This window comes from Phacochoerus africanus, chromosome 11, assembly GCF_016906955.1.
Source record: "Phacochoerus africanus isolate WHEZ1 chromosome 11, ROS_Pafr_v1, whole genome shotgun sequence".
NCBI lineage: Eukaryota > Metazoa > Chordata > Mammalia > Artiodactyla > Suidae > Phacochoerus > Phacochoerus africanus.
Window position 1 is genome coordinate 26,262,534 of NC_062554.1, and position 125,447 is coordinate 26,387,980.

General features: G+C 42.4%; 5 protein-coding genes and 1 non-coding gene across 11 annotated transcripts in view; 3 read left to right on the top strand and 3 right to left on the bottom strand.

Moving 5' to 3' along the window:
• Window positions 1-5,805, bottom strand: part of GPR83 (G protein-coupled receptor 83) — an 11,381-nt gene extending 5,576 nt beyond the window's left edge. The window contains exons 1-2 of the mRNA XM_047752746.1: window positions 5,408-5,805; window positions 1,022-1,147 (exon numbers count right to left, since the gene is read on the bottom strand). Coding sequence (XP_047608702.1) covers window positions 1,022-1,147; window positions 5,408-5,770 — 489 coding nt within the window. The 5' untranslated portion in view covers window positions 5,771-5,805. The remainder of the gene's footprint in view (window positions 1-1,021; window positions 1,148-5,407) is intronic.
• An 11,243-nt stretch (window positions 5,806-17,048) lies between these two features.
• Window positions 17,049-77,132, bottom strand: MRE11 (MRE11 homolog, double strand break repair nuclease). The gene is made up of 20 exons (XM_047752128.1): window positions 77,010-77,132; window positions 76,179-76,296; window positions 73,905-74,037; window positions 71,299-71,459; window positions 65,501-65,588; window positions 63,833-63,974; window positions 60,886-61,000; window positions 58,031-58,216; window positions 57,392-57,563; window positions 55,948-56,028; window positions 50,514-50,640; window positions 48,832-48,932; window positions 47,469-47,642; window positions 41,489-41,551; window positions 32,518-32,737; window positions 31,289-31,369; window positions 27,532-27,590; window positions 25,319-25,386; window positions 19,845-19,923; window positions 17,049-17,492 (listed from the first exon to the last, which is right to left on the bottom strand). The coding sequence occupies exons 2-20, from the start codon at window positions 76,196-76,198 to the stop codon at window positions 17,436-17,438; spliced, it is 2,127 nt and encodes a 708-aa protein (XP_047608084.1). The 5' UTR covers window positions 76,199-76,296; window positions 77,010-77,132; the 3' UTR covers window positions 17,049-17,435.
• On the bottom strand, window positions 44,913-45,019 carry LOC125112306 (U6 spliceosomal RNA). Its single transcript, XR_007131100.1, has one exon. It is a non-coding gene; the product is annotated as a U6 spliceosomal RNA (small nuclear RNA).
• A 22-nt stretch (window positions 77,133-77,154) lies between the features above and the next one.
• ANKRD49 (ankyrin repeat domain 49) lies at window positions 77,155-85,264 on the top strand. Of its 3 annotated transcripts, none has more exons than XM_047752129.1 (3): window positions 77,155-77,302; window positions 81,375-81,731; window positions 83,716-85,263. In XM_047752129.1, exons 2-3 carry the CDS (start codon window positions 81,474-81,476, stop codon window positions 84,175-84,177), a joined length of 720 nt encoding a protein of 239 aa, XP_047608085.1. In that variant the 5' UTR covers window positions 77,155-77,302; window positions 81,375-81,473; the 3' UTR covers window positions 84,178-85,263. The 3 variants fall into 3 exon arrangements, with proteins under 3 accessions (XP_047608085.1, XP_047608087.1, XP_047608086.1); XM_047752131.1 differs by lacking the exon at window positions 77,155-77,302 and adding an exon at window positions 78,293-78,309 and having other exon boundaries at window positions 83,716-85,264; XM_047752130.1 differs by lacking the exon at window positions 77,155-77,302 and adding an exon at window positions 79,115-79,209 and having other exon boundaries at window positions 83,716-85,264.
• A 4,998-nt stretch (window positions 85,265-90,262) lies between these two features.
• Window positions 90,263-110,866, top strand: C11H11orf97 (chromosome 11 C11orf97 homolog). 4 transcript variants are annotated; one of them, XM_047753934.1, is made up of 5 exons: window positions 90,269-90,562; window positions 95,380-95,484; window positions 106,544-106,669; window positions 106,752-106,804; window positions 110,724-110,866. In XM_047753934.1, the coding sequence occupies exons 1-4, from the start codon at window positions 90,415-90,417 to the stop codon at window positions 106,778-106,780; spliced, it is 408 nt and encodes a 135-aa protein (XP_047609890.1). In that variant the 5' UTR covers window positions 90,269-90,414; the 3' UTR covers window positions 106,781-106,804; window positions 110,724-110,866. The 4 variants fall into 4 exon arrangements, with proteins under 4 accessions (XP_047609892.1, XP_047609893.1, XP_047609890.1 ...); XM_047753936.1 differs by lacking the exons at window positions 106,544-106,669; window positions 106,752-106,804; window positions 110,724-110,866 and adding exons at window positions 97,287-97,354; window positions 103,324-103,831 and having other exon boundaries at window positions 90,263-90,562; XM_047753937.1 differs by lacking the exons at window positions 106,752-106,804; window positions 110,724-110,866 and adding an exon at window positions 97,287-97,354 and having other exon boundaries at window positions 90,264-90,562; window positions 106,544-106,604.
• Window positions 110,867-121,339: 10,473 nt separating this feature from the next.
• Window positions 121,340-124,010, top strand: FUT4 (fucosyltransferase 4). Its single transcript, XM_047753663.1, is given in 2 exon segments — window positions 121,340-122,254; window positions 122,256-124,010. Coding segments are annotated over 2 exon segments (1,203 nt in total). The 5' UTR covers window positions 121,340-121,621; the 3' UTR covers window positions 122,826-124,010.
• Window positions 124,011-125,447: the final 1,437 nt, after the last annotated feature.

A 125,447-nucleotide genomic window follows, 5' to 3' on the forward strand; every position in this document is an offset into this window, starting at 1 on the left:
AATTTTGCCACATCCAATTCCCCAGCAGATGCATGAACCACCTCTAAAACATCCCTATCAAGTGATTATCCAGATCCCACTTGGATATGACTGGTGACGTGAAACTCACTACCCCCCCACACCACTCTGTCCTGCTCCAGACCCTTCTTTTAGAAAACTTTCCTCATATCGAGATGCATCTTTGAAACTTCATCTTAGAACCTTCCTATTCCTTAGTCACTGTGGCACTTCTTGGAGCTCAGAAGAGATTCTCTCCCTCTTTGTCCCAGTGGCCCTTACAATACTGGCCTGGTAGGTGCCTGTGAGTCTTTTCAGAGCAGAGGGCTAGGGATTGTCTAGTGATGCCAGCATGAGCCTGGAGCCAGACAGACCTCAGTTCTATTCCTAGTTCATCAGTCACCAGGCATGTGACCTGGGGGAGGCCCCGCCTCCTTCTGCTCCGCGCATGCCCTTTACTGAGCCTGGGAGCCTTGACTCAGCAAGGACCTAAATGTAGCCATGGTGCACTGAGTCAGCAGGAGCAAGGCGCCTGTGTGGAGCCGCCGCCTCGGGGATGAGCACCCTCAGGTCCCCTTTGCATCCTTCATCATATCCACCCAAGTGTGCCAATAGAGCAGGACAGGGAGCAGGGCCTCCCAACCCCACCTGACGCCTGCCTCTGCCACCTGCCTTGCTGCTTGTTTACCTCCTCAACAGCCTGGGGCCTGGGATGCCCCCTCATCTCCCAGCCAGGAGCCTGGCCTCTCGCCTGCCATTATTTGCCACTCTCGTCTCGCCTGCGATTTTCCAAACTGGCATTGCCGTTCACTCATTCATTTCTGAGACACACAATGCCAGTGGTGAGTTTCTTTGGAATAAGCCTGCATCACAGAGGGCTTAATATGCCTTATTTAGTGCTCACATTGGTCAATGCGAAGGCAAATAAACTCACTGAAAATTGGACTAAAGCTCTGTCTTGAGCCCCCTGGAAGGCCAAGCCGGAGGCAGAAGGATGGGATGGGGGTGGACGGGGTACCCTCACCTGGTGACGGTCCACGGCGATGGCCGTCAGCGTCAGAGCCGAGACGTGCAGGGAGCAGTACTGGGCGAAGCGGCTGACGTGACACATCCCTTTCCCGAACACCCACGTGCTGTTCACGAAGCGGACCTGGAGATGGGCCCACAGAGGTCAGGAGACACAGGCCTGGGCCCTGACCCCCGACCCCCACAAGCCTCTTCCGCTCCTCCTTGCTCCACTTGGTGCTGCTGGACTGTGGGCCATGCACGCTTGTGTCCAGCACGAGTCATTCTCTGTCATTCAACTCAACAAACCCTGACCGTGCTGATGGGGTTGAACCCCGTTAGGTGCTAGAAGAGAGTGGGAAGGGCATGGAGGCTGAAAGAGGCTTCCCATTTCTAAACTTTCTGAGCTGTGTGACCCTGGGTAAGGTAAAGAACCTCTCTGAACTTGGTTTCCTCAGTTGCCAAAAAAAAAAAAAAAAAAGGCTTAAAAATCTCTAGCTTGTATTTTGTTGTAGGGATTAACTTTTTAAAAGGGCTATAAAGCGTGGAACACAATGTCTGGCAGATTGCTAGAAAGATAAAATTTGAAGTAAATGGTAGCTATTTTTATGGTAATAATAACATTCATTTTTGGCTCATGTGAGTTCAGAGGCATGGAGGAGACGTCAGAAAAGTCACAACACAGCATGTGGGCTGTGCTCTGGAACGCTGGCTAAGCTGGCCTTGGGACAGAGTGTCTGGGAAGGAGACCCAGGGGCCACAGAGGTGGGATTCAGGGTTGGGGGCGGGACAGGGAGGAGACAAGCTCCCAGGGGCAGTGGGGGTCCAGGAGCAGCCCTCAGCTTCATCCTCCATCCTCCAGGGCTATCTTCTCGATCCCTCAGGGCCTGCGCCCTCAGTGCCTGACCCCGAGAGAGAGACCAGGCATTGACTCGGGCCAAGGAGCTTCCAGTCTGGGCAGAGGACCGCTCAGGCATTGCAGATGCAAGACCCAAAGTAGCCAGTGCCCTACTGGAGGCCTAGACACGGCAAGGGGGCCACCAGGCGAGTGCGAGGGAGCTGATGCAGAGAGAGACAGAGACGGACAGAGAGGATAGAGAAAGAAAGAGAGCAAGTCAGCGCAACAGCAAGAATCCTGCCTAGTGATCTGCTGCAGCGTATTTGTCACCGATAGCTGCCACCTTGGGCAAGGCACTTAGGCTCGATGAGCCTCACTTTCCTCGTCTGTAAAATGGGGCTAACCCACTCCGCCTGGTTGTTATGAAAATCGAACAGGAGAAATAACCCGTGTAAAGCAGGTACAACAGTAGCTAGTACACAGCAAGTACTTAACGCTAATAATGTAAATAACTGCCATTATTATTATAATATATGAGACATTAGAATGAGCTTTAAAAACAGGTAGGATTTGCACACGTGAACCCCGGGGCCTATCTGGGGCATAGGGGTTGCAATGGTTCGAATGAGAGTCGTGAGGGAAAGTCTGGCTCGGTCGTGAGCCTGGGACAGGAGACCGCAGACACTCCTTTCTCTGGAAGAGGCAGGAAAGAGCCCCATGAGGGTCCGAGCAGCCCAGAGACATTACAGAACTGGAAAACCTCAGCTCCTCCTACATACAATGAAGGAGGTACCAAAGCCAACCAATGCCACCTGGAAGAGTTTTCAGATCCACTCCCTCTTCTTCTGTGCCAAGGCCATGGCCAAGAATGGGGTCTCCCATCATCTCCCACGTGGACCATTACAGCTCTCCTTGTCCTCTAGCCTGTAATTCAGCCTTCACACTGCTGACGGTATTTTCTTAATGAAAAATCAGATCACTGGTCACCTTCCTGCTTAGAATCAGCAAGGCCTTCAAGACCCAGCCAGATGCCTTCCGAGTATCCAGGCGTCCAGGCGGCCCGCAGCCTGGCCCCAGCCTTTCTCTCTGGCCACCTCCCTCCTTCCCCTGCCCTGCCGGCTCCTCCGCTGTGCTTCTTGCCTCTGCTGCTCCATCTACGTTCCCTCGACACACTAGGAACTTCGACACACGGGCCTTTGTTCGCCTGGGTCCCGCCGTTGCATTTCCACCTGGGAAATTCCATCCCAGCCCCTCTGAAATGTCACGTCCTTTGAAAAGTCTCCTTTTGCCACCCCTGTGGGACCCTGGCAGCACAGAGTAAATGACAGCCTCCTCCAGGCACCACACTCCGCACGTCTCTGCCTCTGCCGTGGGGATTGTGGAATCCGGAGTAACCGTTTGCTTTTCTCTCCACGACCGGAGCTGGACCGCATGCTGATGGGCTGGGTGGAGTGAGGAAAGGGAGATCAGGAGGAAAGAAACCATCACCAACTAGCCCGAGGGCAGGATGGCGAGGAGCCCGACGGAGGGCTCCGAAGACCCTCAACCCTTTCTCTCTCCACGGCTGCCAGCACCTCGGCAGCTCTGACAGCAATTTGGGCTGGGTGGTTGCATGGGTCAGGCTGAAGGCCAAGCTGCTTGGGATCAACCTGGAGGAGGGGCTGGGTTCTCAGGCCCTTGACTTCCCCGCTCTCCGGCAGGAGATCCCCCAGGGTAGGGGTTGTCGGCTCTCAGCTGCAGCCTGGACTGCAGCCGCCCTGACTGCATCCTGCCGTGCATCCTGCTCTGGGCAGCAGCACAGGGCCGTGCCCTGGGACCTGCCAGTTCCCATCCCGGGTGGCCCAGCCCCAGCACCGCAGCAGGTCAAGTCAGAAGCCAAAGGGGAGCCAGGAGAAGCCAGAGAAGTATCTTCTTGTGTTTCAAGATGGCAGGGCACTGTGTGTTGGGGGGGGGGAGGTTGTTTGGAGGCCCCCTTGTCCTCGGCTAGTGCCCAGAGCATCCTGAGTGGCCAGGAATCCATTAGATGGAGGCAGGACAGAGAGCAGGCCAAGTCCATGGGCTGCAGGAGTGGGCTGAGTGCCCCACGCCCCAGTCCCCAATGGAGTGGCTTAGTGGACAGACCTCGGGTGGCACTTGTGTCAGGCGAAGTAATTCCCATCCTGGCCAAGTGACCTTGGACAAGGGATTGAACCTCTCTGTGCCTTAGTCTCCTCATCTGCAAAATGTGAGTAATGGTCTTACAAGCGAGGATAAGAGAGAATGCTGTTTTTAAATGTAAGGGTTGGAAGGATGTTCAGAGGTGCATAGGCTGGCGGGAGTCACCCGCTTCCTTTTGCTTGTCCCTTATTTCGGGTCGAAGGGGTGTGTGTGTGTGTGTGTGTGTGTGTGTGAGAGAGAGAGAGAGAGAGAGAGAGGACAGAGACAGAAAATCATAGAGAGAAAGCGATATGAACAGATATGGTTTGGTAATAACTCAAATATCAATAAGGTGAGTCCATAAATTGGAAAATATGTAATTCATGCTGCAGAAATACAGGGTGTGACTGTCAGGATGATGGCTTGGTCACGGCCCTCACAGTCTCAACCGGGCATGAGCACCACACTCCCAAGCCTTGGAGGGAAAAAGTGACACCGCTAAAGCCCAGTAGCCAGGGCTCAGTGGAGGAAAGAGGAAAGGGGGCTCACCCATCACCCACGTGCAAATCCCCCCAGGCTGCCCCAAGCCCCAGGGGCCAAGCCCACGTCACCCTCATCTCTCCCAAGACTCAGACTAAGTACACAGCGGCACTGTCAAACGACAGAAAAGAAATGCAATTGAAATAAGTGGTCTAGGAAAATGCGCTCGAGCTTTAACAACTAGCCACTGTTTGACATTTCAGCTTGGCACAAAGCAGCATCCCATGGAGGGGGGATTTAATGGGTTTTGCTTCGTGGGGGGCGGGGGGGGGGGAGAACCTAACAATCTATGCCAGCATTTCAAAGGGCTTTGATTTACTGCTCCACCGTCAAGCAAGTTGACGCTCAGGGACATTAAACAGGAAATAGACGTTGGTTCTCGGCTGGCTGCAGACACTCAAATCATTGACCCCAATGCCAAGAGCTGCAGAAACTCTGGCTTGGAAGCTGCTGTGAGAGCCACGGAGAGAACAGAAAGACAAAACCACAGAGACAGACGAGAAGAGTCGAGGAGAAAGGTGAGGAGAGAGCTAGAGACAGACAAGCAGAGGCACAGAAAGACAGGGTCGCAGAGAGGAAAAAAGATGAAGGCACAGAGAGACAGAGAAGAGAGAGACTCCTGAGAGACCCGCAGAAAGACAAACAGAATGACGGCGACAGAGACCCAGAGACTAAGAGGCAGAACAACAGAGGAGAGTGTTGAGAGGTGAGAAATGAGAGCTGAGAGGGCGAGAGAGGAGACAGAGGAAGACAGGCAGAAGAGACGGACAGAGAAAGGAGAGAAATCGGGTGGAGAGAGGGAGAGGGACCAGAGAGACAGAGACAGAGACAGAGGCAGAGGAGAGCTAGCGAGACTGCGAGAGCGGACACCACCCCGGCCCTCAGCCTCACCAAAGTGAACGGGGTGTTGAGCAGCGTGATCATGAGGTCCGCCACGGCCAGGTTGACGATGAAGAGGCTGGTGGCCGAGTGCATCCGCTGGTTCTTGAAGATGACATGACACACCAGGACATTGCCAAAAAGCGAGAAGACGATGATGAAGGAGTAAGCCACGATGAGCAGGGCTTTCACCGTGGGGTTCTGGGACTCGGCCCCGTAGCGCCTGCGGCCCACGAAGTTCTGCCAGTCGGAGAAGGTGTAGTTGTTCCAGGAGAAGAAGTGCGAGGCATTGGGCCCCAGGGCTGCTTCAGGGCTCTGCTCGTCCGCAGCTCGCACCACGGGGAGCAGGCAGAGCAGCAACCAGGGACGTCCCATCTTTGCAAGATCCTCGGCGCCCGGGACGGGGCTGGCGGGACGTCCCGCCGGGCCTCGCGCGTGCGCTCGGGCGCGGGGAGAGGCGCGCACCGAGTTGTGCGCGCAGGGGCCCGGGGCCTCCCAGCGCCTGGTCGGCGCCAGCTCCCTGCCCGCCTCCAGCCCTCGATCCGCGATCCGAGATCAGCGCTCCTAGCTGCCGGCCGCACTTTTGTGTCTCCACTGCGCCCCACCCCGGCTGCTGGAAAACCGGCGCGTCTGCCTATCCAGCGGCGCGGCGTCCCTCCCGGCAACGGTGACGCGCTCCGGCTCGGCGAGTCTTCCCACCCCCGGCCCCAGACCGCTCCCGCTCTGGAAATAAAACTGAGTGAGGGCTCTGTAAGGGCTCTTTCCCTAAAACACACCCATCCTCCTGTTTCTGCTTAAGCCTCGCGATCGGAAAGGGAGCAGGCGGATGGCGCACGGAAGGCGGTTGGGGTTGCGGCGGCGCGAGGCAGGGGACTGGGGCCGCCGGCTCCAGGCAGCCGCTGTTCCGTGGGGGGGCTACACGTCGCTGCTGAGCGTCAGCCCTAGCAGGCTTCCCGTTGGCGGGGGGTGGGAGGGTGGTGGTCACTGGGTCCTGCCGGATCCCGCACAAGGTGAACAATGGAATCAGTGTAGGCATCTGCCAGGCGCCTTCAGTGACCAAACTTGGGATGTGCTGGTGGGCATACTAGGTTTTGTCTCTTTGCAGTTACTAAGCTTCAATGGGGGCGGGGGGATGTTTTTCCAAGGAAGCACTTCCAAGCAGTTCTCCTGACCGGATCCAAAAATCAAAGGAGATAAATAGCTCTGTGTCCACTTCTTGGGTAACAGTTTTCTGCCATGAGAGTTTTTGAAGCTGTATCTGCAAGAGACATTACCCACGCTGGCTTGTGTTTCCCCATCTCCTTCTGCAGGAAATGTTGATCTCGTCCTCACCTGTCCCTTCACTTTCCCTGTGACATCTCTCTTGGTCTCCACTGCCCAGCCATCGCCCGCACAACCTGATCCCGTGGAATCAGAGTCAAACCCCAACTTTGTCAAGTCCTAGCTGTGAAATCCTGAGCAAGTTAGTTAACTTTTCTGGCCTTGGTGGAAAGTTTTCCTTTTCCTACCTATGGGATTTTCAGAGACCCCCGTACAGATCTACCACCGTTTGCACTGGGGTGCTACATGCAGTAATTGGTTGATGACTTGTCACCAGTCCCTCACCAGTTCTATTGGCAAATGCCATGTAGACTCTATTGTCATGGCACCTGCTGAGCAGTGCCCTTGGGCTGGTACCTTCTGAGGGGTTCACTTGGTTCAGGAGAAATCCTGCATCTTTGTCCCACACAGACCCTGGAGATAGACCCTTCCCCCCAAATCCCCTTTTCTCCCTAGGCCATGAGGGGAAGCCCTGCCCCTTCTCACTCTGGAACTTTTCCAGGAAAGTTAGTCATCAGCTTCTGTACCCCCTTGAGCTCCAGGCACACAGGTTAAGCTGTCCTGTCAATAAGCAATGAGGGGCACTCCCATTGTGGCTCAGCAGTAATGAGCCATGAGGATGCAGGTTTGATCCCTGGCCTCACTCAATGGGTTGAGGATCTGGCATTTCCATGAGCTGAGGTGTAGGGCACAGACGCGGCTCGGATCCCGCATGGCTGTGGCTGTGGTGTAGGCCTGCAGCTGAGGCTCAATTTGACCCCTAGCCTGGGAACTTCCGGATGCCACAGGTGCGACCCTAAAGAATAAATAAATAAATAAGCAATGAGAAAGTGGTTTGATAAGAGTCACCGCAATAAAGTACGAGGGCCACTTATGTAGACAAGAGGGAATCGAGGAGGTCTCCCTGTCTAGACACGTGCCCTGTGTCCTTTACTATGGCAACTCTTATCAAACCACTTTCTCACTGCTTATTTATTTATTTATTTATTTATTTATTTATTTCCCTGAGGGACCTGCAAGAGGTGTTAAGGTCATGGAGGAGGAGGCAGAGGGAAGAATGTGGAGAATTCCTCAAGGAGGGATCTTGGTACGAGCAAAGATAGGGAGATGAGTATGACTCATCCAACAACTGCAGGAGCAGAAGGAGCTAGAGTGTGTTATGCAAAGAGATGTCAGCTGCAGGAAAAGGCACCATCCCTGTTTTATTCAGGGATCTTAGGAGGGCTATAGTCTGGGAGACGGCCTCTCAGATAGCTCTGAGGAACTCTTCCCAAGAGGGAAAGGAGGAGCTGGGGTATGTAGAAATTTTTGTTCAAACAAAGAAAGGAAAGCCAAGTAATCAAACATCAAAAGATAACTGCTAATCAAAAGAACATACAGCTCAACTTAATGAGTCTAGTTATTTTCTAAGTAGAGGAAGATGCAGTCATTGAAATCATTCTTTGGATATGCTTCTTAAAGATCTAGGGCCAATATTCTGTTTATTTATCCTGAATTCTCTCCTTAGTGCTCCATCAGGTCGGCTGCATTGGCTGATGGCTTGATGGCAGGCAATATTCTTTGTTTGCTGAAATGGCAGGTGCATTGTATATGTAGTCTGCAGAGCTGAGTGGAGACAGAAGGCTGGAGAGGGAGACACGGGCCCCAACAAGAATCATAAGGATTTGAACAGTTTCCAGAGAGTAGCAGGAATTCAAAGAAGGGTGAAATAGAGACTGAAGAGATCAGATTTGCATCTTATTATATTTTATTTTTTATTTTATTTTTGCTTTTTAGGGCCACACTGTGGTGTATGGAAGTCCTTAGGCTAGGGGTCAAATTGGAGCTACAGCTGCCAGTCTACACCACAGCAACACAGGATCCAAGCCATATCTGCCACCTACACCACAGCTCACAGCAATGCTGGATCCTTTTGTTGTTGTTGTTGTTATTGTTGTTGTTGTTGTTGCTATGTCTTGGGCCGCTTCCGCGGCATATGGAGGTTCCCAGGCTAGGGGTGGAATCGGAGCTGTAGCCACCGGCCTACGCCAGAGCCACAGCAACGCGGGATCCGAGCCGCGTCTGCAACCTACACCACAGCTCATGGCAACGCCGGATCTTTAACCCACTGAGCAAGGCCAGGGACCAAACCCGAAACCTCATGGTTCCTAGTGGGATTCGTTAACCACTGCGCCACTGACGGGAACTCCAATGCTGGATCCTTAACCCAGCAAGTGAGGCCAGGAATCGAACCTTCATCCTCATGGATCCTAGGCAGGTTTGTTAACCACTGAGCCCTGAGGGAACTCCCAGATTGGCGTTTAGAAAGAACACTCTAGTAACTGGACAATAGGGGGGCCTGGGCTTAAGGCAGGAGTTTTGAAGACTCTTCTAGTGATCTGGGAGCAGAGGGGAGACCTGGACCCAGGTGCTGGGAAGGGGAGGAACAGGTTGACAGAGACTGGAGGGAGGAAGCAAGGATGATGGTCAAATTCTTGTGTTTTTGAAGTAAACACAAAAAAAACATAAAAGATCCTCCTTTGACCTTAGCCCCTCCCAGAGCTTTTAACCTACATTTCCCCATTATTTTAGTAGCAAGTTCAAAGAAGTCCACTCTTGTCTCCAGTCCATCACCTCCCATTCACTCATAAAACAACTCTCTCTAGGTGAGAGAGCACAAAGCAGACGTCCTTCAATTCTGCTGATGCACCTGGTGGGTCTCACAGAATCATGTGCTTGGGATAAGGGCTTGGGTGGCTGATCCCGGGAGAAGGAACAGAGGTCCCTGGCAGGTGAAATAATAGCTCTTTAGCTACAGAAAAGCAACCAAGAAACTACCTGTGAACACGTAGGGCAAGAGCTTGGGTGGACTGGATGTTCCATCAGGATGACGTGGCAGCATCTCAGTGAGGCAAGACTCGACTGGGATGGTGATTTAGAAAACGGAGCCCTGGTTAACTGAACTGTGTGTTGAGAAGGAATGGATGGTCTTTTTGCCATTTCTTGGGCCACTCCCATGGCATATGGAGGTTCCCAGGCTAGGGGTCCAATCAGAGCTGTAGCTGCCGGTCTACGCCAGAGCCACAGCAACTCGGGATCCGAGCCACGTCTGCGACCTACACCACAGCTCACGGCAACACCGGATCCTTAAGCCACTGAGCGAGGCCAGGGATCAAACCCGCAACCTCATGGTTCCTAGTCGGATTCGTTAACCACTGAGCCACGACGGGAACTCCCAATACGCACTGTTATATGTAAAATAGATAAGTAACAAGGAGCTACTGTGTAGTACAGGGAACTCCACTCAATATTCTGTAATAACCTATGTGGGAAAATAAGCTAAAAAAGAATGGATGTGTATCACAGAATCACTTTGCTATAAACCAGAAACTAACACAACATTGTAAGTCAGCTACACTCTAATAAACATTTTTTAAAAAAAGAAACAAGAGGGAGTGCCCTTCGCGGCTCAGCAGTTAACAAACCTGACTAGGATCCATAAGGATGATGGTTCGATCCCTGGCCTCTCTCAGTGGGTTAAGGATCCCATGTTGCCCATGAGCTATGGTGTAGGTCACAAACGCGGCTCAGTTCCCTCGTTGCTGTAGGCTGTGCTGTAGGTCGGCAGCTGTAGCTCTAATTCGACCCCTAGCCTGGGCACCTCCATATGCTGCGGGTGTGGCCCTAAAAAGCAAAAATTTAAAAAGTTTTTTTAAAAAAAGAAATAAGAAAAAACAAATTACTACATAAATAAAATGCTCCCATAGCATGTGATCTGTTCTGTGATGTTGCCCCTTCCCTTGTGGTAGTCGATCTGTGGTTTATCTGTCTTTTCAACTCAACTGTCAGCTCTTCCAGGATCTTCTTATCACCTCCTAGATCCTAGCCCAGTGCCCAGACAGGGGAAATGGGCAAGGACTGTGGTAGAGACTTTGAACGTGGAATCAGACCACCTAAGACGCAAGTCTTTATTTTTCTGAATACTGCTTTTTCTATCTAGTCACATCCAGGGACATAGCTAGATTATAATCACTTAAAATTATATCAACCACATCTTCTAAACTCAATGTAAAAATCTACCTTCTTTGAAAATAACTGTTTTCTGCTTCTATTGCCGGTTAATCACTTAAAATGAGGATTTCTTCCATAAACCTCTGAGAAGGCAAAGAGGAGGTCGAGTAGGTAGGTAGAGCTGTGGAATTAACATTAGAAGGAGATCTTCCTTCTGTAATCCTCAGGTTGAGTCATGTTTCTTCGCACCAGCTCTAGTTCTATGCTCTTAATTGCCCTTGAGCTATTTTTTCCTCTTTCCCTTTTATTTCTGCTGTGTGCTTTGTTTCAAATCAGATCCTCAGAAAGTGAAAGAGGATAATTACACATGATATTTAAGCCATTTGAAATTTATAGATGGAGGAATGAATGATGATTAGTGGGTTGTTTTTTTTTTTACAGCAATACCAGATAAAAAAATGTAAAGCTATTTCTAGAAAGCATCACCAGATCTGCAACTCATTTTCACAGGATGTAAGCAAGAGCTGTCATTGATCTTACACTCTTTTGAAAAATGCTTTAATAATTTTTTTTTAATGCCCCATGGATGCTGTTGGTTCTGAATGTCAGACTAAAAAAAGTCGTCTTTTCCATATTACTTTTATACTGACTTCTATTTTATAAGGTTCATGCTATGATAAAGACAAATTTTAAGCAATTACAGTTGTAAACTCAGCTCACAGGCAAGGGAACCAAGGAAGGCGGTGGTGTTTGAAATATGACCATACTTCTCTGAGGAAAAGAACCATTTGCAATAAAGTAAACATGTAAAGGTCAGATCCCAGCCAGTCACATTACTTTAAAAAATCATGTCAAAAGGAGTTCCCTTCATGACTCTGTGGATAACGAACCCAACTGGCATCCATGAGGTTGTGGGTTCGATCCCTGGCCTTGCTCAGTGGGTTAAGGAATCTGGTGTTGAGCTATGGTGTAGGTTGCAGATGTGGCTCAGATCTGGCATTGCTGTGGCTGTGGTGTAGGCCGGCAGCTGTAGCTCCGATTCGACCCCTAGCCTGGGAACCTCATATGCCGAGGGTGAGGCCTTAAAAAGCAAAAAAACAAAAAACAAAAAAACCCAAAAACACATTAAGGATATCATAAAAGCCTGAAATTAAGAGCAGACTAGTAACATCTAACCTAAATCATGTGAGAAAAAAGCCACATCATTTATACTATATTTGGAGATGTAATTACTAAATGAAAGGTCTTAACTGTAGGTGACTTCTGGAGCGGACCCCCAGCCTGGGTTTGACAGACCCCCACCCAGCCTGGGTTTAAAGTTTCACCCTGAGCTTATCTCTACACAGCCTCTTCTAAACTATGCAACAAGTTTCTATGTCAGCCTCTGGCATTAGACTGAACTTCCTTGCGTGGAAACATTCTGTGCTTTTCATCATTTAAACACAGAGCAGGCTCTTACTAAATACTTCATGAATGTATATATGAAAATATAAATAGAGGTTTTTTTATAAGACATAGGTTTTAAAAAAATAAAATAGTTTTTTTAAGGCAAAAAATTCCAACACATGGAGCTCCCTTGCGGCTCAGTGGGTTGAGGATCCAGTGTTGTCCCTGCTGCGGCTCAGACTGCTGCTGGGTGTGGGTTTAGTCTCTGCCCCAGGAACTTCTGCATGCTGCTAGAGTGGCAAAAAAAAAAAAAAAAAATTCCAACACGCTCATAGAACTAAACCAAAGCTATTAATTTCACCATCACTCCTTGACAATAGAAATGTCCCTTATAAACACAACTGGCTGTGTCCTGTAGAAGTATAGGGTATAGATTACAGAACAAGCTGTTTTATTTACTCCTGAACCACTTCCTTACATATAACTAAAAACTGCCACCGAGGTCACATTGACTCAGTTGGCTCAGGTCAGTTGGTCTCAGATGAGACCAGTGACCTATCTCTGACCATGACAATAAGGACCAGTTACAGGTAAAGACTGATCCTTCTCTTCAGGACACTCCTTTATTTTCTGAGTATAAATGGTATTTTTAAAATAGTACAGAAGAACATGAAGAAAATGAAAATCATCAAAATCAATGCTGTTAACATTTTGGTAGGTTCCCTTTCAATTTTTTACATAATTGAAATGAAATTTTATTAGTTTTGTGTCTTGATTACATCATTCTGAGCATTTTCCATGTTACTATATTTTTCTCAAAAAGTCCTTTTTAGGAGTTCCCATTGTGGCTCAGCAAGTTAAGAACCTGACTATTACCCATGAGGATGAGGGTTCTATCCCTGGCCTTACTCAGTGGGCTAAGGATCTGGTGTTGCCACAAACTGTGGCATAGGTATCAGATGCAGCTTGGCTCTGCTGTTGCTGTGGCTGTGGTGTAGGCTGGCAGCTGCCCAGGAACTTCTATATGTTGCAGATGTGGGTCTAAAAAGAAAAAATAAATTAAAAGGAAAAAAATCCCTTTTAATGGCTGCATATGGAGTTGCCTGGTGGCCTAGTAGTTAAAAGGATCTGGCGTTGTCACTTTTTTTTTTTGGTCTTTTTTTTTTCAGGACTGCACTTGCGGCACATGGAGGTTCCCAGGCTAGGGGTCAGAGCTGGGGCCGCCAGCCTACACCACAGCCACAGCAATGCCAAGTCCGAGCCTAATCTGTGACCTATACTACAGCTCACAGCAACGCTGGATTCTTAACCCTCTGAGCAAGGCCAGGGATCAAACCTGCGTCATGGCTGCTGCTCAGATTCGTTTCCTCTGAACTACGATGGGAACACCTGTGACTTGGGTTTGATCCCTGGCCCCGGAACTAATATGGGTTCATGGGTTCATTTTTTTTTTTTTTTTTGGCATGCCACAGGTGCAGCCAAAAAAAGAAAAGGTTGCATATTTTGTCTCATGGAATACCATACATAACATTACCTTTCATTGTAATAAATAATGTTTGATGGTTTCATCTTTTATATAAATATTTTAGGGCTTTTATATAGAAATATAGTATAATAAACTTACACGTGTCCATCACCCAGCTTCAATCCACTTTCCCTCCCCAGTCCAGATTATTTTGAAGCAAATTCCAGACATTAGATTATTATGACATTTAATTTGACACTTTAGGTGTTTCCATCGTGGTTCAGTGGAAATGAACCTGGCTGGTATCCCTAAGGATGCAAGTTCGATTCCTGGCTTCGCTCATTGGGTTAAGAATCTGGCATTGCCGTGAGCTGTGGTGTAGGTCGAAGACGCAGCTTGGACCTGGCGTTGCTGTGGCTGTGGTGTAGGCCGGCAGCTACAGCTCTGATTTGACCCCTAGCCTGAAAACCTCCATAAGCTGTGGGAGCGGCCCTTAAAAAAAAAAAATTATACACTGGAAAGCAGTAAATTATCCTTACAAACAGACAATGATGGTTTAATTAGGAGAGTTTGAGAAAGAAGGAAAAATCAGGATGTCAGAGTAAGTACCAAGGTGAACATACATGGAGACTGAAATATTTCACTATACAATTTGATGGGGTGGGTTTTTTTGTCTTTTTTGTTTTAGAAATATTAAAAGGGAATGAGATACATAAATGATGAAATGTGGACATTTTTCATTCAAGAACATGGAAGCTCACTGGACTCAAAAAAACCCAAATCTTTATTCTATAAAACTTTTATAATAATCTTAATGGCAGTTGGCTTTAAGAAGCCATAAAATACTGTGAGTTAAACGTAGGAGAGAGACAAAAACAGACATCAGATTGTATTTGGGGAAGCTTATTTTTAATTATAGTACATTCAACAGAAAAAAATTACAATGGGAAACTTTTTAATTCAATTTTTTCTAATAAATTTTTTCCTCTTTATTAAAACATAAAACATTTGCTTCTTGAAATTTTCTATGTAAAATTTATCAAGTTTGCAATTTCCTTAGTAACAGGCTGAGCCAGGTGAAATATGTATAGCAATTAACGTGTAAAATTAGAAAGCTAATTTTGGTTTTACTGCATAGATTTAGTATTATGGCATAGGTTCCAAATTGACTGCAAAACCCACACTGACTTCTATATTCTAGATTTGGAAGCACCACCTTGTGGCCAAAATCAGAACTTCTGAATGGTCAAGACTAGCTTCCCAGAGAAAACAGGTGGGCTTCAGAGGCACTGGTAAAATTCTATTTCCTGACCTATAAAGAGAATGAATGCCGTGAGACTCCCCTTATCATTCATTGTCTGTTAAACCACATGACTTTCTTGTTATTGTGTCTCATAAGTTGAAAAGTTCAGGGGGAAAAATGTCCAATGGGCCCCTGAATTGAAAGTCATATGCCTAAATGCTTGAATTTTCTAAGTGCAGTTTTATTTCCTAGAACTGTAAATGCACTATTGTATTTTTGATATAAAACACCGGAAAGAGAGCTATTCTTTAGTAAACGATGGAAGGATTTTCCCCTGGGCATGTTTCCATCACAGCTCTCTCCCAGCCCCTGCAGGGGCCCTACAATCATCTGGAATCCGCAACTATACCAACGTGTCTGAAAACTGCCCCCCAAACCCTAGACCTTACTGCATCGACACAGACTATCAAGGATATGGAGCATATTTTACTGTGGAGCAATATTCCTCAGAAAGGTCCCCTGTTTATTTACTGAATTTCCAGGAACTGACCCACGCTATTCACAAAATGACCCTGAATTAGCTGAGAATTTCACCCTCTCTCGCTGCCACAGAAGCACTTCTCCCAGGAGCTAGGAGCTGCATCACATTCAGTGCCTCTTTCATAGTGCAGAGCAGTTTTAGGGAGAAAGCCTTACTCTCGAGAGCTGTTGGGATGCTTTGCTAGGCTTTCCACCTCCTTCACTCTGACCCTCACCCCAGCACGTCTCGGGCTGAGCCTGCCCTGGGCAGGGGTGGCACTGTATCGCCCAGAGACCGCCACCACACCAGCTCCTCTCCCACCCCTGGAAAGCAATTCTTGGTCATTGTTTCATCTCTGCTTCATTCAAATACTGGGGAAATTAAAGATGAGGGCAGAGGTGCCCGAGAATATTTCGCATGACAAGGCCTTCTGCTGAGTGACTTGCTACCTGCTAAAATAATCGTTATGCTCCAGTGAGGTACAGAAAAGAAGACTCTTTTTTTTTTTCTTTTCTTTTCTTTTTAGGGCAGCGCCTGTGGCACAAGGAAGTTCTCAGGCTAAGGGTCAAATCAGAGCTGCATCTGCGACCTACACCACAGCGCATGGCAATGCCAGATCCTTTAAGCCACTGAACGAGGCCAGGGATTGAACCCACAGCCTCATAGATATCAGTCGGATTCTTAACCTGCTGAGCCATGACGGGAACTACCAGAAAATATTTTTGAAGAAACTAAGGTTACATCACAATTCTTGACTTGGGCCCTTTCAAAGGGCTAAAGATATGGAGGCAGCCAGTACGCAAATATTGCCTTTTTCAGTTTGACTTATTCTAGGTATGACGATACCAATAATCAGGAATATCACTCGGTCTAGTGTTGGTTTCTACATTTGAAATGTCAGGCTGTGGTACCGCCAAGGTCTATAATTTCCCTAAGGAGTTCTGAAATACAGCTGCATCAGAAGATGAAAAGAAGGACTACTCTCGAGGCTCTTTTAACTGAGTCTTAAAAAGGTGAATGGGATTTTGAACTTAAATCTGAAAAGGTCAAATTCTTACATCCCCCCTGAACATAAGTAAGAAAATGTAACATGACCTGCTAAAATGACCTGCTTCTCTAAGATTTTGAAATTGCCCATGTTCGATGTTAAAATAAAATATTATAAACGAGAAACCTTGGCATTGATATCCCACAGAAGTTACATTTCAATATTTTCATCTAATATAACCATAAAGGTCAACTGACCACTCTATCTAAAAAAAAGTAAAAATTCTTCCTCTTTTTCTAAGATACGGTTAAATTATTTTAACCCTTTCCTCCTAGAAACAGACGAGAGAGAAAGAGAAGATCATTAACAATGGAAAATTATTAATAATGGAAAATAATGGAGAAAACTACTACTGTTCAATGGTCACACAATTTTTTGAAATCTTGGCTACAACTGCAATGAAAACCGCGATAATCTGACAGGTCTTTTTAATATAAACTTATATCTAATTATTCAAAGTCTATGTCATCATTCAAATTCTCTGGCTGATACTATCACAAGCATTAGAAAAAGAACACATACACAGGAATAAACAGTGAGCTTAGGCACAATTTCACAGAGATTGTTTTACCTGCAGGAGATCCAAGATGTGTAGAAACTACTAAGGTTATAAAAGGGTTAGACTCCATAAGCTCTTTCCCTCAACTTTGGCTAAACATGAAATACTCACACAGTCTTTGATTATAAAGCAGAAACATACAATGGTGTGTTTATTTTAGTCCTTAAGAATGATATTTAAGCGAAGTTCTCACTCAGTAAGGCGTATACGAATGTATGTCAGGAAAATACCATTCCAAGTTTCATAGAGCATTTAGAGAACAGGTAACACATTGACACATAAGGAGAATCAATGCTATTCTATATGCCCTGAAGCTGGGAAGTTTCCTTATGGAGTCATGTTCAGGAAATATTAAAAAGCAAAAATCTTTATACATTAGTGTCTTTGTTAAGAATCATTTGAATTCTTCAGTGAACAGGACTACTCAAGAAACCTTCAGCTGGTAAACTTTTAATGCAATGTTTTGATCTTTCCCGACTCTTGAAAACTTCAAACTGCCATTAAATATATTATCTTCTGTTTCTTCTTAAAGAACTAAGGTTCATAAAAGGATCATCATCATCATCCTGAAATGACATCCAAACGTCAAGTTAGTGACTGTCCCGTGTCCCATTGAGACAAGACAGTTCTTTTGGGCAAAACGATAGTAAGAGCTATTTTCTCCTTTCACATGGGATGGACTTTCACTTCTCCACTTTCTTTATAAATATGAATAGTTTGTCAGTGTTTTCTCTTCTTCCCTTCCTCAGTAGCCATTTTATTGTTAAAATCAATAAGTTCAATTCTTAGCAAGCATTAAAAATAAAAATGTATCCTGCTCTGTGTGTGCGTATATGTACACTCACAATACATATCACAGATATTTTTCCCAATTATTCACCCTGATAAAAGCAAGCAAGGAGTGGGTAATAGATTCTCCAAGTCATTTCTATTATTTTTTTTTTCATTTACATTTTATTACTGGTGTATCTGATGTTCTGGAAACTCACAGCCAAAAAATAATGAAGCCACATGACCTAATTTAGAAATAGCTGTAATTTTTATTCCCATTACCCATTTAATGCTAGAAATAGGTAGCTACTCTCGGGCTGATGCAAGAAACAACCTAGCAAAGCAATCTTTTGAATTTTTTTTTTTGGAAAAATAAGTAGATGGACTATTTTAGTTTCTAAGCGTTCCCATGCTGCCAGGCTGTAGATTACATGCATAGGAAGAACAGGCAGGAATATCAGATGCTAACGGAAAGTTTACTTAGAATGAAAATTAACAAAACCTAGATAAGCCCCAAATACATAATTTGATAAGGATGACATATAATCAATGATTATATATTCTAATATTCTATAACTAAATATTCAGAAAAGAAAAATTTGTAAGGTTTTGATTTATGTTTAAGACATTAATAAAAAGGGATAATTATTTGGTGTCAGGCTTTGTTGGTGATATGAACATACCCAGATGTCTGCTAGATTAGCTGTCATCTAGTGATGCCTTGAGAAATACTAATTTGCTTTCATTTACTGGTTCACTTTCTGCTATTATAAAAGGCAGAACTTGTTAGTAAACCAGCAGGAAATCCAAATGAAAGAATAATAGAGAATCTGTTAATAGTTTTTCTTTGCAGTTGACATGAACAATGGATTTCGATTAAGTAACATATAACCGTATGTGTATCTAGATATTTTGGAATTGATAAGCCAGTTGACAACTGCGCACTTCTCTCCAGGGGGCAACATGTTAGTGTTTCGTAGGCAGACTGAGCTCATGCTGCCATTTTCCCCTGCAGCCTGAGTTCTGGGGAGGCTTCTCCTCAAGCTGTTTCAAAACCACAGTTGGGATACAGGAAACATGACAGCAGCAGCTAAAGCTCAAAATCAAAGGTGTGAGTCACAGGTTACAACAGGGATGAATGTGGAGGACATGATGCTCAGGGCAGTAAGCCAGGCACACACACAAGGACAAACACTGTAGCAGTCCACTCACAGGAAGCACTGAGAGGGGTCAAAACCATAAAGAAAGTAGAAGAGTAGCTGCCAGGGGTTGAGGGGAGGGGGAAATGGGGCGATGCTGTTCAACGGCTATAGAGTTTCAGTTTGGGAAGATGAAAAGCTTCTGGAGATTACTGCAAAGCAATGTGAACACCGGAGTTCCTGCTGTGGCTCAGCGGGTTAAGAACCCAACAAGTATCCATGAGGATGCAGGTTCGAGTGCTGGCCTTGCTCAGTGGGTTAAGGATCCAGAGCTGCCACAAGCTGCGGCACAGGTCGCAGATGCAGCTCGGATCTGGTATTGCTGTGGCTGTGGTACAGGCCTGCAGCTGCAGCTCCTATTCGACCCCTCGCCTGGGAACTTCCATATGCCGCAGGTGTGGCCCTAAAAAGAAAAAAACAAAACAAAACAGTGTGAATATGCATAACACTAGTGATCTAACTGCATATTTAAAACAAGCTAGAAGGGTTCGGTTTTATGTAATGTGTTTCTGCAGCGACTGAAAAGCGCCACCACGTACCACCTTAGGTGGGAAAAGGGTAGCGCGTGTACGGGGTCTCAGTGAACATTCTATTCTAAGGTGACGTTAAACGCTTTCACGGCCTCATCCTCCTCCTCCTCATCTCTCCAAGTACAAATGACAGAAGCTGGAGAAACGATTCGGATCCTACTACCACGTGGGCAAATTAAATAAGAGCGGAGTGAACATTATGTGTTAAAAACCCGCAAGCCGTTCACGGCTGCGATGTTTCCTCGGATGAGCACTCAGCAGAGGCTGTTCACTAGCTCGACATTAACTACAGTTCAAAGGGCGGGGATCAATGGAACCACCTTTAGAAATAATTTTCGGGCAACTAGCTTGGCAGGCCCTATTTGGACTTCATAAACAGTTAAACACGTTTTTCAGATGTATAATATGACTTTATTACCTCATCTGATTCAAAATCGACCCCTCTAGCCACCTGGCTCTGGGACGCGCGTTTGCTTGATGACGACGCGCTCAACCACCTAGAACAAAACACGAGAAAAACAGAGAAAATGAGCCAAAGACCTCATCACAGGAGGGAGCCTTTCTAAGTTTTCCATGTTTGCAGCAGCCGAGGATAAAAATAATACATTCCCTTCGAGCTACGTAAGAGGCAGGAAAAGCTTAGTGGCGAGGAAAAGGACTCTGAAGTCAGGGTTTGAATTCCAGCTTGCCCTTCACTAGCCACATGGCTTCAAGCAGGTTACTCCGCCTTTCTGGGCCACCATTTCCTCACCTGTACGATGAGGATGATAGTAATTTTTAAAAAATTAAATGTGTTAGGAGTTCCCATCATGGCTCAATGGTTAACAAATCCGACTAGGAACCATGAGGTTGCGGGCTCGATCTCTGGCCTTGCTCAGTGAGTTAAGGATCCGGCGTTGCCGTGAGCTGTGGGGTAGGTCACAGATGTGGCTCGGATCTGCTGTTGCTGTGGCTGTGGTGTAGGCTGGTGGCTACAGCTCCGATTCGAGCCCTAGCCTGGGAACCTCCATATGCCGAGGAAGCAGCTCTAGAAAAGGCAAAAAGACAAAAAAAGAAAAAAAAATTAAATGAGTGAGTGTACTTGAACACTCTGATCAGTGCCTGACACCTATGAAGGACCTCGCAGATGTGTGCTTTCATTACAGGTCTTAATGTGTATGAACATGTATCTTGCTACCATCCCCCACTCCTGAAAATGATGGGGGAAATACTGAAATATTCTAATTCGAAATCTCAGTTATGTTTCCATAACAGGATAAAAGGATCTTAGGAAAGGCTCATCTCTTTCTTGGGTTGCCTCCCTGTTTATATTACTTGGGTTCAGTCCAAATCAAACAGCAAATATTTACTTGCCAGGTCCTGTGATAGGCCCCGGGAAACAGCAGGAAGCGAGATAATTGGGAATCTACCTTTATGAAGCTGAACTTGTAGTAATGGAACTCATATTCCTATGTCTTTTTACTAATAAAAATTTTAAGTCATCTCAGAACAGAGGCCGGCAACCTTGGCCAGCAGGCCAAATCCAGCCTGCCTGTTCTTTACAGCCTGTGAGCTAAGAATAGTCTTCACGCTGTGAAATGGGTACATGAGTAACCTACAGAATATCCCCAATTTTGCCTCTCGGCCCACAAACCCTAAAATATTTATTACCTGGCCCTTTAAGAAAAAGTTTGCTGACTGCTTTCTTAGTGAAAGCAGTGTTTGTAAATTCTTAGCCAACAATTTATTACCATGCTATGGGATGATATCACAGCAAGAGAAATATATCTGCAGGTCTTGTCTGGACAAATACGCTGTGAGCCAAGAGGTCTTATGTCAGAAGGAAACAGAAAAACCCACAGGTTCTTAAGTGCAGAAGTAAAGGGATGCCGAGCAAACCTGAAGAGCATAGCTTTAGAGGTAAGAGGCCAAGGAACTTAATAGAGTCATTTGGGGAGTCCCCATTTTCTGTACTTGACCTAAGCAGTGGCTGGCCATTGTTGACTTGTTTCCATCTGTGACAGGAAGAAGCAGGTCATTGAAGGCATAAAGCCACAGGGTCAGCCTGGCAGCTTAGGCGATGTTGCTGCAGAGGCTGGAGGAAGGATGGGTACAGAAAGACACACCCACTGAGACCCGACCGCTTGCTGATGTCTCCCCACAAAATGATGCTGAGAAACAAGCCAGGTATCTATACCAGATGCTGGCTCATCTGATCACAGCAGGAACCCTAATTCTGCACCAGGGGATTTAAGACACAAAGATCTAGTCTATGAGAGAGCCCCTGTTCTTGGAGGGAATCAAAGAATGGTTTTACTGGTTGTTTTTTGTTTTTTTTTTTCCCCTGCTTTTTAGGGCCGCACCTGCAGCATATGGAGATTCCCAGGCTAGGAGTCCAATCGGAGCAATAGCTGCCGGCCTACACCACAGCCACGGCAACACCGGATCCCAGCTTGTCTTCGACCTACACCACAGCTCATGACAATGCCGGATCGTTAACCCACTGGTTGAGGCCAGGGATTGAACCCGAAACCTCATGGTTCCTAGTCAGATTCATTTCCGCTGCACCACAAGCCATGACGGGAACTCAGGTGTTTTCGTTTATTTAATTAAAGTTTTGCAATGTTGTGCCAATTTCTGCTGTACAGCAAAGTTAAAGTCACCCAGTCATACGTATATACATTCCCTTTCTTATACTATCTTCCATCATGGTCTATCTCAAGAGACTGAACAGTTCCCTGTGCTGTACTGTAGAACTCATTGCTTAGCCATTCTAAATGTAATAGTTTTTATTTACCAGCCCCAAACTCCCAGTCCATCCCACTCCCTCCCCACTCCCCAATGGCAACCACAAGCCTGTTTTCTATGTCTGAGTCTGTTTCTGTTTTGTGGATATGTTCATTTGTGTCACAGTTTAGAATCCACATACAGTGATAGCATATGGTATTTGTCTTTCTGACTTCTCTTACTATGATAATCTAGTTGCCTCCATGTTGCTGCAAATGGCCTTATTTCATTCTTTTTATGGCTGAGTAATATTCCACTTTACACATGTACCACATCTTTGGTTATACTGTTTTGACTGCTGGGTCAAATAAATGGGCTTTTGTCCTGGATGTCAAAAAAAAAAAAAAGTTTTATTTAATTAGCTTCATGTGCATGGCTCAAAAATAAGGCAAATAGGGTGTAATAAATCGAGTACCAGGAGCTACATATCTTCTCCATTTTTGTATAGATATAATTTGGAGCCATAAGTCAGACTTCCTATCTAGAGTCGTTCAGCCAATTATGTCAGTTGTAGCAGTGTTACAAGCATAGGATAACATATGAAATTGGCGTTGGCGCATAAAATGTGCCCCTAAAACGTTAGTTCCCCCCACTACAAGGTTTAACAGAATCCCATCGATCTCTCCTCCTCCCCCTGGCCTCTTGTTCGTTGCTTTAAGATGAAGATGGGTACCACCAGCTCCATCAACTCTAGATGGGTCCTCTTATCCCCAGTACAACCAGGGCAGAGTTTAGAACAATTTTTCCAGGGAAAAGTGGGCAGGTTTCCACTGCCCATCCGGCAAAAGGGAGTCTAACAGCTGGAGGTTTTTTCCTCTTTAAAGTTACCTGCCAAGAATATTACTGCTTTTACTGGTTACCATTCTTCCTATTATTCCTGTTCTATTTCCCTGGCCTGTTATTTACTTAATAAGCACTTGCAGAGGTGTTCCTATGTGCCAAGCACTGTACTTAGCATTTCACAAACATGAACTCACTCAAGCCTCATAAAAACCCTTTGAGGTAAATATTATTATCTTTATTTTACAAATGGGGACACTGAGGCATAGCAGTCAAAAACCTTGCACAAGGTCCATCCTTAGTAAGTGGCAGAGATTAAATACTTCCCATTATGAGTGGAATAATTATACGAACCACACCATTGCTACATAATTCTTCAAAAACACCCTAAAGTGTTGCTGTCATCAGGAACACAAATCTGCCAAGGCTCATTTCCGATTTCTTACCAAAATGTTAGTTTCTAAATTGCCTCTCATTATTTAAATTATTATTACATGCACCAAGGTCTGAGAGCAGAATCTAGTTATTATGTTAAGAAGCCACAGCAGAGGTGAGTTCTAGAGTGGAATGCCTGGCTATGTGACTAGCTGGGTGACCTTAGGTAAGTCACTTAAGACTCCCATGCCTCACTTTCTTCAAAGGTAAAATGGGGAAAATACAGTTATAATTTTATTTACCTCCCGGAGTGGTTGTAAATATTACACAAGCTAATTCACATGCAAAGGCTCAAAACAGTGCCTGACAGGTAGCAAGTGCTAAACAATTCAGTTATTATTACATCATAAGCAGCTATGAAGTCAATAGACACTTATTCTACTGAAGAACGGATTACCCAAATGGTAACACAACCCAAGTATTTTTTCATTCATACCCTTACATATGTCAAACACACTAAAACTGTATTTTCATTAGTTTCAATAATGAAAAATAAGGACTTCCCCAAGCTAAGCTTCCATATTCCTCTCAATTATGGATTCACTACTGAGGAAAAAGAAAATCAGAAAGCTAGACCTGTTTTTTGTTTGTATATACTTTAATTTACAAAGACAAGAACAACCAAACAAGCACTTAGAAAGGACTCTCTTCCTTCGATGTCCTGATATTCTTTCAATAAATCACTTTTTTTTTGGCTTTTTTGCTTTTTAGGGCTGCACCTGCGGCATACGGCAGTTCCCAGGCTTGGGGTCGAATCCGAGCTGCAGCTGCCGGCCTACGCCACAGCCACAGCAACATCAGATCTGAGCTGCGTCTGCAACCCACACCACAGCTCACGGCAACGCCAGATCCTTAACCCACTGAGCGAGGCCAGGGATCAAACCTGTGTCATAGTGGATGCTAGTCAAACTCATTAACTGCTCAGCCACGATAGGAACTCCTAAATCACCTTGTTTTCATTTAATCAAATTTAACTTTTATCCTTAAGCAATGAAAAAAAAAAAAAAGCTGAGATTATAAGATTGAGAGAAACATGGAAATAGAGCTTTTTCCTTACTTTCCTGTTAATTTCTGCAACTTCTACTCTTAGCTTCCATGCTCACCCCCACTGATCCAAACAATCCCTATCGTTAAAATTGCTGGTAAATTTTACTCCATGAAGCTTTTCCTTCTATGATAACCTCCACTTCCTTGTTCCTTTCTCTGAAGGCCCATGCCCCCATCTAGTCTGTATCATAAAATTTCATATGCGATGATGTAGTGACTCAATCATCCTGTAATGGACTGAAATGTGTCCATCTCTCTCTTCCACCAGGATTCACCCTCCTGAACGCAGTGTCCAGATTAGAACATTATGTGCTCCATCAGACCTAATATACTAACACTCACACGGAAAATGAGTATATAGAAAAAGCTGTGATTTTCTTAAGCAGAAATTTTCATGAAGTGAGTTTTTGTTAAGCAGTGTTCACCTAAAATGTTCACTCACAGAAAAAAATGGTTAATTGTGAATGCAGCCACGCCTGACAGTACCAGGCCAAAACCAGAAAGGACAGGAAAGGCATAGAAGTACTCTTAGCACAGCATTCTGTGTAATTTAGTATAGAAAAACATGAAGAAAAGCTGACATTGAATATTAACAAAGCTATTTTCTGTTCATTCAACAGAACACAGTACTCCATTAAGAAAATCACTGGGTGATAAAGGCAAAAGGAAATGAATCACAAGCTATTTAAATTTTCAATGAAAATACTTGTAATACTGCTGCATCAACTCTGTAGACTAGCCCTTGGTCGCATACGTGACCAACTGAAAACAAATCTGTTAACCTGCTATGGCACAGACAAATGTATGAGTGGAATGCTGGATAATTTTCAGAGGTTTCTTTTTGCAGGAAATCACTGCACCTACCTTTGATCTGTTTTTGAAGTGGTAGGAAAAATGTCTTCTTCCGTATCTGACTCATCCACCTCAATCACCTAAGGGGGAAAAAACAAAACAGCAGTCTTTGTGGGAATGCACAATTTGAAGAAAAATGAATGAAATAACTCAATTTCAAAGTCTGTTTTTTAAGTGGTTTTTTTTTTTTTTTTTCCTGTCCTTTTAGGGCTGCACCCACGGCACATGGAGGTTCCCAGGCTAGGAGTCTAATCCGAGCTGTTGCTGCCGGCCTATGCCACAGCCACAGCAATGCAAGATCCAAGCTGCGTTTTCAACTACAGTTCACGGCAATGCTGGATCCTTAACCCACTGAGTGAAGCCACGGATCGAACCCACAACCTCATGGTTCCTAGTTGGATCCGTTTCCACTGCGCCACTACGGGAACGCCAAATATTTCTTTCTTTTTTAAGTTATAAGAAAGGAAGCAGAAACCACGTAGGCAGCAACCATTAAAGCTAAAGTTCAGGCTGACCTCCCTGCCAATGTCACTCTTCGCTTATAAACGGTGTTCATACATCATGTGTGAGCTCACTTCTCTCCTGCCACCATGGCAGCCTGGGCACCTAAAGGAACATGCAGTTTGGTTGATGACTGACTCACACAGGTTATGTGCTAACAGTGCCCTATGATTTTCTGGGGTTCTTTTTTGGGGGGGGTTCTTTTTTTGGTTGGTTTTATGCCCCATTAAAGGTACTGATTATCTTAATATTGATTCTTATCATCTAAAATACCTATATTTTCTATTATCTTGACACTTAATACATATATTTGCTCTGACACTTAATACATATATTTGCTCTATCTTCATCTGACAAAGCCCAAGACAAAATAAGGAAAAAACCCCAGCACTTGAGACCACCTCCACCCGACTCCCCATCCAGTCTGACACTGAACTATTCATCAAACGCCATTAAACAAAGTGGTCCAAACAGCTATACATCCAGCCAATCTATCTGCGTGTTGTCCATGACACTCTCAGGAGAATTGTCTCGTATGTGCCTGGAAGGACTCAAATGTCTCCAGCGTTCCCCTCATCTACCACTTTGTAACCCCAATCAAAAAAATGAAAGAAAACGTTAGTTTGCCATGACTTGCTCTTCTCAAACTCGTGTTCTTGACTTCTGAAAGAAAAATCCAGAGGGGAAGCTACCTTCTAGATTTTGTTTTCAGACACAGTCCTGAAGCAAGAGCAGGTGACAGCTGAATAGGAATAATGAAATGGAGCTCAGGATAAAAGCTAGCACCGGTATACCCGTATATAAATGTAAAATAGGAAGACGAGGGGGGAAAAAAAGAAAGATGACGTTAAGAGAGATTAAAGAACAATAACAGAATCTGAACTGTGTCACAAACTTGAACCACCAAGCAGAAATGAAATTTGAGAAAATGCTGCTGGGACGGTATGACAGAGCAATGACTTTCAACTAGGCGTCATTTTTAACCTCCACTCCCATTCCAGAAACATCTGGACACATCTGGAGACACTTTCGATGATCATAAATAAGAGGGGGGCACTGCAGGCATCTGGTGGATAGAGGGCAGGGATGTCACCTGGGAAGTAAGACACGTGTTTCCAAAGTGAGGTGACAGGAGAGTCAAGCCCATATTGGACTCTTCTCAGAATCCAAAAGATGGGCACAAGTTTCATGTTAGATCTGAGCTGAACACAAGAGGTCCATAGGCTTGCAGTTTGTCTTGAGTTTAACTTCAGCCATTAAGACACCAGTCAGCGTATCATGAGAGTAAAAGTAACAAAAGGAAGCCAGGAATAAATAAGACCTCTCTACACACTGATATGCACACTCCATACACATGGTATTCGTATTCCATGAATGGGTCCTTTTGGTTCCACATTTAAAATATGACTGGGTCCATACATTTAGGATTTGCAATTATGTGATCCATTCTTTTAAAAAGAGAGAGACCAAAATCAATAAGTAAATCAATAAGTAAATACATGCATTCTCAGGAGGTCCCTGTTGGCTCAGCAGGTTAAGGACCCGGCACTGGCAGTGCTGTGGCTCAGGTCACCGCTATGGCACCGTCTAGATAATCAGCAAAGTTCTCCATTGTTCTAACAGTCCACAGGTTTTCTTCTTTTACGTACGTTGTAGACCAAAGAACTGACAATCATAATGTAGGAAACGTAAGTTATCAGTACACAACTGTACATCTTTCTTACCTCCGAATAATTCTTAGGAGCAGCATTTTGAGACGGCTGCTTTCTTGTAGATTTAAAGGCTATAATGAAAAAGATGAAACATCTATTATGTTATTCGTAAAATAGCTTAGAAAAATTTGCACATTTCTTTAGCTGAAGATTTCCTAAGGCCTACGTGCACAAACCTCTAACCACGAATCAAAAAAACAGCTTCCATTTTTTAAAATCTGAAGGGAGATCTGCAATTATATGTCTGCCTGCCAGTCTCATACGATTTGCTGGCAAGTAAAGTAACCAGCAGTGTTCACAGGTACATCTACACTAAAAATATGTTACAGAAAAATACCTGAAGGATCAAATCTGATCATCTAATGGACTGAGCTCCAAATACAATGAAAGTAACCCCCCCCCCATGTCTTCCTTGCCTTAGAGTGGGCACTATCTTTCCCTGGAGCCAGCTTAGGAGCCGTGCGGCTCCAGTAAGCACTTTCTTCCTCTCCTCTACTTTGTTAGAAATAGTCAGCACCTAACAAACAGTCCAGAGGGAGCTCTCTTAGAAAAGAGAGATATCTTTTATTCCGTGATAACTTTCATATGAAATCCTGACATTTTCGGCTTCCTAAACTTGGGTTTAGAAACAGGAAGTTGAGTTAATTTTTATTTTTCCAGAGACCAAAACTGTGATATTGTGATTTTATAGGAAGAAATGTATGTTGAGCCTTCCTTCCCATTTCTGGCACTGAGCTCCTAAAATCGTCATTTCCTAAATCCAGGAGCACCATCAAGGTGCCTTTTGTTATGTTAATGAGGTGATTTGGGGACCACACCTAAGAAGGGAGGCTGGTTACCAGGGGATCTGGCGCTGCTGTGAGCTGTGATGTAGGTCACAGATGTGGCTCGGATCTGGCGTTGCTGCGGCTGTGGCGTAGGCTGGTGGCTACAGCTCCGATTAGACCCCTAGCCTGGGAATCTCCATATGCCGCAGGTGCGGCCCTAAAAAGACAAAAAGACCCCAAAAAACAAAACAGCATTAATAATACTTAAGGCTGAAAACCACTGGAAGAATAAAAAGAGGTAGATAATGTAAATTGCTTTGGCAAGGGTCTGGTGGGTTTTCAAATGATGTCACTAGTAGCAGTGGCTACAGCAGTGGCAGCCATGGTAAATTAAATGCAAAGGCTGAGGCTTCTTTATCACTTAGTCACTATCGTCTGCAGACAAACTTCGATGGAGAAATCGGGGCTGTCAACTCTTATTCACAGCTGCTGCTGGCTATAACGGTAATACATACCTTTCCCAATAAAACTCCAGTACAGTGACACATCTCTACACTCCACGGAGCTTGTTATAACAGCTGAACCTTTATTTGTCTCTCTCTGCATGCCTCCATTTATAATGCAAATGTAGAAGCTATAGTTTTAAAGTTGCTTTTGTCCCAAAGTTATAGCAACTATAGCTGGTACCCCATAGTTATTTTGTCAGAGATTGTATTAAAAAGTCATTTTGGCTGAGTGCCGGAGGTAGCCAGTTCAGTTGCAACACCATTAGACCAAATCAATTACATAAAAGACAAATCTAGACTAATTTCCTTAAGTTTATGTAAACAGTGCCACTCATAGGAACAGCAGCAATCATTGACTGGATTCTTACTAAGAGCTGTGCACAGCAGTGTATATGCATAGTTCATTTAATACTTGTAACCACTCTGGGAGGTCAGTACTACTGTTCCAATGGGAGGACAACGTGAAAAGGTCATTCATTCATTTATTTAACTGAAAACTTAGAAGTGAAGAGAAAATGAATAGCATAGAGGTAATATCTGAAGGGATATAAGGGTTTCTAGAATTCATAAAAGACATCAATTTACAGTTTTATGAAGCTCAATAAATCCCAAGCAGGATTAAAAAAAAAAAAAAAGAACTGCATTATTAGATTCTTTACTGTGAAACTGAAGAACGCCAAAGATGGCCAGCTGGAGGGAAAATAAGTGTACTTAAAAAAAAAAAAAAAAAAGGCAGCAAGTTAAACTAATAGCTGATTTCTGATACAGTGGTTAACTACTTGTTCTAAAGGCCAGAGAATGTGGGGTCAGGACTTCCCGTCATGGCTCAGTGGTTAATGAATCCGACTAGGAACCCAAATCCCTGGCCTCGCTCAGTGGGTTAAGGATCTGGCATTGCCGTGAGCTGTGGTGTAGGTCACAGACGCGGCTCAGATCCAGCGTTGCTGTGGCTCTGGCGTAGGCCTGCAGCTACAGCTCCGATTCAACTCCTAGCCTGGGAATCTCCACGTGCCCATGGGTGCAGCCCTAGAAAAGACAAAAAAAAAAGAAAAAAAAAAAGAATGTGGGATCAATCCAAGCCCTCGAGTTTACATGTTGTGAGACCCTGGGTAAGTTGCGTCTTTCCAAAGCCTCAGTTGCCTTTTCTGCAAAACAGAGAAAATATAAGTACCTAGCCCAGTGAGCTGTCGAGAGGCACGCATTAATTGTTTCATAAATATTAGTATTATCAGGACTATTAGTGGTTTTATTACTCTAGGGCAAATTGCTTAGTTCAATTCCCTCACCTATAAAAGAGGGAGTGGGTAAAGTTGTTGTTAAGTCTTCCAGGTCCAGTTTATCAGATAATAAACTGAAATCTGTATGTGATTAGCTTTTCCCATCTATCTTCATTGGGCCAGCAGTTCTTAGCCTGGAGCCCATGGATGGGCTTTCATGGGGATCCCTGAGCCCTTTGAAATTAAGTACAAGTGCATATGCTTATCTGAGACACAGCTTTTGGAATCCCCATTTCAGAATGGATTTAAAGTCACTGCCTTTGGGACTATACAAATCAAATCTATTCAGTCGTTGACATGCTAGAACTTAATCGATATAAAGACCTGAATTTTTCTCAGGTTAAATATTCCAAATTCCTCTTACCCAATTTTTTACATTAAATGGCTTCTCTTCTGAAAAAAAGAAGGGTAAATAAAATTGATAGCCTTCTTGATTATGTAAATAAAATGCATATATTTTATCTGAATGGTAGAGAGAAAAAAATACCACGACCTATTTTAACAACTACTTTTATAAATCTGACTTACAACTTTGGCTCATCTCATAAGCCATATTTAAAATAGTTTATTAAATATTTATGTTAGGTTTTTATTTTTTTGTTTTTTGTTTTTTTTGTCTTTTTTGCTATTTCTTGGGCCGCTCCTGCGGCACATGGAAGTTCCCAGGCTAAGGGTCTAATCGGAGCTGTAGCCGCTGGCCTACGCCAGAGCCACAGCAACGCGGGATCCAAGCCGCATCTGTGACTTACACCGCAGCTCACAGCAACGCCAGATCGTCAACCCACTGAGCAAGGGCAGGGATCGAACCCACAACCTCCTATTTCCTAGTCGGATTCGTTAACCACTGCGCCACGACAGGAACTCCTATGTTAGTTTTAAAATGGTTTATAAAAATAGATTCCCTTAGTTTGAGGTTAATTTTTATTTATTTCTGTATTTAAGTAAAAAATTTTTTGGCAGTGCCCACAGCATGTGGTGATAATCGAATCTATCTAAAATAAGGGATTATAAAAATTAATTTTTAAAGCTCATCCTCTTCACCAACCCCCTTGGATGGCAAAGATCTTTTAAAATAGCATAATTTACCCTATGATTCTAATAGTGCTTTGCTACCCAGTGATGGCAACACAAACCAATAAGGTTTACTTGTGGGGTTTCCTAGCTCTTCCTGTGTTGGAATTTATTAATAACTTCTAGATGACTTGCGGTCTATACTCACCATCAATAATAGTCATATTTCTAGATGTTGACATAGTGGCTTTTGAACTTCTGCTTGGAGTAGAAGTCTCCAGACCAGTGCCTGTTGTTAGAATAAAGAGCAGTCAATATATAATCCGACCAGCAGCAAAGGTTTTTTGTTTTAACAACACCAAAATGAAACCCCAATAAAGTTAAATCAAAACATAGTTTATGTGTAAAATGCCAAAGATATATAAAAGAAGAAACATCTAGGGTCTGATCAACTGATCAATCTGATCAATTTCAGTGACCACACTTAGATCACATTTGGTTCATATTGACCCCATTAAAATTTAAGGAAAAATTTTATAAATGTAAGGATAGCGAAAACAATTATCACTAGAAGATGGAGCTTTCTCTCCCTGGAGATTTTTAACTAAAGTACTATCCATTTTACCAGCCTAAAATTCCTACGGATAAATATTTAATAAAAATCATTTTTAGATATTCCTAGGGGTGGATTTTTATCCAGGAAGTCACTGGATGACTATATTGTTTGGACTATTCGATGATAGTAACACAATGATGGCGGCGTTCCCCCAGTGGCGCAGTGGATTAAAGATCCGGCTTCCTTTCTACAGTGGTGCAGATTCGATCCCTGGACGGGCACAGTGGATTAAGGATCCAGGATTGCTCCAGCTCCAGCTTGGATTTGACCCCTTAGCTCGGAACTTCCATATGCTATGGATGTGGCCAAAAATAAAAAAAAAAACTAAACACAATAGCAATTAATGTTAATGACTGCTTTAAGAAATCCACTTGTTTGGGGGCAGTTTTCTTTTTAAACAAATTTTAAAAAGCCACTTTATACGAATGTGGGCATTTGTGTTTTATGACACTAACAAAAATAGCAATTTTTGTGATCTGGAGTTTTCGTCCTGCCGTCAGTGGGCATTAGCGAGCTATGTTCCTTAAGTGTTTGCCTCGCTGTTACTTTGTACATATGAGAGTACATATGTGTATTAAATGTACCTAATATGTGAGAAACAGTGAAATTCTTTAAAAAAAAAAATACGTGTTAAGAACTCCAGGTGTCTGTGGCCATTCAAGTAAAATGTACAAGTCAGAATATTAAAGACTGACTCTCTGCATTATAAAGACACATTTTTAGAGGGCTGTGCAACAGTTGGGACACGGGGCATATAATTCTGACTCTGCCACCCCCCTGCCAGCTGTGAAGGTGGAAGGAAGGCTGCAGTCGGGGCGAACCTCTTCCTCTCTGAGACCCTCCTCTCGACACCAAGCTCTGCCCTCTTCCTCCTCTCCGGCCTCTTCCTCGGCCTCTTCCTCTGCTGGCCGCTGCTGTGATGCTGTCATCAGAGTCATTGGCCGTCTGTTCTGCCGTATCGATGCTCATGAGGTCTTCGGCGCTAAAGGCAGAAGCGGCGTCCTCTTCCTGGGACCTGAGGGCTCTGGCTCTGTTCATGGCCTGAGAGGGACGACAAGAGGAGGACAGTGCACGTCAGGAGACAGCGCAGCCTCCCGAGTCACTCAGCTGGTCACTCGGATGAACACGTCATGTGGTCCAACTGTCTGAATGATTACATTTTTCACTACTCATGCTATCAAAATGTAAAATAGGGGCATTCCTGTTGTGGCTCAGTGGGTTAAGGACCCAACACTGTCCCTGTGAGGATGCAGGTTCAATCCTTGGCTCGCTGGGTGGTTAAGGATCCGGTGTGGCCACAAGCTGCAGCGGAGGTTGCAGATGCAGCCTGGATCTGGTGCTGCTGTGGCTGTGTGGAGGCTGCAGCTGCAGCTCCAATAATGTGACCCCTGGTCTAGGAACTTTCATATGCCTTGGATATGGCTATAAAAAGGGAAAAAAAAAATGTGGTATAGGAGAAGCCCTCTCCCCTATCAATCAAATTCTGTGCCTATGATTTGTCGGATCAATTTACAATACTGACACTACCTGTAAAAGGAGACCTTTGGAAAAGGTACACTGAAAACGATAAAATTTCACAGAATCAAAAGTTTCAGAACTGGGAGGAATGTTGGCAGTAACGCCATTTGTAAGAGATCATCATCATTTGAGCTACTTTGTACAACAGGCTCTTGATAAATGAGAAAAAAACTTAAGAAAAACAGCTCTTACCTCTGGGTGGTGAACTTTCAGGGTGCTTTTGTTTTCTTCATTATTCTTAAATATTACAAATTTGCAATAATATATGTTTTCTAAAATAGTACTTTTATAATCAGAAAAACATAAGCAGTAATTGCGTGAAAACAAATGGTAAAAAGAATAAATAGAGCAAAGCAACTGAAAGCCTGGAAGACTAAAAGCCTTAGGACCATGGTTTTAATTTGATAAACTTTAATTTAATAAGAAACTGTCTAGAAAAGATAAGCTTGAGACTTAGTGAAATATCCTAACTCTGAAATGAATACAGATTTTCTGATTAAAAATAAGAGCAATACTGCCCTGACCTCTTCTTTTAAGCCAATCAAAATGTAGCAAGGAGGAGTTCCCATCACGGCAGAAGCAAATCTGATTAGTATCCGTGAGGACCTGGGTTCAATCCCTGGCCTTGCACAGTGGATTAAGAATACAGCGTTGGAGTTCCCGTCGTGGCACAGTGGTTAACAAATCCGACTAGGAACCATGAGGTTGCGGGTTCGGTCCCTGGCCTTGCTCAGTGGGTTAACGATCCGGCGTTGCCGTGAGCTGCGGTGTAGGTTGGAGACGCGGCTCGGATCCCGCGTTGCTGTGGCTCTGGCGTAGGCCGGTGGCTACAGCTCAGATTCGACCCCTAGCCTGGGAACCTCCATATGCCGCGGGAGCGGCCCAAGAAATAGCAACAACAACAACAACAACAACAACAAAAGACAAAAGACCAAAAAAAAAAAAAAAAAGAATACAGCGTTGCCGTGAACTGTGGTGTAGGTCGCAGGGGCAGCTCGGATCCCACGTTGCTGTGGCTGTGGCGTAGGCTGGCAGCTGTAGCTCCAATTGGACCCCTAGACAGGGAACCTCCGTATGCTGTGGGTGGGGCCCTAAAAAGACAAAAATAAAATAATAAAATAAATAAAGGTATAACAACAAGAAAAAAGGAACAAGAATAACAAAGCCCAAACACCATATATCTTCAATAAAATGAGAAAACAGCTCTACCTCTGAAACACAAAACCTATGAAGAAGAGTTGATGGGCAGAGGGAACATCTGGCAGGGCTTGAGGGGGAGGGGTACGTGTTTCAGCCAGTGCCCAGAGCTCCAAAATTGGTCCACCCATCCCAGAAGGCCATGACGACAGCCTCTGTCCTTGGAATGACAAGCTTGGAGTCTAAGAATAGGAAGCTAGAGGATTTCTTTTTTTTTTTTTTTGTCTTTTGTCTTTGTTGTTGTTGTTGTTGCTATTTCTTGGGCCGCTCCCGCGGCATATGGAGGTTCCCAGGCTAGGGGTCGAATCTGAGCTGTAGCCACCGGCCTACGCCAGAGCCACAGCAACGAGGGATCCGAGCCGCGTCTCCAACCTACAGCGCCTACAACCTACAGCCAGAGCCACAGCAACGCGGGATCCGAGCCGCGTCTCCAACCTACAGCGCAGCTCACGGCAACGCCGGATGCTTAACCCACTGAGCAAGGCCAGGGATCGAACCCGCAACCTCATGGTTCCTAGTCGGATTCGTTAACCACTGCGCCACGACGGGAACTCCCCGGAAGCTAGAGGATTTCTAGGCTCTCTGGGGCGCCACGACATAGGGAGAGACAGGGCTAGGCGAGGCAATGAGAACAAAGCAGGTGGGGCAGAGGTAGGAGTAAAGTGGGAGGTGGGAGGTAATCAGTGTCATGGTAAGGAACTTAGTAGCTAAAGAGAAAGAACAGCAAAATGACTACAAAAAGGGCCCAACCTGGCACCACAGCTCGAAAAGAAAAAAAATTTCAGGGAATTTCACCCAAAAAATATGAAGAAAAAAACAGAAAAAGATGTCAATTCATCTTTCTTGTCCCAGAAGAAGTATGGTCAAATCCTCATAATTTTCAAATTCCATATTTGGAAAATCACTGACTCACCATAATTTATTTGTAACCCCCAAAACAATACTCCTGATACTTTTGGGGTCATTCACGGACATGTGCAGAGCAGTCATAATTCTGAATCACCTGACACATACAGTCCCAGGTGAGGTCACACAACACAACACTGAGCCTTCTACCATCAGCTTTCACACTTTTAAACAAGTGTCCTGGGAGTTTCTGTTGTGGTTCAATGGTAATGAATCCAACCAGTATCCATGAGGACACAGGTTCAATCCCTGCCTCGCTCAATGGGTTAAGTATCCGGCATTGCTGTGAGCGGTGGTGTAGGTCTCAGACAGGGCTCAGATCCCGTGTTGCTGTGGCTATGGTGTAGGCTGGTGGCTGCAGCTCCAAATTTACCCCTAACCTGGGAACTTCCACATGCCACAGGTATGGCCCTAAAAAGACAAAAAGAAAGAGAGAAAAGAAAAATATCAATCAACTCTAAACAGTTAAAAAAAAAAAATTATTATACTTTCTAATCACAATGCAATGAAATTAGAAATTAATTTAAAAATTCCTGATTCCAAACTACAAAACAAAAATTGTAGACTATCTAGAAAATAAAAGTAAAAAATATCGCATAACAGAACATATGAAACAAAGAAATGAATGGTTAAATTAAAGCAAAGAAATGAGGATGGAGGGGGAAAAGAAGACCTAAGGAAAATAAACAGGAGTTCCCGTTGTGGCACATTGGAAAGGAATCTGACTAGGAACCATGAGGTTGTGCGTTCCATCCCTGGCCTCCTTCAGTGGTGTACGTTGCAGATGAGGCTCAGATCTGGCGTTGCTGTGACTGTGGCGTAGGCCAGTGGTTACAGCTCTGATTAGACCCCTAGCCTGGGAACCTCCATATGCTGCGAGTGCAGTCCTAAAAAGGACAAAAGACAAAAAAAAAGAGAGAGAGAGAGAAAATTAAACAAATTATGACAAAACACTGCTCATTTTTAAGTAATTTGGAAAATAAATTAACTAAACTGAGCCAAGAAAAGATAAACAGTCTCAGCAGACTAATTAACAAAGAAAACTCTGAGAAAATTGTTAAAAGAACTAGGCTCCCGGAAAGGGCAACCAGAAAGTTTCATGAGTAAATTCTACCAAATCTTCAAAGAACAGATGATTCCGTGGTTATTTCAATAGTACTAGAACATAAAGAAAGCAAGCCTCGAATTTCTTTTTATAAAGCCAGCATAACATGGTACCGAAAACTGACAAAGGACAGCATGCACCAGAGGAAAGTTACAGTATCTTACCTACGAATACCAAAGCAAACAAAGGGAATCCAAAGCTCACATGGAGACCAGTACACCCACTACCAGGAGGTTCACAAAGGGATACCAAGGATGAGTCAGTAATAGGATATGAAATAATGTAATTCACCATATTAACAGAACAGAGGAGGAAAATTCCTGCATGTTTATCTTCACAGACGGGAAAAGGCTCTTAATTCATTGCCCACTCTGGATTGAAACAAACAAAAAACCTTTCATCTTGTACATGACAAAAACCCTTGCTCTGCTACACAAATGCACACACAGTGTGCACACGCTTTAACCTGAGTGCTCTCATAAATCAATTAGAGAAAGACCAATGCCTGAGCCAAAAACTATGCTGTGCAAAAAATATGACCAGGTGACTCATATAAAGATAACTTATATGAGTTACTCAGACTCACTAGTGATAAAAGCAGTAGAAATGAAAAACCACAGTAAGGAGTAATTTCTCACCATTATTTCCACTACATCGAAAGATGCAGTAATACATCATGATGGTAAAAATGCAGGGAAATAGTCACTCCTAAATACTAATCGGTCAGCACGTAAACTGGGGTAACATATTTGGAGAGATACAGCAGAATCTAGCAAAACATAAAACGCATATGCCTTTTTATGATTATCACTTCCCTTTTTTCTTTTTCTTTTTACAGCTGCACCTACAGCCTATGGAAGTTCCCAGGCTGGGGGTCGAACTGTAGCTGCAGCTGAGGCCTATGCCACAGCCACAGCCACACCTGGATCCGAGCTGCAACTGCGACTTACACTGCAACCTGCCAGAATGCAGGGTCCTTAACCCAAAGAGCGAGGCCAGGGATCAAACCCACATCCTCACCCACACGATGTCAGGTTCTTAACCCACTGAGCCACAATGGGAACTCCAACAACGATTATTTCTTAGACTGAATTACCATCATTGCTAAATTTCATACTTTCCCTTTGTCTAAATACTCTATCTTCACTTTAGCATCCCAAACATTGTACGCAAATATTTTAACTCTATCTTTTCTGTGTAACAGACTGTGGAATTTACTGATATCTTGGAATTACACTACTTCTAAGAATTTATCTCATGAGGGCTAGGCCTACAGCCAATGGCCACGCAATGTTTCCACATTTTTTTTTGTGAGATTTAAAGACATACTACCCTGGTATTACATTTTTTTTTCCATTGTGGTAAAATATACACAACATAAAAATTTACCATTTTAACCATTTTTAAGTATATATTTCGGTGGCACTAATACATTCGCACTGTTGTACAATCACTGCCATTAGCCATCGCTGCACCTTTTTTATAATCCCACACTGAAATTCTATATCCATTAAACAATAACCCTTCATCCTTAACCCCCAACCCAATCCCTTGGTAATCACTTTTCTACAGTGTATGAATTTGACTACTCTCGGTATCCTGTATCACAGAATCATAGAGCATTCTCCTTTTGTGCCTGGCTTACTTCACTTAGTACGTTTTTCAAGATTTGGGGTTTTAATTTAAAAATTTTTATTATAGTTGATTTACCATATTCAGCAATCAAGATTTCTTTTTTTTTCTTTCTTTCTTTTTTTTTAAGGGTTGCGCCTGCAGTACATGGAAGTTCCCAGGCTAGGGGTTGAATTGGAGCTGTAGCTGCAGGCTTACACCAGAGCCATGGCCTCACCAGATCTGAGCCACATCTGCCACCTACACTGCAGCTCATAGAAATGCTGGATCCTTAACCCACTGAGCGAGGGATCGAACCCGAATCCTCATGGATACTGGTCGAGTTTGTTGCCACTGAGCCATAGCAGGAACTCCTCAAGGTTTATCCATGCTATAGTATGTATCAGAACTTCATTCCTTTTAAGACTAAACAAGACTCCACTGGGTGTATATACCACATTTTGTTTATCCATTCATCTTTGAATAGATGCTGGATTGTTACCATCTGTCAGCTGCTACAAATAATGCTATGAACATTGGTGCTTAAATGGAACAAATATCTGTTCAAGTCCCTGCTTTCAATTCTTTCTGGTAAATACAGAGAAGTGGAATTGCTAGATCACATGGCAATTCCATGTTTAATTTTTTTTTTTTTTTTTTTGCTTTTTAGGGCTGCTCCTGCGGCATGTGGAGGTTCCCAGGCTAGGGGTCGAATCAGAGCTGTAGCTGCCGGCCTATGCCCCAGCCACAGCAATCCCAGATTCAAGCTACATCTGTACCACAGCTCGCGGCAATGCCAGATCCTTAACCCACTGAGCAAGGCCAAGGATCAAACCCACAACCTCATGGTTCCTAGTCAGATTTGTTTTGGCTGCGCCACAATGGGAAGTCCCATGCTTAATTTTTTGAGAATTATACTGTTGCCCATAGTAACTTTTATATTCCCACCACCAATGTGCAAGGGTTCCAATTTCTGCATATTTCTTGCCAACAAGAATACTAATACTCTCTAATTTTTGGACAATAGCCATCCAAAGATGTATGGCATGGTAGCCTGTGGTTCTAATCAAAATTTTGATTAGCATTTCCTAATGATTTCATGACATTGAGCATCTTTACATGTGCTTTCTGTTTATATATCTTCTTTAGAGAAATATCTATTTAAGTCCTTTGTCCATTTTTAAATTAGGTTGTTTTATTGTTGAATTTTAGGAGCTCTTTACATATTCTGGTTTTTAATCCTCTATCATATATATGATTTGCAAATATTTTCTCCCATCCCATTTGTTGCCGTTTTACTCTTAAGAGCACTTGGTATTATAGTTTAAAAGAGGATATCAATCCTGCCTCAATTCAGAGAGAACATAAGAAAGAAATCAGAGGCCAGTTCAATTATGAAGTGTGGATCAGACTAAGGGTAGTTTTTCCATTTTTAAGGGAGTATACGAGTTCCTACTGTGGCGCAGTGGGTTAGGAATTCAACTGCAGTGGCTTGGGTCACTCTGGAGGTCTGGGTTTGATCGCTGGCCCAGCGCAGTGAGTTAAAGGACCCGGCGTTGCTCTAACTGCAGCACAGATCACAAGGTGATTCAGTCCCTGCCCTGGGAACTTTCATGTGCTGAGGTGAAGCCATAAAAATTAATTAATTAATTAAAGGATTATTTTTTTAAAAAGAATATGTGACAGATGCCATATATGATCTGCACAATCTAAAATCCTTACTGTTTGGCCTTTTATTTAAATATGAACTTATAATTAAGAAAGTACTTGAGGAGTTCCCACTGTGGCTCAGCAGGTTACTAATTCGACTAGTATCCATGAGGCTGCAGTGGGTTAATGATCTGGTGTTGCTGTGAGCTGTGCGTTAGGTTGCAGATGTGGCTCAGATCCCACATTGCTGTGGCTGTGGTGTAAGGTGGCAGCTGTGGCTCCAATTCAACCCCTAGCCTGGGAACTTCCATATGCTACAGGTGTGGCCCTAAAAAATGATAATAGATATATAAGTATATTTGTAATAATTATAAAATAATACATTTATGTTTTATTTATTACTTCATTTATAATTTATTATTCTTTATTAATAAATTAATTAAATTCATTTATTTTATAATAAATGTTAAGTTAAATTTATATATTTTATTATATTTATTTGTATTTTTATTATATGTTATACTACTAATATATTATTTTAAGCTATATATTATATTATTAATGTTAAAATATTTGTATCTTTTTAAAAAACGGGGCTCCAATTAATTCTCTTTATTTTTGTAGAGAAAATAGTGGTGGCACAATACTGTAAATCAAGTATAATTTTTAAAAAAGCAAAAAAAGGGAGTTCTCTTGTGGCACAGCAGGTTAAGGATCAGCAGTGTCCCTGTAGTGGCTCAGGTTGCTGCTGTGGTGAAGGTTTGATACCTGGCCTGGGAACTTCCACATGCCATAGATGTGGGTTAAAAAAAAAAAAAGAAAAGTAAGAAAAAGAAAATAGTGGGACTTGTAAAAGTAAATTTGAGGGATGTTTCAAATGCTTCAACTATTTCTAATTCACTATCTGTTGACTACAGTTCTGAAATATTTAGGGACCGAAAATGGATTAGCAGGACAGTTGCACTAAATCAGTGAGGATGAAACTCTAGGTCACAGGATTTTCTTTCTGCATATGTCTGTCTCACCTACTAAATTAAGACTCTCTGATGGACACAGACCATACCTTTTTCATATTTACATTCCTAATAAAAAGCTGAATGGCTATGCATAACAGGTACTACACAAAATGCTGAACGAAAGCAATCAAGTCAAAAGCCCCAAAGTAAATAACTAAAAAAATAATTTTTAAATACTAGGCGGCAATCATAAATCACTAAGGACAATGAGAAAATAGGAAAATATATGTCAATCATGAATTCTCCTAGTACCAGAGAGAGGCCTGAAGTTTAAATTAACAGGAATAATCTCAAATTCCTAGTCTGCAAAGAGACAGAGAGGACAGGGAGGATGGAGAGCAAGCTAATTTCAACATCTGAGAAAGGCCAGCGGACACCATGGATTTACCTATGACGATATTGCCAACCAAAGCACTAAAATTTCTTCCTGTTTGCTCAGTAGGGTAGTATTTTATCTTATACAGATAAGATGTTGAGAGCAATTGGGTATTATTTTGATTAATGAGAGCTCTTTTTGTAATAGGTTAGTGTCCTTTTCCCAAACCCCGCCGCCCCCCACCTGCAAATACACAAACGCTCAACAAGAGCAAAAGGAAAAAAGAGACTATCAGCACGCAGAATATTTGCAGATTTGACTGGAATAAGTCAAAGGCAGCTGATCACAGCCAACTCCTGCTCCGTTCTACCCACCAAACCTGGGTCCTGGGGACTGACTACTCCGAATAAACCTACTAGTTTCTCTGATTTAACGAAATGGCACATAAGCAAAGGAATTTACAGAAAAATTACCTCTTGAACTTCATCATCTTCCTCATTAGTATTCTTCTGCCTGCTTTCTCTGAAACGACGTACCTGGATTACAATGAGTAAATCACAAACGTGTTAGAAACGTGTCTGCTGTGTAAATACACACCTGATTAACAGATGCTTTCCATTATAACATCGGTCTTGGAAATTCAAGTACCGTTTCATTCCACAAAAGGTTAAAGTCATATATTCCCAGGGACTTATATTAAAATTTCAGAAATGTACTCTAAAAAAAATGGCCCCAAGCAAAGCCATATCACCTGCTGCCAAAATATTCCACGTCACTGAAAAACAGTCTGTCAGACTGCAGAGGGAAAAACTCTAATGTGCTATGGGTATTATATGTCAGTAAAATAGTTTTAAAAATCTCCCTTTTAGGAGGTTTAAATTATTTATCACATTGCTCAAATCATTCTTGGGCACCGGGCTGCAAGTCATCCAGGAGACTCTCTGAAATGGTACCGAGTGGGTGGGCCTTGAAGATCCATTCAGTCAACAGTCAACTACCAAATATTTGCTGTTTGCCAATCCTGGGCATTGTAACATGAAGATACAAGCTTCATTTTTACTTCATTTTTACAGAACTACATTTTCCTACTCATAAAGCTCTTACAGTTATGTAGCTAGAGATAAGCTCCTTTTTTGTGTGTGTGTCTTTTTGCCATTTCTTGGGCCACTCCCGTGGCATATGGAGGTTCCCAGGCTAGGGGTCTAATCGGAGCTGTAGCCACCAGCCTACACCAGAGCCACAGCAACGTGGGATCTGAGCCGTGTCTGCAACCTACACCACAGCTCACGGCAACGCCAGATCCTTAACCCACTGAGCAAGACCAGGGATCGAACCTGCAACCTCATGGTTCCTAGTTGGGTTTGTTAACCACTGCACCACGATAGGAACTCCAGCTCCTTTTTAAAATAATTTATTCAGCACATATCACACACACACACACACACACACACACACACACACACACACACAGACTCTCAAAAGTCATGATGACATCACTCCACGTAGGGATGATTCCGTTTTTGGTGGAGATTTTCTTGGGCAGAGAAGTCTTTTTATTTATTTATTTTTTAAGCAGCTTAGGTTCACAGCAAAATTGAAAGGAAGGTACAGAGATTTCCCATATCCTTCTGTCCCTCACAGGAGTGTGCATAGCCTCCCCCGTTAATATCAATATCCACCCCCGCCCCAGAACTGGCACATCTGTTATAACTGATGAACCCACACTGATACTCCATCCTCCACATCACCCAAACGCCACAGTTTACCTTAAGGTTCACTTGTGGTATTGGAGAGTCTATGAGTTTTGACAAATATATAGTGGCATGTATCCAACATTATAATTTCAGAGAGTAAATGTCACTGTCCTAAAAAAATCCCCCTATGAATCTACCTATTCATCTCCTCACCCCATCCCTGCCCAACTCCTAAAACCACTATCTTTTTACTGTCTACAGTTTTGCCTTTTCCAGAATGTTAAACAGTCAGAATCATACATGACATTTTTTTCAAACTGACTTCTTTCACTTAGTAATATGCATTTAAGGTTCTTTCATGTCTTTTAATGGCCTGATAGCTCATTTCTTTTGAGCACAGAATAATATTCCCTTGTCTGGATGTTTCACACTTTTCTTCACCTATTGAAGATATCCTGGCTACTTCCAAGTTTTGGCAGTTATGAATAGAGCTGTTATAAACATCATGTGCAGGTTTTTGTTTAGACTTAAGTTTTCAACTCCTTTGGACATATAAGATAATGCTGAAAGAGTATGTTTCCTTTTATAAGAAACTGCCAAACGGTCTCCCAAAGTGGCTACACCACTCTGCATTCCCATCAGCAGTATAAGAATTCCCTTTGTGCCCCATCCTCACCAGCATTTGGTGTGGTCAGTGTTCTGGAATGTTGTCATTCTCACAGGTGTGTGGTGGCATATTTCATTGTTTTAATTTGCATTTCCCTAATGACATGTGGTAAGGAGCATCTTTTAATACACTTACTTGCTAACTGCTTATCTTCCTTGGTGAGGTGTCTGTTAAGGTCTTTGCCCATTTTTAAATTGGATTTTTAATTTTTTATACTGCTTAGTTTTAAAAGTGCTTTGTATTATTTTGGATAACAGCCCATCAGATGCATCTTTTTTTTCAAGTTTTACTGAAGTATAGTTCATTTACAATGTTGTGATAATCTCTGCTGTACAACAAAGTTATACATATATGCACACATCCCCCGTCTGTGACTTATCTTCTCGTTCTCTTTATGCTACACAAAATTTTCATTAATTATTTAATTACCAAATTAATTAATTATTTAATTACCAAAATTATTTAATTACCAGCTTATCAATTATTTATTTCATCAATTTGTTTTATGGCCACACCCATAGCATATGGAAGTTCCTGGGCCAGGGACTGAATCTGAGCCACAGCTACAACCTATGTCACAACTGATGCAATGCTTGATCCTTTAACGTACTGTGCCAGGCCAGGGATTGAACCCGTGTCTCCACAGCAACCTACTGCAGTTGGATTCTTAACCCACTGTGCCACAGTGGGAACTTCTCATGAATTTTTAAAAACTGAAGGTATACATGCATACATACATACATACATATATATATATATATGTATATGTTCTTTTTCAGATTCAGGTATTACAAGATATTGAATATAGTTCCCTGTGCCATACAGTTGGTCTTTGTTGTTTAATCTATTTTATACATAGTAGTGTGTTTATGTTAAATCCCAAATTCCTAATTTATTCCTCTTCCCCTCTTTCCTCTTTGGTAGCTATAAGTTGGCTTTCTATGTCTGTGAGCCTACTTCTACTTTGTAAACATCTTCATTTGTATTGTTTTTAAGATTTCGCATGTAAGTGATGTCTTCCTCTCACTTCACTTAGTATAATAATCTCTAAGTGTGACTTAATTCACTTAGAAGGATAATCTTTAGGTCTATCCATGTTGTTGCAAAAGGCATGATTCCATTCTTTTTATGGCTGAGTAATATTCCATTGGATATAAATATATATATTTACACCACACCTTTATCCATTCATCTGTTGATGGACATTTAGATTGTTTCCATGTCTTGGCTACTGTGAATAGTGTTATGAACACTGGGGTACATGTATCTTTCCGCATTAGAGTTGTCCTGTTTTCCATGAACTGTGCTTTTGACTCTTCCCACTCAACACTGAAAGCCATCACCATACACAAGGTCATCTATTTTTCTCCTATGTTATCTCCCAGGAGCTTTACAGTTTCGCATTTTGACATTCAGGGGAGATGGTCATGTTTTATTTATGGCACTTATCTGAGAGATCCACCCACTAAAAATTTATGAACCTAAAATATCCAGAGTCACAGAGTGACTGGTTTTATTTTTTTGTAACAATGACTTAAAAATATGGAACGCTTCACGAATTTGTGTGTCATCCTTGTGCAGGGGCCATGCTAATCTTCTCTGTATAGTTTCAATTTTAGTACATGTGCCGCCAAAGCGAGCACAAGTGAGTGGTTTTAGAGTATGCATTTGACTGCCTTCCCTGTGAAAGTACTTGGTATTGAATATTACTGGTTGTACATTAGTTGACACCATAAGACTTTGAAAGGACCATGTTAAATAACTAAAATCACAAAAAATAAAAGCCAAGGGGAATGAGTTTTAAAAATAATGTTGTTTACAGAGTTCCCATTGTGGCTCAGCAGGTTAACCTGACAGAGTCTCTATGAGGATGTGGGTTTGATCCCTGGCCTCGCTCAGTGAGTTAAGGATCCAATGTTGCCACAAGGTGCGGCATAGGTTGCAGATGCGGCTGAAATCTGGTGCTGCTGTGGCTGCTGCATGGGCTTCAGCTGCAGTTACAATCTGACCCCTAGCCTGGGAACTTCCATATGCCATATGCCACAGGTGTGGCCGTAAAAAGAATAAAAAATATTGCTTTATTCTCCAGCTCAGAGGGAATTTAGAAAATTAGGAAATGATCCCTATAATCTCACTACCTGAACATAAGCACTGATAATGTATGGAATATTTTCTTTCATTCTTTGCACAGACACACACACACATAAAATAAAACTAATAGGGGTCACATTGCGTGTAGTTTTACATCTTTGGAATTCTCTTCCCACTCAACACTGAAAATACTTTTCCACGGTCCTCAAAAGAGTACATTTTAAGAGCTGCATAGTATTCTAGAGTATGCATGGGCCAACATTTATCTTACAAAACACTTCCAACTTTTCCCCACTGCAGCTAACACAGAGACAAATTACTCCACATACAAATGTTTCATTACTGTCTTAGGAAAATTCCCCAGGGCTGACTTAAAGAGAAAATTCAGCCTCTTGAGGTACAGTGCCAAAACACTTTCAGAGCTGCTCTTCAAATTCAATATCCCTGCTAGCAGGGTGCTAAATATCTTTCTCAAATTGTTACCACATTGAGAAATAAAAAATACATTTAATTCTAGTTTCTCTCATTATCCTAAGTTAAATACCACTTTCATAGGCTTATTAGCTATTTATATTTCTTTTGTGAACCACCTATTAAGGTCCTCAGTTCATTATTCTACTGAAATGTTTAGTATTCTTAGGATTCATAAGAGCCCTTTATATTAAGACTATTAACCTTTTATTCTGCCCATATATGAATATTTTCTTCACAGCAATACCTTATAATTTTGTTTCCTGACAACTTGACATGCAAATATTTAAAAATTTGGTGTAGTCAAATCTAAAGAGCTTTTCTTCTTTTCTTACGCTTAAAGAAACTGCATTTTCTAGTTGAAATTCAAAATCTCAAACAAAACTTACTAAAAAATTGAAATAAGCAGAAATTTCCCCCTACAAGGTTCATTTTAAGCATATTCATGATGATCTTCAAGAGAAGACACTACCTATGGGGAACAAAACGATCATTTTTTTAAGATATTTATTTTTTTTATTATAGTTGATTTACAATGTTCTGTTAATTTCTGTGGTACAGCAAACTGATACACACACACACATACACACACACACATACACACATTCTTTTTCTCACATTACCCTCTATTGTGTTTTTTTGCTTTTGTCTTTTGTCAGGACCTCACCTGTGGCATGTGGAGGTTCCCAGGCTAGGGGTCTAATCGGAGCTGTAGCTGGAGGGTTCCAGGCTAGGGGTCTAATCGGAGCTGTAGCCACCGCATGTCTGCAACCTACACCACAGCTCATGGCAATGCTGGATCTTTAACCCACTGAGTGAGGCCAGGGATCGAACCAGCAACCTCATGGTTCCTAGTTGGATTCCTTTCCCCTGCATCACAAAGGGAACTCCTATCCTCTATCATGTTTCATCACAAGTGACTAAAGTGACTACATATAGTTCCCTGTGCTATACAGAAGGATCTCATTGCTTATCCACTCCAAATGCAATAGTTTGCATCTACTAATCCCAAACTCCCAGTCCATCAAAACTAATGTTTACTGGACTTCCTGTCGTGGCACAGCAGAAACAAATCTGACTAGGAACCATGAGGTTGCAGGTTCGATCCCTGGCCTCGATCGGTGGGTTAAGGATCCAGTGTTGCCGAGGTGTAGGTCGCAGATGCGGCTCAGATCTGGCATTCCTATGGCTCTGGTGTAGGCCGGCAGCTATAGTTCCGATTAGACCGCTAGCCTGGGTGCATATGCCACGGGTGCAGCCCTAAAAAGCAAAAACAAAACAAAAAAAAAAACAAAAAAAACCCAACTAATGTTTATTGGGTATCAACCATATTTAATCCTCCATTATAGAAGATTAGACATTTTATAATTGAATACTCATTTTACAATGTCAATTTTATAAATAGAGAAACTAAACAAATCAGAGTAGTTAATTAGCAATTTATGAAAAAAAAAAAAAACAAACCTCAGAGCTACTCTTAAAGAGAGACTGTGTAACTATTAGATTTTCCACCCCAAGTTAGTCACTCACCTCTTCATCGATTTTATCTTCTAGGGCATCAATATGACGTTCCTTAAGAAATCGCTGTGTTTTTTCCAACTGATATTTCACTAATTCCTGTATGGCATCTTTTTCTTCCTTGTCTACAAATTCTTGTACTGCTTTACCCATTCCCCTTTCTGTTAGAAGTGAGAGCTGCACATTCTGTAAGAGACACATACATAAACTGCATGCAAGAAACAGTATTCTTTACCAAGGAATTCTGTACGAGCAAGGAAAGTTACAAAATAATGTTGCCAGGGAAAAAGACAAAAACTTCACCTGGTTATTGGAGGGAAAACAAAGCGAAGCAAAACAAAACAGTGGACAGTTAAGTAAGCCTGCTGACAAATATTCAGGGCCAGGAAAGCAAAGTAAAAACTAGAAATAGGAGTAGAGTTACAAGACTGAAAATGCAGAGGCCTCAGTGGCTGGGCGTGTGTTTGGAAATGGCAGTGAAGGACTAAAAGACTAACTCAGAATAACGGTGGGAGGCAGAATTAGGGCCCCCTAAAGATGTCCCCATCCTCATCTCTGGGACCTGACTGTGTTACACGGCCCAGGAGAATTAAGGTGATAGACGGAATTAACCTTGCTCATCAGCTGGCTAGAAAATTGGGAGATTGTCAGGGACTATAATCCAGGTAGGCCCCGTGTAATCACAAGCATCCTAGAAAATAGAAGAGGGGAGAGAGAAGAAGGGAGTCAGAGAGAAACACCTGGGGAAAGACAGCCAGACAGATACAACGCTGCTTGCTTTGAAGACAGAAGGGGACCTTGAGCCAAGAAACCTGAGCATCTCCAGAAGCAGGAAAAGATAAGGAAATGGATTCTCCCCTAGAGCCCCGCCAATAGCTCAATTTCAGTCCAGGGAGACTAGTGTCAGATTTCTGACCTACAAACTCTAAGGCAATAAATCTGCGTTGTTTTAAAGCACTAAATAAGCTTATGGAAACTTGTTTCAGTAGTGTAGGAAGCTAATACAAACAGAGGGTCTCCAAGCGGCACATACACATGACAGTAAGCGAAGCTTCACCATCCAAGGAGCTATATTAACAAAGTAATTCTGAAATTACATCCAGATGCAAGAAAATTAAATCCTGAATTCAGACTTAGAGATTAAAGAGGATAACAGCATCAACAAGGATAGATAAGATAGTAACAATATTAATAACTAACGTTGATTAAACACTTACTTTGCATGATGTGTAATAATATAAAGGAATGTAATTATCACCCTACTTCATGGAAACATTTTGAGGATTCCTTTTGTTTAAACTATCAAATCCAAAATGAAAATCTGTTATTACAGAGCAGCCATTATTCAAATTGGGAACTGTAATGAAGAAATTACCTTCTCAGCAGTTTGAAAATATTGCTTGACAAGGTCTTCTACCCTGAGAGTTGTTCCTTCTGAAGGTTTTGGGATGAACTTCCCTAGGTTGATCTCTTCTCCTAGAAAAAAAGAAGTCCATGAAAAAAAAAAAAAATCAGCAGCTTCTACTTTAATGTTAAAGGGTCCAAACCCCTTGCAAGTTGCTGTAAATGAAGGAACTCGGGCCAAACTTTATCAACTGTCAGCGTGCTCAACGTAGTAAATTTTGAGGCAAAAACATGGCATTTTTGCTAATATTGAGAGGCGTTTCCCCAAAGTCTGTATTTCTTTTCCTAATCTCCAAGGAGTATGCCTCTCAGAGCTGGTCTTGCTGGGTGGTCCCCAGACCTCTGAGAGCCCCCCTTACCAGTTCGGGGAGCTCAAGGTCAAAAGTGCTTTCACAACAATACTGCGAGGTGAGGTACCTTTTCCACTGTGTTGACATTTGCACTGATGATCCAAAAGCAATCGCGACTAAACTACCCCTGCCTTGAGATGGGTCAAGGCAGTGGCTCTGAGCTCTACAAACAGTCATCATCACCTTGTACTCACAGCTCAAAACAAAGCCAGTTTCACTTGAGAATGTCCTTGATGAAACAGTAAAAAGTACTAATTTAATTAACTTGGCTTTTAAGCACACTTTTTATTCTGTGACAAATGGGAAGTATACTTAAAGCAACTTTGCTGCATTCCTAAGCAGAAGCGTTGTCTCAAGAAAACAGCAGATAAAGAATAAAAAGAGTTACTGGGTAAGACATCCAAAAGCATAGGGGCCAGTATGTGCTCTGCTCATAACCTTTGTCAGGGAAATGAACGCTATCTAGCAGGTGTGCAATCCGGTATGGAAAATACAAGGACAAAAATGATAGGATGCTGCCCATAAGAACAAATGATGACTGGGAGTTCCAGTCGTGGCTCAGCTGAAACAAATCCGACTAGCATCCCTAAGGATGCAGGTTCAATCTCTGGCCTAGCTCAGTGGGTTAAGGATCTGGCGTTGCCATAAGCTGTGATGTAGGCTGACAGCTGCAGCTCTGATTTGACCCCTAGCCTGGGAACCTCCATATGCCACGGGTGCAGCCATAAAAAGACAAAAAAAAAAAAAAAGAACAAATGATGACAATACAAGGTGTTTAGTGCTACAACAGAGGTAAGAACAGAAAATATGACACAGAAGAAATAAATGATTTCTTCTCAAAATAATGTGAAAATAATGTGCAGATAGCAAACACAGTGGCCATCTGACTCAGGACTTTTAAACAATCTCTAGAGTGTGTGTGTAGTTACTTGGTAGCATGTTTAAAAAATCTATGTCTGCAGAGAAAGCTTCCCATTTCTTTATTGCCAGACTCAGGTTTAGACACCTGCTACCTAAGAGATCTAATTATTCCAACTATCAGTTTATTTGTCTAAGATATTAGAAAGAATCATACTAAAACATTTTCAATTATTTTATACTTTTATTAGAGATTGATTTATGTAAAGCCTACAAAAGTATTTTTATTTATTTTTTTTTTTTTTGGCTGTATGCATGGCATGTAGAAGTTCCTGGGACAGGGCTGAACTCATGCCACAGCAGTGACAACACCAAATACTTAACTTGCTGTGTAACCAGGGAACTCCTAAAGGCAATTTTTAATTTGTAAAAGTAACTAGCTTACCCATGTTTTCCTTTTGCTCTTTATGCCTGAAGAAATGGATAATATCTTTTGGATTAGCTACTCGATCCACAAATTTTTGGCTAAAGCGAAGAACACTGAAAGGTTCAAAACCTCCACTATAGTCCACCTGGAAATAAGAATACAGATGACCAATTTCAGTATTTATATGTATGTGTAATATTTAAGTTAATATGTTAAATGTTCCACAATTAAGTTTAAAGATCATGATAATATACCATTTATTCTACTGAGAAGATAAAGTTTCAAAGATTTATGCTTATGCAAAAAATTATTTGATGCAATCAAGATGCGGTTAAAAATTCCTCCAGCGTCAGAATGAGCCCATCCTCCCATGATACGCTAACAGTCTAGGTACCAGGAACATTATCTGAAAAGGTGAAATTTCTAAACCAACTTTTAAGTTTCTAAAACAGAAGGAGAAGTTCCCACAGTAGCACAATGGCATTGGAGGCATCTTGGGAATGCTGGGACATAGGTTCAATCCCCAGCCTGGCACAGTGGGTTAAGGATCCAGGGTTGCCACAGCTGTGGCTTAGGTTCAGCTTCATCTAAGATCTGTTCCCTGGCCCAGGAGCTCCACAGGCTGGCGGCAGCCAAAAAAGAAAAAATAGCTAACTAACTAACTAACTAGCTAAAACAGAAAGATATTCTCCACCGAAATAAAATGCTGGCCCTAAAGGCATTTGTTAACTGTCTGCTATGCTTTCACACGAGACCAAATCAAATGCTAGGAAAATCCATGTAGGAAAAGAACCAAGTCTGTGAGCTTTGAGAAGTGATTGGTATTTGCATGGGATTGGTGCCCAAATCCCTGAGACCAACTTCTGCAGATGTCCAAGTTCCTTACGTAAAACGCATAACAGAGCCAGCCCTCCATATCTGCAGGTGCAGGCCTATAGATACAGTGGCCAACGGTTTCTGGGCCAACCATTTCTTTTTTTTTTTTTTTTGCTTTTTTTGCTTTTGTTTTTTAAGGGTCACACCTGTGGCATATAAAAGTTCCAGGGCTAGGGGTCCGATCGGAGCTGTAGCTGCACACAGCCATAGCAACGCCAGATCCAAGCCATGCCGGCAACCTATACCACAGCTCACGGCAACATCGGAGCCTTAACCCACTGAGTCAGGCCAGGGATCGAACCCGCGTCCTCACGGATCCTAGTCGGGTTCATAACCCGCTGAACCACAACAGGAACTCCCCAACTGTTCCTATTTCAAGCTAACAGTGCTCTCAAGGCAGCCTCTGTCTGAAGGAGTACGGAGTGGTCCCAAGCCCTTCACAAAGAAGAACGTGACATTGCTTTCAAGAGATGTGACCATTTCCCTAAACAAGCTGTTCTCAAAGCAGCCTCTGGGAATGAGCACTGCACCACATCACCACCCTATTCAGACAGCTGCTAACCTCCACCCCACTCACACGCTTCAGCACACTGAGCACTAGTGAGATTTCTGTTCGCACATCTGCTACCTGTTTATTACATCTCCCCTATAAGCCTCATCTATTTTACCATCAGTGTATCCTCTGCTCGCAGAAAAAAAAAGATACTCAACAGATATTCATTCACTGAATTAATGAATCAATGAGGGTCCTCTAGTCAATACAATGTACTTTTTGAATATTATTTACATGAAAATATTTGTTCTTTTGTTTCACCAATGAATGAATAACTTATTGTGTTTAGGAAAAAGAATGTCAACTTTCTATCGAAGTCTATTTGGTTCCAATGGTATCAGGTAGACACAGATGAGAAACATGGAATCTTCTGCCCTGATAAAGGGAACTATGTGGTTCCCCCATAACAACCATGTTTGTATTACCCAGAACATTCTACAGCTGCTGTGTTCTGAAACAGAAAATGTCAAATGCTCGGGCTATTGGGTCTCCTCCAAACTCTTCAGATATTTTTAACAACTGCATTCCAGCCAAGCTTTACTTATAATTTTCTCTTCCTAAGAGTCACAAAACTCATTCACTAACAATGAGTGGGTGCTCTGCTCCAGGCCAGGGGAGCAACCACAGATGAAACAGCATCTTGGATGTAAAGAAACTCACAAGCTGACTGGGATGATAAACCATGTAAATGAGTAACTGCAAACAAAATGTGACTGGGGCTGAAAGAGCTGTGTACAAAATAGACTGAAGACACGAAGGAAGAAGCATCAACTCTGAGGGGAGGGCAAGAAAGGCTTCTTTTACCCAAATAGACAGTTCTCCAAAGGAGACATACAGATGGTCAGCAGGCACATGAAAAAATGTTCAACATCACTTATCATTAGAGAAATGCAAATCGAAGCTACAGTGAGGTACCATTTCACACCAGTCAGAATGGCCATCATTAATAAATCTACAAATAACAAATGCTGGAGAGAGTGTGGAGAAAAGGGAACCCTTGTACCCTGTTGGTGGGAATGTAAAATGGTACAACCACGACAAAAAACGGTATGGAGGTTCCTCAAAAAATTAATTACAGAACTATCATGTGATCTAGCAATCCCACACCTGGGCATATATCTGGACAAAACTATCACTCAAAAAGATTCATGCACCGTTACGTTCATTGCAGCACTACTCACAATACCCAAGACATGGAAACAACCTCAATGTCCACGGACAAATGAATAGATTAAGAAGATGTGGTACATATATACATACAATGGAATACTACTCAGCCATTAAAAAAGAACAAAACAATGCCATTTGCAGCAACATGGATGCATCCAGAGATTCTCATACTAAGTGAAGTAAGTCAGAAAGAGAAGGACAAACACCATCTGATATCACTTATACCTGGAATCTAAAATGTGCACCAATGAACTTACCTACAGAACAGAAACAAACTCACAGACAGAGAGAACAGATCTGTGGTTGCCAAGGGGGAAGGGGGAGGGAGTGGGAGGGCCTGAGATTTTGGGGTTAGTAGATATAAACTATTACGCTTAGAATGGATAAGTAATGAGGTCCTACTGTACAGTGCAGGGAACTATATCCAATCTCCTGCGATAGAACATGATGGAAGATAGTGTGAGAAAAAGGATGTGCATATATATGTGTGTGTGTGTGTGTGTGTATATATATATATATATATGTATATATGAATGTATGTATGACTGGTTTGCTTTGATGTACAGCAGAAATTGACACAACACTGTAAATCAACTACACTTTAATTAAAAAAAAATTTTTTAAAACAAGAACGGCTTCCTTTGAAGAGCGGACGCTTTAAGTAGGTGTTCAAGGAGGAGAAGTACATTCCAGGGAGCAGGATCAGTGTGAACAAAAGAGTGAAATAAACTCCACTGGGCCCAGGGAACAGCAACGTTTAGTCTAATATAACTGGTGTTTAGGAGGGGTTAGCAGAAAATGGGGTAGAAGCAAAGACATGGGTTTGAACCATGTCATGTAAAGCCACTGAACGCCACCAAGAGTTTAGACTTGTTCCTGTCTGTGCAAGGTGAGATTGTTATGTTGTTTTCAGCAGTAAAGGCATGCAAGATTGGATCTTACAAAGATGATTTTGGCATTAACGTGGCGAGGCTAAAAGTGGGGGAAGAAGGAAACTGAAGGCCGAGTCAGGGAGGCAGCTGCAGCTACAGACCAGGTAAGAGATAATCAGGGTGCAGCTACAGCAACAACAAGGGGACCGGGGCGGGGGGGGAGGGTTACCTAATTCATTTAGCTCTTGTAAATCTATGAAGGACAAACCAAGGGACAAGAGATCCAGTGGCTCAAGGTCATATAGCTAATGGCAAAGCCAGACTGAATCCCAGGCAGTGCGGCCTTAGACTGTACTCACTGTCTCACACTCCATATCCCAGGGCCTCTCTAACTGTAACGAGCATATAACTCTCTTGAGAATCTTGTTGAAATGCAATTCAGTGGGTTTGATGTGGGGTCTAAGATTCTGCCTTTTTAAGAATCTCCCAGGTGATACCAATGCTGCTGGTTGGAGGCCCGCACCCCTTGTGCTCCAGGCTTTAGAAGGACTCTTGGACCTCAGCAAGGAGATTTAAGCTGGAGGTAAAAATTTGGAAGTTGTCATTCTACAGGTGGTTAATAAAGCCATATGCCCTGACTAAAAAGAAGACAATGAGATGGGAGGGGACAAATGTAACTTGTAGAAGAGAATGCCTAAGAGTGATGCAACATGATGAAACAAATCTATTGGATTTGACAATTGAAGGTCATTTTTCCACCTGAGATGGTGGCTCAGAGAGCCACGATTATGGTGAATTGAGGAAGAGAATGTTTGATGAGCAGTATATAGGCTATGCATTCTAAAGAGTTCGGAAGAAAATTAGAAAGGGTAGGAGCTAAGAGCAAGGCACAGGGACCCAAAAAAAAAAAAAAAAAAGGCTGCTGTTATCTGTTTGTATATATCATGGTGGAAAAGTTAAGCAGGTTTAGAGGCACAGTAAACACCTAAAAATTTCTTGGAATTTTTTAATTCTAATAGGTTTTAAGCACTTGCTATGTCAGGAACTATTCTGAGATCTTTGGCTATATTAGTTAGCAAGATTCACAAAGCCCCATGCTTCCGTAGAGCTGAAAGTTTTGTAGCTAAGGACAAACAATAATCAAAATAAATAAATTGTATATAGCTGTTTAGGAGGATGGGTTGTGAGAAAAAAAAAAAAAGAAAAGAAAAAGAAAAGGGGGAGTTCCTGTCGTGGCTCAGTGGTAAGGAACCCGACTAGCATCCATAAGGACTCAAGTTCAATCCCTGGCCCTGCTCAGTGGGTTAAGGCTCCCGCATTGCCACGAAATGTGGTGTAGGTCGCAGACGCAGCTTGGATCCCGAGTTGCTGTGGCTGTGGCGTAGGCCAGCAGCTGTGGCTCTGATTCAACCCCTAGCCTGGGAATTTCCATATGCCATGGTGTGCCCTAAAAAGACAAAGAGAGAGAGAGAGAAGAGTAAGTGAAATCAGGAGTGTTGGAGAGAGGGCCTGGGGCACTGTGATCTTAATTAGGCTGGGGCTCGCTGAGGTGACATCAAAGCAGAGCTGCAGGAGGTGAGAGTGTGTCTGATCCAGTGGAGGGACTGCAAGGAGGCCTGCAGGGGAGGGAGTAGTAAACAGTGAAGTCAGACAGCTCAGCCAGCCTATCAAATACAACAGACTATATAGAAAAAGACAAAGAAAAAAAAATCTAACTTATCAGAATGAAACTATGATTAAATCAAATCCCAACAGCTTTATCACTGTTCTTTTTTTGTGTGTGTGGCCCCACCTGCGGAAGTTCCTGGGCCAGGGACTGAAGGTGAGCCACTTAGTGACAACGCTGGGTCCTTAACCCGCTGAACAAGGGAACTTTTCTCTTTCCTACTTTTCAAAAAAAAAAAAAAAAAAAAAACACGTACACTGTACAGTACTATCCTCTGAAAATCAATAAAGCTGAACTGATCTAAACAGGACTTACTCGCAGTCGTATGAGAGGCTTCTCTGGCTGTCGAGAATTTCCTAGACGTTCCCGTTCTGCATTTTCAAGGATTTCTTCAATCTCAAAATAAAGGAAAAATATCATGATAACTAGGGGGAAGGGTTCTACTGGCCAGCATCAGAAGCAGGGATCAGAGGTTTGTAAAGCCCCTACCGTGCACAGAACAGGCTCCCACAGCAAAGCATAACCCAGTCTAAAATGTCCATTGTGCCAAAGTTGAGAAATCCTGGGCTTCCTGCCTAGGCTTGGACAATCCATTCATTTTTCATCTCTCTGGCTCCAGAGACTAGGGTTAAGGACAAGTCCATGACCTCAGTCCAGGGAAACTCAATGCTAGGGGTCTATTCGGAACTACTGGGGAAAATGATTCTTCCATCTATAAGGACAATTTAAGTCTGTGGGCCACCACATGAAAATGCCTTCCTTAGAGTGAAGCTTAAAAAAAAACCACCAGAGGGGGTGGCGCAGGACTAGACCCCGAAACAGAGAGAGCGAAACAGCAATGAGCTTCTGGATCTTGAAACCGGCAAACTCTTAAGGTTTTCAGTTACGTGAGTGACATGTTGCTGGTGAAGCTGTGACCCCGGGTGAGTTACATTATCTAAGGTTCAGCTCCTCTCTCTCTAAAATGTGGATGGTAACCTCTACCTACCTCTAGCACTGCTGAGTGGATTAAATGCAAAATGCTGCCAACAGCGCCCAGAATATATAAGAAGTCAATGAATAGCAATGATTATTATTATCATTACCATTATTTTTGTAAGAATAAAATGCAAAGCAGAAGAGACTACAGGATTTGAAATGCGTGTCAGCAATGAAGGTTATTGGGCTGTCAAGTCACACAACATTAATCGCATTCACCCAACCTCACAGGAGCCCTAGAACTTCTGCAGAGGTTCAGGGATGGCAAGCTGCATGGGGAGAGCGATGGGACTTTGCAGTACCTTGGAAGTGACAAGGTGCATAGCAGACACATTTTAAGATTTTTATCTGGGGGTAGCTTTCAGGGCGAAAGGGCTGCCTGATGGAGATTATTGAGAGAGAGAATGTGTTAGCCTCTCTAAATATCCTGCCATTCCCCAATCAAAGCCGGCTTTCATTAATACAAGGAACAAATTATCAAATCAGCATAAAAAGGGAGAAAAGATTATATAAAGGTTTTTGAGAAGGAGGACAGGATCTAAGAGAGGGGCTTAATTAAATAGAGGATCTTCTGTAGATAACATGCCTCCATCTCAAAGACTTTAAAAAAAAAAAAAGATCATTGATACAACGAAACTCATTTACTGAACCACAGTGGTTCCTTATGGGCTTCCAGACAATGTAACAAATACAGTGACTTCCCTCTAATTCTACCCAAGTATTTAATTCAGGGTAAATAACCTCTCAAGTAATCCCATTGACCTTTATCTGCAAGAATTACCTTCTCCAAGCAGAAGCTTTGTATGACTTGGGTCACTTTAGGATTATCTGGGTTAAAAATGTCTGGATGATCAGCCAGGACAACATCCTCCATAAAAAACTGCCGCACCGTGTGAAGAGGAATTTTCTGCATATTCATCTTCCTTCCTTTAATACGCAGCAAGCCCACATGCCTAAAATGGGGGAAGTGAAAGCCTAGTCACACTATAAACCTCCTCAGGAAAATGTGTATATCAAAACAATCACACTTCTAAATTTCTACAACATACTTATAAAAATCATACCCTTAAAAACCGTTTTTAGTAATTGAATGTTCTATCACAAGAAAAAACCTAAACATTCTTCTTCCCCACCCATCCATCATTTTTCCTATAGCACTCTAACTTAAAATTTAATTCATAAAGATTTTATCCTTGAATTGGCCTAATGAGCAGCAAAATCATTAATAACACTGGGATATTCTCCTGTGGAAATTAGCTTGAAATCTGGGAAAATACTAAGACTATATTGAACGATCAATCTTTGTAAGTCAACCTATTACATAAATAACACCAGCATCAGTACCTTAAGTCTACGAGAGGATTAGATGGTTAAAGCACATATTTCTGAAAATGGATTTGAAAACATAATAATTACTCACTTCTTTACCGCTTCTCCTGGGGAAAGAGAAGTAACCACTGAACTTCCAGGTTGTGATACGTAAAAGAGTTGTTGTTCATTTTTGGTTGGAGCTATTTTACACTCATGTTCATGGCCCCAGATAACAAGGTCAAGGAAGTCATCTAAAAACTGTTCTGGAATGAAGTTAGTCCTTCCGTGTCTGCTCCTGTGCCAAGATTTTTAAAAATAAATATTATAAATGTCCAGAGATAGCAAAAAAGTGCATATGGAGAAGTCTATACAGCTCTTTCTTTCTCCATTCATTCAAGCTTAGTACAGCCTTTTTACATGTCAGAAAATGTTCAAAGGATTGGGGCTACAAAGCTAAGAACTAATTCCTCCCCTCAAAGGGTTTACAAACTTACAGGCTATAGACACATAGACGCCTCAAAAGAGAAAGTGGTCAATTCGACATACAGAAGCTGGTCACAAAAGGCTGTGAAAAGGAATCACTCCCACTGTGGCAAAGTCAGGAAAGCAGGAGCTCTATCAACTGGAAAAACCTCAAAACTGGTCTGAGCGCATAGCAAACAAGGAGAGTACAGAAAAGGCAAGTGAGTTTAGTCTAAGCTTTATAGAATAAAAACAAATCTCTAAATATGTCCAGTCATTTTAATGTTTCTTTCACTGATTACAGAAACAGTGAGAATAAGAATGTCAGTCACACGTAAGAGATGAGTTTTCAACATTAAATAAAACATTGTGTGAATATGAGATTTGCAAACTCTTATTTTATACCCAGAGTCGTTGTGATTATTAAACAATACGTGAGGAAGACAAAAAGGAAAAGTTTTCCTTAACTTGGACTTATATCACTGGGAATTTAAGCAAACATGTTCAAATACATTAAATACTTGAACCAGCATTCACTAAGGCAAACTGATATTCACTCGTTCAACAAATATTTACTGAGTGTCTACTATGTATCAGGTATCCCAGCCTCTTCTAGATACTGAAGACACAGCAGTGAACAAAAATCCTTGCTCTAATGGGGAAAAAAACCAATAATACAATATGCATATGTACATGCAAACACACACACATCAGTGATAAGTGGTATAAAAATTAATAAAGGGGAAAATGACAGGGAAGAAGGAGGCTACTACACACAGGACGGTCAAGAAAGTCTTCTCTGGAGTTCCCGTCGTGGCGCAGTGGTTAACGAATCCGACTAGGAACCATGAGGTTTCGGGTTCGGTCCCTGCCCTTGCTCAGTGGGGTAAGGATCCGGCGTTGCCGTGAGCTGTGGTGTAGGTTGCAGACGCGGCTCGGATCCCGCGTTGCTGTGCCTCTGGCGTAGGCCGGTGGCTGCAGCTCCGATTCGACCCCTAGCCTGGGAACCTCCATATGCCGAGGGAGTGGCCCAAGAAATAGCAACAACAACAACAACAACAAAAAGACAAAAAGACAAAAAAAAAAAAAAGAAAGTCTTCTCTGACAGGTGACAAATGAGCAGAGAACTGAGATGACAGATCAGGAATACAAGGGAAGAGAGTCCTAGGCAGAGGATGAGCACATGGCAAAGGTGCTGACGTGGGAACGTGTTCCATGAGTTCCAGAACAGCAAGGAGATCAGGGTGGCTGAACAGAATGAATGCAGGGAAAAGCAGGAAATTAAATCAGAGTAACAGCAGCTCAAATATCCAGGAATGTTTTTGTAGAAATCATTTTTATGTAAAAAACAAATGATGCTATCACAATTACTGAAGAAATGCAGAATAACTCAAATACAACACGATGTAACTGTGCCTTCATGGAGCACTGACTCTCTCATGACTTCTCTCACCGGGAAGATGGTGCTGGTAAGTTGACTCTGATTTGTGACCTAGAAGCTGATCAAAATATCCGTGTGGAAATATTTTGCATGGGAGTTCCCACAGTGGCTCAGTGGAAACGAATCTGACCAGCATTCATGAGGATGCAGGTTCAATCCCCGGCTTCGCTCACTGGGTTAAGGATCTTATGTTGCCGTGAGCTGTGGTGTAGGTTGCAGATGTGGCTCAGATCTGGCATTGCTGTGCCTGTGGTGTAGACCAGCTGTTGCGGCTCCGATTCAACCCCTAGCCTGGGAACTTTCATTATGCCACAGGTGCGGCCCTAAAAAGACATTAAAAAAAAGAAAAGAAATATTTTGCGTGACAGAATCTCGTGCTCAGGGTTTACCTTCTTCTGCACAAGAGACAGAAACTGGTCCACATATAGAAACAAATGAGAAATAAAGTAAAATGTACTCCAGAATTCTTAAAGCTACTAACAAAAGAAAGCTGATCTAGGAGTTCTCTGGTGGCCTAGCATTTGTCACTGCTGTGGCTCAGGTCACTACATGGCTCTGGTGTGATCCCTGGCCTGGGAACTCCCATAAGCCGCAGTATGGCCGAAAAAAAGAAAGCTGATCTAGCTACATTTAATATTCTAGAAACACATACACACACACCAGGAATAATGATTAAGAATATTCATCACAAAAGGTTTTTTTAAAAAAAATTGTTGAAGACAGTGCTTCCCTCTAGAGTATGTGGATAGAGATGGGGACAGGAGAGGGCACAAGATAACGCACGGGTTATGTCCCACTTCCTTCTGAATTTAGGAGTATTCATTTTAGGGCTATTCATATACCTTATCCATATGCTAGAACAATTCTTTGTATGTATGAATACATATGGAAAACAATTTCAAAATGCACTCACACAATGTATATCTAAGGTCTTGCCTCATCCTGCACTGGCAACCTTCAAAGAATAAGGAGCATTTCACTGAAACAGGTTAAGCTTGTAAACAAGAGATCTGCGGGAACCTCAATATCTGACTCAGAAAATTTTCAGGGAATACTTTTACCTGTTCTGATGAAGCACAAATAAGTTAAACCAAGAGTTCTCATCTTCTTTTGGTCTCAACATTGTTACTTTTTTATTGATGAACATTCGATAGAGCCTTTCATCTGGAATGGATCCTGAAATGGATATTACATTATTGTAAAAGCGGTTTCTTACTTGGTTTTTAAAAATGAATATGCTTTGCTTCTAAATTACAGGCTTCTCTGAATATTTTGTTTTCCTATTAGAGAGACATTTGAAAGCGGACTCATTATTTACAAATGAACATGTTCCAGGTTCACGCTGAGGGCTGCTGGGAAGTCAATTGCATTTCAAATGGTTTCTATGTCAGGCATACATACCTTTAAAATGTGGAAAATGAGAAATAAAAATTTGAGTTTTCTGAGCTTTAATTGTTAGTAAAATTTTTAATAACACTGTTTTTCACTCTCCCTTTATTATAAACATATATACACTTTCAACCTAACATATATATTATACACAGGATGAGATATTAAAAAGAATCAAATTAAAATGTACTTAAAAATAATCTTATATATGCTTGCAAATAAAAATGCTGTGCTTTTTAATAATTTAATGACTTTTAAATAACTCTTCCTGTACTCCAAAGGATCACCTTAGTCTAGTGGAAGAAGTCAATCAAACAAGTAAATACACTTGCAAATTACAATTTAAATACTATAAAAGGGAAAAAAGCCAGGAGGCTAAGAAGGGGCTTATCTGTGCAAGGACAAGGTTGCTACTTTAGGAAGTAACTGGGGAAGGCTGGAAAGAAAAGCCAACAATGCAAAAGTCTAAGAGCTAGAAGAGGTCTAGCTTCTAAAGAGAATTCCTAGAGGGTGGCCAATGAAATAGATGTTGGAATGCAGAACATATAACTGGGGACAAAAAAGCCAAGGCACACAAAATCCAAGGCACTGGAAGGCTGATCTGCTTAGGTGTCAGAGAAGCACTGAGAACACCAACAAAACTGGAAGGTAGGCAGGTAAAAAATTTGAGGGAATGGAGAGGGCCCTTCAGCCAGTTGGCAAGTGGCTCCAAGGGGACTGGCTATTTGCAGGCAGGAAAGGAAGTGGCAGCTGGGAGCAGGGAGAGCAGCGACTTGCCCTCCACCTCTTCTGCCCTAAAGTCCATATGAGGCCATGAGAAAGCTGTGTGGGACACAGTAACCTCCGGGCCAGTTTCACAGAAGGTTGGGGAGTACAGGCAGCATTCTGAGACTAATGCTATGAGGGAAGCTGCTAGCTAAAAAGAGCTCTAGCTACAGAGAGAAGGGCTGGGCTGAGAGTAGCCAGGAGGGTAGAGATAGCATCCCTTAAGGAAAATAGAACAGGATGAGATAAGAGTTTGGGAGAAAACAGATGACTAAAGTCGTTTGCTTCTGGCAGGGACTGAGGCATCAAGGGATCTGTCCTTAGTAGGAAAGTGGGAGGATCAAGCATTTTCTACAGATATGGTCCCTAACAACGCGCGCGGGGATTAAAATACCTGTTAGGGGAGTTCCCATCATGGCTCAGCGCAATCTGACTAGTATCCATGAGGACACAGGTTCAGGCCCTGGCTTCACTCAGCGGGTTAAGGATCCAGTGTTGCCGTGAGCTGAGGTGTAGGTCACAGATGCAGCTCGGATCTGGCATGGCTGTGGCTGTGGTATAGGCCGACAGCTGCAGCTCTGATTCAACCCGTAGCCTAGGAATTTCCATATACTGCGGGTACAGCCCTAAAAAGACAAATAAAGAAAATACCTGTCAGTAGCTTTTTATTTTTATTTTTTATTTTTTTGTCTTTTGTTGTTGTTGTTATTGTTGTTGTTGTTATTTCTTGGGCCGCTCCCGCGGCATATGGAGGTTCCCAGGCTAGGGGTCGAATCGGAGCTGTAGCCACTGGCCTACGCCTGAGCAACAGCAACGCGGGATCCGAGCCTCGTCTGCAACCTACACCACAGCTCACAGCAACGCCGGATCGTTAACCCACTGAGCAAGGGCAGGAACCGAACCCGCAACCTCATGGTTCCTAGTCAGATTCGTTAACCACTGCGCCACGACAGGAACTCCCGTCAGTAGCTTTTTAAAAAAGCATGTTTCGCTTCCTGCTCTCTCTCTTACAAAATCAGACAGAACACCTCAATCTCATTTTCCGTACTTCTAAAATATAGATAACCATGATGCTGTTCTAATTGCTAGAGGACTGATGAAAACTGGGCAGACTGTAAGCTTCCTAGAGAGAGTATTTTAATAAACCATCGTAATTATTCTTTTAAAAACATACACAAAGAAAAATGAAGTTAACAAGATCTTCTATAGCTTCTATTATACTAAAATCACTCAAAAAATAATAAAAACTATGTTGAGGCTATAGCGTCAAATTTTTTCTCAATTTCTCTTGGGACACTTTAGGTTGGTTTAACAGGAAACAATTTTTAAAATGCTCTTTCAAATGATGCAACTGACAAGGGCTTAATTTCTAAAATATACACACAACTTATACAACTCAACAGCAAAAAAAAAAAAAAAAAAACCATTAAAATACTCTATATGCAAAGCAATAAAAACCACTGAATTCATACAACAAATATCAAGCTGAACATAACCCAAGGAAAACACAAAAAAATAGACTTTGAATGCATGCTAAGGTCTTTGTTCTTTCATTCATGTTGAATAAAGCCTACGAAACAAGCTTTTCCCTACGGGACGCTAAATAAATTGCAGAGAGTGAAACAGATAAAGCAAATTTTCTGATCACTGAAGATGACAGCTCTAGACTAGCACTGTCTAATTAAAATTTTCTACCAAAACCTTTTATCGCTCTTTCAAGTCATCCACAAGGGATAATTATATTTGCTTCACTTTTTTCCAAACAGCAGCAAAGTTAACTCCAGAATTTGATTTCCCAGTTGCTTAAACAATTAAACATTAATTGACATAAACAGAAAAACAAAACCATCTTACCTAAGCCATACAGAGCAACTTTTGTGTTTCCTTTTTGAAGCAAAACTGGGCTAATGTCTATCTTCTCCACGGACATTGAACGTCCAAAGTGATTTATAAATCCAGCACAATTTAAAATATCCAGGGCACAAAGCGAGTCTGCCTATATAAAATATTTTAAAAGAATATTAACGTATATCCAAAAAATAGATAATCTGCTTATCACATTATTACCTATTAAAAGAATACTCTATATAGTAGCTACAAAAACATACATTAGAATAGTGTCTTCTCAAAACACAATTACAACTGTAAAAGTATTTGCTACCCTTTTCTATTTTAAGTGACCCACTGCGACTGGAATCACGTGCTAAATGCAAAGTTAACATTTCATCAAAACTTATCATGGTGCCTCATCCACTGGAAAATAAAAGCCAGCTATGAAATCCATGCTTTGGGAGTTCCCATCATGGCTCAGCGGAAACAAATCTGACTAGCATCCATGAGGACTCAGGTTCGATCCCTGGCCTTGCTCAGCAGGTTAAGGATCTTGCATTGCCCCAATCTGTGGTGTAGGTCCAAGATACAGCTCAGAACTGATATTGCTATGGCTGTGGTATAGGCCAGCAGCTACAGCTCCAGTTCGACCCCTAGCCTGAGAACCTCCATATGACATGGTGGCGGCCCTAAAAGAAAAAAAAGAAAAAAGAAAAAAAAATCCATGCTTTGTAATATAAAGCAGACCTTTTAAGAGGTGAGAAAAAGACTAGTCAACTCATGATTTATTAATGACCAGATAAAACAAAAAGACATTTTGAATTTAGGACCCCTATTATTAAAGACCTTCCTCAACTACGGTGGGTTTATATCTCAATAAATCCATTGTAAGGTGAAAATATTGTAGTTGAAAATGTAATTAAAAAGCCCCTAACCTAAGGAAAATCCTAGTTTAGCCTAGCCTCCCTTAAACATGCTCAGAAACGCTTACGTTAGCCTAGAGTTGGGCAAAAATATAGTATAAATACTTTCGCAACCAAGTACTGAGTATCTCAACGAATGTACTGAATGAGGTACTGAAAGTGAAAACAGAAGGTTGTATGAAGCAAAGAATGTTTCTAAGCATAGCAGCTGTTCACCCTTGTGATCCCATGGCTGACTGGGAGCTGCGGTAGCCCAAAAAAGATCAACACTCAAACTACAGTTTCTACGGAATGCATATCAATTTCGCATCTTTGTAAAGTTGAAGAGTCTTAGGTGGAACCAGCATAAGTTGGGGACCATCGGCACTTCCATATCAAAGAGAAGATAAGATGATCTAATTTAGATTTAAAAGCGCTCCTCAAACAATCATTTCCTACCGGGGAGATTTATGAGATGAAAGATACAAACGCACTTGGTAAACTGTACGGCACTGTACAAATGGGAGGGGTTTAGTCCTCCTCCTGGTTACTTGTTGTTAACCTCGACCTGCATGAAATAAAAGCATATCTCACATGCCAATTATTAGTCCAGATTTGTAAAAATTACCTAAAAAGCAGGAGAAAGCCTTCTACGAATGATAAAAGTCAACTTGAACTTTTGACTCAATTTGACTAAAAATTGCCGGGAAGAAGTAGAAGAATGCTTTCCCAGGCAAACTAAACTGATCCTTTCTAAAACTTCAACAAACTTTAAGAACCCAATAATTACCCCTGTGGGATCATCGTGATTGCCATGAATGCTAAACACTGGAATTGAAATGTTGAGGTTGCCATCCTGGTAGTTCACCCATGGAAACCTTAAAAAAAAGAAAAGAAAGTTAAAGTTCAATAAGAGACAAAAGTTGTTTCCTCATTAGCCTCCTTCAAAAAAGTAATGAATTATATTATAGGCAAACTGAATGATAGAAGCTGGCAACTGATGGCCAGTTTGGTGCCTCAAAAAAAAAATATGGAGTTCCTGTCATGGCTCAGCAGTTAATGAATCTGACTAGTATCCATGAGGACACGGGTTCAATCCCTGGGTTGCTCAGTGGGTTAAGGATCCGGTGTTGCCATGAGCTGTGGTGTAGGTCACAGACACGGCTCAGATCCTGCGTTGCTGTGGCTGTGGTGCAGGCCAGCAGATGCAGCTCCAATTTGACCCCTAGCCTGGGAACTTCCATATGCTTTGCGTACAGCCCTAAAAAGACAAAAAACAAAAAACAAAAAACAAAAACAAACCTGCACTATTTCCAAGCCCTGAAAAAAAAGACGAAATGAATAAATAAATTCATAGGTAACGATTCATTTTAACTCAAATTTGATAAGATCTCAAAGAAAAACACTTTAAAATTAAACCATACAATAAATGATGCTTGTGAACTATGACAGAGTTGAGTATCTGATTAATGGGAAATTAACAGGCTTTCAAAACGCTAAAAGCCTTTGTATAAGGTTTATTATTTGTCGAAGGGGGAGCAGAAGAAACACAGCCAGTTTGGTATCCAAAACACCTAAATTAAATATTCCAGCTCTATCACTTACTACTTATACAATTTAAAGCTTCCCACACACTTCTGTCCCTAGTCACCAAGCTCCTCCTCTTAGAAGCAAATGACTTAGCTATTTCCAGTGCATCTGCACAGATGCAAATAAACACATCTTCCTTCTCACACAAATGGTAGCACGATATGGATTCTGCACCTTGCTTTCATTTGGGGGGTGGGGGAGGAGCAGACATTCTATGGATTATTTTAATGTGTTTAAATAGTTACTCATCAATGGACATTTAGATTATTTCCAGCCTTTTGTTTCATAAATAATGTTACAGTGAGTAGTCTTGTACAAAATTGCCCTTATGAGAGTACAGGACACTATCTAGAAGGAAACTGTATATCAAAAGATATGCATGCATTTGTAAATTTGATAACTACTTCCAATTTTCCTCCAGAGAAGTTGTACAATTCACACATAAGACAATGGCAATGCACGAGACCACTTCCCCTTAATCCACTAACATAAAACGTTATCAAGCTTTCTCAATCCATGCCAAGTGGTTCTAAAACCTAGCTGCATGTCAGAATTCTCTAGGACTCTTTAAAGATCCAGCCATGTCCAAGACACACACAGAGAGATGAACTGACCTGGAGACTGGACATCAGCATTTTTTACGATTCCTAGGTAATGATCACGTGCATCCAGGATTGAAATCACTGACCTATGTCAATCCCACAGGAGAAAAATATCTCCGTATGCTTCATATTGCACCTTTTATGCTTAAATGCCACTTTATTTCCTTTTCTGCGAACTATGTCCATATTCTTTAGCTACTTTTTATTAATTCATGAATTTTTTAAATGACTTGAAAGAACTATTTATCTATGGGGAAATTTAGATGTTAATTTGCAAATATTCTTCCTGGTTGAACCCTGACTTTTGACTTTGCTTTGGGTAGCCACTGCCATACAGAAATTTACAAAGAGAAACATATCAATCTTTTCTTTTATGGGTACTGGATTTGTATAATACCTAGAAAAGCCTTTTCCACATCCAAATTTTTTTTATAATGTCTAACAGTTTCTTCTAGTTCTTTTATTGAATAAGCCATAATTCTCCCAAAGATGAGGCACCACCTTTATCAAATACTAAATTCCTACCTGTATTGAGGCTCTTTCTGGAATTTCTAAACTTTTTCATTTATCTGCCTGTCAATTCATGAGTCATACCACATTTTTAATTATTGCAGCATTATAATACACTGTATTTTTTTTCCAGCATTGTGATATAATTGACATAGGATGTTATATAACTTTAAGGTATACAATGTCTTGATTTGATATACTCATGTATTGCAAAATGATACCCACACTTAAGGCTTACCATACACTTAGCTTAACACCTATAGTCTGTCATTATTGTGTAGAAATGTAACTGATTTCTATACACTGATTTTATATTTTGAAACTTTACTGAATTCATTTTTTAGTTCTAAACAGTTTTTTAGTTTTAGTTTAGGGTTTTCCATATATTATCATGTCATCTATAAACAGATAATTTTCCTTCTTTTCTGATGTGAATTCCTTTTATTTCTTTTCTTCTTTCTTTCTTTTCTTTTTTTTTTTTTTTTTTTTTTTCGTCTTTTTAGGGCTGCACCAGGAGCATGTGGAAGTTCCCAGGCTAGGGGTCAAATCGGAGCTGCAGGTGCAACCTACGCCACAGCTCACAACAATGGCAAATCCTTAACACACTGAATGAGGCAAGGGATCAAACCTGCAACCTCATGGAAACTAGATGAGTTTGTTACCACTGAGCCACAATGGGAACTTCCTTTTATTTCTTTTTCTTGCCTAATTGCTCAGGCTAGGACTTATAATACTGTGTTGAATAAAAGTGACTAGAGTGGGACTCCCTGTCTTTTCCTGACATTGGAAGATAAATGTTCAGCTTTTTACCACTGAGTTTGATGTTAGCTGCAGACTTATCATAAATGGCATATGCTGAGGTACATTCCCTCTCCTAGTTTATTAAGAGCTTTTATCAGGAAAGGATGTTGAATTTTGTCAAATGTTTTTTCTGCATCTATTGAGATATCATATGGTTTTTATTCTTCATTTATTAAAATTATAAGGAATATTAAAGAGGGAGTAAGCTATAAATAATATTCAGAAAGAGAAAGAATGGGAAACAATGTTTGAAAACATGGTTTTCAAAGGTAAGAATTTTCCAAAATTGCTGAAAAAAAAATTCTTAGATTGAAATGCATAAAAGCCCAGGCAGGATAAGGGAACTAAATCCACAACTAAATATGCCACAGTAAGACTGCAAAATGCTAAGGGCAACAAGAAAAATGTAATAACTACCTGAGTGCTTTCTTTATGAGAGGTACTAGTCTAAGAAGTTTTTTAAATTAATTACTCCTAACAACAATTCTGTAAGATTAGCACTATTCTTTTCCCACCTTATGATGATGAAACTGAGGTAGAGCCAAGCCAGGATTTGAACTCAGACAGTCTTATATCAGAATCCATGCTTTTAACCACAACATTATACAGCTTTTGCAGCAACTAAAATGACAGCAGATTCCTCAAAAGCAACAAAAAATAAGAGCTTACCACTGAGAGCCAATGATAAACTACGAAAAACTGTATTTCAGAAAGGAAACAGAATGTAGACAAAAGGAAAGAAATACAGCAAGAGTGAACAAAGAAATAGGTAAACACATCTATGGGGCAGGTGAAGCAGTTCAAAAATAAAATGAAGAGGAGTTCCCGTCATGGCTCAGTGGTTAATGAATCAGACTAGGAACCATGAGGTTGCAGTTCCAATTCCTGGCCTCGATCAGTGGGTTAAGGATCCGGCTCTGCCATGAGTTGTGGTGTAGGTCACAGTCGCAGCTTGGATCTGGTGGTGGTGTGGCTGTGGTGTAGGCTGGCGGCTACAGCTCCGATTAGACCCCGAGCCTGGGAACCTCCATATGCTGAGGGTGCGGCCCTAGAAAAGACAAAAAAAATTAAAAAATAAAAAAAAACAAATGAAAGAAGAAAATGCTAAAGTTTTAAATTTGAATAGAAGACAGCTAAAGACACTGATCGGAATTCTTAAAACCAAGACATACGTTAAAAATTATAGGAATCTTTTAAAATCTATTTTTTTTTTTTAAGGGTCACACCCATGGCAGGTGGAGGTTCTCAGGCCAGGGGTCCAATTAGAGTTACAGCTGCCAGCCTTCGCCACAGCAACATCAGATCTGAGCCGTGTCTGCAACCTACACCACAGCTCACAGCAACACCAGATCTTTAACCCACTGAGTGAGGTCAGGGATTGAACCTGCAACCTCATAGTTCCTAGTCCAATTCGTTTCTGCTGCACCACAACAGGAACTCCCTAAAATCTGATTCTATACTCATCAAATTATCAATCCAAAGTTAAAAACAGCCATTTTCTTACATACAAAAATCTCAAAAAATTTACCTCCCAATATAAACTCATTTTAACATATATATATATATAAAATAAGTAAATATGGCTGTGTCTGTTTTCATGGATCACCATATATGTGTGTGTGTGTGTGTGTGTGTGTGTGTGTGTATGGCATGGAACAGCCAAAAAAAAAAAAGTGAAAAAAACACCACAGTTACAACTGCTGTAGGCAACGACCACTAACGAATGCTAAAATTACTGGGCAAACTTTAAAAAGGAACAGAATAGTTGCACAGCCTGCTCTAAAATATTAACTAACTACTGTGGTGGTTTTAACATGCCCATAAATTCTCAGACACTCCTTCCTCATTCCAGGAGGTGAAACTCAACTCCCTCTCTTTAAGTACAGGCTGGATTTCACAACTCACTTCTCACAAAGAGTGTATGGAAAGGGAAAATTGTAACCTGACCGTGGTGACACCTGGCAGAAACCATCTTAACCAAGTGACCAAGGTTAACCTCACCAGGGACAAACTGGCTTGCCCTCCCCCCTGCTTTTTAGGGTCACACCTGGGCACGTGGAGGTTCCCAGGCTAGGGGTCATTTTGGAACTATAACTGCCGGCTTACACCACAGCCACAGTAACACAGGATCCAAGCCACGTCTGTGATCTATACCACAGCTCAGGGCAACGCCAGATCCTTAACCCACTGTGCAAGGCCAGGGACTGATCCTGCATCCCCATGGATGCTAGTCAGATTCATTAACCACGGAGCCACGACGGGAACTCCAGGACAAACTTGTTACTAGGAGGTGCTCCTCACATGCTGGGAGAACTATGAGGGACAGTCTTCCCCCCAAACCAATAACCCCAGTTTCGTCACAAGAAAAATCCAAGTTTCAACTTTCAAGACATTCTACAAAATACCTGACCATTACACCTCAAAAGCGTCAGTGTCTTTCAGGAAAAGACCAAGACTTTGGCATAGGCGGAAGGAGATTTTCAGACCATTTCAACTGAGGGCAATGTGGTACCTGCATAAAGCTTAAGAAAAAACATGAGAGTACCTTTATGACATGGGGTTTTAGCTGGATAAATAAGCTAAATAGCTTGTAAATAAGTCCCCAAAGCACAAATCATAAAGAAAAAGAACAACGTATTTGACTATGTATATCAAAATTAAATATTTCTGTCGACAAAAGGCCCTATAAACAAAGTTAAAAGACAATCCACTGATTGGGGGGATAAAAATGCCTGACAAAGGGTTAGTATCTAGTTATTTTCCTGTAAATTCAGTAAGAAAAGACAAAAAACCAAAAAAAAAACCCAAAAAAAAAAAAAAACAAACCCTCAATCTTTAAAAGGGACAAAGGATATAAACAGAGAGATACCAAACGTACAATAAAAATTTGAGAAGATACCCAGTCCCATTATTTATTAGAGAAAAATGAATGAATACAATAATGTGCAGGAAATTCAAAGAGTGACATTTACCAAGAAAACAGCTTATAATGAAGGTAACATGGCTGATTGTTACTGTTTATGTGTCTTATGCAGAAAATATTATGCACAAGGAAGCGTTCACTTAAGCACTTAAATATACTTACTTACTAAAACCAAAGTTGACTGACTGATCGCTGATAATTTCAAACTGCACAGGACGATCCCCCATGCAATATTTCCTTAATAACTCAAGGCAGGTATGTAATGTTTTTCTTGAGGGTTTATTTTCATGAAAAAGGTCACCACCTAACAAAATAAAATCCACCTAAATGAACAGAAAATAGTATGAAAATTAGTATGTTTTATAGGTAAAAATTATTTTTTAATTACAGATCAAGAGATAGAAAAAATCTTATAAGATACTATCACGGGAGTTCCTGTTGTGACTTAGTGGTAATGAAGCCAGCCAGTATCCATGAGGACACAGGTTCGTTCCTGGCCTCACTCAGTGGGTTAGGGATCTGGATCCAGCATTGCCATGAGCTGTGCTGTAGGTCTCAGATGCAGCTCAGCTCCCATGTTGCTGTGGGTGTGGTGCAGGCCGGCAGGAGCAGCTCCGACTGGACCCCTAACCTGGGACCCTCCATACACCATGGGTGTGGCCCAAAAAGAAAAAAAAAAAAAAGACACTATTATGTACGGAGATTTAAAAGATTTTATTTTTTCAAAGGTCCTTCCTACCGGGTTATGTATCTGATTCCAACTTAGAGTCCTAGGCCACCTTCGAAAAAGCCATCTCCAAATTACTACCCCAAGTCTCTGACTCGAGCTACCCAAAGTGATCACATTTCTTGCCTTCAAGTTCTCCAAATCAAACATAAACTTAGCACTTTCGTAAAACCTACGGAATCTAAGCTATTCCTATGCAATCTAAACCTATGCAATCTAAGCTATTCATTTCATTCATTCAACGAGCAGAGTTCTACAGGCACTGGCAGCTAAGGCAACAGTAATCTACAAAGTAGATGAGGTCCCTGCCCTCATTAAATACAGACAGTGTGCTTACCGCATCCTGGCTATGATGAATAAAATACGATCCCTGTCCTAAGTATGTTCGAAATATCCTGGAAGAGACAAACGGCTGTGTATCTAAACGTAAGTCAGACTCTGACAAGCACTAGAACCAACACATAAACAAACCAGGAGAGATGACTTTACAAACAACTCTAACTGAGGGAAGGAAACACATCTGAGAACAAAGTCTGGGAAGAATGCGCTAACAGGGCAGCACTGGAGTTGTACCATGAAGGATAAATGAGGTTTGGGGAAGAGCACTCAGGAACAACCAGAGAGAAGGGAAATTATACGGGAAAAAAGTCCAACACACTTTCCAGAAGTGTACCGTCAACCTAGAGAAACTGAAATTCTTAATGATCCGAAAGAAGCTGGAGTCCAGATCACTGTGGGCTACGCTAGTGAGGGGGGCAGAACATGTCACCCCAAAATGGGCCACTCTGGCATGTGCTCAGGCTTGAGCTGACGACAACTAAGACCCCAAAAGAGTCACGAAAAGCTTTTTCGCCTTTTTCTCAACTGCTGAAAAGAATCTCAATAGGGGGCAGGTACTAGGAAGAGAGCTATGACCAGAGATAAGTCTTATGTACAAAAGACTTATTTGCATGGCATGGCAAACACCTATTTACCAAACATCTGCTCCTAACAACTGCTCTTCTCATCTTCCTGCCAAGTGTCTTCCTCCCCTTGAACCCTGAGTCCTCTTCCCCCTTCTCCTTAGCTTGGGATGGCAGATAAGCCTCAATTATACCACTTCCTGGGGAGTCTCCTATTTTTGTGGGGCTCCCGTAAGTATGAAATTTGTTTCTGTTCATCTGTCTCACATCAACTGAATTATCAGACCAGCCAAAGAACCTAGAAGGGAAAAGATTTTTGCCCCCACAGTGGCCAGAGAAGCTTCCTCTTTTTCATTCCACACCAGCACTTTTAAAAAGCCTCAAACTCACCTTGCTTTCGTGCTATACTCTGTTGCCAGAAGACTTTTTATTAAATTGGGTACAAACTCCCCAATCTGGCATTTGAAGCCACTGATGCAGCTCAAACCACGTCTGGTCTTTCAGCATGTTTTCTAACATGGGACCCATGAGTGAGGCACACAGAGCTGCCGTACCCGAGGTACCTACTGTCTCACCTCCGTGCCCTTCCTCCTGCTTCTCGGGACATGTGCGCGCCTGTATGCCTGCCACCCCCGCAAGCCCAAGCTAAATGCCGCTTCCTCCATTAATCTCATCTTGCTGTCCTTGGCCAAATGCCATCTCCTCTACCTTTAAACTTGCAGGAAGTGCTGTGTATTGTTTTCTTAAGGCTCTTATCACACACAACCTTGCACCGAGCATTGTGGACATTTGTCTTATCTCAGATACTGACTGGCTGTATGTTCTTTGAGAGCAGAAACTATGATCGTTGTAGTTTCTGATGATGTTCATTTGAAATAAAAGCTGCCACAGGGCGCTGTACTCAAGTAAACACCCCACAGATATTTAAAAATTTTTACAGACTATTTACAAAAGTACTCCTACCTGACGGAAGAGAAAAAAAGCACACAGAATCTGCTTGGGGCTTTCACGTATACTGATATTTAAGCTGGCAAGGTGAGCACACGGGACTAAAAAACACATCTCTAAGGTTAGGAAGAAAAAGAGCGTGTTGCGTAAGGGAAATTGGTAGAAACCACAAAAATGCAAACCAAACTCACATCATTTTCCTGGGCAAGTCCTAAAATTTCATCAAGTGTAGCAAACGTGTCATTTCCTCTGATTGCATCTTTTTCCATAAATCCGAGATGAATATCCGTGGCAACTAAGATTTTAAATGTATTTTCATCATCACTGTATTAAAAAGGAAGAAACACTTCAATATAATTCATTAAAAGATGTTCAAGCAAATTGAAACCTAAACCTATAAAATCACAGCAGTTATGGAGTAAAATCATCTGTTCAGCCTTAAACTAGGTCTGAAAATTTGAAGCTTTCAATAGATCATTCATGTCAGTTTTCCTACCACTAATACAATGCAGAAAAAATGTACATACATTTTTCAAAGGTTCTGTAACTGCTTCAAAAATCTACAACCTCGTCACAACCGGTTTTATACACTTACACGTAACCTGGATCAGAAAGCTTGGTTGTTTTCCTATTCTCTTCCAAACAATCAAGATTTAACCCCAGTATCTAAACTTGCTGTTTATCTGCTTTGCACTTTTCTAAGAAATTAGAGTTAACAGTTTAATTTTAAAAGGTCTTCTATGAGTTCCCGCTATGGTGAAATAGGTTAAGAATCTGACTGCAGAGGCTAGAGGAGCTGTGGAGGTGTGGGTTCAGTCCTGGCCCAGTGCAGTGGATTAAAGGATCCAGTGTTGCTGCAGCTGCAGGCATAGGTGGTAGCCCTGGCCTGGAAACTTCCACATGCCACAGATGCAGCTGTAAAAATAAATAAATAAATAAATAAATGAAAGCCTTTCTTCTTACTTTTTTTGGGGGGGTGGGGCTCACCCATGGCATGCATAAGTTCCTGGGCCAGGGATCAAATTCGAGCCACAGCAGTAACAACACTGGACACTTAACCCACTGAGCCATAGTGGAACTCCTCAACTTACAAATAGGTTTATCCTAATAAACTAGCAACTTACATCCAGGCCCCCGAAGAGGCTTGCTAGGCTCTACCCTTCATATAACTTTAGTTTTTCATTAACAAATTTGACCAAGTAACAAAACAGTTTTACAATTCCATTTAAATTTGGCAGTGTTCAAAAGCACTTTCATGTGAAGCAGCAATGTAATAGTTATTAATACTCTGACACTTAATGTAACTTTTAACTTTCTTTAAAATATTTTGCTATCGCTGATCTCAATTCCCACATGTAAACAGATTAAGTATTATTATTTCTGAAAAACCGGAAGGCTAAATACAGAGAAATTAACTGACTTATCATGAAACAAAATGGCAGAAACAGGACTAAAACCCAAGATTAAAACTCAGGCTGTTTTCTCTAAACCACATGAACTTAAAGAAAAAACAAAAAACAAACAAACAAAAAACTTTATCTCTATCTCCAAAATTCAAACCTTTAAACACAAGAAAATTTTCCAGAAAAGATTTCTCTTCAAACACTCTAAAAATGAGGAGCTCCCGTGGTGACGCAGCAGAAACAAATCCAATTATACAAATGAAGAAATTGAGGCAAGGTTCACAGACTTGCTAATCTGCCCAAGGTCACATGGTGTTAATTAAAAAATTAAAACCAAGGTGAAAGACTCTACCTATGTTTATGCTTTTTCCACATAACTTTTTCTAGTCCTTTTATTTATTTTCATTTTAGTCAGACTCATTTCCAATATACTCAATGCTAAAGCATTTTCCTCCTCTAAAAATCTGCTTAAACCGACGTGCATTAGCTAGTAAGACATAGTTATTAAAAAATATTTATAGGAGTTCCTGTCATGGCTCAGTGGTTAATGAACCCAACTAGTATCCATGAGGATGTGGGTTCAATTCCTGGCCTTGCTCAGTGGGTAAAGAATCCCGTGACCCTGAGCTGTGGTGCAGGTTGCTGATGCAGCTCAGATCTGGCCTTGCTGTGGCGTAGGAACTGCAGCTACAACTTGGATTGACTCCCACTTGGGAACCTCTATATGCTGTGTGTGCAGCCCTTTAAAAATAAAAATTAAAAAAAAGATAAAAAATATTTATAGCTTCAATATTTTACCAAAAACCAAAAATATAAACATATAGCAATATGCCAATCTACCGCAAGACCCCCATCTATAGCTACATATTATCTTTTGTCAAAAACCATACAGTATGATATTTACTGACATTCCAAACATCCTTTTTGATGACTAACACTTCTGTTCATAGGCAAGCTTTTGATTTACTCGTAATTTATTACATAAGTTTTCTTTTATGATGATCATAGTTGATGGGATGTAGAAACCCAAAGCAAGAGAGATTCTGGAAGACAGGTGCTTACAGGGTATCTGCAGGACTCATTTCTGCGGTCAGTCCAGCTCCTCCCGGATCAGTTTTCTCTCCAAGTACCCCTGGGTCCTGCGCTCAAATGTGTCAGAAAACTCACTCGATTCCAAATCCTAAAACAAAATTATATTATTTAAAACACATTTTTAAAAAGCAGACTGGTAATTTTGGAAGTCTCATTTTCATCTAAGCACCTACTATACTTTTTTAAGAACAGAAAATAGTGTCTCCAGTGCCATTCTAGTTTGACCATTATGTTTCAGCTCCTCTCCTATTTCCCTTCACCATGCCCTATGGGAAGCTAACATCTGTTAAATGAATGGGCAATAAGGGTCACACCCAGTTCTGTTTTAATACACCAACAACTCTCCATGTGCCGCAAAGTTTGAGTTGCATAGACAGGCTACTATGAAGCAAGGAAGTGACGCCGGTATTTCCTGCTTAAACACAGAACTGTTTTTAAAGAAATGGGCTTGTTTTGATGAGAAGGGCCCAGTGTTTAAAGCTGGTGTAAATAAACAGAAACACGTGGTCTGCAGAGAGACAACATCAAGTGCCAGCGGCTTAAGAAAAAGGGCCAGGCTATTTGCGGGAGGAGCCGCAGCCACCGCGGAACGGTGGGAATTTCAAGCCTCAACAAGCTCTCAGCACTGGACTATAGGAAACCAGAACGCGCCAACCTCCAAGGCTCCTCCCCAGCCTCCTCTGCCCATTCTTGCCACAGGGTCAATCCTCTCCGAGCCCGGGATACAAGAAACGACTCCTAAATTACCCCACACCGGGACTCTCCAAAGCCCCACCCTGGGGACCCGAAGCTGTGTTTTACCCGGGAAGAAGGAGGGCGATCCGCGAGAAAAAAGGTAACGGTACAGCCCGAGCTTGTCTCTCAGTATAGGTTTGGCCAAAGACCTGAATTAGGCGGGAGAGAAACAGCAGCTTTTTCTCGCGATACTTCATTGATGACGTAGGTACTTTATTCTTCTCATTGGTTGAGGATGCTGTGAGGTCGCAGAGAAAGTAGCGGCGACGCCCCGCCCTCTTAGAGGAGCCAATCCTGAGTAGCCGAGGGGACGAACCCCGGAAGCGAAGTTCCCGGCGGCGATTTCCCCCTCCCGCAAGGTAGGTAGCTCTTTCTTATCCGGGGTCCGCTTCCAGCTTGCTTGGCGCCACCTAAGAATTCTTGGGCTCAAAGGGGCGGGTCTCCTGTCGACCCCTGCGGAGCCCTGTAAATAGGGCCACCGCATGGGTCCTAGGTAGAGCGGGAGCGGCTTCCTTGTCCTTAGCAGTTTGGAAGGCCGCAGACTCGACTCCCGGGCCAGTGAAGTGACCGGCGGGGACTGATGGCCTCCGAGCCTCACTCCCACTCCCGAGATTGAGCGTTCGGACTGTAGTTTGCAGGCCTTTCCCTGCGTCCTCTTACTGTCTCCCTGGATCCTTGGTTCAGCACATCTATGTTGCTTTGTGCAGACGGCAGTAAAACGGTGCAGTAAAAAATAATGTGAAACTTTTGAATTAGAAAATATGGACTTTCAGTTTCATTGAAAGTTGTTTAATCTATCTGAACCTCAGTGCCTTCACCTGTAAAATGGGGTTTACACACCCCTCACCCTCGTCACTGGGTTGTTTGTGAGGAGCTGATATAGTTTAGATCTCTATGGAATGTGATCTTTAGCAAAACATAGACTGTTTCTTCCTGGTGGGGTATCATCAAATAGGAGTCTTGATGGACTCTTTAAATCCTGAATCAGAAATATGCATCTCGGTTTAACTTTTTAAATCCGCTACAGAATCTTTATATGTAATTAATTTTATCTGGAACAGTAAATTCAAATTATAAGGAGCTTTTTTTTTTTTAAGTACTGGATTTATTTTATTTTTTTAATGATTTTTATTTTTTTCTTTATATTTGATTTACAGTGTTCTGTAGTTTTGTTTTTTTGGGGGGGTGGGCAGCACCTGTGGCATATGGAGATTCCCAAGTCAAATTGGAACTGCAGCTGCTACCCTATGCACAACAACACCAGATCCAAGCCATGTCTGCGACCTACACCACAGCTCACAGCAATGCAGGATCTTGAACCCACTGAGCAAGGCCAGGGATCAAACCTGAATCCTCTTGGATACTGGTAGGGTTCATTACCACTAAGCCACAATGGGAACTCCAAGAGTTTTCATAAAAAGGAGGGGGGGAGCCTTAAAATTTGTGCTATAATATTACTATAATTGATATAATTAACAAGTGAACTTAACATTATTTACTGGTATTTATTTAGTGTTTAATGAGTAGATGTATGATCTTTTATGTCGTAAGTTTCAGAGAATAATTTGAGAAAAAAGGAAAAAGTGAGATTATTAGAACATAGAGCCTTTCTGACAGGGTCTCTCTGTTGACTCTGAAACCTGGACAGTTTTTGGAAATCCTTTAGTAAAATTCTTATATTGTGCAACAAAGAAGTAAGTCCAGAGAAGGTACTGATCATATGTGATAGATTTAAACTTGAGTTTACTGCTCTTGGCACTAGTAATAAAGTGTAAAATGTAATGATGCATTTAAGATTGTATCAACTAAAATTTGTGAAATTAGGTAGGAAGAAATCATTATGTTAGTGGTATGCCTAACTCTTGAGCTTCTCAGAATTAATTTCAAGTAAAATCAAGTGATAGGGCTTTAATTCAGTTTAATTTTGCAATTATTTCTCTCTCTCTTTTTTTTTCTTTTTCCTTTTTTCTTTCTTTTTTTTCCAAGGCCGCACCTGCAGCATATGGAAGTTCCCAGGCTAGGGGTTAAATCAGAGCTGCAATTGCCAGCCTTCAGCACAGCCATAGCAACCGGGATCTGAACCTCATCTAGAACCTACCCCGTAGCTTGCAGCAACACCAGATTCATAACCCACTGAGCGAGTCCAGGGATGGAACCCACATCCTCACAGAGACTATGTCAGGTCCTTAGCCTACTGGGCCACAGTGGGAACTCTGAATTCTACAAATAGTTCTTAACACCTGCTGTATATAAGTGGAACACAAAGGTAAGTTAAATATAGCTCCTGTCCTTAAGCTGACAGTATTTTAAGAGGCTCAAACAAGAACAAAATTAGATAGTATGTAGCAGCAAAAAAAGTAGAAACGAGAGATAATTTGGAAGCTCAAGAAAGATTTAATGAGATAGGCAACCTCTGAGAAGAGTCTTGAAAGACTGGTAAGGTTTCAACAAATATAGTTGGGAAGCCGAGAAATAATATTTTTTAAATATCTATGATTCTCATCTCTTTTATTGAAGTTTAATATGCTGAGTAACTCTCTAAGTTGATATTAGTTTATAAATTATTATGGCAGCCTAGCAGAGTAAATATCATTTCCTTCAGGACGCCTTCTCTAATCCCTTAGGACTGGGTTAATGACCTAGGTTATGACCTTCCTGTATATTCATTGTATCTGGACCTGGTCTTATCATGGTACTCATTACACTGTGTTTGCCAGTCTCACTGACTAGAGAGTAAACTTTTTTTTTTTTTTTTGGTCTTTTTAGGGCCACACCTGCGGCATATGGAGGTTCCCAGGCTAGGGGTCAAATCAGAGCTGTAGCCGCTGGTCTACACGACAGCCACAGCAACGCCAGATCCTTAACCCACCAAGCGAGGCCAGGGATCGAACCCACAACCTCATGGTTCCTAGTCGGATTCATTTCCACTGCTCCATGATGGGAACTAGACAGTAAGCTTCTTGAGATTAATTGTTCATTATTGAACAATACTCAGAGACCGGCACAGACCAAAAATTCTGTTCATATTTGTTGAATGAAGGAGTGAATAAGAGCCAAAATTAAGTTTCAAAACAGGAAACCAACAAAGATCTGTAGTTGCCTGACAGTGAATAAGACTAGGTTTTTTGTTTTTTTTTGGCTTTTTGTCTTTTTAGGGCCCACCCACAGCATATGGAGGGTCCCAGGCTAGGTGTCTAATCGGAGTTGTAGCTGCCTGCCTACACCACAGCCACAGCAATGCCAGATCCTTAACTCACTGAGTGAGCCCAGGGATCAAACCCGAAACCTCATGGTTACCAGTCGGGTTCGTTAACCACTGAGCCATGACTGGAACTCCAAGACTACTTTTTAAAGTAGTGAATTTTTCTAAGCCTAAAATTAATTGCTAAAGTAGGAATAGAATAATTACTACAGATGTCATTATAAAGATCTCTGCATTGATGAGACATTAGGACATATGTCCTTAGGGGGCTCTTCCAGCTCTTAAGAATCTCTGAATCTTGGAAGTAGGGGGTTTTGTTTGTTTGTTTTTAGGAACTAAAAGGTTTTGCATCTGTTCTGTAGGATTTGTGTCTCTAGTTTCTACAAATTGTGTTATTGTGTTATAAAAGTTTCAAGCATTGTAGTTCCAGTTGAGGCTCAGCTGGTTATGAACCCAACTAATTATCCATGAGGATGCAGGTTCGATCCCTGGCCTTGCTCAGTAAGTTAAGGATCCAGCGTTGCCTTGAGCTGTGGTGTATGTCTCACACTCAGCTGGGATCTGGCGTTGTTGTGGCTGTGGCGTAGGCCAACAGCTGCAGCTCCAATTTGACCCATAGCCTGGGAACTTACATATGCCTTAGGTTCTACCCTAAAAAGCAAAAAATAAAATAGTCTTTAAAAAATAAGCATCAAGCATTAATCACTTAGCATAATATAGCATAGTATCTGAACTACTAGATTCAAAATAGTTATAACCATTGACTTAGTAGAAGAAAACAACCAAAGGATAAGGAATATTAGACCATTAAAAAAAGAGATGAGGAGTTCCTGTTGTGGCTCAGTGGTTAATGAATCCGACTAGGAACCATGAGGTTGCGGGTTCGATCCCTGGCCTCTCTCAGTGGATTAAGGATCCCGTGTTGCTATGAGCTGTGGTGTAGGTCCCAGATACGGCTCAGATCCAGTGTTGCTGTGGCTCTGGCGTAGGCCGGTGGCTACGGCTCCAATTAGACCCCTAGCCTGGGAACCTCCATGTGCCGCAGGTGCAGCCCTAGAAAAAGAAGAAAAAAAAAAGAGAGAGAGAGAGAGATGACTGAAATCTATCAGCTCCACTATTTGGGTATTAATAAATATCAAAAAGTTTAGTGTTTATTTGTGTGTTTGCAATACTTACCTATGCTTTTGATAAAGCTATTTTGCTCCTAATTTTTGTATTTGTGATTTCAGATCTTGATGAATAAGATAAAGCAGACATAATTCATCCCTGGAAAGATTATTTATACCCTGGCATTTGAAATGCTTTATTATTTAGAATAGTAGTAAAAAATGGAAAAAGAGAAAGTAAATGATGATGGAAAACCAGACCCAGAGGACTCCTTGGACTTTTCTGAACATTTTAACCAACTTGAATTGTTGGAAACACATGGACATCTTATTCCCACTGGTACCCAAAGTCTCTGGGTAGGAAATTCTGATGAAGATGAGGAGCAAGATGAAAAAACTGAAGAGTGGTACCAGTTGCAAGAAAAAAAAATGGAACAAGATCCAAGCAAATTGCTTCTTTGGGCTGCTGAAAAAAATCGGGTAAAGAAAAAAAAAAAAAAGCAGTTAAAGAGGAAACCTTAATTTAATAGAAAAAGCCATGGGAGTTCCCATCGTAGCTCAGTGGTTAATGAACCTGACTAATATTCATGAGGACACGAATCCCTGGCCTCAATCCCTGGCCTCGCTCAGTGAGTTAAAGGATTGGGTGTTGCCATGAGCTGTGGTGTAGGTCACAGACTCGGCTTGGATCCCGTGTTGCTGTGGCTGTGGTGTAGGTTGGCAGCTGCAGCTCCAATTAGACCCCTAGCCTGAGAACCTCCATATGCTGCGGGTGCAGCCCTAAAAAGACAAAAAAAAAAAAAAAGAAAGAAAGAAAGTAAAAGCCAGAAGACCTGTCCCTAAACTTTGCTTTGGTCTGTATCATTGGGCAAATCCGCTGTTTCTGACCCTCTCTCTTCTTATCTATAAAAAATGGCCACCATAATATCTGCCTCTTTTACATAAGATTTAGAGGATCAAATGAGGCAATGTACACGAAAGCACATAGTAAGCTACAAGATGACAGGGGTATTTGGGGGGCTTTAAGGATATAATTAACTATAAAGAGAGCAAGCAGTCATCCATATTTTTAAATCATTTATACTAAGTCATTACAATGATCTTAAAGACAAGTATCATTTAAGAAAGAAAGGGTGGGAATTAACATCCCTTAAATCCCAACTCTACTATGTGCCTTACTACATTTTTTTGCTGAAGTATGGTTGATTTACAATGTTGTAGTAATTCCTCTGTACTGCAGAGTAGCAAAATGATTCAGTTATACATATATGTACACACTTTTTAAAATACTCTTTTCCATAATGGTTTATCGTAGGACATTGAATATATTTTTCTGTGCTGTACAGAGGATCTTGCTGATTATCCCTTCTGTGTATAATATGTTACATCTGCTCCCCGCAGCCTCCCATTCCCCCCTTCCGCATCCCCCTCCCCCTTGGAAACCACAAGTCTGTTCTCCTTGTCTTAGTCTGTTTGTTTCATAGATGAGATCATTCGTACCATATTTTAGATTTCACATATAAGTGATATCACATGGTATTTGTCTTTCCGACTAACTTGACTTACTGTGATAACCTCTGGTTGCCTCCCTGTTGCTGTGAATGGCATTATTTCATTCTTTTATATGGCTGAGTAGCCTTACTGCATTATTGATTTAATTCCTATGAGATAGGCACTATTTTTCCCTTTTGCAGATGAAGAAGTTGAGATTTGGGAATATTAATTTACCCAGAGTCATCCAAGTAGGATGATCTTAATATCAAAAATCTATTCTTCCCACTTGGCCACTTCTACCTTGTTTAACTCAGCTCTTCCATGTCTGTGTTAATAAACTAATACCTAAGAAATCTTGCATTTGGGGGTAACTTTTTAACCCAAGAGCAGACTGCATCCCACCAGAGGTCCTCAAACCAAACGTAAAGCCACTCCCAGAAAACATGGGTCTCAGGTTGTTTTAGTTAGAAGGAATCGAGCTTCTTAATCTCTAGATTTCCTTGTTACCATGGCATTCTAATGATGAAAGTTTATTTTTTCAGGTTTTATACTTTGTGAAAGTATATTGCTTTGATAACCTTATTACAAAAGATCCGTCTGTTCCATTATTATGTCTTCGTCACAGATGAAATATAAAATGTTAAATATAACTCTAGCCTGTATTATTCATCCAGGACCACAGCTTTTGTGCAGTAAGACTTCCTTGGACCAGGAGTAAGTGTCTGGTTTGGTATTCAGAGAATCACGTGCTCAGAATCAGCAGTTTCTGGTGAATACTAACTTGTTATGGTTAGTTGCCCTCTACCCCCACCCCCCAAAGAAAAATGTGATTTTTCTTTTGCAGTCGTCTGCTACCAAGGAAGTTTCTAGCTAACTTAACTCAACCTAACACCACTAGACACTTGAATTTTCTTGGTCTCTCGTTGCGTTTTGCGTTGGGTGTTTAAAAGAGCTCTCACTTCCCTCTCAGCTTAGCACTGTGCGGAGACTGCTTTCAGAAAAGGCCACCCACGTGAACACTCGAGATGAAGACGAGTACACGCCACTCCATCGAGCAGCCTACAGCGGCCACTTGGACGTGGTCCGCGAGCTCATCGCGAACGGGGCAGACGTTCATGCGGTGACGGTGGACGGCTGGACACCCCTGCACAGTGCGTGTAAGTGGAACAACACCAGAGTGGCTTCTTTCTTACTGCAGCACGACGCGGACATCAACGCCCAAACAAAAGGCCTCTTGACCCCCTTACATCTTGCGGCGGGAAACAGAGACAGCAAAGACACCCTGGAACTCCTCCTGATGAACCGCTACATCAAACCGGGGCTGAAGAACAACCTGGAAGAAACGGCGTTTGACATCGCCAGGAGGACGAGTATCCATCACTACCTCTTTGAAATCGTGGAAGCCTGCACAAATTCTTCACCTCAGTCTTAACGGTTCTAAGAACTTTCTTAAGTTTCTACGTCCCAGTGCCTCCTTTTGTGTGAGATGTGAAGTATCCCCATAACACAAGGTTGCCGTCCAATGTCTTAAGACAGTGATTCCGTGGTACTCAAGATCCCACCCTTCCAAGTGGACTGCCTGACCTTGACGTCAACATATATTAGAAAGTTGTTTGGATCTATCCTCTAATGATTTCCGTGGAGTTTGTGCTTTTTATCACGTCATTTTAACTTACCTATACTGAAAAACTTGTCACAGGTTGTACAGAAAACTAATGATATTTTTGGTGCTGACCCAAGAGAAATGTATTTTTAAATATCCCCATCCTAGATCTTTGTTGAGTATTTAGTATACTGACATGTATTTTTATAAGGTAAGGCAACTCAGAATTTCATTTAAAAGTCTTAAATACACAGGTGCAGTTCAGCAATCTTCTCTGCATTACCAATAGCCATTTGCTTTCATTGGAAACCGTAAGATTCAAGTGACTTACAGAAAAAAAATCAAGAAACCTAAATCTTTGTCTTTTAGAACCTAGACCATTTCTGGGAAATAGTCAGCTAGGTGTTTAATCCACGAATGTTCTCTACTGGCCCACTGACCACAGTCTACACAGTCCTGTGGACCGTGCTACCTCGCCCCGTTCAACCTGCACCACCCTTCTTTCTGCTGGTAAGTCAGCAGGACCCTTCAGACACTCTCCCAGCCGTACCTTGGCCCAGGAGGCCGGCACGTACCTGCTCTCCAGCTAGTTTCACCTGCCTGCTCCTGCTGATCTGGGCACGGCTCAGCTAGTCTCTCAAGTTCACAGGAAGTGTTCTTTTCCAGGGTCCTCTCACTGTACAAACCACACAAAGTGACAAGGGAAAGGGAATTTGAAGAGTGAAGGGATGATGATTCTATCGGAGCTAGAACCCCAAAGTGGCTCAAGCTCTTATTAAAGGCCACAGTGTGGATAGCAACAAAAGCTTAAATATAAATATTCCAAAAAAATAAAACATTTTGGACAACCAAAAAAAGCATGAATTCTTTTTTTACCTGTGTATCTCTTCCCTGGATCCACAGCATACATTATTTAGTAAATATGCATATATATAATACACATTTTATACATTTAATATAATATACATTTGGTATAACATACATTTATTGAGTATCTACTCTCTTCAGCAGCGGTTTCCCATTGGCTACTTAGCCCCTCTGTGACTAAACCAAAGGGTTTTCTCTTAACTTCCCAAAACCAGAACTAACACGGGAAAGGTAACTAAACCAGTGGCCATTTGCTTTGGTTATTTTTGTGTGTGTATAGATATATGTGAGTTATCTAAAAATTATACATGTTACCAATTCACCGGAATTTTAAAAAACCAAGCAAAAAGTCAGTTGTAATTGCAAGGGGCAGTTTCTCCATTAAATGACAGAGTAGGAAACTGGAGTTCCCACTGTGACTCAGCAGGTTAAGAATCCAACTAGTATCCATGAGGATGCGGGTTAGATCCCTGGCCTTGCTCAGTAGGTTCAAGGATCCAGCATTACCATGAGCTGTTGTGTAGGCTGCAGACGCAGCTTGGATCTCTTATTGCTGTGGCTGTGGTGTAGGTTGGCAGCTGTAGCTCCAACTCGACCCCAAGACTGGGAACCTCCATATGCCCTAAGAAGCAAAAATAAAAGAAAGAAAAGGAAATTTGGTTTAGTTATGATAAGAAGGATTTTGTTGGCTTTTAAAATAATGAAGACTAGAATCTAGAATAGATACCAAGGTGGTTATAGCATCTACTCTAAAGAAAAAACGATAGCATTAAACATCCCATTGCTTACTCAATTGCCTTATTACTTAAGCAGAAGAAAGACTGAGATGACTTCTGGAAATGTGTTTGAAACCTAGAGAATTAAATACAGAATGTAAAACTTATCTACCCAGATTTTTGCTAATATTCCATTAAGTAGCACAAAGTAATATATTACCTTGGGCAATATATAGTTTTACCTCTTTGACAAAGACTTCATTTTTTTACAGTAAATTTTTTTTTTTTTTTTTTTTTTTTGCTTTTTAAGGTTGCACCTACAGCTTATGGAAGTTCCCAGGCTAGGGGTTGAATTGGAGCTGCAGCTGCCAACCTACACCACAGTCAGAGCAATGCAGGACCCGAGCCATGTCTGAGACCTACACCACAGCTCATGGTACAACACTGGATCCTTAACCCACTGAGTAAGGCTGGGGATCGAACCCACATCCTCATGGATACTAGTTGGATGCATTACCACCGAGCCACAACGGGAACTACCCCCACTTCTTTTTACATTAAATTAAATTTTTGTTACAAGAAAAATTTAGTCTTGGGTTTTGCCTCCATCTAGTGGGTATTTTTGTCTTTTCCATTGAACTAAAAAAAAAAAAACATCTGTTTTTATTCTTCATTTTTAATTTTTTGGAATAAAAAAAAGTAAGGAAAAATGGTAACCACAGTTTGTGGGTAAAACAGTACATTTTATACTTATTTTAATCAATATTTTATTCCCAAGAAGATTTGAGATGGCATATAATTAGTGGTATGCATGTAATAATTGGAAATAGAAAATAAGCCATTTAGGAGAAGGAAGGAAATAAACCACCTAAATTAATACAGTTACAGTTGACAAATTTATCACCAAGCTTTTTGGTATTCAAGGCAAAAGGAAAGACAATAGGAGTTCCCTTTGTGGTTCAGCAGTAGCAAATCTGGCTAGCATCTATGAGAACGCAGGTTCAATCCCTGACCTTGCTCAGTGGGTTAAAGGATCCCATGTTGCCGTGGGCTGTGGTGTAGGTTGCAGATTCGGCTCCAATTCAACCCCTAGCCTGGGAATTTCCATATTCTGTAAGTGCAGCCCTAAAAAGCAAAAAAAAAAAAGAAGGACAATAATTGCATTATTCTTTATTACTTGATCAAAGTAAACCACACTTTTTTATGAGTAAAAATATCTTTAGACCAATATTTTTCTAGCTAAAATATGCTTAATTTTTGTATAATCTTGTGGAGTTATAGCAAACACAGTAAGTTCGGAAATCTTGATGAATTCTACAGAGTCAACGCACCCATTTAACTACCATCTAGAACAAGCTGTAGAACAAAACCTGCATCCCTAAAGTCTAGCTTGTGCTCCCTCTCCCCAAGCTCCCTCAAAGGTAACTACTGTTCTAACTTCTAGCACCATTATTTCTTTCTGCCTACATAAAAAGAATAATTTATTATGTATATTTTTGTGTTTGCTTCTTTCACTAACCATTGTATCTGGAAGATTCATCTATATATTTGCATGAAGAAGGATCTTGTTCTTTTTCATTGTTTTATTCTGTTATATGAACCTGGGCTACAATGATGAAAGCGTGAAGTCCTAATGATTGGAGCACCAAGGAATTCCCTAGAACATACCACGTATAAAAACTAACTCGAAATGCGTTAAAGACCTAAACATATGACCTAAGTCTATAAAACTTCTAGAAGAAAACAGGGGAAAGTCTCCATAACACTGGTCTTGGCAATAACTTCTTGGATATGGCACCAGAAGTACAAGCAACAGAGGTGAAAATAGACAAATGGACTATATCAAGTTCCAAAACGTCTGTACATCAAAGGCAATAATCAAAAGGGTGAAAAAACAACATAGAGGATGAGACAAAAATATTCACAAATAACATAGCTAATAAGGGGTTAATTATCCAGAATATACATAAAGAAATTCTACAACTCAAAAACAAAAGAACACACACACAAAGAATACAAAACAAATATCTTGATTTTTAAAAATGGAAAAAGGACTTGAGTGAATATCTCTTCAAAGAAGATATACAAACAGCCAATAGAGAAAAAAGAGATTCCAAAAAATAATTCAATAAAAAGTCTTTAAAGTGAAAGGCATGCATTTCTAGATTGGAATGATCTGCTGAGTGCCCAGGAAAATGGTTGATTTGTACCCACATTAAGATGTATCATCATGAAATTTCAGAACAATGAGGACAAAGGGAAGATGTTTGTCTCATGTTTCTAGAAAGAGCACATCCTATCCAAGGGGTCAGGAATAGAATGGCAGTAGAATTCTCCACGGCAACAATAGATACCAAAAGACAATAGTGCAATGACTTTAAAATTCTGAGGGAAAATTCTTTCCATCTAGAGCTCTTTTCCATCTAGACCCCCGCTTTAGTAGAGCATAAAATAAAGACACTTTTAAGCCTGTAAAGGACTTGGACATTTTATCTTCCACATACCATTTCTCAAAAAGCGCCTGGAGATATGCTTCACCAATAAGTAAAACAAGAAAGAGAAGAAGACAGAATCCACAAAGCAGGGGTTCGATGCAAGAGAGAGGCATGATGGTGAAGGGAAGTCCTTAGACAATAGCTGTGCAACCGCAGGTCTGGAGAGCAATCAGTGCAGATTGAAGCAGATCGGAGGTCTCTTTGGAAGGAACTTTTTCAGGATGATGAAACATAATTTCCTCCTGTGTTTGAACATATTAAGAGATTTAACAAGGAAAGTTTGGGAATTAGTGATTAAGGACATTAAAAATCAAGCAAATTAAAATGCAAGGCAATTACTGACTGTAGGTAATTTAAAAAGAGTGTACAGAAAGAGGAGTTGCGGTTGTCGCTTAGCAGTAATGACCCCGACTGATATCCATGAGGATGCATGTTCGATCCCTGGCCTCACTCAGTGGGTTAAGGGATCCAGCGTTGCCTGTGAGCTGTGGTGTAGTCGCAGACACGGATAGGATCTGCAGCTCTGATTGGACCCCTAGCCTAGGAACTTCCATATGCTGCTGGTGCAGCCCTAAGATGGAAAAAATAAAAAATAAAAAAATAAAAAGAGTGTACAGAAAGAAAAAGTAACCTCAGGTTATTATGTGGTGGATAAGCTCAGCTACAACTAGAGTTTACACAGCCGTAGTAATGAAAACTCTCTAGGCAAAATTTCAAGTTATCTGCGTCGGGAGTTTGAGGATGCAGTAAGTATGCATGTGGTGTGAACCATGGAAAAGAGCTAAATCCTCATCTTCTATAGGAGGAAATCAAGATATGATACCTAAAACTGAAAAATGTAAAAAGCAGCAACATAAACACTTGGTTAAGCGGCTGTAAATACTAAACTCTGGGCCAAAAGGTGCAAGTGGTTGCCTCTGAAGTAAAATGGAGGCAGATGGGGTCCCCTGTATTTGGCTACAAACCTTATAGAACTATTTAACTTTGCATGTTTAACTTTCATAAAAGTAAAACCATAACATGATTCACTTTTTTTTTTTTTTTTGGTTTTTATAGGGCCACACCCTTGGCACATGGAAGTTCTCAGACTGGGGGTCGACTTAGTTCCACAGCCACAGCAATGAAGGATCCAGGCCACCTCTGCTACCTACACCACAGCTCAGGGAAAGACGGGATCCTTAGCCCACAGAAGGAGGCCAGGGATGGAACCCACGTCCTCATGGGTACTAGTAAGGTTGGTTACTGCTGAGCCACGACTGGAACTCCCATAATTCACTTTTTTAAACGACTGCAGAAACAAAACAAAAGCAACCTCACTCTCCAAGTAAAACTCTAGATTTTCCTATTTGCTACTCAATTCAAACTTTTCTGAATTTTTGTCTGTAAAGTTATTATATGGATTGAAATAGACTGTGAATACAAACGTGCTTGGATACTACGAGTCGTTTAATAATAACAAGAACTTACAATCCAAAAATTGGGACTCCTTAACATCCATTTATTCAGTCATGCTCTGTGTGTAGCAGGGAGCAGGACAGGTCAAGAATAGCGCTGCGTGAAACCGGAGACCTTACCTTGAGCTCACCTGTCTTGTCCCAGCTCCTGCCCCTACTTGTTCTGGGTGGTGGTCTATTCTTCAGCCTTCGAGGCAAACTTTTCTGAACTCAGATTCACCACTGCTTGCTGAATCTCAGTTTCCCTACCGGGGACTAGTAAAGCTTGTTTTTCAAAATTGGTGTGAGAAACAAACGAAAGATTAATGGAAAATGCTTTGCTTTGGTCGGTACGCAATCGCAGCTCCCCAACTGCAGCTCTACCAGGGAGCTCAGGACACCTGGTGACGCTAGCTGGAGAGTTGCTGGAGGCGGGGAGGATCCGCAGCCACCATGGCAACCTGAGACGCCTCGCGTTCCCGTTCCTCCCCGCGGGCAGCAAAGCCGAGAGGGCCAGCCAGCCAACCTTCGGCCCTGGAAGAAGACCCCCGCGGCATGAGGGGGGAGGAGGCGGTGACGGCGGGGGTGGTGCCCGAGGCGGGCCTCGACCGGGAGCCGCCTCCGCAGCCCGAAGGCCTGGGGTACGGAGCGCGTGGGGACCCCGGCGGCGGCGGCGGCGGCCCCCAGGAATCCCGTAAGCAGTGTGAGTTCCTTTGCAGTCGCGGACGCCGCGGGAGGGACCTCGGTGTGAGGAAGCGGTGAAAGGGGAACTGGGGCACACCGGAGGGAGACGCGCTGAAGCCGCCAAGGTTTTGGAGGGAGGGAGTAGAGCTGTTGTTTTGGCAAAGGCAGGGGTGATGGTTCTGTGGCCAAAGGCATCTAGTCCTTTTCCCCAAGCCCTCCTTTATAAAAGGAGGTAGCCTCCAACTTAATTGGTAGTGGCATTGGCCTGGAAGTTATTGAAAAAAAACTGTGTGTGTATCAAGAGCATTAAACTACAAATATATTTGATATTTTAACATAAATATATAAATATTAATATTAAAATATCGACTGCTAATTAACATACATTTAAAATTAAAATATTAAATTCCGTGTAAAATACAATCTATAAATTTGTTTTACATATAGTAAAATATGAAATTTATTTTTTTAACTATATAAATAATACATACACATACTTTTGGCAGTACCTTTATTTTACAAACCAGGAGGTCTAGACCAGAGAAAAGGAAGCGACTTGCCTCCCGTCCCTCAGGGCTGGAGAAATCCTTAAAACATTTAAACTTCCATCTGATTCTCCGTTTGTAAATTATGATTACCTGTCTTTTAGAGTCTCACAATTATGGGCCACGTTTTAAGGTATTGCTGTTGTTTCCCCCTTGCCCTGCCGAACACACAAACAGCATTCAACGGAAGCAAAGGCAGTTCTGGTTCACCGCCGCAAATCAAGGTGGTTGAAACCCGAGTCAACGCCAGGTCGAAGTGCTCATCCATTCTGTTCCATAAATTTACAGATAATACACAGCCCCCTGTGCCCCACGGGTCTTCAGCGGGTGCTAAGGAATGATGAGGGTGAAAATAAGAGGCCAAAGGGGAAGGCAGTGGTTCCCAGCCCTTCAGCAGCGCCTCTTTAATTGCCTCTCAGGAGAGCCGCCCGCCCAGGGGTTCTCTTGGATCCCTGGGCGCAGGGGAGAACCGGGGAGGGGGGGGGGGGGGGCTGAAGCGCTCAGCTTCTGCGCCTCAGGGAACCACACCCCCTTCTCAATTCTCAAAGGGACATATCTCCCATCTGGGTAGCCACCTGGCCCCGGAAGCCACCTGGCAAAAGGACCGCGTCCTTCTGCATCAGCCACAATATGCCTGATTATGATACCTCATTCCTGTTATTCTCAACAGCATGCAGAGGCCTTATTTAGAGCCACTACATTCAGTATATTTAAGTATTCAGTATATTAAATAATTCCTTACTCAGAATTAAAATTCTATCTGGGAATTTTGCTGTTAAAGATGCTGGAATTTAAAAGTTCTTTATTCCCTGTGGCTATAGGAGTAAAAGGTGGAATTAACCTTTCACTCCTCAGTTTTACCAAAGTCTTGGGGTTTACTGAGTCCTGGGGTTTCCTTGTGGCACAGCGGGTTAAGGATCCTGCCATCTTTAAACTGTATAGTGGTGGCTATATGAATACCCACCAAATCTCTCATTGACTGAGGGTTACCTTTATTATTTTCCTTTTTTCTTTTTTCAATGTTGTTTTAAAATAATTGTAGTGCTCTTACTGTGGTGGCTGAACTCAATACTCTCCATTTTATTAAATCACTGCATCCAATATTCCAGGTACCATCAAATTAGTATAGTGTGGTGGGACTATAACCTCCCTTGATCTGAATATTATACTTCTATTAAGTAGATCTAAAATTACAGTAGCTGTTTTGGCAGACACGTTGTATTATTAACATACATAACGAATTCAGTCTATGACATCCTCCTTTCTGTTTTCCCCTTTGTCCAATTGAAAGCATTTGACTCCAGTCTATTCTATCCTATATTTATGTAGTTCCTGTGTTTGATCCTAAATATAAGTCTATATTTATCCCCATCGATACCATCCTATGGATTTTAGCCCTTCATTCCAGGTATAGAAGGCCCTTTGAGTCCTCAGTTTGCCACTCGGCACGTAAAACGTTTACCAGGTTCGTGCCATTTTCACATTTGGTGAGTTTGCTGAAAGTTCCTATATCCAAATTAGCAAATTAAATGATGACCCCAACGATTCGAAGCAGAGTCTCTGGGAAGCCTCTGATCCGTCCATCAGCATCTTTGGCGTGAGCGCTCTGCTTCCTATAAATGCACATTATTAAATGCCTTGCTGAAATGCAGATACATTGTGGTGACATCTCCCTAATCTGGCTAGTTTAGTAACTTGGGTTTGAGAGAGTCAGGTAGGTAGGACTTAATTTTTATGACTGGTTTTGTAACTTCTAGGAGTTACTTTCTCATCTACAAAGTAGGAATAATTATGCTTGCCTGTGGGGTGATTGTGAGGAAGAGAGAGAGTACATGTAAGGTGGGTAGGGCATGGTAGCTTTCGATAAATTACAGCCATCGTTACTAGCCAGCTTGCTTGCTTTCCTTTCCTTCAGCAGGGAATATTTGCCTATACTGGCACTTTATTACTCTCATTTTTTCATAGTTCCTCAAAACCTTTAGTGATTTCCTCCGTAAATTCTCGTAGCGTAAGTTCTGAAATTTATCAAGAGACTTGAACTTAGAGCAAGTGATCTCTTCTTCTCTCTACTGAACTGTCATAGGCTTTTCTTCTTTCTTTCTTTTTTCTGAGCCACACATACGACATGTAGAAGTCCCCAGGCCAGCAATCCAACTCATGCCATAGTGGTGACCAGAGCCACCACAGTGACAGTTCCAGATCCTTAACCCACTGTGCCACCAAGGGAACTCCTTTCTTAGTCCCATTTCATAAACCCTTTTTCTGCCCAAAGATCATGATTTAGCCCAAAAAGTTTCAACCACGGAGTTCCCATCATGGCACAGTGGAAACGAATCTGACAAGGAACCATGAAGTTGTGGGTTCGATCCCTGGCCTCACTCAGTGGGTTAAGGATCCAGCGTTGCCGTGAGCTTCGGTGTAGGTTGAAGGTGTGGCTTGGATCTGGCATTGCTGTGACTGTGGTGTAGGCTGGTAGCTGTAGCTCTGATTCAACCCCTAGCCTAGGAATCTCCATGTGCCTCGGGTGCGGTCCTAAAAAGCAAAAAAACAAAACAAAAACAAAAAACAAAGTTTAAACCAAAGTTAAGCTTGAGGAATACTGACCCTCATTCATCTCTCATTCATATGACTCCTAACCTGGGGGAAACAAGAACAAGACCAGAAAGTATCTAGTTCTACCTTGTTCATGTCTGAGGTTTCATGACCACCCAGACCCACAGCCAGAAGCAGCAAGCCCCTTACTCCCTTTGAGCCAATCTGCACACAAGTCAAATATATTTACTTGTGTTCTTTATTGGTTATTCTAGAAAGAATGATACCTGCCACATTATTGTGTTGGTTGTTTAGGTTTTCCACGGTCCCTTGGATTGAGCTTTTGAGCACTAGCACGAGAACTACTGGTTCCCAGACGTTTACAAGGCCGTATGGGCAGACGTGCACATAGAAGAATCTTTGGGCTCCACCTAATTGAACAGTGTTTAGTTCCACTTGAACACACACTTGTTGAGCATTTATTGTGATGTCAACCTCTGTCCTAGGACTCTGATGAACTGAACAGACAACATCTCTGCCTTTGTGGTCTAGTAAGGAAGACAAATAAAAAGCTAACAGTTGGAGTTCCCATTGTGGCGCAGATGAAACAAATCCAACTAGTATCCATGAGGATGTGGGTTTGATCCCTGGCCTAGCTCAGTGGGTCAGGGATCTGGTGTTGCTGTGAGCTGCAGGGTAGGTTGCAGATGCAGCTCAGATCTGGCATTGCTGTGGCTGTGGTGTAGGCCAGCAGCTATAGCTCCGATTCCACCCCCTAGTCTGGGAACTTCCACATACTGTGGGCGCAGCCCTAAAAAGCAAAAATAAAATAAAAAGTTACACAAATGTATATAAAGTAAATAAGGTCAGATGCACATTTCAATAAATCAAATGAAAGAAAAGAGGAGAGTACTATGAGCAGAAGTAACCAGGAACAGTTGAAGATTGTGGGATCTGGGAAAGTTTCCCTAAAGAACTGACATTTCAGCCTAGACCTGAAATTCAGGTAGAAGTTACCCAAGCAAAACAAATACGAGAAAGGCAGTTCAGGCAGAAACAAATAGAATGTGGAAAGGCTTCTGGGTGGGGAGGGACAAAGGGCCATGAAGTTAAAGAGTTTAGAGAAGAAGAGAGAGAGGCTGGCAGGAGAGACTGGAGAGACAGACGAACAGATGGGCTCCGAGGGTGTAGAGCTCCCTGTGGTGAGCAGAAGAAATGGAGCTAAAGTACTTAGAACAAATAACCCATCCTCTTCTATAGCAGTGGTATCTCACAGGGTCAGGTTTAGAGACCAGGAAGTCATACGTCCATCAGAGGTTCACTACTACAGTTCAAGTTTAATCTTTTTAAAAAGCATGATTAAATACTGCTAGATGGTTCTATATTATGTATCTGGATTGTAGGCTCCATGCATATATCTGTCTTATTCACTGCTGTGTCCTCTGCCCTGAGCCAAATGCCTGGCACAGGATTGGTCTGTGTAATAAGAATTTATTGAATAAATGAACATTTTCTTTGAACTGATAAGGAAAACTCTTTTCCAACCTAAAAGAGGTATGGAAACTTTGTCCCAAAATGTAAAAGTCTCCCCCCAAGTTAAGAGTTACAATGGAAGTGATCTTTCCAAACTAAAATCTGTGGGATGAATGGTCTGCCTCTTTTATGGGAGGATTTATCTCTTAAATAGTTCTTTGTGTAGGTAATGGCTAGATGGTTGGGCAGAATTTATAAGTAATTAATTTTGTTAATGTCTTTGTAGGGAAGAAATTTTTATATTGTGAGCCACATAGGAGAATTAAGGAAGTACTGGAAGAAGAACTTTATATTAAGAGAGATGAATGCCACGTTAAAAATCCACCTGCAGGTAATCTCTGTGACAAAAGATGTGTATTTGTGATATAGATGTGAAATTACCTACTTGATACCAAAGCGATTATTGCATTACAAAACCATGACTATCAAAAGAAAAATGTCTCCTTGGTACATTCTTGAGCTAATTTTATAATTGTTTGGTCTATGTCCAAACAAACTGGGAAAAAAATGAGCTAGGTGTCAGTATCTGCATGACTATCCCTCATTTTTGGTGGTTATTTCTGTATTAGTGACAAGTAGAATTTTTTCCAAGTGACCCGAAAAGCGCAATAACATCTTCGATCCTTATCTATTGCAGGTATGACCTGTAACAGTGGTTCCCAAAGTTTAGACTGCATCAAAATCATCTGAGAATTACCTGTTAAAAGCAGATAGCTTGCCCATAGAGTAACTGGCTCAGTAAGTCTAGGAAGGGGCCCAAGAATTTGCATTAATTCTTAGAACTACTAAATGCCAAGGGGGTATTGATGATACTGGTCCAGGGATCCCACTTTGCAAAGCACTGACCCAGAAGACTCTGAGTCATTTAAATAGGTTGAATCATCCAAGGACTTTATTCCACGTATACCCAGTATATGAGTTATATGGTCTGGGCCTTGACAACTCTCACTGATGGTTCATTTGAAAAATACTCTGAAAAATCCCTTGTAGATTTTATTTTGAAACCGCTGGAGTCCCTCATTTTCATATTTCCTTCTCAGTGATTCCTCAGTGCACATTTCATTCTTTGCAAACCATGAGATTTTTATTGCAACCATCGTGGGTCCCAGCAGTTGCCTGAAGAAATAAAAGCTGCAGAATGACCTACTGAATTGTTTCTCTGAAACCCAACCTACATATGCTATTTCCCTGGTTAAAAAAAAAGAAAAAATTAAGTCTATACTGTTATATTTTGGGTTAGCGTTGTTGTCTTCGCAGACTACATAAAAGCTGATTTATACACTACTTGGATGTTGTATTATTCTTATTGGATACATTTGGTTATGAGACAGTCTAAATGATTAGGAAAAATCATTTGGTTTCTAAAAATTTGTTTTCTAGGCAATCCTTTCAAATATTCTTCATATAAAACGGACAAGGTTTGGGCTACATTTTTACAGCACCCAGCAGAGGTCGCACAAAGGTGCTATTTTAGCCTAGAAAAATCTTTCGAAGCTAGTATTGATTCTGTAAGTTTAAGTTTTAAAAGGCTCTATTGAAGAAAAACAGAAACCGGCTATATATTTTTTTTTCTTTTTCTTTTTTTAACAGCTGGAAGCCCCATGCCTTTGGGGCTTATTTTGCCACTTAATTAATGCATTAACTGAACAATTAAAAATCTCTTAAAATCTCAGCTTATTCTTCCATTAAACGGGGATCTTTATACCTCTCTCACTTGGCTTTTGTGAGGATTTGTGGTTAGAAAAATAAAGCCCTGTCCTCAGGTAGCTTATGTTCTAGTGGGAGAGATTATCAAGAAGCAAGTATACAACTAAATATATAATTTCAGGTAGCATAGGAAACTAGCACCTAGCTGGGCGCTGGCAGCTGTGAAACCGCTGGGTGGCGCCTGGGGGGCGGGGCTCCGGTTCACTCCGTCTCAGAGCTGGGAGAATTCAATGAGAGGCAAAGTGAAAGTTAAGAAGTGATTTATTAGAAGAGGACATCTGTGAGAAATATAAGTAGGTGGGCAAAAGAACTTAGTGGGCTACAGTTTTTAATCAAAGGGAGAAAAAGGAGGGGGGAAAGACCGCCTTCTTCCTCATTCTGGAGTAAACGTCAGGCGTCCATCATCACCTCCTCCTTGTCCCGCAGGGAGCCGTGTTCTTATCCGTACTTGGTCAAAGCGAGACTGCGGTGGCGCAACGGAAATGAGCAAAAAGGTGGTAACACTGAGTAAAATATTCTAAATCATCTCCGGTTTCAGTATAATGTCACCTTTCCCTATATGTTGGGTTTTTGTGTGTATGTGTTTAAAGAAGCATATGCCCTGGGACTTATTAACTTACTAATCTCACTGGGCAAGGATGTGGGTTTCATTCCACCATTGTTTGATTGTTTGGGGGCATGGGGCATGGCTCTTGTTTCTGTTTTGTAGTTTTGCTGTGGAGCTTTTTTTTTTTTGGTCTTTTGTCTTTTTAGGGTCGCACCGTGGCATATGGAGGTTCCCAGCTTAGGGGTCTAATCGGAGCTGTACCCACCAGCCTATGCCAGCCCCACAGCAACACCAGATCCCAGCTGTGTCTGCGACCTACTCCACAGCTCACAGTAACGCTGGATCCTTAACCCACTGAATGAGGCCAAGGATAGAACCCGCAACCTCATGGTTCCTAGTCAGGTTCATTTCTGCTGCACCACAACGGGAACTCCAAGTTTGCTTTCATGAGTGGTCATTAACTTACAGGGGTTTCCTTTGCTCTTTTTCTACTTATGGTCTCCTAGTGGGATTAACTATTAAATCATCTGTTCTGTCCCTACCAACTGGGGCCAGACATTGGAACTCCTCACACAGTGTTTTTAGCTCCTTTAAATGTCTGATGAAAGATTTGGCTTCTCTTGCTGGAAAACACACCTTGTTATTTTTACTTGGAATGCTGCATGGACCTCTGAGGGGCTTCTATGACTTCTATAGCAGCTGTTCCTACATGTTAAGAGTAAGTACCCTTGACCCATTGTTTCCACTTCTTTACTTAGCATTCGCTCTTTCACCCACCCCAGCTAGGCTTGTGCTGCCACATGTACAGAGAAATTGTTCTTTTCCAGATCACAAATGATCTCTTTCTCTCCTTTTTTTTTTTTTTTTTTTTTGGTAAAATGTGGAAGGTCTCTGGCCAGGGATCAAACCTGCGCCACAGCAGTGACCAGAGCCACAGCAGTCACCACACCGGACCCTTAACCCACTAGGCCACCAGGGACCTTCTAAATGACCTTTCTTTTGAAGGTCAAGTCCGGTGATCTAGAAAGCCAAACCCAACCCACTAACTCAACTTCTCTGCAGCATCTGACACAATAGTTTATTCCTTCTCTCTAGAATGCTCTCTCAACTTAGCCTCCAGGCTGCCATGCTCCAATCTCGGGGTTTGGCTCATCCCACTCTTTCTCTGTCACCTTTACTATTCTTCTTCCTCTTATGCTCTGAAATGTGCGGGATTTTCTCTAGCTTTACACCCTCCCAGGGGAATCACATCCAGTCCTAGTTTGCTATTGACTCCAAAATCTATATTTCTAGCCTCTGCTTTTCCCCTCAAAAGTCCCAAAAGCCTTACCTAACTTGGATGCCCAACAGCCTCGCAAAATTAACAGAGTTCCAGAACAGAACTCTTACTCTATATCCCCGCTTTTATTTTTTATTTATTCATTTTTAAATTTTTATTTGTATTTTCTATGGCCACATCTGTGGCATATGGAAGTTCCCAGGCTATGGGTTGATTTGGAGCTGCAGCTGCCAGCCTACGCCACAGCCACCCCACCACCAGATCTGAGCCACATCTGTGACCTCTGCTGCAGCTTGTGGCAATGCTGGACCCTCAACCCACTGAGCGAGGCCACGGATTGAACCCACATCCTCACGGACACTATGTCGAGTTCTTAACTTGCTGAGCCACACCGGGAACTCCATATATCCCAGCTTTTAAAATTCTGCTCTTTGGTGTTCCTTTCCATCTCAAGAAATGGTACCACCATGCCTAGTTTAGACCTAGAAGGCAAATCCTTTCTCCATGTTCAGTCTATCAGTGAATCCTGTTGAATCAACATTTAAAAGCTATCCTAAATTTCCCCCCCTGTGACCTTGCCAAAGCCCCCATCATCTCTTGCAGGGCCAGCAATAGCCTCCTATGGCAGTTTCTACTGTTGTCCCCTACAGTCTGCTCTCTGTCTCTAACAGACATAAAACATTTTCTGTCACCTCCATGCTTAAAACTCCCCAGTGGCTCCTCATCTCTTGCAGGGCCAGCAATAGCCTCCTATGGCAGTTTCTACTGTTGTCCCCTACAGTGTGCTCTCTGTCTCTTACAAACATAAAACATTTTCTGTCACCTCCATGCTTAAAACTCCCCAGTGGCTCCTTATTATTCGTAGGCTAAACTTCAATTTCCTTGTGTGGCCTGCTCACCTCTCTGAACTCCTCTCCCATAGAGTCCTGCTCCACTTTAGCCACCGAGGCTTTCTTGAAATTCTGCAACATCCCAAACCCGTTCTTATCTTTTTACTTTACCCAGAACATCAAATGTCTTCCTCCCTCTTTGAATGAAGTTTCAGTTCGAATGTCACCTTCTCAGAGGGAACCTCTTTACTAGGTTAAGATAGAAAATATACCCCAACTTACTGTCTCTTCCCCTTCTTCTTTCTGCTTTCTTCTGTCATTACCTGCAATTATACATTTATTTCTATTATCGCTTATTGACTCTCTCTCCCACTAAAACATAAGTTACCTGGGGACAGGGGCTTTATTTTGTTTACCATAAATCCTCACAAAAGCCATTTGATACAGGTAGTATGATCCCCACTTTATGGCTGAGTAGACTGAGATTTCGAGAAAGTTTTAACTGCCCAAGATTATGCATTAAATACGATTATGCATTAAGTAGGTGGCTAAACCAGATTCCAAACTCAGGTCTGACCCCAAATTCCATTGATTTTTTTTTTTACTCGCTATAATGTCTCTGACGACCTGTTATGGCTAAATTCAGTGGATACTGTTCTGCCCTTGGCTGGCTTGAGATTTCTGCAACATCTGACACAGCTGATGGCTCTGTCCTTAAACCCCGCTCTTTTCTCAAGCTCCTTGGTGCCCAAATGTCCTCATTATTCTCTTACTTCTCTAGATATTCTTTCTTACCCCCCTTTAATAACTCTTTTTAATCACCCTCATCTTCAGATATTGTATTTATGAGGGTATTATCCATATTCTTCTAATCTTGTTCCATTGGCTGTCCCTGGATTGTCCCATCATTTCCACCGCTATCTCACTACGATGCCTCTGAAATCTGTCTCCACGTTAAACTTTGCCTCCTGGTTGACCCATTTCATACTCCAGATTGACGTGTTGAAAACCAAACTCGCACCTCTTTCCCACTTGTCCCTTCCCATGTATCACCCACCCCAAAGAGTGGCACAGGCTAAGGTCCAAGTTCAACACCAAAGAGCATCCTCCACACTCGCTCCAGATCTTATCTCTTCCACATCTAAGTAGGCTGTCAGGGGTATCTTTGTTTGCCCAAGGATCCCAAACTCGGGTTGACTCACATGCCAGGTTCATCTTGCAAAGAGACAGACTGTTCAGTATTGTATTTTTTCAAAATGTACAAACCAGCGGCCAACATTTTAAAAATCAGGAGCTTTTACATACAAATTTAGATCGCTATATTATCTTGGGTGAAGAGGGAGGAAGGAGGAGAAAGGAAGATGTGACAACAGAGCTGACATTCACACCTGGCAGCAGCGGCTAGAGGCGGGTTATACTGCCCCCCCCCACCTGCCCACCCCGCTGTTAATCATGGCACGCCAACTTCCCCAGTCAACTGGGGCAAATCACAGGTTATGTTTAGCCAACCACTGCAGACTTCTTCTTCTCGTAAAAAATATTTCCGTGGTATCCATACCTACAACAAAATGGAAAAAGAGGGAAAATTGAGAGAGTCAATTATTTCTTACCTCTGGCTTGCTTTATGTACAGTTACCTGCTGGCCCTTTCTCTCTCTTTCTAAATATATACATAATATTAAAAAATTTATATATACATATATGTATATGTGTATACATAACACACACATATCTAAATATGTATATATTGTATTGTATATGTTTATATATAATATATGTATACATAATAATATATATGTATTTTCATTTGAATTTATGACTCGAGAGAAACAATATATACTATTTCTCATATTTCTTAGATACACCCAAATCTTTCTAAATTCTAGGGATATCAAGGTATATGCATATGTTTTTGAATTTATGGCTTTAGATAAAAGTATATACTATTTCTTAGATAACACACGTCTATCTAAATTCTAGGAACCCTAAGGTGTTTGCATGTACCCACACATATTTGTGTGGTTCTCTATGGATTGGTTGGGTTTGCTTGATATTTTTTTTCTTTTGTTTCTTTTTGATTAAATTGAAGTATAGTTGACTCACAGGATTATTAGTATCGGGTATATGAAGTGATCTGATATTTTTATAGATTATACTTTATATAAAGTTATTATAAAGTATTGACTATTATTCCCTGGGTTGTATATTACATCCTTGCACTTAGTGTTTGACTTTTTAAACACTCAGACCTACATGTTCTCACAAAATCTGATTCGCGAATGTGAGATTTCAATCAGAGTCCAGATTTTTCCTCAGCCGTCAATGCAGCACCAAAACACTGCATAACGTAGCAAAGGGCGGGGAACTTACCCAAGAGTTTATGCCTTTTATTGAGGGGTGTTTGTTCTGAAGTTAAGCAACTTAAATTAAAGCATGTTTCGCTTGTGACTGAGCTAATGATGACAGTTATAGAAGAATCCCAAAGCAATGGACCTACATTTTTTCTATTTTTTCTTCTCCTTTGGTTGGATGAAATTAATAAAAGGTCAAAAATTTCTTCTTTTTTTGTCTTTTTAGGGCCGCACCTGCGGCATATGGAGGGTCCAGGGCTAGGGGTCCAATCGGAGCTGCAACTGTGGGCCTACGCCAGAGCCACAGCAATGCCGGATCCAAGCCTCGTCTGTGACCTACACCAGAGCTCACGACAACGCCAGGTCCTTAACCCACTGAGCGAGGTCAGGGATCGAACCCCAGTCCTCACGGATACTAGTCAGATTCCTTTCTGCTGAGCCATGACGGGAACTCCAAAAGTTTCTTCTTTTTGAGTTGAATGAACTTGGCCAAGGGTCAAAAGCTCCAGAAATTAGGTTTAAAGGATGTTTCACAGAGCAACCATTGTATTTCTTTTGAAATATGGTTGTTTCAGTAGCAAGACGGCACTCAGGAGAAAAGCTGTTGGGTGTAGGGCCCTCGGCTGAATGATCTCTCCCAGCTCTTGTGGTCGTGTTATAACAATAGTTAGTAAGAGCTGTGAAGATCTTGAAATGGCCAAGCTGGCCCAGGTGTTTGCTACTATGGACCCCATACCCGGGTCTGGGAAGTGGCATTAGGGAGGAAATGTGGTCTGCCAGGTCTCCAGGCCTTCCTTCTCTGGGCGTTGGATGCTTTTCAGGCTCCTGAGGCAGAGATAGATGGATTCAGTGAGAAGGTGGGGGGCAGAGTGCGGGAGGGGTGTCTGTGATGATGCGGTAGTAATTGTAAGGTGAGTGTGGAGACAAAGAGAATGGGCTGGGCGGTCGGGCAAAGAGAAGGCAATTTATTGAAGGGAAATGAGGGGGCGATGACCCTTGAGAAGAGCCAGCCCCCTGCCCTTCTGGCTGGTCCTTTTTATACCCCACGGATGGGAAATTGGATCCCCTGGAGGGGGGTTAGTTTATCTTTAGCCTGAAGCTGGACTCTGGTGGTCTCGCACTCTTGAGAAAGCCGGAGGTGTCCCACGGTAGGGTGGGGTCTCGTCGTCTTGGGAAAGTGGCACCAGCGGCAAAAACAGGATGTTGCCTGAGCAAGGTGGTCAGTCTCATGGGTCACTGTGACCTCATGTTTTGTTTTCGAGGTCAGCACAATGAGCCATTTTAACAATGAGCCCCCACGTAGCCCCTGACAGTAATGATGAATAATGATCATTATTTATCTATTATTATTATCCTGGCCGTCATTCACAGTATGTCTCCTGGACATCAAAGATTTTACAAATTATCTCTTTTAATCTCTATAACAATCCTGAGCTCTTCTTACTCCCCTTTTGCAGGTCTGGAAGCCGAGGCTCAGGGGGAAGCACAGTGACTTGACCGCAGTCACTACAGTGGAATAACTGATCCTTGGAAGCAGGCTTGTCAGAAGCTGAGGTCTTTGCTCTTAGCCACTGGGTTACATGTTAAAACCTGAGATTATGTTTTCTTACAAGAGAAAAGATTTTGAAACTGTAGTGGGAGCAAATAGTATTTCTCTTCAGTAAAAACAGGATCTTGTCCAGGCTTAGGTTCAAACTGGAGGCAGAACAGGTTTCAGAGGCTTTACATAGACCTGTCAGGTAAGCACAGGGGCCTGGAGCCACAGGATCTCATCATTCTGAAAAAAAAGAAATGCAATTTTCCAGTCAGATCTGCTGTCAGATGTAATGGAATCTGGGCAACCTAGAGAACTCTCTGGATAAGTAAGAATTTAGCTAACATCGTCATTCATATATTCTCAGTGGTTCCCTGAAGATTTTCCCCTCCTTAAGACTTAAAAAAAATGAGAGAGAGAGAGGAGATCCCATTGTGGCTCAGTGAGTTACAAGCCCAACTAGTATCCATGAAGATGTGGGTTTGATCCCTGGCCTCGTTCAGGGGGTTAAGGATCCGGCGTTGCCACGAGCTGTGGTGTAGGTTGCAGACACGGCTGGGATCTGGTGTTACTGTGACTAAGGTGTAGAGTGGCAGCTGCAGCTCTGATTCAACTCCTAGCGGGGGACTTTCTATATGCCACAAGTGGGGACCTAAAAAAAAAGCAAAAAAGAAAAAAAAGAGAGAGAAGTAGGCTTATGAGACATGCATTATGGAACGATTGCATACATTTTGCCATTTATTTTAAAACTATTTCTACATTTCTAAACACTCCTATAGAGGACCATGTGGAAATAACATATTAAGTTAATATTTTCAAATTGCTAAGGGCTCGTGTATCTTTCTGGCTAAAACCTGCAGAGGTTATAGTAGTCGTGAAAAATCTGATTCATGAAGCTTACTAGTTTTCTTTCACACAGCCTTTCCTGTCCCAGTGAATATCAAAAGCATACTGCCAAATCCATTCTTTTAGGTCTATATGTGCCTGAAGGCATGGAAACTTAACTTTTGTCAAGTCTGGCTTGTTTATTATGTTTAGTACAGATTTAGGAAATATAAAATGTTGCTCAGCAAGTGTGGATGTGTTTACTCTTCTTTAATTCATTCAACAGAAATGTTTTGTGCACCTACAGTATACAAAGAATTTACTAGGCGCTAAAGGCCTGTCAAGATAATTACAAACCAAACCAAACCAAACAAAAAAAGATAATTCCAGAGCCCAGAAGTCACCGAACATAAATTTACCTAAAATGTTCTTCCTCTGACCATGTTTATACAAAGGAAGCAAAGACAATATGTTTGTAAACTGGCTTTTCAAGCTCTAATGTTTGTTATTCATGGTCCGGAAACAACACAAAACTATATTTAAAAGACAGACTTACCTTCTCTGATACACCAGGCCAGATCCCACTGGCTAATATCTTCAGCATAAAGACTTGGTTTTGTAATTTTAAAATTCAGGATAAACACACATCTAAAAAAGCTGCTGAGTAGATTTGGGGGCAGGAAAAGGGAGAAAAAAAAAAAAGACTTTCTGGAAGATTCTGAGCTTCAATAAAGGACTTCATTTCTCTCTCTCTTAGCTTCTCTCTGGTGCCTGCTGCCCTTTTCCTTTTCAGGTTAAGCTGAGACACCAAGGCCTCCACCGCCCAGCTTCACCCCCCCGCCCCCCGCCGGTCTTCCTTCCTCCTCCTGGAGAGGTCTTGCCCAGAGCTCAGAGAGCTGGATTTCCTTTCAAGAACCGCTGCTTCAAAGGAGATTCATGTTTCTTTCTGGTCCTCTTTTTCCCCAGTTGAATATATCACTTTCCGTAATTTCTTCATCCAAATACCGTATCGAATCAAAATCATGCTATTTTTTTTTTCCTGCAGCCTCCATCCCCAAGTACAGTAAATACTTATGCAGAATTGCATTTTGCTTGAGGGTTTTTTCCATGCGTCTTTGAGCCTATGCACTTACATTTCAGGTATTTTCTCTGTGAGGCTGCAAATGTTCAGCTCTTCCTGTGACTGCATCTGAAAGAGCACAGCTTGATTAAATGAATACCATTCTATGAGTTCTGCCTCTAGATTTTTAACTGTTTTCCGTTTACCAGATCTTCCCACAATGCAGGACAAATCTCAATCTATGTCCTTGGTCTCTTGTGGGATGCCACAAGGGGAAGTGACTAAATGTTTGTGGGCTCCTGGATCTGAGAGTTTATTAGCCTAGAAAAGGGAGCAGCCTTTTCTCTCTCTAGATGGGGCTAAAAGAGGAAACTGGCTTGATCAGTGGGGGAAGATTGCGATTGGCTATAAGGAACAGCTTCAACTTTGTAAGGTCTTGGCAGGAGATTATGGCCTCTTCCTTGAAGGTTGTTGAAGAAGAGAGAGGAAACTAATCTCCGCAGACAGCCTCAGCCCCTCCATTCAGGATGGGGTGAGCTCTGACATTCAGTTTGCTGAGTCAGCTCAGTGACTGTGCCTCTGGGAGTGGAACCTCTGTCCACGCTTGGACAAGAAAATGATTGTCTCTATAAAAATAACAGCTACCGGAGTTCCCGCTGTGGCTTGGTGGAAACGAATATGACTAGCATCCGTGAGCACACAGGTTCGATCCCTGGCCTCACTCAGTGGGTTAAGGATCCAGCATTGCCATGAGTGAGCTGTGGTGTAGGTCACAGACATGGCTCAGATCTGGAGTGGCTGTGGCTACAGCTTTGATTCGACCCCTAGCCTGGAAACCTCCATGTGCCGAGGGGGAGGCCCTAAAAAGACAAAAAAAAAAGTAAAAATAATAGTGACCACTTTTTTGAGTGTAAAGCACTTAGGCGCATTTTATCCAAGTCCTATAATAATCCTGCAAGGTAAACATGACTGTCATCCCCATTTCCAAGGCAAGGAAACAAAAATATAGGGGGTTAAACAACTTGCCCCAAGACACACAGCGAGGAGCGTTGCTGTGAGCTGTGGTGTAGGTTGCAGACGCGGCTCGGATCCTGCATTGCTGTGGCTGTGGTGTAGGCTGGCAGCTGCAGCTCTGATTCGACCCCTTGCCTGGGAACTTCCATATGCTGCAGGTGCGGCCCTTAAAAAAAAAAAATTTAAAAAAAGAAAAAGAAAAAGAAGCGAATCCTCATCATCTTCCTTTTGAAAACCTTGACAGTGGCCCTGGAGGGGATCTGGAGCATCCAAAGGAATCTCCCTGTGGGAGGCCTGAAGCCAGGACCGCCGACCAGAAACAGTTTACTGCCGCAAGCCAAGTACTATTCGAGGCACGGAGGGCTGAGAAGTAAGACCCAATACCCTGATTTCCACCCCAGCTTGGAGGGTGCTGAGCAGTGCATAACCAGCCGTGTGTGCTTTCTTTACAGTCCTCAGTCAGAATCCAATCTTCTTTTGACTCGCTTCCTCAGGTTATGAGCAGGTGAGCCGTAGTGCCTCATTGCAGAACCGCAACCATGACAGCTCAACTAACCACTTTATCCCATGGATACAATAGAAGTGCACAAGCTTTTGAGTTAGACTCCGGACTCTTTCCTTTCCTTTTCATCCACATAAAACTTTCCAGCGCACAGGCTAAGTGGGGTGGGATCTTCCTCTGCCCTTTCTTCTCGCTGGATGATGTGTGTGTACCAGTGGAAAGAGGAACGGGAGACCAGGGAAATTCAGGAATGATAAGGCAGCTGCTTTGCTTGGCCCCACTCGTGTTGCCCTATTTCACGCAGGCGGCCACTAGGCTGGCCTGGAAGACAGTTCCTCACAGACACTATATTTGGGGGAGAAAACATGACTCATCCTTCGCGGCCTCAGCTGATGTCAGCCAGCAATATTTGGGGCAGGCCATGGAGAAGGCAGGGGTCTGCCAGGGACGCACCCGCAGTGTGCTCCTAGCAGACGAACATGCAGTTGGGGCCACACATCCTGAAAATGGCTCTGCAGTTGGGAGGGAACCCTGGGAAGAGAGAAGTGGGTAAGTGCCAAGCTTAGGGATTCTTAACCAAGATAGGAATCACTTTTTTGCCTGGATTCTTCATGTATAATTATCTATGAAACCTCTACCTCGGAGTTCCCATCATGGCTCAGTGGTTAATGAATCCGACTAGGAACCATGAGGTTGCGGGTTCGGTCCCTGCCCTTGCTCAGTGGGTTAAGGATCTGGCATTGCTGTGAGCTGTGGTGTAGGTCACAGACTTGGCTCGGATCCTGTGTTGCTGTGGCTGTGGTGTAGGCTGGCAGCAACAGCTCCGATTAGACCCCTAGCCTGGGAACCTCCATATGCCACGGGAGTGGCCCCCAAAAAAGACAAAAACAAACAAACAAACAAAAAAAACCCTCTACCTCAAGCACATCAAATAGGTACAGTTCATTTCACAGAGGAGGAAAGGTTTTGAATACTTGGCCCAAGTCCCTTACTAGTGATCGGCAGTCCCTAGACCAGACCAACTCTGTGAGCCAAGCAGTGCACAGGAGCTGGAGTGTCTGGAGACCCCGGAACAGGGTGAGGGCTCAGCCAAAGGGCCCTAAAGGAGGGTGGGGGTCCCCAGAGAGGCAGCCTCTGGAACATGGATTCAGGAGGGGGAAATTATAGCTACTAAAGACTGAGACACAAGGTGAAAAAAAAACTTGTTCCTTAAGGGGATTCATGTAGCAAAAAAGGAACCAGTGATGGAGTCCTGGGTTTAATAATAAAGAAATAGAGTAGCCCCCATTTACCATGTGCCAAGCATGGCAGTGAGCGTTTTGTATAGTTATGTAATCCACGTGGTCCCGAGATGAGGGTTTTAATCTCTCTTTTGCAGGTGAGAAAGCTGAGGCATAGAGACTTTACATGACCCAAGATCCTATGTCTAGGGGATGGTGTGGCTAGAACTATAAATCTGTGTTCATTCGACTTCTGCCACTATGCCTCAGCTTCTGGGCCAGCATGGCAAAGGCTCCACTCATTGGACAACAAGGGTGGAACCAGTTATGGGTGGTAGTTAAACGGGCACAAATGCCAGAGCTATGGGAATGCAGAGGCAACTACCTTCAAAACACACAAAGATATCAGTGTCATGAAGCAATGGCTGATTCAACCCAAGTCTGGGACACTTGCCCATTAGGGGCTGTTTATTTCACCTTTCCAACCACTTTGTCAGGTCCCAATTCTAGTAGGCAAATCCATCATTCTAAGAAAACCCACGAAGCAATTTACAGATGATATATATATATATATATATATATATATATATATATATATATATATATATATTTCTTTTGCTTTTTAGGACAGCACCATTGCATATGGAGGTTCCCAGGCTAGGGGTCCAATTGGAGCTGCAGCTCTGGCCTATGCCAGAGCCACAGCAACATCATATCCAAGCTGCATCTGTTTCCTACACCACAGCTCATGGCAACGCCGGTTCCTTAACCCACTGAGGGAGGCCAGGGTTCGAACCTGTAACCTCATGGTTCCTAGTCAGATTGTTTCCGCTGCACTACGACAGGAACTCCAAGATGATTTTCTGCATTTTAAGACTGGTTTGGAGAACAAATTACCTTCTTTTGACAACATAGAAATGCAATAGATCACCCAATTGATTAATTACCCAATTGATCAATTGTCCCAATGGGGACATGCGATAAAATGTGTGTCAGATTTTGATCGTCACTACTTGACTTTCATCCATAGAATTTAGGAGAGACTTGTTCACAGCTCCTGCTCACTGACACTTGTCCACACCACCTTCCCAGCAGCCCCCAGGCTCTATCTCCAGCCCATATCAAGCGCTTACGTAGTGACCACATTACAGTAGAGAACTGTTATTAGCTTCATCTCTGTAAGTTACCAGCTGCATTTTGCCATATCAACTGCTACTATCTGCTATACAAATCACTACGGATGAATCCATAAGAATCAGTCGATGACTGATAACTGAGAATTAGATATTTCTCATTATCAAATGAAAAAAGAGACAAGGCACAGAAATGTCATAGATGAACAAAAACCACAGATAACTTTCAAAAACTGGTCAGTACTAATTCATACACTGTCAGAAGCTCCACGAAGGCAGGACCCACGTCTCTTTTGCTTACCGCTGTGTGTCTCGCTCTTAACACCGTGCCTGGCACAGTAGGTGATCAGTTGCTGTGTGTCATGAGAATGGCCGGTGAATGATGAAACAAGAAATGCTTATGTGTTAATGCCTTCTCTCTGTCCAGAATCTTCTTGCTGCTAACCCACATAGGTTTAGCCCAAAGATATACGGTTTCCCCCACTTGAACTGCTAAATTAAACAGAATGCAAATGATGGAAGGAAAAGCGAGGGAACTATGTGAATTATGAAAAGTTACACAGACATAAATTTTGGAACGGATGCCTTCAAAGGAGATTTTTCCATGAAATATAATATTTCTAGGAACCACTCTTGTAGAGCATCCTTTAGGTAGAGAATTTGGCCAATCCCTACTGCCCTCTTTTTCCTCTTCACTGGTGATTTTCCCCGTTTTCGCATGAGCAACGTGATCATTGTAGTTGTTACTCTTCCAACATTTAATATACATCATTTCAAATTTAAACTTAGGGAGTTTCCACTGTGGCTCAGTGGTAACGAACCTGACTAGTGTCCATGAGAATTCGGGTTTGATCCCTGGCTTCACTCAGTGGGTTAAGGATCCAGCCTTGCCAGGAGCAGTGGCATAGGTCTCAGATGCGGCTCGATCTGGTGTTGCTGTGTCTGTGGCATAAGCCGGCAGTCGCAGTAGCTCTGATTAGACCTGTATCCTGGGAACTTCCATATGCCACAGGTGCAGCCCTAAAAAGCAAAAATAAAAATAAATAAATTTAGAATCATGATCGTCTATTGTAGTTCTGAATTCTAAAATACTTTTCAGTTAGAGACTCTGAAGCATCTTCTGCTTTCATGATACTAACAAAATTGAGTCATTTAATTTTATCATGTCCTTGTTATTTTGTGGCATGTCACTAATAATATTAAAGTTGTCTAGTCCAGCTCTCGTCAAGCTTTAATATGCCTACAGATCACATGGGTATCATATTAAAAAGCAGTCTCTGATACAGCAGGTCTGGGGTGGGATTGGAGAGTCTGCATTTCTGACCAGCTCCCGGGCAATGCTGATGTTGCTTGTCCAGACGCTGGACTCTGGGTGAGTAATGAGGGGTCTAGACGACTGAGTTCCTCAGTTGCTTGAATCACATGGGTATGGCTTTTACATTCTGCTTTACCAAATGAAGCACTGTTGGGTACAATCGATCAAATTTAGATTAAAAGAGGGTTGGGATGAAAGGACATTTCCCCAACATAAACAACGTACTTATCTGTTTGCATATTTCTTTACTCTAGGATAAAATGGACAACTATTCCATTGAGAAGAAACCTCTTTCCCTGATGCCTGAAAAACAGAAGAAACCCAAGCTTATTTCATAGTTTAGATGTGTTAAAAATGTATATTAGTCTGGGGGGTTCTTATTGTGGCTCAGTGGGTTACGAACCTATTATCCGTGAGGATGCAGGTTCAATCCCTGGCTTCGCTCAATGGGTTAAGGATCCAGTGTGGCCGTGAGCTGTGGTGTAGGCTGGCAGCTGCAGCTCTGATTCAACCCCTAGCCTGGGAACTTCCATGTGTTGCAGATGCAGCCCTAAAAAGCAAAATAAAAAAGTATATTCGTCTGTAATTCCTATTATTTGTATAAGCTCCTATCTATAAATGAGTCCAAAGCAATGACAGACTGTTGGTAAAATTGCTAAGTACCTGAAAACAGTGAAGGAAAATATTATATTTATTTTTGGCTGTCACAGTCGAATACAATCAGGCTTCTAATTCAACTTATTAAATATGTCAAATGTGATCAAACAAAGGCATATTTATTGAGTCTTCACTTCGAGGTAAACATCATAAATATTAATCTTTCACTGGAGTATAATTACGTTCATCCATTAAAAAAAATTCAGTTATAGGTAAAGGTTAGTGAATAAATAATAGATGAAAAGTTTCTGACTCAGAACCATTTTAATGCTCTCCTTGGTAGAGCTAGTCATTTCTCTAGAATTTGTCCACTCAATAGTAAAGAGCCAGGAAATTTATGAGGAGATCTTAAAAACGGTTCGGGGGGCACAATTTACAAATACTATTTGGGCTAAAATACAAATACTACTGGGCTAAAAAGAGGTTAAAAAGGAGAGGGGAAAAAAACTCTTCCTTTTGCCTCCAGTTGTCGAAAGTAATGTATAAACAGTATAGAAGAAAATGAAAAATAAAGAAAAATAAAAGAGGCATTCCCGTTGTGGTACAGTGGAAACCAATCTAACTAGGAACCGTGAAGTTGTGGGTTTGATCCCTGGCCTCACTCAGTGGGTTAAGGATCCAGTGTTGCCATGAGCTGTGGTGTGGGTGGCAGACGTTGCTGTGACTGTGGCATAGGCCTGCAGCTGTAGCTCTGATTAGACCCCTAGCCTGGGAACCTCCATATGCCTCGGGTAGAGCCCTAAAAAGCAAAAAAAAAAAAAGAAGAAAAGAAAAAAACCCATCTATAATTTAATACCCAAAACAACCACTGATAGCATGCTAATATATTTGTATTCTTTTTTTAATGCCTATTTTATTTTACATGTTTAAAATCACATTTTATAGTATATACAGGGATTTGTTTTCCCTTTTAACACAACATAATTTCCCTTTTGTTAAAATATAACAATAGCTATAAATCTTTATATGTTTATACTCGTGTTTTTGCATTTATTACACTACCTTTTTGGACATTTGGGTTTTTCAGATTTTTCATTTTACATGTAACCATTGTGATTTGCTTACCCCCTCCTCAACTTAAAATTTTCTTTTTCCTAGTATTTTGGTAACACACCTTTCATTCTCCTTCCTCTCCTAAGCTCATCTTAAAACTTTCCTCCAGGTCAGGGTTCCCAGACTTATTTCTCAGATGTCCTGAAATAAATCAAGTCAGGTCAACAAAGAGGCCTGGCTATGTCCCTTCCCTCCTGAAAAATATTTACCCTATGAAACAGTCAATAATCTCGAGTCAAAATCCAAACTTTTCCAGATTTAATATAAAAATTTCCACTTAGTTAATACATATTAGAAGAGACCCCACATGTAAGCCACGTCCAGCCACTGCCATGTTTATGGAACGGTCTCATCCCTGGCTACTTCAAAAACAGTGCTGTGAGCCAGCGGCTAAAATTGGAGAGATTACATCTGCAATTACTCAAGAAAGAGAAAACCAAAAACTACCTGGAGTTGAGGCAGAGAGAACATTCACTCTTCTTACAAATCCTGAAGTCTTAACCTCCCCCAAATGCTTACCATCAATCTTTTTGCATGTGTGTTAGGACAATACACAAAAGGTGCCTTGGGTGGGGAGAACTGACTTTTATTCCTTCATTAGAAATGATGTCCTGTTTGCACTTGGGCTCCCAGTGAGACTTTACAAACACAGCCTCAGGCGTTTCCTTCTGCATTTCCATTCTACTCCAGCCCGGTAAACAAACCCCACGGTTTAGTCTCAGCCCTGCCACCTGAGCTGGGTGTTCTGCGTCAGCCCCTCCCTTCCTGCCCCACCCCCCCCCTTCCTGCCCCACCCCCCATCCCCAGGACCGATCTCCTGGCACTGCTCCCTTGCTAGGGCTTCTAGCCTTCCCTTGGGGGCCCTGAGCTTTGGGGGGTTAAATTCTCTTCTTTATTGCCTACTTCCTTCTTTCTTCCTTCCTTCCTCCCTCTTTTCCTCACCTTCTTTTCCTTTTTTTTGGCTGTATTTGAAGTATGCAGAAGTTCCCAGGTCAGGAATCAAATCCAAGCCACATCTGCAACCTGCCCCACAGCTGCAGCAATGCTGACTCCTTAACACACTGCACCACAGCAGGAACTCTCCCACTGCACATCTTCTGAACTGAATTCATGGACAGGGTTTTTCATGCCAAGACTGTTTATAATAATGATTTTTCAAATTACTATATAATATGATGCATCTTTATTATTATTATTATTACTAAACAAACATTTTTGGCCATTTTTGAATACACATATAAAGAACACAAAACTTAAGCTCATAGCTCAATGCTTTTGACCTGCAACTCTCCCTCTCTATTAATAATTAGCCTGATGAAGATATGAAACACAAAAGGCTCCTTCTCCCTCTTCCTAGTCAATAGTCTCCAAAGGAAACCACTATTTTTTATAGTTAAATTTGTCATTTTTTATTGTTCCTGACTTTATAATACTTAGAAAATCATACTTCTCCACCCTAATATTTTTTTAAATCTACCCATATTTTCTTCTTTACTTTTATAAGTTTATTTTCTATTGAAATATTGTCAATTTACAATGTTTCAAGTGTGCAGCAAAGTGATTCAGTTTATATCTATATCTATCTATCTTCTCTTTATCTGGAAACCACTGTTTTGTGTTCTGTCACCCTAGATTAGTTTTACTTGTTTTTCAAAATCTGTACATGGATTGCCCCATATGTTCCTTTTTTTTTTTTTTTTTTTTTAGGGCTGAACCTGTGGCATATGGGGGGGTTCCCAGGCTAGGGGGTCAAATCAGAGCTGTAGCCGTTGGCCTATGCCACAGCCGCAGCAATGCCAGATTCAGCTGTGTCTATGACCACAGCTCACAGCAATGCGGGATCCTTAACCCACTGAGCAAGGCCAGGGATTGAACCCACGTCCTCACTAATGCTAATCAGAGTCTTTGTTTCCACTGAGCCACAATGGAAACTCCTAAGTTCCTTTTTGTGTCTGGCTTTTTTTTGCCTTTATAATGACTGAGATTTCTTAGTCTAATGTGTTTGATTCTTTTTTGTTTTCCTGTGCCTTTCCATCGTACTAATATTTTACACTTTACCTAATCTCTTGATGATAGACTTTGGGTTATTTCCATGTTTAGGCTATTTTGAATAAAGTCATCACAAATATGTTTTACTGTCCTTTTAAGTAGCACTATCTACTGTGATAATGACAATGATCAATTCAGAAATGACGACCGAGTGACAAGGCAATCAAGGAAATGTTGCTTCAAGAGGTGGCTGGGCAGGGTCACAAAAGCCTAACACATCGCAGCTTCGGAAGTCAACCCTTGGACTCTTTGGGTTTAGAATTTCTCTACAGCTGTAATTCACAGGGGTGGGTCAAGCATAATAGCAGGATGTCCCACAAGGGCAGAAATGTTTGTCTGCTTGTTCAAACATACTTCAGGTACCTGGTACATAATGGACATCCATTAAATGTTATTTCATGAAGTGATAGCTTTTGCAAGTTTTTAAGCTCAAACAAGGTCTGAACTTAATGTCCTGAAAATATCAAAATAGAACAATGCCTAGTCTTTTTTTGTGTGTGTCTTTTTGTCTTTTAGGGCCAAACCTGGGGCATATGGAAGTTCCCAGGCTAGGGGTCCAGTCAGAGCTGCAGCTGCCAGCCTACACCCCAACCACAGCAATGTGGGATCTGAGCTGCATCTGCAACCTACACCACAGCTCACGGCAACGCCGGATCCTTAACCCACTGAGCAAGGCCAGGGATTGAACCTGCATCCTCATGAATACTAGTTGGATTTATTACCGCTGAGCCACAACGGGAACTCCACAATTCTCGGTCTTGTACACTTTAGAAATAGCTCTGCAAGCTGATAATGGCAAAGGAGTTATGTCATAATATATCAAAATAAAGAAATACTGCAGTCTTTTATCTTTCATTTATTTATTTATTCTTTTTACAGCTGTACCTGTGACATACAAAGTTCCCGGATTGGGGGTCAAATCAAAGCGGCATCTGTGACCTATGCTGAAGCTTGTGGCAATGCTGGATCTTTAACCTACTGAGTGAGGCCAGGGATCGAACCTGAAACCTCACAGGGAAAGGTCCTTAATCTGCTGAGCCACAGCAGGACCTTAGTCTTTTATCTGTTAGAGGAACATAGCAAATCCTAGGGTCATCAGATCAAAATCTTGTAACAACAATCCCCCCATTGTTCTTTCTCAAAATGTGGACAGGGAAATGGGCCCTGGAGAGCTTCAAGGGAACCATAGAAGCAAAGCAGCTGTTCAGTGACGAACAGTGGGCTCTGGAAATGGGTGACCAGACAGCATCTCCAGCTCATTCACATCTAATTTCTCTTCTCTGACTTCAAGAGGGGCTGCTATTCCCTTGTTGTCTTGGATGATCCTAGAAATTAAATCTTTGAACAGTAAGCTCACTCAAAGAAGTTTCCTTTTTTTGCAGGGTCCCCTGGTGCTGCCAGGATAAAAGTAGTTCCTGCAAGGCAGTTAGACAGTCAGGGCACTGTTTATTCTCCTGTCTTTCTTTTCTTCCCAAGACCAAATGTTTGTTAAATTGAGTTCAACATTGCTAAGGGTAAACACAGACCAACAGTCTTTTCAGAGAGGCTGAAAATAATATAACCACTATTTTTATTGTGATTTCATCCTGTTGAGTCATGCAGGATTTCTGGGCTGTGGTTTATCTGGCCACAGTCAGTTGGATGCAGAACTATGTGGCTGTCCCACTGCTTCGGGAATGCTTTTTCCTGGCTGTGCAGGAGCAACATGTATTTACCTTGCATTTCCACACTTTCCCAAAAGCATTAATATGTCACTGATTTTGTTTAATCCAACAGGATTCATATTTCAAGTGCCCCAGATCTCTTTTAGAAGAACAATCACAGGAACAAGTGTGATGGAACCCGGTCTGACCACTTCCTGTTCTGAGTGGCTGCTTGGGGAGGAGTTTGCTGGTCAAGGAAGAACCCCCTGATTTCTGTGGAAAATCCATCTTCTCTCCCTTTCTTTAGCCTGGGTGTGTGTGTGAGGAGGGGGGTCAGGACAGTGTGAAGGAGGAGGTTGTCACAATTCTTTCCTCTGTCTTAGAGAGACCTAGGCTGCCTCCCTGAGTTGGGGTCTTGTCTTGAGTTAGGGTCTGATTGCCTTGAGGATGGCCACACATACGTTCTGAGGTGGAGCTGGTACCAGAGTGAGCCCAAATCAGACATGTCTGAGTTCCTGAGACTGTACATAGTTTGGGCCAGCTCGTTTGACTGAGGACCCACGTAGACTTCAGGTGAGTCGGGGAGATAGTGCTGGTGAACCTGAAGAGGGTTTGGGGAGACCAGTATGAGTCTTACATTTTAACCCTGCACTCGTGCTATAGTGTTTATCTTAGTCATTATTTTACAGTCCAAAGCCTTTGGCATATTCGTCATGAATTAGGAAGGTGAACAGTTTCGTAAGTGCCTCATTCATGTAAAATTAATAGTGGTGTTCACTCATTGCTTTAACAAATATTTATTGAACCCCTTACATGTGCCAGGCATTGCCCTGTGTGATATTAACAGGTTTATTTCAATGTCAAAATAATTTTCTTTCGTGTAAGTCTTGTATTCCATAAATTTTACATGTGACTGCAAACTCTGTGCTATGAAAGAGTTGTTTAACAAGAAGAATGAAATAAGCCCTACAAATGTTTCTGACATTAATCAGGATTTCCCTACATAACTTTCTGAACATCCAAAATTTTTGCATTACTTATTCAGTCAAGTAAGAGTACAGGAAGAACTTGAGTGCATAAGAGTAAAACCCTAAAACAAATGTAATAAATTCTCTAATTGACTAATTCCTAACAATATCTCTTAGGGGCTGGACATTTTTACTCTTGGATAAAAAGAAACAATTTATAAGTTGGTACTAGTTTTCTTTCTTTCTTTTTTTTTTTTTTTCTTTTTCAGCTGCACTCACAGCATATGGAAGTTCCCAGGCCAGGGATCAAATCTGAGCCACAGCTGTAACCTACATACACCACAGCTGCAGCAATGCCAAGTCCTCAACCTGTTGCACCACAGTGGGAACTTCAGTGTTAGTTTTATTTCTCTCAAGGACTTAATAGGTCAATGAACAATAGCTTGTGGATTGTCGTTGATCTTACTAATACTTTTAAACTAACAATCATACCGTTCTAATCTGCCCCATTATATACAGTTAAAATTGTACCTGACAAAGGAAATCATCTCGATAATCTCTACTTTTCTGCATACAGATTAGCTTTTCCAGCTATACCTGCTTATCGGCTGCTCTCCTTTTCTAGTAAGCATGTAATACTGGAACTCTTGCTCTTTCCTCTCTTCCAGGAAAACAACACTGAAGGATACTTGTCAGGTCAATGTTCGGTCGCAGAAATCCCAGATCCTACCAAAACCAGAACTCGTTTGAGGCTAGCCTGGTTCACAGCCCCCAGTCTGACTGAGTTTGGTGCTGGTGGGAAGCTGAAGGCAGTGAGAACATGTCCTGAGGTGTCCCCAGAAAGCATCAGATGTCTCTGGTGAGGTGCAATAGGACAGGCTTCAAATGAACTCTTTCCCTGGGGAAGAACAAAGCACAAGTTAGGCTGTTAGGAACCACAGTTGGCCTGGTTCTTGCCCCCAAAGAACTCAATAGCTGATTCTTGGACCTATTGTATATGGATCCCTCATTCATCTTGATAAAATGAGCCTTGAATTCTGGAGCTCTGTTCTACACACCTTTGGCAAACTCAGGGGCCAAAAGCCCTTCCTTATACCTGAATTGTCATTGTGCTTGCAACTGAAGTCTAGTTTTTGCTGTATAATATTTTGTGGAAATTGAGAGGCTTTTTCTTTTTCTTTTCTTCTTCTTCTTTTTTTTTTTTTTTTTTTTTTTGCTACACCTGTGGCATGTTGAGGTTCTTGGGCCAGGGATTGAACTCATGCCACAGCAGTGACAATGCCAGATCTTTAACCTGATGAACCACCAAGGAACGCCCAGAGAGGCCTTTAATTATACAAAGAATCATTTGTTTATTGTTACCAAATTTAAAAGAATCATAGGGGAGTTCCTGCTGTGGCTCAGTGAAAATGAATCCAACTAGTATCCATGAAGATGCGGGTTCTATCCTTGACCTCGCTCAGTGGGTCAGGGATCTGGTGTTTGCCGTGAGCTGTGGTATAGGTCACAGACATGGGTCGGATCCCGAGTAGCTGTGGCTGTGATGGGACCCCGAGGCCTGGGAACGTCCATATGCTGTAGGTGCGGCCCTAAAAAGCAAAAAAAAAAAAAAGGTCATAGAATGTTTGAAGTTCTAAAGTGATTTAGAATTCATTTAGTGTAAGAGTAATTCCTTGGCATAAAGCCAGTAGACACACTGTTCGGCTTGCCCACTATCCCTTTCCTCTTACTCTTCAGATGACAGCACTTCGCTTTTTCCTTTGGGAAAATGCCTTCCCCCCCACTGTTAGTCCATGAGGCTTGCGTAGAATTGATTCTACCACCCAGGTCCAGGAAGGGTCTAAAGAGAGCCCACATCCCCTGACCACAGTGATTACTTCAAGAATGAGCATTCAGTTCAGGTTGGGCCATTGAGACCCAGCCTAATTTGATGGCATTTCCAATGCATGGCACCAGGGTTCTGATTATTATATGTGCAGTATTTTCCACTGAAAACTTCTGAAGGGGCTTCTTACCGTCACAGGAAGTCATTCACCTGGCTATTTCTCCTGATACTGACCCACATTTCTAGTGAGGAACAGAGATACTAAAACGTCATTTCAGTGATATATGAAGAGCCTTCATTCATTCATTCATTCAAGTATGCGCTGAGATGATGAATCCTACTAGATGCCCGGTTCTAGAGGTGGATACAAGCAAGCAAGTCAACAATGACCAGATGCCAGGGATTGCTGCTCCGGCACAGTAGGTTAAGGATCTGGCATGGCCACAGGTGTGGCCCAGTTTGCAACTGTGGGGAGGGTTGGATCCCTGGCCTGGGAACTCCCATGTGCCATGAGTGCAGCCAAAAAAAGAAAGAAAGACAAGAAAAAATAATCGACCAAATGCCAACATAAATGTTAGACTCTTATCTATGGTGCCTTATGTAATGGAAGTTGGGGGGGAACGGGTGTAAAGGTGTAGACTTTTGAATTGCATTAAAAGAAAAGCCAATATGTCCTTTTCTTCATTTAGCTGAAAAATGAGTCATCCCTGTACAACATTTTCCTTCTTTCTTTCCTCCTTTCTTTCTTTCCTTCCTTCCTTCTCTCTCTCTCTATCTCCCTCCCCTTTTCTTTCTTGCCATGCTCTGTGGCATATGAGATCCAACCTGAGCCACAGCAGTGACCCAAGCCACAGAAGTGACAGTGCCAGATCTTTAACCTTCTGAGCCACCAGAAAACTCCTAGCCTTTTCTTTTTTAATTAAAAATAATGGAGTGGGTGTTCCCCTTGTGGCTCGGTGGGTTAAGAACACGACATAGTCTCTGTGAAGATTTGGGTTCAATCCCTGGCCTCGCTCAGTGGGTTAAGGATCCGGTGTAGGATGCAGATGCAGCTCTGATTCGACATCTACACTGGGGAGTTCCATATGTCACAGGTGTGGCTGTAAAAAAATGAAACCAAAAACCAAGAGTGGAGAATAACTGAAGCTCCTGTTTCAAAGGCAGTCTGCTTAATTAGCTTGAAAATGATTCTACAGAAAAAAAAAATTATAAAAGGTTTTCGTGTGTAGAAGAAAGTGCCACTAGATTGATGGGTAACCCGAGCACCTAATGCTGTCCATTCAGCTCCCAAACTGCCCCTGTGGGCAGGCAGGCATTGCCACCTGAAAATATTTTATAGAAGCTTTTACAATCTGTACATGGTTTTTAATGAAAAGGTTCCACACAATAAATCCAATGGGCAAACCTGGTTTACTTCTTCACAGTAAAACCCAAATGGCAAAGCATCAAAAACACATGACAAGCTGGCCCCATTCCTAGCAAATCTATTTCTTCCTAACATCGGTAACTTACACAGCACTGGGCTAGGGCACCAGGGATCTCCGCCTATGATCTAAAAATTCTCTCAAAACTGCCTCCTTTCCTTAGGTCAGCAGTCCATTCATGCCCTATTTAGAATTTGCTGACTAAAGTTGAATTACATGAATGAAAACCCCAAAGCCAGAAATTCAAATTCAAGCCCTAGGCGAAAAAGAATTCCAGTCCCTGTAGAAGTAGATGCCTCCTTGCTTCATTAATAAAACTGAAGAGGCCAGTGTCATACTCCTTTATACCCTAAACTAGGGTGCTATAATATTTATCTTAGTCATCATGTTATAGTCTAGAGTGTTTTGCGGAATCGTCCCCAGTGCAGATTTTCTGCTGTTTCTTAAGCGCTTAGTAAAATTAAGGTGATGTTCATTCATTCGTCTCACTGAATAGGCAGGAAGTTCCCTGAGGACAAAGGCCTCGAGGGCCATATTTTTATGTTTGAGTTATGAGTTCTCCCAGCGCTGGTACAAAGAATGTTCTGAGCCAGCAGGCGGAAGGGTTCATTCAGAGGGGGGAACAAAGGCAAAGAACTGTTGCATTGCTCAGAAAACATTCGAGTCTTCTCTAGCCTCTGCTGCGGAGGTAAGCAAAGCGAATGTTCTTATGACAGAAGGGTTTCCTGAACACGTGGTTTCACAAAATGCACCGTCTTTGTGGGTCGCACCGCGGGACAGGCGGGTCACGAGGTCAAGGTCATCTAGCCCGTTTCCCCGTTCTCGCCGGCTCCCGCCCTCCGGCAGGCGTCGCTGGCCCGTAGCTGGGCCGAGAGGAAGGAAGCGGATCTTCGGTCCTGCCCCGAGGCTCGGCATCCCCGGGCCGCCTTCCTCCCACGCCCGCCTGCTCTCGCGCCGCAGCGGCTTTCGGAGGGTCTCGCGTCTCCTGCACGTGCCCACGGCTGACCCGGGCCCTCACTTTGGAAAGCCCACCGCGACTGAGGGCCGGGACGCAGTTGGGAGGGAACTCGGGCGGGCGCGGCCCCGGGAGCCTGGCCAGGGCGGAGGTTGCGCGCAGAGAGGCCCGGGACCCCTGCGGCGGGATCTGGAGTGGCGGGGCGGGGAGCGTCCGCGGCGAGGCGGAGGAGTCCGGGAACCCTGGAGGAACCGGAGAGAGGGCGGAGGTGCAGCCGGAAACGCCCGGGGCCTGGCAGGGCAGGTCAGGCCGGGGGCGCGGTGGAGGGGAGGGACCGGGCGGCGCCGGGCTGGGCCTCCGGGCCCACTCCCCTCGCCCTGGAGGTGCGCGGGGCGGGGAGTGGCTGGGAGGCAAATGGGACCCGTGGAGCTTTAGATCCCGGGACCGCCCTCTCCCGCTCCAGGGCCGGCGGCGAGTGGCAACGACGGCCAGAGCCGCAGCGGCAGTATGAGAGCCGGCGCCGAGGCTCCAAGCCTGCAGACGCGGGGCGGGCGGCGGCGGCCCTTTCCGCGCTGGCCATGGGTACGCGCTGGGGCCGACGGCGCAGCCGGCGCGGAGGCCAGGGGCTGCCTCTGGCCGCCTGGGCGCTGGCAGCCGTCGGCCTGGTGTGCACCGCCCTGACCGCCTACGTCTGCTGGAAGCAGCTGCCGCCGCTGCCCCGAGCCGCCTCTGCCCCGCCGCGGCCAGTGAGCGTGCTGCTGTGGTGGGAACCCTTCGGCGGCCGGCACATCTCTACCAGGCCGTCCCCCGACTGCCGTCTGCGCTTCAACATCAGCGGTTGCCGCCTGCTCACCGATCGCGCGGCCTACGGGGAAGCCCAGGCGGTGCTTTTCCACCACCGAGACCTGGTGAAGGGACCCCCAGACTGGCCCCCGCCCTGGGGCGTCCAGGTGCGCCCAGAGGAGGAACAGCAGGTGCTCGTGTTGGACGACGAGGAAGAACCGGTGGCAGCTGCGGCCGAAGCCCTGGCGGCCCGCGGTCCCAGGCCCCCGGGCCAGCGCTGGGTGTGGATGAACTTCGAGTCACCCTCCCACTCCCCAGGGCTGCGAAGCCTAGAGAGTAACCTCTTCAACTGGACCCTCTCCTACCGGGCCGACTCGGACATCTTCGTGCCTTATGGCTACCTCTACCCTAGGACCCATCCTAGCGAGGATGCCGCCAGGCCTGGTCCCGCCGCTGGCCCGGAAACAGGGGCTGGTGGCCTGGGTGGTGAGCAACTGGGACGAGAGCCAGGCCCGGGTACGCTACTATCGCCAGCTGAGCCAGCACGTGCAGGTGGATCTGTTCGGCAAGGGCGGGCCCGGGCAGCCGCTGCCCAAAGTCGGGCTCCTGCACACGGTGGCCCGCTACAAGTTCTACCTGGCCTTCGAGAACTCTCAGCACCTGGATTATATCACCGAGAAGCTGTGGCGCAATGCGTTCCTGGCTGGGGCGGTGCCGGTGGTGCTGGGCCCAGACCGGGCCAATTATGAGCGCTTCGTGCCCCGCCGTGCCTTCATCCACGTGGACGACTTTCCAGATGCCTCCTCCCTGGCCGCCCACCTCCTATTCCTCGACCGAAACCCAGTCGTCTACCGCCGCTACTTCAGCTGGCGCCGGAGCTACGCCGTGCACGTCACCTCCTTCTGGGACGAGCCTTGGTGCCGGGCCTGCCAGGCTGTGCAGAGGGCCGGGGACCACCCCAAGAGCGTCCCCAACCTGGCTGGCTGGTTTGAGAGGTGAAGCCAACCTCCCTGGGTATAACCCAGGGAGACCGAGTCGTCAGCTTTCGGGTCCTCTGCTGTGCATCTCCTTAACTGCTGAATCGTGGGACTAAATTTTCTAAACAACCATTTTTAATCTGTTGGAACAAGTTGATTTACCAATGAATATTATTCAGCACAGACTGGGGTGGGAAGGATCCTGGCTGCTTATGGTTTGCGCACAACTAACAGTTGGGCTCCCTCTGTTGTCCAAGGGCATCCGTGGTCTGGGATGAAGACATGGTCCTTTCTCATCTTGGAACCGGTGCAGAGGTGAAGAGGCAGATTGACTACAAGAAACCATTGTCCCTTGCCCTGAATTTCCTCATCTGTCACAGGTCATATGTGTGGCCTGTGCTGAGTCCAGATCTCAGGCACTGCCCCACCTCTCACATGTCACTGGGCCAAATGCAGCAAATTCCTGATTTTATAAAGAGTTTTGTTACAGGATAGTGAGAGGAAAGTGGGGCTTTTCCCATGTCCCTGGATTCCTCAGGTGCACCTCCTAAGGTGAGGAGGTGATCCAGGAATCCATGGACTTCCTTAGAAAGTAGTTTGTTCTCCTGCTTTATGAATGGACACAAGATGCTGGATGTCCTTGGAGAAGAGTTAGGATGAATCTTTGGTGTACCTCATTTTGCATAAATGTATTCCTGAAAAGCAGCTTTTGAATCAAATTCTCTGCTTTAGGAGAGCACAGTATTTAACGGAACCCTATGGAGAATCCCTTTACAATGTGAAAAATCGTCTCCTTACTGATTTCTTCTGTCTATGTTTTTCGATAACTTGGATTTTTAAAAAAGCATATTAAAATAACAGATGTGAAAGTAAAGCAGAAGCACCCGTCTTCCTTCTTCCCAGAAAACCAGCCTGTGTTTACAAACAGAAGAGAAGGAAGCCACAGTGGCACTTTTCACAACATTATTTATTTTGTATCTTTACTGGAGCTGAAATTTACACTGGAATGTCATTCTCCAGGGGTGCTGGCATTACCTGTCTGCGGAACAATGAAGGAGGTTGTACTGCTTTGTGGAATCCTTTTGCAGGAAAAAAGTTTCCTGGTGTCTGTTAATGGCAGTTTTTGTTTCTGTCTGCCAGTTTGTAGTTAAATGTTTAATCGCTAGAAAATAGAACCTTCTAAGTGCCTGCAGTAAAACGTTTATCTTTTTTTTTAAAGAAATCTACACTTCCCCTGAGGGCCACCAGGTTCCCCTCCTGAACTGCCTAGTGGTACAGTAAGTATATCCTCACCTGTCTACTGCCCTTGAGACTGTGCTATGGGACCAACTTTGAAAATACATGCATTGACTTTAAGAGTTGTTGAATGAGCTTATTAGGTGTCACCATGTGCCTACCCTATCCTAAACACTGAGCTTGGGGCGTGAGGATGTGTAAGGCGAGTTCCAGCTCTTTAAGGCCCTTACCATCTTCTACTGTCAAAAAGTAAAAAGTGAATTTTGATAAATCACTTAGCAGAACTTGTTTGTTTAAAGGGATATTTGTTTTTTTAAATTGAAGTATAGGTGATTGCCAATGTTAGTTTCAGGTATACAGCAAAGTAATTGTTTTATATATATATATATACACACATAATACATATATATGTATATATATTATTTTTCAGATTCTTTTCCATTATAGGTTATTACAAGATATTGAATATAGTTCTCTGTGCTGTACAGTAGGTCCTTGTTGTTTATTTTATATAGCGTAGTGTATATCTGTTAAGCCCAAACTCCCTATTTTGGGGGGAGGGATAAATTAGGAGCAAACTGACATTCTTAATAATACCGTAAATCAATTATGAGAAAGCCAGTTGATTTAAAGTCTGAAATAATGGCTCTTTTTTTTTTCTCCTTGGTTTATTATAATAAGCATCCTCAGTGACTAAGCATTGTGGGGAAGGTCCAAAATTAATTTGTGCTGTAGACACAAATTTGATTAGTACATTAGTGCATTTGATTAGTACAATTAGCTGCTTCCTAAAGTAACTTTTATCTCTATGCATATAATGCAGACTCACTAAAATCTAGGTGCTTCACGTTTCCCCTTTTCCCTAAAAGGAGAAATTAAAATTCCTGGATAAAATTTTCTCATTAAAATATTATAGAATATTCCAATATCAAAGTAGCAGCCAACCAATAAAGAAAGAAAAGTTCTCTTCCTAAAATAAGTATTTATGACCTATTGGCCAATGATCTTGGTGTTACTGGGAATTTACATGGGACAGTGGGGGATAATTTGGATTTTGGAAGTAATCTGGTTTAGATTTGAATTCCAGCCATGTGGACCTTGGGCAAATTAGTAATAACCCTGAGCCTCAGCTTTCTTATCTGTAAAATGGAGTGAGAAACTACTTCAGAGCTCCTTATGAACTGTTCAAGAAATAAAGTAACGAGGTGCCTGACACATAGTGGCGACTCAACTGGTGAGAGAGAGAGAGGTTTTTTCACCCTTCTTGGCAATGATTTCAGGGTACCTCCATATCCATTTATATGGATTATAAAATTAAATCTCATGATATGTTACAGAATAATCTGAAATAAAAAGGAAGGGGCCTCATATTATGTATTTCAAATGAATCCCTAAAACTGAGCCATAC

Coding starts and splice junctions, on each gene's coding strand:
- MRE11 (XM_047752128.1), bottom strand. CDS start 76,198: ATGAGTCCTGCAGATACCCT. Junction 61,001..63,832: donor AGTTGCTCTGTATGGCTTAG/GTAAGATGGTTT, acceptor TATCCATTTCAG/GATCCATTCCAGATGAAAGG. Junction 31,370..32,517: donor AGGGTCTCAGAGAGGAAGAG/GTTCGCCCCGAC, acceptor TTCTAACAACAG/GCACTGGTCTGGAGACTTCT.
- ANKRD49 (XM_047752129.1), top strand. CDS start 81,474: ATGGAAAAAGAGAAAGTAAATGATGATGGAAAACCAGACCCAGAGGAC. Junction 81,732..83,715: donor GGGCTGCTGAAAAAAATCGG/GTAAAGAAAAAA, acceptor CTTCCCTCTCAG/CTTAGCACTGTGCGGAGACT.
- C11H11orf97 (XM_047753934.1), top strand. CDS start 90,415: ATGAGGGGGGAGGAGGCGGTGACGGCGGGGGTGGTGCCCGAGGCGGGC. Junction 95,485..106,543: donor CGTTAAAAATCCACCTGCAG/GTAATCTCTGTG, acceptor AAACCTTGACAG/TGGCCCTGGAGGGGATCTGG. Junction 106,670..106,751: donor GAGGCACGGAGGGCTGAGAA/GTAAGACCCAAT, acceptor CTTTCTTTACAG/TCCTCAGTCAGAATCCAATC.